This window comes from Chiloscyllium punctatum, chromosome 3 (genome assembly GCF_047496795.1).
Source record: "Chiloscyllium punctatum isolate Juve2018m chromosome 3, sChiPun1.3, whole genome shotgun sequence".
Lineage (NCBI taxonomy): Eukaryota > Metazoa > Chordata > Chondrichthyes > Orectolobiformes > Hemiscylliidae > Chiloscyllium > Chiloscyllium punctatum.
The window spans coordinates 86,838,755-86,970,691 of NC_092741.1; the positions used below are offsets into that span (position 1 = coordinate 86,838,755).

The window sequence follows — 131,937 nt, forward strand, 5'->3', positions numbered from 1 at the left end:
AAATCTAACACCTGGCCAGGTTCATTACCAGTACTAAATCCAATGTGGCCTCAACCCTTGTTGGCCTGCCTACATACTGTGTCAGGAAACCCTCCTGCACACTTTGGATAAAAACTAGCCCATTTAATGTACTCAAACTATAAAATTCCCAGTCAATATTTGGGAAGTTGAAGTCCCCCATAACAACTACCCTGTCACTCTCACTCCTATTGAGAATCATCTTTGCTATCCTTACCTCTACATCTCTGAGACTATTCAGAGGCCTATAGAAAACTCCCAACGAGGTAACCTCTCCTTCCCTGTTTATAACCTCAGTCCGTACTACCTCAGTAAACGAGTTCTCAATTGTCCTTTCTGCCATCGTAAAACTGTCCTTGACTAACAGCATCACACCACCCACTCTTTTACCATCTTCTCTGTTCTTACTGAAACACCTAAACCCTGGAACCTGCAACGACCATTCCTCTCCCTGCTCTATCCATGTCTCCGAAATGGCGACAACATTGATGTGGCCCTGTGCTGCAAGTTCACCCACTTTATTCTGGATGCTCCTGGTGTTGAAACACACACACTTCAAACCAACTTCTTGCTTGCTGTGACCTTGAAACACTATTTATGTATCTTTAGCCAGACACTAGATACCTGAGGTAACCATTTCACCTTGATGTTCAACTGAACAGAGTTTAAAATGTCTATCCTTGGAAACCAAGTCAACCTCAGCACAAAATGGTGTTGCACAAAATTCCCATATCCATTTGCCACAATGCCACAATACTCAGGTAATCCAGTGAATCAAGAAAAGAAATGTCTCTCCATCCACCCAGGCCCACCTTAACATTCCTTAATGGTACTTGAAGTTGCCAAACATGTGGTCTTAATTTTTGACAATACAACTTGCTGAAACTTGGTAAGTTGAAGAAAGCTTCATGCAGTTCATAAGACTTTACAAAAGGACTTAACCAGACTGCAATCTTCTTCGAAGCTCATGAGAAACCTTAAACCATATCCACACAAAGCATGGCAGATGTGGATACTTGATGCACAAGTAAAAATGAAAATCTCTTCAGCATACTACTGTGGTTGTCCAGAACGTGTAATGATTCAATGTCTAATTTTCACATACAGAAGAAGCACTACAGTGATACACTGCATTCATTCTGACACAATTATCTGCTTAACCACATGAATTAAAATTATAGATTGTTGTAAGCCATAAGAAAAAAAATACAAAAATAAAAAATAATAAAAATACAAAAATAAAAAAATACAAAATACCAATGTTAAAGTTTATTAAATTCATAATAAAATTCTAATATTAGAGGTAGAAAAACAATTATCCAGGAGAACATTGTGACAGCAAATATCCACAGTAGCTACTCAGTCAGTTGTAGTATAATCGTTACTCTGCACAGGCTTTCTAGAAACTAATGTTATTCCTTATATCCCTTTTCACAGGCTCTCTTTTCAAATATTTTCATTGTCTGTGATATTTACTGGTTTTCTTTTATATAATAAATATAGAATCATTTGAACAAACAGTGAACCAGAGCCAAGATTTCCCTGTGTTTTTTTTTAAATATGTAAAGAAAATGTATAAAAATCCAGTCTTCAACTTGGCTGAATGGTTTAACTATGGCAACCTACTTGTTTGTAAAGGTAGCCCCTGTACCTGTGATGGAATTGACCCACCCAGATTTATCGACAGCTGAGAACTAGTCGTGTCTTGATAAATTTACAATGTTGCTACACAGTTCGCTTTACATCAGTTGCATATTTATATACCGTAATGTAAATATTGAGTTGGACACAATTAATAAAAACAATTCAAAGTTTGGGAGAAGATTTGTAGCTCGGGTGCTCGTTGTTGTGGTTCTGTTCGCCGAGCTGGGAATTTGTGTTGCAAACGTTTCGTCCCCTGTCTAGGTGACATCCTCAGTGCTTGGGAGCCTCCTGTGAAGCACTTCTGTGATGTTTCCTCTGGCACTTATAGCGGCTTGTCTCTGCCGCTTCCGGTTGTCAGTTCCAGCTGTCCGCTGCAGTGGCCGGTACATTGGGTCTAGGTCGATGTGTTTGTTGATGGAATCTGTGGATGAGTGCCATGCCTGTAGGAATTCCCTGGCTGTTCTCTGTTTGGCTTGCCCTATAATTGTAGTGTTGTCCCAGTCAAATTCATGTTGCTTGTCATCTGCGTGTGTGGCTACTAAGGATAGCTGGTCGCGTCATTTCATGGATAGTTGGTGTTCATGGATGCGGATCGTTAACTGTCTTCCTCTTTGTCCTATGTAGTGTTTTGTGCAGTCCTTGCATGGGATTTTGTACACTACATTGGTTTTGTTCATGCTGGGTATCGGGTCCTTCGCTCTGGTGAGTTGTTGTCTGAGAGTGGCTGTTGGTTTGTGTGCTGTTATGAGTCCTAGTGGTCGCAGTAATCTGGCTGTCAGTTCGGAAATGCTCCTGATGTATGGTAGTATGGCTAGTCCTTTGGGTTGCGGCATGTCCTCGTTCCGTTGTCTTTCCCTTAGGCATCTGTTGATGAAATTGCACGGGTATCCGTTTTTGGCGAATACATTGTATAGGTGTTCTTCTTTACATCTCTCCTTACCTAAGAAGGAAACTAAAACTGCACACAATATGTCACCTTGTATAATCAAGTACAACTTTGATACCTTTATGTTTAATTCTTGAAAGCATAATATTCTATTAACTTTAATTTCCTGCTGCAGCTGCACACTAGCTTTGAGGCTCTAGATCCCTCTGCCCCTCAGAATTTTCAGGTTGTCCGTTTTTTTTTAAGTAATACTTTCCACTTGTTTTCTTCCAGCCAAAATGAACAACTTCACATTTTCCCACATTATACTCAATGTGACAGATGTTTGCCCACTCAACCCATCTACATCAATTTTCAACCTGCTCACGCCCTTTTCACAGCATATTTTTCACCTCTCTTTATGTCAACTGCAAATTTAATTACCATGTTATTTCCCCCCTCAGTCAGTAAGGCAGATTGTGAAAAGCTGAGGCCCAACACAAACCCTGCAGTCTTCCACTCATCACATCTTTTCAATCAAAAATCCAAATATATGCATACATTGTTTTCTGCCAGCCAGTGAAGCTTCTATTTGTGCCCTTATAGTCCTTTGAAGTGCAATAACCTTTTATATGGCTGTCAAATGCCTTCTGGAGATCCAAGTACAGTATGTCTACAGATTCTCCTTTATTCACAGTGCATGCTTACCTCTTCAAAAAACTCCAGTTAATTAGTTAAACATGATTTCTCTTCATAAAACCACACTGATTCTTCCCAATTACCTTGAGCATTTCTAATTGCACAGCTCTAATCTTCTTACTGACCAAAACTAATTCTCTCCTCAAGTGAGACATAAAGCTAACTGGCTAATAATTTCATATTTTGTGTTCTCCTTCCTTTTTGAATTGGTTGTGGATTTATACTTTATTACTTTCCAGTCTAATTTGGGAAATTTGGAATACCTGTATCAGGAGCACCAATCTACTATCTCATTAGCATTCTATTTTATGGCATTAGGATGAAGTTCAAGAGGACTTAGGATTAGTCAGCCTGCAACACTATCAGTTTGCTCAGTACTGCTTCTCTGGTAATTGTACTTTTACCTAGTTCCTCTCTCCATTTCACCTCCTGATGTTTTAGCAATTACTGTAACGTATTTTGCATCCTTTATCATAAAGGCAGAAACAAAATTTAAGTTAGAACATAGAACAGTACAGTACAGTACAGGCCCTTCAGCCCACTATGTTGTGCCAAGGATTTACCTTCATCTAAGATCAACCTAACCTATCCACCTTTCAATTTACTGCGGTCCATGTGCTTGTCCAGCAGTCGCTTAAATGTCCCTAATGTCTCTGACTCTACTACCACTGCTGGCAGTACATGCCCCACACCAACCACTCTGTGTAAAGAATCAATCTCTGACATCTCCCCTATACCTTCCTCCATTCACCTTAAAATTATGATCCCTCATGACAGCCATTTCTGTCCAGGGAAAAAGTCTTTGGCTATCTACTCCATCTATGCCTCTCATTACCTTGTAAACCTCTATCAATTCACCTCTTTTCCTTCTTCTCTCCAGCGTGAAAAGTCATAGCTCACTCAACCTCTCTTCATAAGACATGCCCTCCAATCCAGGCAGCATTCTGGTAAATCTCCTCTCCACCCTCTCTAAGGCATCTACATCTTTCCTATAATGAGGCAACCAAAATTGGACACAATATTCCAAGTGTGGTTGAACCAGGTTTATCGAGCTGCAGCAAAATCTCAGGGCTCTTAAACTCAATCCCACTTCTAATGAATGCCAAAACACCATACACCTTCTTAACAACCCTATCATCTTGGGTGGCAACTTTGGGCTCTATGTACATGGACACCAAGATCCTGTTGTTCCTCCACACTGCCAAGAACTCTTTCTTTAACCCTGTATTCAGCATTCAAATTTGACATTACAAAATTCATCACTTCACATTTATCCAGGTTGAACTCCATCTGCCACTTTTCAGCCCAGCTCTGCATCTTGTCAATGTCTTGTGGTAGCCTGCAACAGCCATCGACACCACCAATCTTTGTGTCATCAGCAAACTTACTAACCCACCCTTCCACTTCTTCATCCAAGTCATTTATAAAAACGACAAAGAGCAGAGGCCCAAGAACAGATCCCTGTGGGACACCTCTGCTCACTAACCTCCAGACGAAATACTTTATATCCACTACCACTCACTGTCTTCTTTCAGCGCGCCAATTTTGTATCCAGACAATCAAATTTCCCTGAATCCCATACCTCCTAACTTTATAAATAAGCCTACTGTGGGGAACCTTACCAAATGCCTTACTAATTTCCATTTACACCACATCCACTGCTCGACCTTCATCAACTTGTCTCGTCACATCCACAAAGAACTCAATAAGAATTGTGAGGCATGACCTGCCCCTCACAAAACCACACTGACTAACTTTAATCAAACTATGCTTTTTCAAACAGTCATAAGTCCTATCTCAGGATCCTTTCCACTACCTTGCTTACCACAGATATAAGACAGACTGGTCTGTAATTCCCAGGGATTTCCCTATTCCCTTTCTTGAACAGAGGAACAACATTCGTCTCCCTCCAATCACCCGGTACTACTAGTATGGAGAGTAAGGATGCAATGATCATCGCCAGAGGTACAGCAAACTCATTCCTCACTTCCCGTAGTAACCTACCTTAACACCAATCTGTTCAAGCCTATTAACTTGGTCCATGGTGTTCTCACTATCAACAAGGCCCCTCTCTCTAGTGAATACCGAAGCAAAAAACTCATTTAGGGCCTCCCCAGCCTCTTCAGACTCCAGGCACAAGTTCCCGCCACTCTTCCTGATCAGCCCTACACTCTCTCCAATTATTCTGTTAATCCTCACGGAAGTGTAGAATGCCTTTGGTTTTTCCCTAATCCGTCCCACCAAGCTTTTTTCATGCTCCCTCCTAGCTCTCCTCAGTCCATTGTTGAGTTCTTTCCTAGCTACCCTGTAATCCTCTAAAGCTACGTCAGATCCTTGCTTCCTCAACCTTAAGTAAGCTTCCTTCTTCCTCTTGACAAGAAGTTCCTCTTCTCTCGTCATCCAAGGCTCCTTCACCCTACCATTCCTTGCCTGTTTCAGTGGGACAGTTACCAACACTCACAATAAGTGCTCCTTAAACAGCGTCCACATTTCTTTTGTGAATTTCCTGTAGAACAATTGTTCCCAATTTATCCTCCACAGCTCCTGTCGAACAACAGTATAGCTTACCCTCCCCTAATTAAATACTTTCCCATACTGTCTGTTCCTATCCTTCTCCATGGCTCTGGTAAAGGTGTGGTCACTGTCACTGAAATACCCTTCCACTGAGAGATCTGACACCTGGCCGGACTCATTGCCTAGCACCAAATGCAATATGGCCTCCGCCCTAGTGGGCCTATCGTCATATTGAGTCAAGAATCCTTCCTGGACACAGCTGACAAAATTGGCTCCATCCAGACCATCTGCACTAAGGAGGTTCCAATCAATATTGGGGAAGTTGAAGTCACCCATAACAACAACTCTGTTACATCTGCACCTTTCCAAGATCTGCTGTTCAATCTGTTCTTCCATCTCTCTGCTGCTATTGGTGAGTCTATAGAAAACACCCAAAAGTGACTGCTCCTTTCCTGTTACTGACTTCCACCCATACTGACTCAGTAGACAAACAGTCCTCAACAACCTCCTTTTCTGCAGCTGTGATGCACTCTAATTAACAATGCTACACCCGTCCCCCCACCCCGGCTGTTCTTTTTAAAAGTTCTAAACCCTGGAACATCCAGTAACCATTCCTGCCCCTGTGAAATCCATGTCTCTGTTATGGCCACAACATTGTTTCCCAGTACTGATCCATGCTCTATGTTCATCGCTCTTATTCCTGACACTCCTTGCATTGAAATAGACACATTTTAACCCATTCCTTTAGCCTATCAACTGTGTATCCTTCCTGACAAACTCTGCATTCTATTTCTGCCTGTTCAACAACTACCCTCTCCTCTGATCTGTAGCTCTGGTCCCCATTCCCCTGCCAAACTAATTTAAACACTCCCAAAGTGATTGAGCAAATCTCCCATCCAGGAGATCGATGTCCCTCCAGTTTATGTGCAACCCGTCCTTCATGTACAGGTCCCACCTTTTCCAGAAGGCACCCCAATGATCTGCATATCTGAAGCCCTCCCTCCTGCACCAGCCCTGTGGCCACTTGTTTAGCTGCACTCACTCCCTGTTCCTCGCCTCACTAGCATGTGGCACTGGTAGTAATCCTGAGACTACTACTCTGCTTGTCCTGCTTTTTAGCTTCCAACCTAACTCCCTGAAATCAAATTTTAGATCCTTATTCCTTTTCCTAGCTATGTCATTGGTGGCAATGTGCACCATGACTTCTGGCTGCTCACCCTCCCCCTTCAGAATCTTGGAGACTCGATCAGAAATATGCCTGGCACCTGGGAGACAACATACCTTCCAGGAATCCTGTTCACGACCACAGAATCTCCTGTCTGTTCCTCTAATTACTGATTCTCCTACCACTTATGCTTTTCTATTCTCATCGCTCCCTTTCTGAGCCACAGAGCCAGGCTCAGTGCCGGAGAGTTGGCCACTATCGCCTTCCCCTGGTAGGTCCCCCACCACCCTCCCCCACCACCAGTATCCAAAACAATATACATCAATGTGGACTTAAACAGTTTCCTCATTTCCCCTTCCCCCACCTCACCCCAGTTCCAAACTTCCAGCTCAGCTCTGTCCCCATGACTTGTCCTACCTGCCTATCTCCTTTTCCATCTATCCACTCCACCCTCTCCTCCCTGACCTATCACCTTCATCCCCTCCCCCACTCACCCATTGTACTCTATGCTACTTTCTCCCCACCCCCACCCTCCTCTAGCTTATCTCTCCACGCTTCAGGCTCACTGCCTTTATTCCTGATGAAGGGCTTTTGCCCGAAACGTTGATTTTACTGCTCCTCGGATGCTGCCTGAACTGCTGTGCTCTTCAAGCACCACTAATCCAGAATCTGGTTTCCAGCATCTGCAGTCATTGTTTTTACCTTCGGTCAAACTTGTCCATGCCAACCAGATATTCCAACCCAATCTAGTTCCAGCTGTCAGCATCCGGCCCATATCCCTCTAAACCTTTCCTATTCATATACCCATCCAGATGACTTTTAAATGTTGCAATTGTACTAGCATCTACCACATCCTCTGGCAGCTCATTCCATACACGTACCACCCTCTGCGTGAAAGCATTGCCCCTTAGGTCTCTTTTATATCTTTCCCCTCTCACCCTAAACCTATGCCCTCTAATTCTGGATTCCCCCACCCCAGCGAAAAGACTTTATCTATTCCTATCCATGCCCCTCATGGTTTTGTAAACTTCTATAAGGTCACCCCTCAGCCTCTGACACTCCAGAGAAAACAGCCCCAGCCTATTCAACCTCTCCCTATAGCTCAAATCCTCCAATCCTGGCAACATCCTTGTAAATCTTTTATGGACCCTTTCAAGTTTCACAACATCTTTCCGATAGGAAAGAGACCAGAATTGCACATAGTATTCCAAAAGTGGCCTAACCAATGTCCTGTACAGCCGCAACATGACCTCCCAGCTCCTGTATTCAATACTTTGACCAATAATGGAAAGCATACCAAACGTCTTTTTCCCCATCGAATCTACCTGCAACTCCACTTTCCAGGAGCTATGAACCTGCACTCCAAGGTCTCTTTGTTCAGCAACACTCCCTAGAACCTTACCATTAAGTGTATAAATCCTGCTAAGATTTGCTTTCCCAAAATGTAGCACCTCGCATTTATCTAAATTAAACTCTATCTGCCACTTGTCAGCCCATTGGCCCATCTGATCAAGATCCTGTTGTAATCTGAGGTAACCCTCTTCACTGTCCACTACACCTCTAATTTTGGTGTCATCTGCAAACTTACTAACTGTACCTCTTATGGTCTCATCCAAATCATTTATATAAATTATGAAAAGTAGTCGACGGGTCACAGGCCCCCAGTCTGAAAAACAACCCTCCACCACCACCCTCTGTCTTCAATCTTTGAGTCAGGTCCATATCCAAATGGCTAGTTCTCCCACGCGTAGGCTGCCTTGCTGATCTTTAAGGGCCCTATTCTCTCCTTAGTTATCCTTTTGTCCTTCATGCATTTGTAGAATTCTTTTGGATTCTCATTAACCCTATTTACCAAAGCTATCTCAGGTGCCCTGTTTGCCCTCCTGATTTCCCTCAAGTATATTTCTGCCTTTATACTCTTCTGGGGATTCACCCGATCCATGTTGTCTATATCTGGCATATGCTTCCTTCTTTTTCTTGATGAAAACCTCAATTTCTCGAGCACCTGAATTGGAAGAGGACTAATATGCTGGTGGGGGGATTGAAACTAGTAAGAGTTTGGGCTGGGGCAAGACACCCAGAGAGATAGTGAGAAAGGGGATCCATCTGAGGCTGCTGCATTTGAGAAAAGGAGCAAGTCTATACTAAAAAAATCAAGATAGGCAGCAGCAAATTCTGGAATGAGGTAGAGCTGATTCCATATCCAAGTGTACCTACTGGAGAAGGAGCAAAACTTGACCTACTCTTGCGAAATAAGAAGGGCAAATGACTGAGGTGTCAGGAGGGAAGCACTTTGGGACCAGTGATTATAATTCCAATAAATTTAAAATAGTGAAGGAAAAGGATAGACCTGTTCTAAAAGTTAAAGTCTTTAATTGGAGGAAGGTCAATTTTGACAATATTAAGCAAGAACTTTCAAAAGTTGATTGGGAGCGGATATTTGCAAGTAAAGGGACGGTTTGAAAATAGGAAGCTTTCAAAAACAATGTAATGGGAGTTCAGAGACAGTATATTCCTGTTAGGGTGAAAGGTAAGGCTGGTAGATATAGGCAATGCTGGATGATATGAAAAGTTGAGGATTTAGTGAAGAAAAAGGAGGAAGCATACGTCAGATTTAGACAGCAGAGATTGAGTGAATCCCTAGAAGAATATAAGGGCACTAGGAGTATACCCAAGAGGGAAATCAAGAGGGCAAAAAGGGGACATAGAACAAAGAACAAAGAAAACTTACAGCCCAGCAACAGGCCCTTCAGCCCTCCAAGCCTGAATCGATCTAAATCCATTATCAAAACCTATCACCCAACTCCTACGCACCTGTATCCCTCTGCTCCCCACCCATTCATGCATCTGTCCAGATGCACCTTAAATGAGTCTACCATACCTGCCTCTACTACCTCTGCTGGCAACGTGTTGCAGGCATCTACCACCCACTGTGTAATGTACTTTCCACCTGTATCCCCCTTAAACCTTTCACCTCTCACCTTGAACATGTGACCTCTCGTTATTGAATCCTTCACCCTGGGAAAAAGCTTATCTCTATCCACCCTGTCTATACCCTTCATGATTTTGTAGACCTCAAACAGGTCCCCCCTCAATATCCTTTCCTCTAATTAAAAAATTCCTAACCTACTCAACCTCTCTTCATAGCGAGCACCTTCCATATCAGGCAACATCCTCGTAAACCTTCTCCACATCCTCTCCAAAGCGTCCACATTCTTTTGGTAATGTGGAGGCCAGAACTGTACACAGTATTCTAAATGCAGCCGAACCAAAGTCTTGTACAATTTTAACATGACCTGCCAGCTCTTATACTCAATACCCCGTCTGATGAAGGCAAGCATACCATATGCCTTCTTGACCATTCTATCCATCTATGCAGCAACCTTCAGGGTACAATGGACCTGAACTCCCAGATCTCTCTGCTAATCAACTTTTCCCAAGGCTCTTCCGTTTACAGTATAGTTTGCTCTTGAATTATACTTCCCAAAATGCATCACCTCACATTTGCCTGAATTGAACTCCATCTGCCACTTCTCCGCCCAACTTTCCAGTCTACCTATATTCTCCTGTATTCTTTGACAGTCTCCTATGCTTTCTGCCACTCCACCAATCTTTGTGTCATCTGCAAACTTACTGATCAGACCAACAATATCCTCTTCCAGATCATTTATGTATAATACAAACTACAGTGGCCCCAGCACTAATCCCTCTGGAACGTCACTGGCCACCTTTCTCCATTTCAAGAAACTCCCTTCAACTACTACTCTCTGTCTCCAGTTGCTCAACCAGTTTTTATCCACCTTGCTAGAACACCCTGCACACCATGTGACTTCACTTTTTCCATTAGTTTACCACGGGGAACCTTATCAAATGCCTTACTAAAGTCCACGTATATGACATCTACAGCCCTTCTTTCATCTGTCAACTTGGTCACTTCCTCAAAGAACTCTATTAAGTTGGTAAGGTATGATCTCCCCAGCACAAAACCATGCTGCCTATCACTGATAAGCCCATTCTTTTCCAAATATAAATGCATTTTATCCCGCAGTACCTTCTCCAGCAACTTTCCCACCACTGATGTCAGGCTCACTGCACTGTAGTTACCCGAAATATCCCTACTACCCATCTTGTACAGACGGACAACATGAGCAACCCTCCAGTCCTCTGGCACTTCACCTGTGTTTAAGGATGCTACAAAGATATCTATCAGGGCTCCAGCTATTTGCTCTCTTGCCTTCCTCAGTGACCTGGGATCGATCCCGTCCGGTCCTGCGAATTTGTCCACCTTAATATCCTTTAGCCTACCCAACACATTTTTCCTCCTTATGTCAATATGATGCAGAGTAAACAAACTTCTATCTCTAATCTCAACATTCATTACCTCCCTCTCCTCAATGAACACTGATGCAAAGTAATCATTGAGAATCTCATCCATTTTCTCAGGTTTAACACACACTCTTCCTTCCTTATCTTTTAGTGGACCAATCCTTTCTTTTGTTACCCTCTTGCTTCTTATATATGAATAAAAGGCCTTGAGATTCCCCTTAATTCTGCTCACTGAAGTTATTTCATGACACCTTTTAGCCTGCTTGATTCCTAGTTTAAGATTGGTACTACTCTCCCAATATTCCTCCAAGACCCACTCTGTTCTTAGCTGCCTGGACCTTACATATGCTTCCCCTTTCCTCTTGGCTAGTTGCACGGTTTCTCCTGTCATCCACAGTTCACGAATCTTGCCTTTCCTATTCCTTGTTTTCAAACAGACTTGCCTATCCTGCACTGTCTTCGGCCTATCTTTGAAAGCTTCTCATATATCAAATTTGGACTTCCTTTCAAATAGCTGCTCCCAATCCAGATTTCCCAGCTCCTGCCAAATTTTGATATAATTGCCCTTGGCCCAGTTTAGTACTCTTCCCTTAGGGCCACTCTCTTCTTTGTCTACAAGTATTCTAAAACTTATAGAATTATGGTCACTATTCCCAAAGAAATTCCCCACTGCAACTTCTACCAGCTGGCCTGGCTCATTCCCCAACACCAGGCCCAATATGGCCCCTTCCCTTGTCAGATTATTGATATACTTTTCTAGAAGACTTTGCTGGATGCTCCTTACAAATTCTACTCCATCCAGACCTCTGACACTAAGTGTATCCCAGTCAATGTTAGCAAAGTTAAAATCTCCCATCACCACCACCCTGCTTCCTCTACATCTTTCCATAATCTGTTTACCTATTTGTTCTTCAATCTCAAGCTCACTGTTGGGAGGCCTGTAATACAGCCCCAGCAATGTAACTGCACCTTTCTTATTTCTCAGCTCTACACATAATGCCTCACTGCTCAACCACTCCATAGTGTCTTCTTTTAGCACTGCCATGATATCATCCCTGACCAGCAATGCGACTCCTTCCCACCTTTCACTTTCCTCCATTTCCTGTCTGAAGCATCTATATCCTGGAACATTTAGTTGCCAATCATGCCCTTTCTTCAACCAAGTCGCTATGATCGCAATAACGTCATACTCCCAGGCACCAATCCAAGCCTTAAGTTCATCTGCCTTACCCACTATAATCTTTGCATTAAAGTACGTGCACTTCAGGCCTCTAGTTCTTTTGTGTTCATCTGCTCGCTGCCTACTCTTCCCCTTGGTAATGCCAAATTCATGATCCTTACAGTCTCTAGTTTCCACCTCACTATTTCTTCTCTTCTGGTTCCCAGCCCCCTGCCACATTAGTTTAAAACCTCACCAACAGCAGTAGCAAAAACTCCCCCAAGGACATTAGTTCCAGTCTGGACATGAGGTAGCTTTGGCAAATAGGGTTAAGGAGAATCCAAAGGGAGTCTACATTCCATTAAAGACAAAAGGCTAACTCGGGAGAGAATATAGTTCCTTAATGATCAGCAAGGCAGCCAATGTGTGGAGCTGCAAGAGATGGTTGAGATACTAAACAAATATTTTGCATCAATATTTTACTGCAGAGAAAGATGTGGAAGCTCAAGAACTTGAGAAAATAAATAGCGACATTTTGAAAAGAATCCACATTACAGAGGTGGTGGTGCTGGACATTTTAAGATGCAAAATGGGACCCGATCAGTTGTACCCCAGAACTTTAAGAAGCTAGGGAAGTGATTGTTGTGCCCCTTACTGAGATATTTATATCGTCAATAGCCACACGTGAGGTACTGGAAGACTGGAGGTTGGCGAATATGGTGCCATTACTTAAGAAAGATGTAAAGAATGAACCAGGAACTATACATCAGTGAGCCTGACATCAGTGGTGGTCAAGTTGTTAAAGGATATTCTGAGGGACAAGATTTACATGTATTTGGAAAGGCAAGAATTGATTAGGAATAGCCAACATGGCTTTGTGCGTGGGAAATAGTGTCTCACTAACTTGACTGAGTCTATTGAGAAAGTGACAAAGCGGATTGGAAAAGGAAGAGCATTGGACATGATCTATATGGGCTTCAGTAAGGCTTTCGACAAGATTCTGTGTGGTAGACTGGTTAACAAGGTTAGATCATATGTAATATAGGGAGAAGTAGCCATTTGGACATATAACTGGCTCAAAGGTGGAAGACAGAGGGTGGTTGTGGGGGATGGCTTTTCAGACTGGAGGCCTGTGACCAGCTGTATGCCACAAGGATTGGTCTTGGTCCACTGTGTTTTGTCATTTATATAAACAATTTGGATGTGAATATAGGAGGTATGGTTAGTAAGTATGCAAATAACACCATTATTGGTGGCATAGAAGGCAGCCAAGAAGGCTATCTCAGAGTACAACAGGACCTTGATCAGATGGATTTGAGAAGTGACAGATGGGGTTTAATTTAGATAAATGTGAGGTGTTGTATTTTGGAAAAGGCAAATCAGGCCAGGACGTATACACTTAATGGTAAGGTCCTGGAGAATGTTGTCAAGCAAAGATCTTGGAATGCAGGTTCATAATTCCTTGAAAGTGGACTCACAGGTTGACAGGGTAGGGAAGATGGCATTTGATACACTTGCCTTTATTGGTCAGTACATTGAATATAGGAATTAGGAGGTCATGTTGCAGCTGAACAGGACATTGGTTAGACCACCTTTGGAATACTGCGTTCAGTTCTGCTCACCCAGCTATCAGAAGGATGTGGTGAAACCTGAAAGGGTTCAGAAAAGATTTACAAATATGTTGCCAGGGTTCGAGGGTTTGAGGAATAGGAGAGGCTGAATAGGCTGGGGTTATTTTCCCTGAAGCATTGGAAGTTGAGGGATAACTTTATAAGATTAGAAGGAGCTTGGATAGGGTGAACAGCCAAGATCTTTTCCCCAGGGTAGGGGAGTCAAGAATTACAGGGGATAGGTATAAGGTGAGAGGAGAAAGATTTAAAAGTGACCTAAGGGGCAACTTTTTCTTGCAGAGTGTGGTGTGTGTATGATAATGAGTTGCCTGAGGAAGTGGTGGAGGCTGGTAGAATTATATTTAAAAGGCATCTGGATGGATATAGAAATAGGAAGGATTTAGAGGTCCACATCCCTCTAACTGCTGGGAAATGGGGCTAGATTAATTTAGGATACCTGGTTGGCATGGATGAGTTGGATGGAAGGGTCTGTTTCCATGCTGTACAGCTTTATGACTCTATGACTCTATGGGTCAAGACAGATCCCAAAGGAACTAAACCTACAACAGCCAGAGTTAGCCCAATTGCCAGAAAAAGAAGCCAAGTAATGGCCATGGAAGATGACAGGGCAGAATCAGAGATCTTCACAATAAATTGAAATGGGGACTGAAATAATTCCTAATCAGACCACGGGAAAAGGGGTGTGAAGACTTACCTGGTGGAAGCACCCAAGGAAGCAGAAGCTGAACATTCATCTGATGATTGCAGTGATCCAGAGAGAATTGGACAGGTTATGGGAAACTTCATTCCTGATATGGTGGGAAAAGGAATGGAAAAATACCCAACAACACATATCATTAGTGGAGGCCACCAGGGACATACAATGGGGGCTGCAACACAAAGGGGAAAATCAGGTACCAAGCACACAGGTGGAGCAGTTAATCAGCAAATATTGGCTCTTATTTCAAGGGGATTGGGACATAAGAATAAGGAAGTCTTCCTGCAACTGTACAAAATGCTGGTGAGACCACATCTGGAGTACTGCGAGCAGTTAGGTCCCCTTATTTTAGGGGATATGTTGGTTCATTGGAAGCAGTTTAAATAATGTTCACCAGGAAGATCCCTGTTACGGAGGGACTATTTTAATGAGCAAAGTCTAAACATGTTGAAACTCTACTCACTGGAGTTTAGAAGAGTGAGCAATGATCTCACTGAAACATCTAGAATTCTTAAGGGGCTTTAGAGGATAAATGCTGAGGGATGTTTCCCCTCAATCGAGAATTTAAGACAAGAATAAAGAGGTCAGAGTCGAAACGTGGCATGCTGGAAAAAGACAGCAGGTCAGGCAGCATCCAAGGAGCAGGAGAATTGAAAGTTTTGGGCATAAGCCCTTCATCAGGAATGAGAGATGAAGGACTTATGCCTGAAATATCAATTCTCCTGCTCCTCGGATGCTCCCTGACCTGCTGTGCTTTTCCAGTGCCACACCTCAACTCTGATCACCTGCATCTGCAGTCCTCACTTTCTCCAAGAATAAAGAGGTGCCAATATAAGACTGAGATGAAGAGGTATTTCTTCTCCCAGAGCATTGAGAGTCTTGGAACTCCTTTATGCAGACAGCTGTGGGAGCAGAGTCCTTCTGTATATTCCAGCTGAGATAAATTTTTATCATTCAGGGAATCAAGAGTTAGGGGGATAATGCAGGAAAGTAGGAAGTGAGGAATGTCAGATCAGCCATGGAGGAGCCAAATGGCCTATTCCTGTTCTTATTTCTTATAATCATACAGTTAAAAACAGAGTTACTCACTGGAGAGATCAAAGGAACCAAATCAAGTTTCAAACTTTAATCAGTCAAATCATGAGAGTGAGGTGCAAGATGCAGGTCAAAATGTAGCACAGCCTCATACTATGGGAGGCTAATGTCAGATTAATACCCATTGACCTCCTAGAAATGAAGTTTGGAAAAATGCTTGAATCTAATACATGGGCAGTGAAGGGTTAAAACTTGGACATGTAGCAGAACACAGGGAAGATGTCTGGCTGCCTATTCATGCAGGATTTGAATCCTGGTTAGGAAGGAGGAAGAAGTAAATGTAGAATGAATGAGTGTTGTTGATATTCCAAGTTTTGTACTGTCATCAATACTAACCTTGTATCAGAATTCTCAACAGAAGCAAGAGGGGAAAATATTGTTTTTGCTCCTGTGACGAGGTATCATCACCATAGTGATAAAAGACGGACTAACAGTTTTTGACTTTCATCACCTCAGTTTAACGCATAAGAATTTTGTGAACTGAAATGGTTTTAAAAAAATACTGTGATTTAAAAAGGGCCACAATAATTACCTGACCAGAGACTGAGCCAAGCTTCATGAAGCCAACAATAAACAAAAAATCAGTCTGAACTGAAATCAACATTTTTACCAAAAAGGTCTGAAACCAGGTTAGGTGTAAAGAGACTTGCACCTCCAAGTTGGATTTACTCAAGACCAAAAGATACAGGAGCAGAATTAGACCATTCTGAGAGTTGAGTCTGTTCCACCATTTGATCATGGCTGATATATTTGTCAAACCCATTCTCCTACCTTCTCTCTGTAACTCTTAATGTTTCTTTTACCTTGGTGAATGTTCTAGGTGCTTTAACACACTTTTGGAGTGGGTGGGACAGGAACCTAAATCTTCTGGCCCAGAGGCAGAGACACTGCCTGTACTAATCAAGAACCCGTCTATCTCTGTCTTAAATACATTCAATGTCTTGGCCTCCACAGCCCCCTGTGGCAATGAGTTCCACATATTCACTACTATCAGGCTGAAGAAATATCTCCCCCTCCCCCCCAACATCTCAGTTCTCAACGGTCGTTCCTTCATTCTGAGGTTGTGCCCTTGGTCTCTTCTACTCATAGACACATCTTCTCCTCTTCCACTATATCCAGGAATCTCACTATTCTGTAAGTTTCAATGAGATCCCTCCCATCCTTCTAAACGCCATCAAATACAGACCCAGAGTCCTCAGCTATTCCTCATATGATAAGCCCTTCATTCCCAGGATCATTCTTGTTAACTTCCTTTGTACCTTCTCCAATGCTAGCACAATCTTCGTTAGATAAAGGGCCCAAACTTGCTCACAATATTCCAAATGCGGTCTGACCACAGCCTTATATAGCCTTAGCAGTACATCTCTGCTCTTGTCCTCAAGCCATTTTGAAATGAATGCTAACATTGCATTTGCCTTCCTAAATGCTAACTGAACCTGGATGTTAACCTTAAGTGAATCCAGAACTAGGACTAAGTTCTTTCGTGCTTCAGATTTACGAAGCCGAGAAAATAGTCTACACCTCTATTATATCACACTTTCCCACATTGTATTCCATCTGTAACTTCTTTGCCTACTCTCCTAGCCTGTCCAAATCCTTCTGCAGCTTCCCTGCTCCCTAAACACTACCTGTCCCTCCATATAACTTTATGCCATCTGCAAACTTAGCAACAAAGCCCTAAGTTTGCTCGTCTGGATCGTTAATGTATAACGTGAATATTGTGGCCCCCAACACTGGCCTCTGCAAAAACCCACTCGTCAACAGCCATGATCATGAAAAAGACTACCTTATATCTCTGTCTTCTGTCAGTCAGCCAATCCTCTATCCATGCCAGTACCTTGCCCCTAACACCATGGGTTCTTATCTTATTTAGCAGTCTCCTGTGCAGCACCTTGTCAAAGGTCTTCTGGAAATCTAAATACATCATGTCCACTGGCTCTCCTTAACCTAACCTGCTTGTTACCTCCTTAAAGAATTCTAACAGATTTATCAGGCCTGACTACCCTTGATGAAACCCTATTTTACCATACACTTACAAGTACTCTGCAATCCCATTCTAAAAAACTGATTCTAAAATCTTAGTAATGATTGGTACAGACTAAGCAGCATATAACTGTCTCCCTCCCTTCTGAAACAGGGGTGTTACATTAGCCATTGTCCAGTCCTCTGCATTCTTCTCCGACTCCAATGATTCCTGAAAGATCACCAATGCCTCCACAATCTCCTCAGCTATCTCCTTAGGAACTCCCGGAGTGTTGTCCATCTGGTCCAGGTGATTTATCCACCTTCAGACTTTTCAGGTTTCCTCGCACCTTCTTCATAGTCAAAGCTTCTACACCTACACTCATCTCTGCCCGACTCTCTTCAATTCTGATATGCTACTGCTGTCTTTCATTATGAAAAGTGATGCCAAGTACCTATTCAGTTCAAGGTTTGTGTAAAGATTTGTAGCTCAGGTGCCATTGCCATAGTTGTGGATATGTTCACCAACTGAGAAGTTGATTTGCAGACATTTTGTCCTCTATCTAGGTGACATCTTCAGTGCTTTGGAGCCTCCTATGAAGCACTGCTGTACTGTGTCTTCTGGAATTTATTTGGTTGGATTCCTGCTGCTTCCGGTTGCTTCCGGTTGATATATAGGGTCTAGGTCTATGTGTTTCTTGATGAAGTCTGTGGATGAGTGCCATACTTCTAGACATTGTGTGGCTGTCCTCTGTTTAGCTCTGTTATGATTGTTGTGTTGCCTCAATCCTAGACCTAGACATAGACCTAGACCCAATATACCGTCCACAACAATAAACAACTGGAACCAGTAACCAGAAGCAGCAGGAACAGAACCAAATAAATTGAGAAGTTACAGTACAGCAGCAGTCACAGGAGGCTTCAAAAGCACTGAAGATGTTACCTAGACAGGGGACGAAACATCTGCAAATCAATTTCCCACCTCTGTGAATATACTGTTACAAAACAGGGTAAACCCTCCTGCTTAATACAAACCAGCAATACAGAAATGATTTATCCTATGCAGTAATCTGTGAAATTTCAAAAGGTCAAGAACTATTTAAAGTAAAAATGAACAACTTTATTTCTCAAAGTATAACTGAGAATAATTTACTCACAACTATTTACAACTCCTTCCTCTAACCTATTTTTTACTTTCCCCTCTACAATACTAGTCTGATAAAATCCCAATTAAGATTTACAAAACAAAACTTCTTATCTCAAAACTAGGCAGTTTTCAGTTTTCTCTGTATTCCTGTCTTTTTTCTTCTTCTTGGGGATTCTGCTTCACATGTTACTGATTGGTAAAGGTACCTTTAAGAGAGCTAGTTTTCAGGCAGTCCTTACATGCTGGTAGCATGGCAGTTCTCCTCCCAACTGTTCAATTTTCCATGGTTTTATGCCCCCAAAACATCAGATTGTGTCATTGACTTTTAAGATTGTCAATATACTAAATTCAAATTGGTTTGATGTTTGGTATTTTTGGGGGTATAATTTAAACTAATTGGCCGGATTTGAATCTGTTTTTGTATCCAGGCAACCAGGTACCCTAACTGCTGGGCCAAAAGATTATATTATATCTTTTTCAGAACACTTGGTGCTGTTAAGTAGTTCTGTTGCTTTTAACTCTCGGAAGGGTACAGTACACCCACATCTTCATAACACCTCCCCCCTTAAGAAAAAATGAACCATTGTAATGAAAAGATGGCTTCATTTTTTTTTATTTTTTAAAAACATCACTCCTAACATACAGATAACTTTAATATAAGTTCACCTTATCTTTTTCCCATATACCTGTATAAATATAACATTAAATAAATATAAATCTCATCTAAACTTTATCAGTTAAATCTTCGATAACATATTCTTACGACCAGCAACATTACAATTTTTAAATTAAAAATCTGTAATATAAGACTCCAATGAATTAGTCTCATATTCTTCAGTTTGAAGTGTTCCAAGAATGTAAGCAGATTGTGATCCGTGTACACAACCATCTCGGACACATTCTTCGTGACATACACATTAAAATGTTGTAAGGCCAGTACCAAACTCAATAGTTTCTTTTCGGTTGTAGAGTATTTCCTCTGGTGGATGTTGATCTTCTTTGAAAAGTAACCAACTGGCAGTTCAATCCCATCCTCATCTTCCTGTAAGAGTACAGCTCCAATTCATATGTCACTAGCATCGATGGTGTAGCTAAAACTGGTTTGGTGGTTTATATGGCTTTCAAATGGTCAAATGCCTCCTGGCATAATTCTGTCCAACGAAAGTTTGTGTTCTTCAGCAAATCGGTTAATGGTGCCACTATACTGAAGAAGTTTGGAACAAACTTCCGATAGAATCCACTGAGTCCTAATAATCAAAACATCTCTTTCTTCAAGGTTGGTTGTGGAAATACCTCGATGGCCTTCGTCTTTGTGTTCTGTGGGGTCAACCTTCCATGGCCAATGTTATGTCCTAAGAATGTCATCTCTGCTTTCGTGAATTCAGTTTTATTTAAATTTATCACCAGTTTTGTTTTTCGTAGTCGCTCAAAGAGCTCTGCCAACTGTACCATGTGATCTTTCCAGGACTTACTAAAGATCACTACATTGTCCACATAGACTGCACGTTTGTTAACCGCCACAACTCTGTTCATGAGTCTTTGGAAAGTGGTGGGTGGAATCTTCATTTTAAACTAATATAGTCCATTTGGGGATACAAACACAGAAATTTATTTCACCATCTCTGGTAAAGGTACCTGCCAGTAACCACACATTAAGTCCAACTTGGTGATGTAACTGGCTTGTCCATCTTTCTTGATGCAGTCCTCCAATCTAGGAATTGGATATGAGTCCAATTTTGTAACAACGTTGACCTTCCGATACTCTATGCAGAATCATTGAGCCCCGTCTGGTTTGGGAACTAAGACGATCTGCACACGCCACTCACTCTGGCTTGGTTCAATGATGCCCTCGTTGATCACGGCCTCCACCTCCATCTGGAGTTGTCTGGCATTGAAAGGATTAAGCCAATAGAGCTGTTGTTTTATCAGAGCAGCATTCCCTACGTCTATTTCATGTACAATAGTATTAGTCCTCCCCAATCTGATTGTTACATATGTCCTTATACTGCAGTAACAAAGCTTTCAACTGCATTCTATCTTCCTGAGACAAATAGCTTACTAACCTATCCCACTTCGCAAGGACTTCTTCATTTTTTAATCTATTTTGAGGCACCTCAAAATCCGTATCATCTGGATTTGATTCCTCACTCTGCAGGGCAGTAACTAACACCTGTTTCTCCAGTTCTTTCTCTCTGGTATAATATGGTTTCAACATGTTCACATGACATACCCCATACCGTTTTTTCCTATCTGGCATCTTGACTAGATAGTTCCCCTGACTCAACTTTTTCACAAATTGATAGGGACCACTAAATCTTACTGTGAATTGATCTCTTATCACTGGTAACAGTACGAACACGTCATCCCTTGGGAAAACGTCTAAGTCTCAGAGCTTTTATCTGTCACCTGCTTCATTCTATACTGTGCCCTCTTTAGGTGCTGTTTAGCTAATTCACCTACTTGACTTAGTCTCTTCCTCACCTCCGATACATAACCTAGGTGTGAGATCTCTGACTTTGGTCCTGTCAATTTTTCTTTAGTTAATTTCAAACGGCCTCTCACTTCATGACCGAATATTAACTCAAAGGGAGTAAACTGAGTAGATTCATTTGGGGCACCTCTAATGACAAAGAATACGAATGGATTATCTTTATCCCAATCATTCTGATAGTCCTGACAGTATGCTCTCAACATGGTCTTCGAGGTCTGATGCCACCTTTCTAAAGCTCCCTGGGATTCAGGATGCACACTGGATTTAAAGTGCTCTATACCTAAGCTATCCATGACCTCCTTAAATGGCCTAGCAGTAAAATTTGACCCTTGATCTGACTGAATCTCTCTGGGTAGCCCATATCTTGTGAATAAAGCTACTAACTCCTCTACTACCCTTTTTGCCTTGATATTCCATAATGGAATTGCCTCCGGAAATCTGGTAGACACATCCATTATGATTTACAAGTACTGGTTCCCAAATTTAGTTCTCATAAGGGGACCTAGGCAATCAATTATAACCCACATGAAAGGTTCTTCAAACATGGGAATTGGCAACAAAGATGCTGGTTTTATTAGCACCTGTGCCTTATCTATCATTTGGCACGTGTGACACGTATGGCAAAAGTTAACCACATCTTTGTGCATTCCAGGTCAATAAAAATGTTTTTGTACCTTAGCCCGAGCCTTTCGTACCCCTAGGTGATCTCCTACAGGTAGTTAATGTGCTACCCATAACATCTATCTGTATGCTATCGGCAACACAATCTGGTGCACTCTGGCCCATTTCCCCTCTGCACTAAGCTGCCATGGTCTCCATTTCTATCTGAAGACTCTATCTTTCAGATAAAAGCCCTCCAGAATATTCCCTGCCTCCTTTTCAGAGTATTCACCCACATATATACCTTTTATCGTCTTGTCTTGCTGTTGCAAATCTCTTAGTCTTTCAGGAGTAAACACTTCTGTCTGACCCTCTGCCTGTTCAGGTTTTTACTGCATCATTACGTCCAACAGCGTATCAGCTAACTGAACCTCAACTCCTTCATCTTCCTCTTTACTTTTCGCTTCATGCTGTGACTTATGATAGTGGGATCTGGTTACTGCACAGTCTGGGAAAATACCAGGATATTTCTGTCTAAGCTCCTCAGTTTCTTGGTCTTCCTTGGGCTTCTCCACAACAAGGAGTGTCACTCCCACCTTGGATCTTGCCAAATCATTCCCAAGTACAAACTGAATTCCTGGAACTGACACTCTGTCAGTCACTCCAACTGTAACTTCCCCAGACTTGAGTTGGTACTCCAACCTGATCTTACACAGGGGACCTCTAAATTTCTGTCCATCTATCCCACAAATTACCACACTATCAGGTAACAGATCAGAAAGAGTGAATATTTGCTCATCCCTTACTATCAGTGACTGGTTAGAGCCTGTATTCTCAAAGTTATAACTTCTTGTCCTTCTCCCCCTGTTCTTTCTGAGTAAACTTTACCCACAGAGGCGAATTCTTGCAAAGATCAGGTACTAACTCCATACCCAGCCCCTGCCTAGGCTAAGTAATCTCCTGCAGCTCCTCGGCTCTTCTTGGGGTTTCCTTTACTACCTTCACTAATGCCACAGACTTAGTTCCTTTTCCCACATCTTTTCCCACAGTGCCTTTCTGTAAGGACCAGCACTGTGACTTTACATGTCCCACTTTACAACAGTGGAAACACCTGAGGCCTTTCACCTCCTTTCCACCCTCTTGGGCTTCTTTTTTATCCTGTGGTAAATTCTTACCAGTGCTCTCTACTCTTGGTTTTGTAGTGTAGGATCTCCCCTTCTTCCAACTTCTATCCCTCGCAGGACGGAATTCTGGCTGGAAGCTTGCCTTATGCACCAACACGGATTCATTTGCTAATTCTGCTGCCCTTCTCACTTCCTGAACTTTCTGTTCCTCCATGTGAATTCTTACCATCTCTGGAAGTGAGTTTTTAAACTCCTCCAACAGAATAATCTCTCTTAGAGCCTCAAAGATCCTATCTATCTTGAAAGCATGCACCCATCGATCAAAATGACTATGTCTAATTCTTTCAAACTCAACTTAAGTCTGACCTGGTTCCCTCTTGTGTTTCTGAACCCTGTCTGGTACCAATTCATAAGCATTCAAAATAGCCTGTTTAACCTCTTCATAATCTCGTGGACCCTTCATCTGACAGTGCAGCAAATACCTCACTAGCTCTGCCTACCAATTTAGTCTGATCTAGCATTACCCATAAATCCTCAGACCATACCATCTGCCTTGCCAGTTTTTCAAATGATAGGACATATATCAAGGCTTCAACATCTTTCTCATCAAAATGTGGCAGAGTTTTGACATATTTGTATATATCACTACCTTCTCTTTTAATCTCCATCCTTTTTAACTTTGCTGACTAAGTCGCAACTTCTCGAGTTCAAATTCTCTCTCTCCCTTTCTTCTCTCTCTCTTTCCCTCTCCCTTACTTCTCTCTCTCTTTGCTCAGCCATGAACCTTCTCTCTCTCTCTCTCTTTTTCCTCTCTTTCTGTTTCTCTCTCCCTTTGTTTATCTTCTAACTCAATTTTCATCAATTGTAATTTAAGTTTTTCTACCTCTACTGCTCTTGTCTGTTTCTCTGACACACCTAAGTGTTTGAGTAACCCCTTTACAATTTCAGCTTTACTTTTGTCCTTGGTTAAACCCAAATCTAACTTATTTACTAATTCTAAAAGTATGGTCTTTTTCTTTCCTTCTAAACTTTCTTGGCAAATTTGAGAATCATCTTCAAATCTCAGAATCTCTTAGCAATTTTAAGAGCCATTTCTCTCACTTTTAATTGAATCAACCACAAGTCACCAAAGGTAAACAAATTGCCTCACTACGTTTTATTTAAAGTTCTAAGACACTAACCTGCAGGTACTTAAATTTGCTGGGAGTTTTTATACCCCCAAATCTATTCAAATCTGTCTAAACCAGTTCAAATCCCAACAACGAGCCCCTAAACTGTTACGACACAGGGTAAACTCTCCTGCTTAATTTAAACCAACAACACCAAAAAGATTTATCCTATGCAGTAATCTGTGAAAATTTGAGAGGCCAAGAACGATTTAAAGTAAAATTTAAAAACTTTATTTCTTAAAGTATAACAGAGAATAATTAACTAACAACTATTTAATACTCTTTCCTCTAACCTATCTTTTACTTTCCCTTTTACAATACTGGTCTGATTACAATCCCGATTAAGATTTACAAAAAAATACTTCTTATCTCAAAACCAGCCAGCTTTTGTATTCTGCTCTGTATTCTCGTCTTCTTTTCTTCTTGGGGATTCTGTTTCACAGTTTACTGATCAATAAAGATATCTTTAAGAGAGCTATTTTTCAGGCAGTCTTACATGCTGGTGGCTTGGCAGTTATCCTCCCAACTGTTCAAATTGGATTGGAGTTTGGTATTTTTTGGGGTACAATTTAAACTGATTGGCTGAATTTGAATCTGTTTTTGTCTCCAGGCAACCAGCCACCCTAACTGCTGGACCAAAAGGTTACATTATATCTTTTTTCAGAACACTTGGTGCTGTCAGGTAGTTCTATTGCTTTTAACTCTCTTAAAGGTACAGTACACCCACATCTTCATAACAATACCCACAACTAGAGCAACCTATTCAGTTCCTGCACCATCTCTTTGTTCTCCATTACTACTTCTCCAGACTCATCTTCCAACAGTCCAATGTCTACTCTTGCCTCTCTTTCACCTTTTAAATGTCTGAAAAACAACTTTTACAATCTTCTTTTATATTACTAGCTTAGCTTACCCTCATATTTCATCTTCATGCCCATTATTGCTTTCTGAGTTATCCTCTGCTAGTTTTTAAAAGCTTTCCCAATCTTCTGGCATCCTATTGATCTTCGCTGCATTGTATGCTTTTTCTTTTGCTTTTATGCTGCCCCGACTTCTCTTATCATCCATGGTTTACCACCCCCCTCCCCACCCCACCCACTTACTATGTTTCTTCTTCCTTGTGATGAATTTCTGCTGTGACTCCTGAATTACCCCTAGTAACTCCTGCCATTGCAGCTCCATCGTCTTCCCTGTTAGGCTCCCCTTCTAACTAACTCTGGTCAAAGCCTCCCTCATGTCTTTATTCAACTGTAATACTGTTACATCTGAATCTACTTTCTCCCTATCAAACTGCAGGGTGAATTCTATCAAATTATATTTAGTGACGCCAAGGAGTTCCTTCACTTTAAACTCCTTGATCAAGTCTGTCATTACATATCATCAAATCTAGAATTGCCTGTTTCCTAGTGGACTCTACCACAAGTTCTTCCAAATAAAACTCTCTCAAACATTCCACAAATTCCTTTTCATGGTATCCACTACCAACCCAATTTTTCCAGTCCACCTGCATATTGAAGTTCTCCATGAGGCTTGAAATAGTGCCTTTCTTACCTGCCTTCTCTAGTGCCTGATTTATTTCAGTCCAACATCCTGACTACTACTGAGAGCTGCACATAACTCCCATCAGGGTCGTTGTTTTTCCTTTGCAGTTGCTCAACTCTACCCATGTTATTGATTTAATTTCATTATTTACTAACAAGGCAACCTTGCCCCTTTGCCCAACTACCTGTCTTTTTGATAGGACTTATATTCTTGGATATTTAGTCTCCAGCCCTGATCCCCTTGCAGCCACATCTCTGCTACTCAATACCGTACCTGCCAGTTCCAATCTGTGTTCCAGGACCATTTATCTTGTTTCACATATTGCATACACTGAAGTACAGCACCCCTCAGTCCTGGTTGATCACCCTCCCATTCCTCATAGATTTACATTATCTTCTGTACCTGAAGTTAGATTCCTGACCATTTCCTTACTCTCTCCTATTATGTGGTCTGGAAACTTTAAAAATCTCTGCTGAGCCCTTTCCCACTACCTTTAACATTTTCCATGTAATCTAGAGATAAAAAAAAGAACCAAAAACAAAGGTTAAGTTTACTCCCAACCTGCTCAAATTCCTTCAGCAGAATTTTCCTTCCTCTTTCTACCTGTATCATTGGTACGAAGTGGACCACCACAGTTAGACTTTTCCCTTCCCATTCCAAATTCCTCTGAAGTGCAGATGAAATATCCTGAACCCAGGCACCAGGCAGGCAACACAGCCTTCAGTATTCTCAATCCTGGCCACAGAGAACAGTGTCTATTCTCCTGATTATACTATCTCTGATTAAAACTCGATTTCTCTTTTTGCCCCCCCACCCCCTCTTGAATGGTTCCCTGTAGCATAGTGTTATGGTCAGTTTGTTCATCCGCCCTACAGTCCCCACTGTCATCCACATCGGGAGGAAAAATCTCAAACCTGTTTGACAAGCTCAAAGGCTGAAACTCCTTCAGTCCTCCTTCCTGGTTCACTCTACCTGCCTCATTCTAGTCATACTCTCTTGTCCCTAACCACTGACTGAATGCAAAGTAGCTAATCTGAGGGGTATGACAGCATCCAGATAACTCTCCCCCTCCGTGATTTGTCAGTGCTTGAAGCTCAGAATACAGTTCATTAACTCTGAGCAGGGGTCCCTCAAACACTCACTGCAGATATGATCACCATGAGCCACAATTAGGTCCACCAGCTCCCACAACAGATCACCTGGCCCTCCATCTTTATTTTATTGACTTAGCTTTTAATTTAATTCTTGAAACTTTCCTCCTGGTCTTTCCCCAGTTCACCAACAATCTGGAAGTAACCTGTAACAGGTAGTCAAATTCTGTTCCCAACAAATTAACTTATGGTTTTCTGTGATATCACTCTCTCTTTTGTGCTGCACTGCCAATTGTGGGCTTCAATTTATCCTATAATGTATTCAATTCTACAAACTATGAACCAAAAAAGCAAACAAAAAGCACTTCTTCCCGTCGACACCAAATTCTCACACACTTAAAATTCTTAGAACTATTTACTCACTCGGTGCATGTCTCACTCCCAATATGATCTCTCCTTCTTGACCAGGTGCAGCTTACTGATCAAGTGCTTTCAACAAGTCCTCTCTTAAAGAGAGCTGAGGTGGCCTGAAATGACTCACACTACTTAAACTTCAACAATAATTAACACCTATTATGGCCTTATTTAGGCTTCAGATGCTAACTATCCCTCTGGATCAGAACGGAGTCAGCTACATTATTAACCTTTTCTCTGGAGTACCGAATGGTAAACGTTTGTAATGGAGAAAGAAAAGAAAAATATATTCCCAAGCTGCCTCTGAATTCCCCAAACGATTTACTCACTTGGGCTGTGTCTCACTTTAGATGTGATTTGTCCATCTTCAGCTTACTAATCTTCATGTTAAATTTCACTACTAAGAATGCAAATATATCCACAAAATTAATGGATGTCATTGATCCAGGGCAACCGCAGCCAACCATGGTCTTAAGTTAAAACCTTACAGCTCAAGAAATGACTTTCAGCTGATATTTTTCACTCTTACTTTTTATACTGAACACTATCCCATTTGTCTGATCAAACATGTCTGACCACACCCTTGAATCGGACAAAATTGAAGTACTCAGCCAAGCGTTCAATTTCTGTCCCATTACTAAAATGGACATCCTTGCTCTCGCAGCAGACACAGAAAAAACCATCAGATGAATGAGGCTCCAGAATTCTTCCACAAACCCAAATGTCAGCAGCGAGTCCAATGAAGACAACCGATGAACAGGAACAGTTGACAGAGAGAGATCCGCAGTGCAGCAACCAAAGAAGAAAGAGTCAAATTGGATCCCTCCAGAAGGCCACTACCCTAGGCTCGAAATGTATGCTCAAACTGTCAGAAGATGCGTCAGTGCCAGATTGATCAGCCACTCTCACAAGATAGTGCAGAATATTACCCAAGCACAAGGCAATGCTATCCATGCTTTCAAGACCAACCGCAACATCATCATCAAACCAGAAGATAAAGGAGGAGCCATCATTATAGAAAATAGAGTGGACTACTACAAAGAAGTGTACCAACAACTAAACAACCAGGAACACTACAGACAACTTCCTGCCGATCCCACCAAAGAACACAGCTACCAACGCAACAGTCTGATCAATAGACAATAGGTGCAGGAGTAGGCCATTCTGCCCTTCGAGCCTGCACCACCCTTCAATATGATCATGGCTGAATCAAGACCTTTGATTCAGACCTCCAGAAAATCCTGTATCCTCTCATCCCATGTACTTCTGGCACAGGAGACCTCTATTCCCTTCCAAAACAGTTAAAGTAGCTTGAGGCATTTCAGGCCACCTCAGCTCTCTTTAAGAGAGGACTTGTTGAAAGCACATGATCAGTAAGCTGTGCCTAGTCAGGAAGGAGAGATCATATTGGGAGTGAGACACAGACAAGTGAGTATATAGTTCTAAGAATTTCAAGTGTACGAAAATTTGGCGTCGAGGGGAAGAAGGGCTTTTTATTTCCTTTTGAGGTTCATAGTTTGTAGAATTGAATACATTACAGGATAAATTGAAGCCCACAATTGGCAGTGCAGCACAAAAGAGAGAGTGATATCACAGAAAACTATAAGTTAATTTGTTTGGAAGAGAATTTGACTACCTGTTATAGGTAACTTTCAGATTGTTGGTGAACTGGGGAAAGACCAGGAGGAAATTTTTAAGAATTAAATTAAAAACTAAGTCAATAAAACAAAGCCAATGCACCCAGACATCCTATTGTAACAGGCAATGGGACCCTGTCTGAGAACCTCTCTGGTTATGTCAAGGACAAGTTTAAACCCACTGCACAAAAAACCCCAAGTTTCTGCTGCGACACTACAGATTTCTTATAAAAATGCTGCATCCATGGACCATTCCTCATCACAATGGATGTTTCAGTACTCTACACCAGCTTTCCCCAGGATGATGACATTGTTGCAACAACCTCAGTACTCAACACTGAAAACTGCCAATTTTCAGATGCCGTCCTACAACTCATCTGCTTCATCCTCGACCACAAAATCTTCACCTTTGACAACCAGTTCTTCATCCAAACAAACAGAACAGCCATGGGGGCCAAATTTGCACCCCAATACACCAACGTTTTCATGTGTAAGTTCAAACAAGACATCTTTGCTGCACAGGACCTTCACCCAACATTGTACATCAGATACACCAATGATGTTTTCTTCCTTTAAACACATGGCTGAAGCGACTAGACGACAATATCATAAAGTTTCGTCCCACCATCTGACGTACCATGGACTACTCTTCAGAATCAGTCTCATTCTTGGACATCCACATCTCCGTCAAAGACAGACACCTCGATACTTCACACTACCATAAGCCCACGGAGAACCTCACGATGCTTCACTTCCCCAGCTTCTACAGCAAACATGTTAAAGAAACCAATCCCAACATCGACACAGGAACTGCTCAGACAAGGAGGAATACGAGGGACACCTACAGATGCTGAAAGGTGCCCTCATAGGAACAGGATATAATGAACGCCAATTCCAAAATGCCACAGAGAAGGATCACAATGACCTCCTCAGAAGACAGACACAGGACACAACTGATAGCGTAGCCTTCATCGTCCAGTACTTCCCTGGAGTGGAGAGAGTTCACTATGTTCTTTGCAGCTTTCAACATGTCATCAATGATGACAAACATCGCACCAAGACCATCACTACCCCTCCACTTCTCACCTTCAAACAGTTACCTAACTTTAAAGAGACCATCATTTGCTTGAAACTACCCAGCCTTCAGGAGAACATGGTATATAGGCGAGACTATGCAAACACTACAACAATGGATGAATGGACACTGCTCAACAATCACCAGGCAGGAGTGTTCCCTACCAGTTGGGGAATACTTCAGCAGTCAACGACACTCAGCCTCTGATCTTTAGGTAAGCATCCTCCAAGATGGCTTTTGAGATACACAAAAACACAGAATCACCTACAGCCCAGAAGACTCAAGATTGAGTTCTCCAATTTCAAATAATCTCCCTCTCCCTCCCTTCCATTCCTCTGACTGACCCTTCCTTTCAGCTACCACCAGATTCATTCCTTCCATCAACCAAACAGGTCATACTCTCTACCTGTGTTCACCAATCCCTACCTCACCACCCACCCACCACCAACCTCCCTCCCTTTACTTGCAGCACCCCTTGCACCCACCCCCAGTCCAGAAGAAGGGTTACACCCAAAACGTTGACTTCTCCACCTCCTGATGCTGCCTGGCTTCCAGCCTCCTGCTTGTCTACTGAGCAGAAACTAATAGTCAAGTTCCGTACACATGAGGACGGCCTCAACCACGATCTTGGGTTCATGTCACGCTACATGTAATCCCACCAAACTGTTCTGTGTTTATAAAATCTTCCTTACTGTTCTGTTTTGACATCACCACCTTGATAGCTTGTTATTCTCTCTCCACCTTAAATAGTTTGTACAGTTTTGGATTACTTGTTACTTTGGTTAGACATTTGTCATGTGATTCTTATAGCTATCATTTTATTCCAGCTGTTTGGTTTGTCTCCAGGACCATCCTAATTTTGATATTTTGTAATTATTAATCAGATTATAGGTTATCTCTTCATGTGCTATTCAGCTTTTGACACTTTACTCACACTGCTTGACACTTTGATCATGTGCAAAGACTTGTTACTCACCTCTTGACATGCCACTCACACTATTTGTATTTATCTTTTGACACTCTTAATCACCAGGAATTATTGTACCATTACCTCTCTGCATGTAAATTTTATGCCTGTGCGCTTCCACCCACTTCACCTGATGAAGAAGCAGCGGTCGAAAGCTTGTGATTTCAAATAAACCTATTGGACTATAGCCTGGTGTCATGTGACTTCTGACTATCTCCTTTGTAACTTTATAAGCACATTTTTATGCATGTTCGATACTGCATTTTTATTATTTTTTCTTGGGGTCAGCAAGTTATTCAATTGTTGCTCCTTTCATGCAAGATAAGTTTGGAATTGGCTCTTTATTGCTTTTGCTAAAGTTGTAACTACAGTTACACTGAAGTGAGGTTTAGCTGTGTGCTGAAAAGAGCATAAAATCTTTGTTGTGCTAAATAAGCAGACTGAAAAGAAGGAAGCTGGTTCACCTCTTCTCACCTGAACGTAATGTAATTTTTTTTTGTGCCATGTATGTATCTAGGTCACAAATGCAGCAAGACAAACATTGCCAAAAATATACATTAAGCAACGGGTTTCTGTGCTTCACTGGTTTTTTTCCATCCCATTGGAGGGAGTTCGCTTAACCTAGTTACCTATATAGCTGATTTGCAATGCAGAGTTATGTCAACTGTGTGGGTTCAGTTCCTGCACTGGTTGACGGTACTATGAAGGCCTCTCCTTCTCAACCTCTCCCCTTGCATGAAACATGATGACCATCAGGTTGAACCACCACCAGCCAAATGAGGGAGCAGCTGTATGGTCCAGTAAGACTATGGTGCCTTTACCTTTATTTTTCATCACCCTGTGATATGTAGAGTGTATTATGGTGGAGGAGAAGGGGTGAAGCTTCGGTTATTAAACAATGGGCTTTTTGATTATCCAATTGCAAAACTCAATAACGTAATACAAGAAATAATATTGAATAAAAAGCAATTAAATGACATCAGGATCAGTTCCTCAGAGACAGAACTTTCCTTCCTTGTTATAAATTTCAATTGACACTTTATAAAAGATCCTTACAGAAACTAATCCAGAAAGTTTGTGGGAGTAAAGTACTGTTTGTCCTGCTGCTTAATGAAACAATTGGCTTTTGTTAATTGTATTATCAATTCTAGAAATGTAACTGTTCAGAAAATGCAATAGATATCAATTACTTAAAAAACTTTATGTTCCACTTTCTGTTTTGACAATCTGTTCCTTGATTCCATTCACCAAACTTGAAGAAATTTGATCGTACTCAGCTTGACTCTTTGAAGTACAATGAAATTATCCTGCAAATGGGGCAGTCAGTAACACATGACCCTGTTTCCCCATTCTTTTCCCCAGTTTGATCTAGGGGTTTTCTTTTGGATTTCATCAACTAATTTGAAATAAAGATCCTTCTGTCTCATATCTTGCAACCGCAACTCAAACAAGGGTTTTTCATCAAACCTGTGACATTAACATCACCAGTTATATGGTTTGTGACTGGATTGTTTTCTTCCAGCCAATTGTGGTACATGTTCAAGAGGGCTGTGTGTCATACTGGCCTTTAATCGTTCCTTGCAATTTTGCGGATTCCTATGCTGCACATCCGTTTCAGCAGTACAGAGCCAAATATCAAGATTTCAATCTGCTTGGAAAATTTCTGCATTCATAAGATTGCTTAACTATGCTTTAATCTCTAATATATATTAAGGTAGTATCACAGAATCATAGAGTTTAATTTGGTGTAATCCAAAGGAGGAAGTTCAGCCCATTGTGCCTGCACTACACTGTTATCTCATCTAACACGATTACCTAGTGCCAATCTTCAGCATTTCCACATATTTCTGCATGCCATTCCTGTCCAAAAAAATTTCAATGCCCCCTCTTGAAATGATTTGGCGATGCTGATGTTGGACTGGGGTGGACAAAGTTAAAAATTACACAACACCAGGTTATAGTTCAACAGGGTTTAATTGAAAGCACTAGCTTTCGCAGCACTACCTGAGGAAGGAGCTGCCCTCTTGAAATCTTCAATTGAACCTAATACATTTCCAGGCAGTGCAAAACCTAATGAACTTTAGGTGACCGGGAAGTATTCTTAAAGCATACTTTACAGTTCTTTGTTTGTTATTACAGTTTATCCTTCATATTTGTTTAGAGGCTCTCTGTTACCCTCTCCTCACCCATATTTCTGCAAAATGCAAGTCATACGCTATTCTAAAAATGGAAGCACTAGTCACTGATCCCAGAGAGTACTGGCATCTATTAAAATAGACATCTTTAGTTCAGTTCCTACGTGTTATTGTTTCAGTTCAACGAATGGCATGGTGATAAGCACTGCTGCCTCACAGTACCAGAGACCTGGGTTCAATTCCTGCCTCAGGTGACTGTGCAGAGTTTGCACATTCTCCCTGTGTCTATGTGGGTCCCCTCTGGGTACTCTGGTTTCCTCCCACAGTCCAAAGATGTGCTGGTCAGGTAAATTGGCCATGCTAAATTGCCTGTAGTATTAGGTGAAGGATTGTTGGGCCTGTTTCCATACTGTAAGTAATCTAATGATACATAACATGGTTCCTTCCAGTAATTTTATTTATAGGTTTAACCTGATAATTACGGTAACTGGTAGATGCCCGTCTACTATAGTAAATACAGTAAGCGCCGAACTCCGCACAGCTGAGCTGAACCTGGCTGACTTTGTTGTGAAAGTATGAATCTGGAAAATAGTGTGTACGGTGACTTCAGGGGGACTCTGAGGGGCTTCGTTTGTGTTTAAACCCAGTTTTTGTTATTCGGCGTGGAGTTGAAGTGTGGTCTTCGCGGAGGAAAGATGCAATCACGGGAAGGAGAAAGGCGGTATTCTTGAGATATTACATTTTAAGTGAAAAAACAAGAAAGTTGCACACCAACTCCCATTAATACCCACCCCCCAAAAAATACAAGTGTGGGTGGACGTTTTCAATGGCGATTGTGCAAAAAAGAGAGTAGGACCCGGAAGCAGAAGCAGGACTAGCTGGGCTCGTTTTGAACTGTGCCTATGGGATTGAAGTCGGTAATGGAAGATGTAAATGTGAGAGATGGGGGAGACGTGCTGGTGTCCAGCGAGGATGAAGAGGCGGTCGGGAGCAAAGAGGAGATGGAACGTGGCCCGGATAGGATTGGAATGGAGAATGTTGCAGCTGGCCCTGAGGACAATGGGCAGCGTTCCACCCGGCTCGCGCCTGCCACTGAACCCTGGCACCAGCAGCACGTTTACTGCACCGTGTATTATGTGGAGAATGAGAACTACCACAGCTCAGCGCTGGAAGCCGAGGCAGAAGAGCAGAGCAACCAGCCCTCTGACTCGGGCCGAACCACACCGACTGATCTCGGCAGACAGACGGATTGGGATACCGCCCCGTCCCTGACACCGGCGACTTCAGAACCTTCCGCTCGGGAACCTTTTAGCATCTCCCGGCAGGTCGACATTCAGTCGGCGGGGAACCCTTATGCTGGAGAGTATGAACACTTTATTATTTTGACCTGTCGCGTTTGCCTGGATGACAAACCCATCCGACCACTTTCATGTTGCAAGAAAGCTGTTTGCGAGGAGTGTTTGAAGAGGTATCTTAGTAATCAGGTAAGTCCCATTGTCACGCTTAGCTGAACAGTAACTTTCGGTGTCCCCTTTGCGCAGACAATGCAAGAAACCATAACCCTACAGGGACTGATACTCAAACCTTGATTGCTACATGCAGTTTTACAGGTCTCATTCATAATTCACGCAGGGTATCTGATGTTCATGTTTAAGTCGTATTACAACTAACCCTTTCCAAAACAACGTATTCGCTGTTAACAGAATCTACACCTTTGAGCGCACTTGATTTAGAACACTTTTTTGCCTCGGACTAATTTTAAATAGTGGATTATTTTCTAGTCAGTTAGAAATTGTGAAACTAATTCAGTACAACTGCAATCAACCAGAAGGACTGACATTCTGCATTTAGTTAACTCTTTACTAAATTAAATTGAGAACAGTCTTCTGTTTAACATCTCGATTGCTGACATCTGTTAAAAATTGGTATACTTAGTTTTAAAAAGTGCAGCGTTATATTCCTGGCGTTTTCTAATACGATATGTATTGCAGCCTTACTTCAGTAAAGTTGGGCTTTTAAGTTAAAAATCTCGTATTATTTGAACTGAACGAGTTTTGTTTCATTCTGCAAACAGGACTGAACCTCAGATCAGACGTCTGCAATAAACGCTAGAAATAAAGAGGAAGTCAGACTTTTATCTGATAAAGATGGTTATTGGGATATGAAATATATTTCAGGTCAATTCAGTTGTGACCTTTTTGTAGAGGGAATTGGACACAGTAAATGAAGAGTATATTTACAGAGTATGGGGCAAGTACTGTAGTAGAGAGAGCGAGGATTGAACCAGCTGTTCTTATGTTGAGTTGGTATTCAAGCCAAGGAGTGCTGAAATTTCTACGATTTTATCATTTGAGGTGAATCCAGAATGGACTGGAAACAATATGTGTCTATTTAAACTGTGAGGTGGACTATCAAGAGCTCAGATAGGATGTGAGAAGATCCTGAAAATTAGACTCTAGTCTGTGGACTAAAGGTGAAACTTAACTAATTTTTAAAAAAATGACTCAAATTTATGTGTTTATTTGAATGGATGGTATTTTCTCTTTCTCAGTTTTTGTATTTTTAATCAATGTGTTGTTTTGGAACACAAATAAATCATTCGAACAAAATTTAAAACAGCCTGTTAAACGTATGTACTTTGCTGTGATCCCTGAGGATAAATGACTCTGCATTTATAGTTAATCGATTGCATAGCTGTCAAAATAATATTAATCATCTGAGTTCCAGGATGTAAACCAGACTCAAAATACAAAAACCAATTGGTTGCAGATTGTAGCAAACTAACTATATTTGATCTGTAGAGATGGAAATTGTAACACGTTATCAAATAAAACTTGATTTTCCATAAGACAGTTTCAAATACTCAAACAATAGTTTCAACATAGATTGGAAGCCATTTGGCCAACTGTATCTGTGTTTTTCGTTTATATTTCTGAGACCAAATCAGTTACTCTTCCCCATAGCCCTGCAAATGTTTTCTTGTTAAGTTTTCTCCAATTCAGTTTTCAAAACCATGATGGCATATGCCTCCACTTTGACACAGTGCATTCCGGGTCCTAGCCACTGACTGCATAAAGTTTTTCCAAGTCAATTTTGGTCCTCTTGTCAGTCATTTTAAATTGGCATCATCAGTTTCACATCCGTCTAGATATTTTGTGATTTTGAGCACTTCTGTCAAATCTTCTCTCAGCTTTTTTAAGGAAAACAACCCTTCTATCTGTAGTCTATCCATATAATTGAAGACCCTTGTCCTCAGAATGATTCTTGTAAATCTTTTCTGAACCCAGTTCAAAATCTCCACATCCTCCTTAAAGTGTGGTGTCAGAATTGAATGCAATATCCTAATTGAAGCTAAAATAATGTCTTGTACAGATCAGTGATAACTTCCTTTTATTTTACCCTATGCCTCTGTTTAAGAAACCCAGGATCCTGTATGATGTATTAACTGTTTTTTCAATTTGCCCAGTCAATAATACACATATATTTCCAAATCTCTTGACCTCAGCACCCTCTTTTAAAATGTACACCTTGTTTTATGCTGCGACTCATTGACCTTCCTACCAAAATGTATTCCTTCATGTTTCAGTTGCAATTCAAATTAATACCTGTATCATGTCATCAAAAGTACACTTATAAAATGATGAAGAACCTTCATTCTGTTTATTTATTCTGTCAAACTAATCATTCAGATGATTTGCTACATTGCCAAACAATCTTTTACCTACAAACTTGGTGTTTATACGTGCATTGGTGGGATGTGGGCTTCAGTAGCTAGACCAGCATTTATTGCTTATACCTAATTGTCATTGAGAATGTGGTAGTAAGCTACCTTCTTGAACTGCTGCACTCCACAGAAGCTGGTATCCCATCACCAACATGTGATGAGTCCTTGACACTAATCCAGCTCCCTCAGACCAAGCTGTGAGTGAACAGGATCTCTGACATTCCTGTACAGATCTGCCAGCCAGGGCTCCCTGGGCTGTTAATCTGGTCCAGTCAGGGAACTCTAAATTCGATGAAGTCCACCTGGCTGACCTTGATATAATCACTACATCCTTACCCCTCTAAGCCTGAGGAAATAGGCCTGTTTTTTATTTTGTGTCACTCTTCCTGGGGCATTTTAACACAAGGAAAGGCTCCTCCAACTCTGTCTTACCTCTTGCACAAGAGTGTCTCTGGAAAGGCGTTGAGATGGTGACATCCACTGTGTCCACTCAGATTCAGACATATCGTCAATGCTTATTGGAAAGGGAGAACCCACAGGTTCTGGAATAATTGGAAAAGCTGTTGAGGAGCCGGACATGGTTTGCTCCTGCACCACTTGCAAGTTGGCAGCTTTCATATAGTCCACATGCACATTGGCTGTGCAACCATCTCCAAGGCTGTCCCCTTTTTTTCACAAGTTAATGCAAAGGTGCTAGGATGAAGGTCAGGTTATGTATGAACTTTCTGTAATAATTCACCAGCTCTGGGAAAGACCTAAGTTCCGGTTCAGAATTGGGAGCTGGGGTATCTTTGATCACCCTCACTTTATCTTTCAACAGGTGTAACCTGGTCCTGTCGACGCTGTAGCCCAGGTATGTCATTTGAAGTTCTTGAAAATGCATTTTCCCTTCCAAGGCATACACCTGCCTGGAAGAAGCATCGAAGGACTACAGTGCTCCTTATTGGCCTTCTCTGTTATTAGCACTTCATCTAGATAAATCAAAACCTGGGATAGACCTATTAAAATGTCCATCCTCCTCTCTGACCTATCACCTTTACCCCTACCTCCATTCACCTATTTCCCTCTCAGCTACCTTCTCCCCAGCCTCCCCCCGTCCCATTATCTCTCCACCCCCCGAGGCTCCCAGCCTCATTCCTGGTGAAGAGCTTTTGCCGGAAACGTCGATTTCCCTCGGATGCTGCCTGACCTGCTGTGATTCTCCAGCCTCTGCAGTACCCACTTTCACCTTGTAACATGTTTTCGATCATCTTCTGAAAAATTGATGATATCCCAATGGCAGCCTCATTCATATATCTCAACTAGTGGGACTCTTTAGCTTTTTTAAGTTGCAAACCCTTGTGCATATTAATTGTAGCGTACTTCTGGAATCCTCATCTAACCGCAATTGCAAGTACACATGGCTCATGTTCAGCTTTGTGTATAAGTCCTCTATACAAGGAATTGGATATTAATCCAGCTGTAAAAAAATGGTTTACTGTTTATTTAAAATCCCCACAAAGGCAAACTGACCCACCGGACTTCACAGTCAGCACAACTGGTACTATTCATTCTGCAAATGGGACTGGTTTCTTTCGCTTTCCAGCCTTCTGATTTCTGCCTTGCCATTTGCCTTACAAGCAAAAAGTAACTAGGTGGGCCTTGAGAAGTTGTGGACTTGCTTCCTGCTCAGTATGCAAGGTGGCCAGGGCTCCTTTGTCCCAATATCTTCCTGAAAAAGCGTCCAGGTATTTAATTAGGACTTCACTCAGACAGCCATTTTCTAATCGAAAAATATTGAGCCAATATAGGTGAATCTTTCTCAACCAATTTCGCACCATCAAGCTTGGGCCTGAGCTTCTTAGTGAACCAGCTGTCACTAAGAGAGCGAAACCGAAGTTGTACCTTTAATCTGTATACGTTCTCAGTCTAGCCGAAGTTTTTCACAAGCTAAAGTGTTGGTGTCCAGAGCGAATTTTGTTAAAGGTTGGTTCTCTGTTCACTGAAACAGCCGCCCTGGTATTAACCTCACTTAGAACCAGCTGACCATTTAACCAAATGTTCATTTTGATTGGTTATGATTTTAATGTTGCTAAGCAATTTAACTGTTCCAAAGCATATGGAGGTTGACTTTCCAGGTTGTGCACTCTCCTGAATACCAGCCTATGAACAAAGAACAAAGAAAATTACAGTACAGGAACAGGCCCTTCGGCCCTCCAAACCTGCACCTATCCAGATCCTTTAAGTAAAGTTGTAGCCTATTTTCCAAAAATCTGTATCCCTCTGCTCCCTGCCCTTTCACATATCTGCCTAGACACATGTTAAATGACATTATCATGCCCACCTCTACCACCTCTGCTGATAATGCATCCCAGGCACCCACCACACTCTACGTAAAGAACTTCCCAAACATATTTCCCTTAAATTTCTCCCCCCTCACCTTGATCTCATGATCCCTAATAATTGAGTTCCACATTCTGGGGACAAAGCTTCTTACTATCCACCCTTTCATTCTCTAAGGGGCCTGTGTCCACTTTGGCTTCTCTCTTTCCTTCTTTATATTTAAAGCAGCTCTTGCTATCTGTCTCTATTACTTTCAAATTTAATCTCTCAGTTTATTTTCTCCCTTTTTTGGTTTTTAATACTTTCCCAGTGCTCTGGTTACCGATAACCTTTGCCACATTTTATTTTATTTTTCTTTCAATTTGGTGGTGTCCTTAGTTTCCCTGGTTAATTGTGGTTGGTCTATCCCCTTCCTAGAAGCCTCCTTCCTCACTGGGATACTTCTTTGCTGTGTAAGTCCTGAGCTGTCTTTTTTTAAAACATCTATCATTGTTCCTGAACCATCTTTGCTGCTAAACTTTTTTCCCCAGTCCACTCCACCCTCATTCATTTGTAATTACCTTCATTTAAACTAAATAAATTGTTTCTGACCCTAAGTTCCTCCCTCTCAAGTTGAATGCTAAATCGTACAATGTCGCGGTCACTATTTCCTAACATCATTTATTAAGCTTGGCCTCTTTATGATTCAACAAATCGAAAATAGCCTGATCTCTTGTTGGATCCACAACGTATTGGTCTAGGTATCCATTCTGAACACACACTATGAATTCTTCCTCATGGGCTTCCTCTGCCAATCTGCCTATCCTAATACACAAGATTAAAATCATCCATGATTAATGTACTGGCTTTGTTGCGTGCTCTTATTATCCCCTGATTTATTCTCTGTCCTATGGTATAGTTACTGTTCAGAAGCATGTAGTCTACTCCTACCCGTGTTTCATTTACCTTTTCATTTCGTGCCTTGGCCTATCTTAAATCTATGCCTTCCAATTCAAGATCATTCATTACTATTGTATTTAGTCCATTCTGTACCAGCAATGCTACCCCATAACCCTTTCCTTCCTGCCTGTCTTTTTGATTCACATACCACCATATATTTAGTTTCCAGCTTTGGTCTCCTTGTAAACATGTCTCCCTAATGGTTATAAGATCATATTCATTAATTTGTATACATGTTGTTAATTCATCTTTTGTTTTCCTGAATACTACATGCAGTAAAGTGTCTTTTTACATTTTTCCCCCTCTTGACCCTAGTTACTGCTATTTATCCATGTTTGTACACTGTATCCCTTCCTGTCCCACTCTGGGGACCGTTATCCTAACAACTACCTTGTCATGTTGCCATGTTCTCTTGCTTTCTGAACCTACATTTCCACTCTCCCAAGCCTTCAACAGGTTTGTGACTAGAAATAATCCAATGATTACTGATTTTGAGGTCTGGCTGTTAACCCTGCTCCCTAACTCCTGGGAGTCTGATTGAAAGACATCAAGCTTTTTCTGTCCTTTTTTGATTGCAATGTGAGATGGCCAATGGCAGTCTGTTCCCTCCCATTCCACCTGGCAGAATGTTCTGCATCCATTCCATGACAAGCTTTCGCCTGACACCTGAGAGGCAACACATCATGCACTCTCCTGAAAGTAATTGTGGAAATAGCTGTTTGTATCACTGATTATTTAATAATCTTAAGACTATTGTGTTGCTGCACATTGCTGTGCATTCATGTAATCCTTTGCCCCATGTTGCTTGGGAATTGCTCTGAAGTGCACTCCTTGACAGTTCCATCTCTTGCCAGTATTCAGGATTGAAAGCTCATTTCCCAGTACTACTTGGCTCTTCCCACAATGTAGACTACAAAAGACAATTCCTGTTTGTAATTCAGTTATATTTTAATAAATGTTTGTTACCTAACCAGATGTCCAAGCTGCCATTTCAGAAGCATTTCTAACCATTCAATCCTTATGTTTTCATTGGTAAAGGAGATAAACCGATGCTTCAATTGTTCACCAACATTTCCAAGGTCCTGTTGATGGTGTCTTTCCATGCAATTAACATTTTTAATTTCCAGTCATTTGTAGTACAAAATTATTCAGGCTGAAGGGTAAGGGAAAACTCTGTCCCTTAGCACATGTTGTGAAATGTTCCACTCCACACACAAATCTGAGCTGTTGATTTGTTTTATCTCCAGTACTCTTTTGCTTTCACATTCTGTGGGAAACAGAATACTTGGTCCGTTAATGATTCAGAACAAACGCTAATGAGACATAAGTATTGTTGGTGTTTGCACACATGTAGGTCTCTGGATACATGATCTGTCCTCTGGCACAATTTGTACAAAAATGTATTCTGAATGCTGAAGGCCTTGATAAAGAGTTTATAAATGAGTTGACTAGAAGAGAGATTTATTTGAAATTACTTTTTGGTATTCATTGAAAGTAATTGGTGTGTCAAAATACTTAAGTATGTTCTGTATCCATTTGAATTTCTGAATTTTCAGGGTTTGGGGTAACATAGTGACGACAACATATTCACTATGTGCCATTGAATGGGTTACTCTGAGGTTCGATTGCACATTGTTCATGTTTTGTAATTAGCTTCTTAACCGAGTTTATGAACAGGTCACATATCCACTTTCGCTGGTGCAATGTGTGTAGCCTTATGGCATAAGAGAGTTAACTATGGAAGGATATATTGAAGGGAGTAGATGGAGGGGAAAGCTCACATAGCACATAGGTACCGACATGGATCTGTCAGGCAGATAGGCCTATTTCTGTGCTATAAAACTCTAATTTTGTTATTGCATTTAATAAATATCTGAAGTTTGAACTGCAGATGTTAAGAGGCATTGGTAGTGCTGGCATTTTAAAATCAACTAATGTGAGTGGATGAGTAAATGGGAACTGGAACAAATATTAATGTGGGGATTAGCTTACATGGGGAAGGCTCGTCCGGAGGCTCACTGAAGAGGTTACCTAGTATGGTGATGAAACATCTGAAAATGAACCTTTCAGCTCCGCGAGCAAACCTACATACAAAATAATTAATGTGCTGCAACATTAAAATTAACAAATTATATTATTTCTCTGGTAAGTCAGTTAAAAAGATTACTTTTTATTTCTCCATACCAATTTATGCATTGCTGGGATATTGTTCTCGTTGATAGGTGAAAGTGATTCCACATTTCAGGAATGAAGGTTTTGAGGGATGATTGAAGATATATTTTCTTTTTGGAAAAGTGAAAACTTTGTAATCTAATTTAAGTAATTAGTATTACCAAAATGATCAATGAAAATAATTTACGTAGGGGAAGAGAGGATTGGGAAGCAATGTATTCACTTCCAGGTAGTAGACCACAGAATAAGTTATGAGTGAAGACTACCAAGTGGGTTCAAGAGAATTCATTTTTTTAAATGAGTTTTAGGATGGGAGGGTTGATAAAGAAAATGGCCAAGTTTGGCTGGCTCTGAGTAAAGAAGACTGATGGTTGATCTTAGTAATATTTAACTATTACAAGAAATTGTGTGGAGGGTGCTGGTGTTGGACGGGTGTGGACAAAGTTAAAAATCACACAACACTAGGTTATAGTTCAACAGGTTTATTTGGAAGTGCTAGCTTTCGGAGTGCTGCTCCTTCATCATGTAGCTGTGGAGCTGGATCATAAGACGCAACATTTATAGCAAAAGATCACAGTGTCATGTGACTGAAATGATATATTAAACAAGCCTAGATTGCTGTTAAGTCTTTCATCTTTTAGAAGGGGTTGCAGGTTTTGGTTCATTAGTATGTAAATCCCAGAACTTCTTTCAAGTCACATTCTCAAGATAACTTAAGGTTTTATTTTGAAAAAAAGTGATATCTCTGCTCAGACAATGCATTAAAAGTGTGAGGTTAGAGTCTGTTTGTATCCCAATCTTGAGCCAGACTGGTTCTGTTTCCAAAGTAGGAATTTATAAAATGTTATATGGATTGACTGCCTGCAGATTCTGTGCTTTTTGAACCAAATAGAATGTATCTGCAACTATTCTGCAAATGCAAATTCACCTCCTAGACTTATGTGTTTGCATGTGTTTTTGCTTGGTAGAATGTGTCCATAAGTGTGACAGAGTATAAGTCTGTGAGAGGGTGTTTGCATGGCGTGAGTGTGGGGGGTGCATGTGAGTGTGTCTGAGAGCATGTGTATGAGAGAGGGTGCATGTGAGTGTGAGAGTCTGAGAGTGTATATAGTGTAGTGGGGGAGAGAGTGTATAGTGTAGTGGGGTCACTTGTAGTGTGATATGAAGCCAAGGTCCTGGTTGAGGCCATGCTCATGGGTACCGAACTTGGCTATCAGTGTCTGCTCGGCCACTCTGCGTTGTTACATATCCCGATGGTCACCCGAAGATCCAAGGCCAAATGCCCCTGACCGCTGAACTGTTTCCTGACTGGGAGGGAGTATCCCTGTCTGGTGATTGTTGCACAATGTCCATTCATCCGTTGTCATACCTCTGCTTGGTCTCACCAGTGTATCATGCCTCAGGACATCCATGCCTGCAGCGTATGAGATAGACGACGTTGGCTGAGTCACACAAGTACCTGCCGCATACATAGAATCATGGTGGCTGGTGTCCCCATGTGTAATGGTAGTATCCATGTCAACACTGTGACATGCCTTGTAATGGTTGGCATGATAAGGTTTTACAGTGTTGCGGTTGGTGTTGTCCTGAAGGCTGGGCAGTTTGCTGCGAACAATGGTCTGTTTAAGATTTGCCAGTTGTTTCAAGGCAATAATTGCTGAAACCTGTGTCATGGAGAAAATATAGAGAATCACCAAGAGACGCAGCGAGTTCTTCAAGAAGTAGGTCTTTTATTTGCAAACAAAAAACCGTGACACTGAGAAAGCAGATTCTCAAATGCCCATGAACCTCCAGGTCCGTGGATTTTTATTTTTTTATATCATGTTTCTGTTAGCTTATCAGCATATCCAACTATGTCAATCATTGTACCTCACACTAGGTATACAATACACCAGCGATGTTAGTTCCCATTATCTCTTTAGTTGTACATTCTATTTAATGTTATTCTAATGTCATGGTTAGATTTATTGCTAACTCTGCTACAGCGATCTTCCATTCCAGACTAACCTGTCATGATAGATATTTAGCTATTTCATCTATTACAATAGTCTCCTCTCTCAAGCTGATTCTCCTGACTATTAATTAGATATTCCAATGTCATGTCCCAAATATTTATTTTCCCAATCTTGTCACAATGACACTTTAACAGAGAAACTTGCTTTATTACTTGTGTTATCGCATCTTGCCATAGTGACCTTTCAGCCTTAACCTTACTCCGCTAATTGGTGTAAGAGCATTCCACTATTCTTGTCCCATCCTGCCTTCCACAGACCCCAGATTGCCAGTCATCTTCATGCTTTAACCCTGTCCATGCCTTCATGTTCTTTATTTTTCATACCTGCAACCCATTCTAAAAGATAAAAGACTTAACAGCAATCTAGGTTTATACAATATATTGTTTCAGTTGCATGACATTGACATTGAGATCTTGTACTATAAATTCTGTCTCTTATGATTCTGCTCCACAGCTACCTGATGAAGTAGCGGCAGTCTGAAAGCTAGTCGTTCCAAATAAACCTGTTGGACTATAACCTGTTACAAGAAAGATAATGTGTTCTCATTTTCAAAACAGATGGATGGCTTTTAACATTGACACAGGATTACCTGGAACAGATTGTGTTACATTGTTTCAGCAACACATTATAGGTTAATTTCAGTAAGTACAAAGATGGTACTTCACACTTCTTACTATTTAAATTTACAGAAGTCCAGGTAATCTGTTCAACCAGTTAGTCTTTTTCTTCTTTCTAAATAACACTGTTATCATGGTATACACACAGTTCTGCATGCATATTTAATTACACAAAGAGAGCTCCCGTTGAAGTTGGGAAAGATATAATGACAGGCATAGCAAATTTGTGCCTTCTGCTTAAACTTCTGTACAGTACTACCTGCTGTACAAATCACTCTCTAATGCATACAGTGGCATTTTCTGATGTACAGAGGTATAAACATTTAGTCAAGGATGTGAGAAAACCAGTTAGCCCATCAACTCACATTTGAACTCTTTGCCCTGACACCTGGCTCTGTTCAAAATCCCCAGGGTTCTGTCTTTACGTTGTTAGATTATTCCATAATGTTTAACACTTTTTAATTTACATTCATCTTATTTTCTTCTTTTGGCAATCCCCATTTTGTTTCTTCAAGTAAAATCTGTTTATACGCTAAAAGGCAATTCTATGAACTCACATTTTCTTTGGAGAGTTTCATCCACTGAATATAAATGTTAAGAATTCAGGAGCATCAGTTCTGCAAATTTGACGTGATTTCTAATTAAGTCCTTTGTATTGACTGCATGAAGTGACCATGTAATGCATTCGAGGCTGTAGTCCTTTATTATCCCTTTTTGACCATTCTTTCTGGATTACCCACTCTGTGCTGGGATCAGGCTTGTGTTCGTTTCCTGAATTCTTTCTGTTATAAACAGTATTTTTAACATGATGACTATAACCAAAAGCACTATACTGGATGTTCTCTTACTAATAAAAATGAATAAAGAACTAATATTTATATCATATGTTTTCCTATTTTGATACCATTGCAGAGACCCAGCTGGTGTGGACTTGCGTTCTGACGTAGCCTTATTAATTGGCTTGCCAAATAATCTGGACATTTTAAAGTGACATGCCGATTACTATTCCCAAAACACTTTGAGCACTCTGCAATAATTCAACTTAATTCATTTTATATTTATTCCATGAGTTTTTGACCTCCATATAATGTGTGTCTACTTAGTTGCATAACTAATTGCAAATTGTCTGCCAAATCCTGAGGTTTTTTTTTCTAAGGTTTGTGCTTTTGTTAGACAGTCTTGCCTGCCAGTTATGCATGTTATAAAACTACTGACACATGTGCTGACTTTATGCCAGTATACCTCACGATTAGTCAATTTTTGTTTCCTCTGTCCAGACTATAGTCGGCAGAGAGGTTTGCTTCCAGGTATAGAATCCACTTGACTTCCATTCTGTGGATCTCTTTTATTTCATTATTATCCAATGCTAGGTTCATTCTGGATTTCTATGATAGTTGCTTTAGTTGGAAATTGTTCAAAGCTTTATAGAAGTCCAAATAAACAACAACAAATTTCAAAAAAAGTAAATACGATAAAACCTAGAAAATTTCAATAATGGTGAAAGATGTTGTAAATATACAATTTGTCAGCAATTATATATTGCAGGATTATATATTGATATTCTATGTGGAGCCCATTTTTCAGTCTACATCTGGAAAATTAATCCGACATCTCTCTTAGACATTGCACGATGGTTTCTGCCAGTGATGTCGGCAATATTTTTGACTTGCAATCGATCTAGTTCTTAGTAATTAATTTGATCAGTGTAATCTGCATGCAATACAGGGTTTTTTTCTGTCTTGATGCAAAATGCTAAGGTCACTCTTGCAGTTGTTTTACTTCTTAGGGTTTTGCAAACTAGGAATACTACCAATTTGCACTGATATTTCTTTTCGATTTGTTATCATTTTTTTGAGGTACTATTTTGTAGAAGGCCATTATCTAATGCCTGATCCCACAACAAAAACATGTTGTGTTACCTTTTACTTGTTTTAAATTTTAATTTCTTTCTGCCCATCTCAAGGATAATTACCTACTACTTCTCAACTTTTGAATTGAGACCAAGAAGCAAATAGAGGTTGACAATGCAGTGGCAAGTACATAGTGTGTGACAGCATATTCAATACCTGTTCACCACATTTTGAATCTGAAAAGTGATGAGTTTAACATCACCCACTGTAACTGGGGGAGTGAAGAGTGGTGGGAGCCTTTACGGTTTGTTGAGGTAAATGATTTTTCAGTCATAGTACTCAACCCTCAGCCATAGGTATTCATTTTATACAATTAAATGAGCATTTATAGGTGTATCATTCAGAAAGAAAACAAAGGTAGATTCTTAATTTAGCTCAACTTGTCTTTGCCTGTGAAGCACTTTCAACATACCAATGAGATGCATTTGAACTGTAATCACAACTTTCATATATTGAAATGTAGCAGCCAGTTTTATATATAGAATGATCCTGTAAATGGCAAATGAGCTGAAGGGAGCGACAGCCCGTTTTTGGATAGTGTGTCCAGGTGATCTATCTTCTCCATTTGAGTAGGCAGATCTTATCCAAAAGACAATGTAGCACTTTTCTCAATGTTTCTTTGAAACATTAGCCTAGATCAGAGTTACATAACTTTTTTTTTGGCTGTGAGCTTTTTTTTCAAAATAATGCTGAAAGTAAAAGTATTGGGAGCAGCAAGTCAAAAGATCAACATTTCTAAACCAAACACAGTATTTGGAGAATTGCCAAGAATTGCTAATATGTAAAAAATGATGTACATAATAAAAGCTATGGATTGAAAAAGAAATTAAAATAGACCTTTCTGAATTACATGCTTTTTTGAGGTTTTTTGAGTATAATTGTGTCCATGAAATCATGTTTAAAACATTCTGTGTGTAGAATAAAGGATGTTTTAGGCTATTGCTGGCTGCATTTTTAAATCACTAATTGTTGTTTATAAATGAGAAAATAAGTTCAACGTCAGCCGTAATCTTAAAAGCAGTTTCACTAACTAAAGATGTCATAACAATTGTGTAACGGTACCAAGGTTTAATTCGAGCATGGTGCTTCTTTTTGTTAGTCATTTGAAACTGTAAAGTATTGCATCATCATTAATCTTTTTATCCCAAAAATACGGCCTTTACTTTTCTTGATTTAACTTTTTTGGTTTTATTTCAATTCACTGTGATCCATAATCTGGGGAAGAAAGATGATACTAAACAGAGACTCCCAAGTTGTAAAGAATATTTGGAGAGATAGATAGTATTAGACTAAAAAATAGTAAAACATTAGGTGAGTTCAGGATAAGAGGGAAAATAATCTACTTGGAATTAGGTTTACAGTGAATGTATGTGAATGTGTGGAGTGCTGTAAATAAAGTTGGTGAGTTGCAGATTATCATCTGATTTTGTGGCACTAACAGAGACCTGACTCAAAGGACCGGACTAAGTGTTAAATATTCGTGAATATAAGGTGTTCAGGAAAAAATAGTGAAATGTGGAGGTTGACAGCATTGATTCTAGAGTCGTAGTGTCAGGCAGCACGGAATCAGACTCTTCGGTCCAACTCATCCATGTCAACCTAAACTGATTAGTCCCATTTGCTAGCATTTGGCCCATAACCCTCTTAAACCTTTCCTATTCATATATCCATCTAGTTGCCTTTTACATGTTGCAATTAAGGAGAACACTGAAATGCACGGAGAGAGGATGTGCCAGACGTGTCAAGGACAGAATCTATTTGGTTAAAGAAACAGAAGACCTTCCATTACATTACACCAGTTAGTCTAAAGGCAACCAACTGTTGGGAAAGACCTAGAGAAACAAGTTTGCAATTTAAAAGGAGGGCAAGAATTGGAGAGTAGATATAACAGGGGATTTTAATTATCTGGATATAGGTAGTGTTTCTGTAAATAATAGAGAGGGATAAGAGTTCCTAAGAGTGTGTTCAGGAAAATTTTGTGGTTCAATGACAAATGAAGCATTGCCGAACTTGGTTCTATGGAATGAGTTGGGCCAAGTAGATTAAGTGATATTACGTTAATGAAATATTTAGGTGACAGTGCTCATTGTGTCATAAGGTATAAGTTTGTTCAAGGGTAGGGAACAATTCAGAATAAGGGCAATTTAACTAGGGAGAAAGCCAACTGTACTGGGGCAAGAATGGATCTAATTGAGATAAATTAACAGAAAAACTCTAACTTAACAATGGGTTGATTTTAAAGAAGATTACTTGCCTTTCAAGTATGGTCAAGATTTTCCTATGAAGGAGACAGGCAGGGGAAACAAATCCAAAGTTCCTTGAATGATGAAGGAGAGAAAGATTAAAGTAAAGCAAAAGTGTGCTCCTGAGAGGTGTCAGACTTATTGAGAACCAGGCCAAATATAAAAGGTTAAAAGGAAATTGAAACAGCAAAGAGTGTATGAGAATAGACGAACAGTTAAGATCAAAGGGAATCTAAAAGCCTACTGTACTATTACAAATAGTTGAAGGGTGTAAGAGGATGTATGTGTCCAAATAGTAACTGAAAAAGTAATTTATGCATGGAGGCAGGAACATGACTGAAGTATTAAATGAGTATTTTGTATTGTTTTATACAAAATGTTGCTGCTTAGGTATTGGTAAAAAGTTGTTCAGGCTCTTGAAAGGTTGAAATTGATATAAGTAGTGGTATTAGAAGATCTGCCTCTGTGTATAATATTGATAAGACACCAACACCAGCTGAAATTCATCCATGGAAACTGAAGGGACTGAGAGTGGCAGAGGCACTGACCATAGTTTTTCAATCTTTTTTTAAACTCTAGGGCAGTGCCTGAGAACTGGAGAATTGTAAATGTTATAAACTAGTAATAACAAGGTGTAGCAAAAAGCCCAGCACCTACAGGGTAGTCAGTTTAATACCCAGTGGTTAAATAAAATCATACAGGCACATGTAGATTTCTCAAGAGTATGCCAATTTTAACTAACAGAGGTAGCAAAGAATGTTGGTAAGAGTTATTATGTGATGCACATGGGCTTCCAAAGGGTAGCAATAACAGAAATTGCTGGAGGAACTCAGCAGGTCTGCCAGCATTTGTAGAGAAAAAAAGAGTTAATGTTTCGAATCTAGTGACCCTTCATCATTCCAAAGGGTATTTGCTGAAGTGCTGCACAACAGACTTTGAAGTAAAATTAGAGGTCAAAAAATAAAAGGGACAGTACCAACTTTGATGGAAAATCGACTGAGGGATAAGAAACGAAGATTAGTGCTGAGTGGCTATTCTTCAGATTGGAGGAAAGTTTAGAATAGAGTGCTCCATCAATCATTGTGAATATCTGTGATTTTTGTGATATAACTTAGATCTTGGTTTACAAGACACCATTTCAATATCTGCAGATGAGACAGAATTCATAAATGTTGTGAATAATGAGGAGGGTATTGCAGAACTTCAAAATGACATGGCCCAGTTGGTGAATGAGTTGAGAATTGAAATTTAATGCAGAGAAGTATGCACCATTTTATTTTGATAGAAAGTGTGCAGAGAGACATTAGAAAATAAGGAGTATAATTCTAAAGTTGGTACAGCAGCAAAGGTGTTAAACTGTGTGTCTATATGGATAAATAACATTCACGCCACACATGCTGAGCAATGACCATCTCCAGAAAGAGACCATCTAACCACAACCCCTTAACACTCAATGGTGTTTATCATCACTGAATCCTCCCACCATCAACATCCTTGGGGTCACCATTGACCAGAAACTCAGTTGGACTTGCCCCATAAACAGTGGCCACAAGACCACATAAGTGGCTAGGAACACTGCAGTGAGTAACTCACCTCCTGACTCCCCAAAACCTGTCCACCATCTGCAAAGCACATGTGAGGAGTGTGATGGAATAATCTCCAATTGCTTGTATGGGTGCATTTCCAACAATACTGAAGAAATTTGACACCATCCAGGTCAAAGCAGCCCATTCAATTGTCACCATATCCACAAGCATCCACTCCATCAACTACTGCTCATCTAAAGGATGCACTGCAGAAGTTCATCAAAAATCCTCATACAGGAGCTTCCAAACCCACAACCACTTCCATCTAGAAAGGCAAGGGCAGCAGATATATGGGAGCATCACCACCTGCAAGTTCCCCTTCAAACTACTCACTATCCTGAATTGGAAATTGTTGCTAGGTCAGATCCCAGAATTCCTTCGCTAAGGGCATTGTGGGTCAACCTATAGCATGTGATCTGCAACAGTTCAAAAAGGCAGCTTAGCACCACCTTTCAAGGGCAAACAGGGACAGGCAATAAATGCTGGCCATCCAGCAACACCCACATTCCACAAGTGAATAAAAGAAATCATTGACGGTGGCAGGACAGATTGAAATACAATATCCTGCGGCCTACGCCAGTACTAATCTGAAAATGTCAGAGCTTGAAGTACCACGTATGGTCGGCTTCTAGGTCTTATGTAGAATTTGTATATTCTGCGTCTCCTTTTGAGTCAGCAGGTCTGAGCTCAAGTCCCACTTGTTAGAAGAATGAAAGGGGATCTAATTGAAACATATGAAATTATGAAAGGGAGAGACAAGATAGAGGTAAGAAAGTTGTTTCCACTGATGGGTGAGACTCAGACTAGGGAACATGGCCTCAAGATTAGGGGGAGTAGATTTAGGACAGCAATGAAGAGGAACTGCTTTTACCAGAGAGTAGCGAATCTATGGAATTCTCTGCCCAGACGCTGAGGATAGTCATGTCAGAAAGGGAGTGGGAGCTGGAATTAAAATGGGCAGTGACTGGGAGGTCAGATCAGCCCTTGTCGGCCTCGCTGAGATGCTCTGCGAAATGTGCCCTGAGTTTGTTTGGTCTCCCCAATGCAGAGAAGACCACAGCGGGAGCACTGGATACGGTAAACTAGGTTAGAGGAGAGGCAGGTGAACCTCTGTCTCACCTAGAAGGACTGTTTGGGGTCCTAGATGGAGGTGAGGGGGGTGGTGTACCTGCAGGTTTTGCATCTTTTCCAGTTGCAAGGGAAGGTACCGGGTGATGGGGGGGGTAGGTGGGGAGAGTGGCACAAACCAAGGCCTATCGAAGGGAACAGTCCTTGCAGTAGGCAGAAGATATTCTTGGTGGTGGGATCTAATTGTAGTTGGCAGAAATGTTTAGCTTGCTGTGTTCTTCCAGCCTCCTGCTTTTCTACCTTGGATTCCAGCATCTGTAGTTTTTTTTTGTCTCTTAAAAGATTCCAGAGATAGTAATTGATTCTCAATCTACGTCACTAAAACAGGATACATAGTCATTTTGGGGAGTTTCCTGGGTTGATAGTGTAATACTGCATTCCCAGGCATTACAAAAGAGGCTGCACTAAAGAAAGTACTCCATTGAGCTGAACATTGGAGATATATTCAGTTCATGAAAAAGTTTTTAAATGCAAGCCTTTTTTTAATAAAATGGAAATGGATCTTGGGACTTTAGATGCAGTGCTCAGAAAGTAGATGTTATATATCAGTGATCCCAGAATGGAACTTTGGGTGAGATTGTGAAACCATCAGTGAAGCTTGATAGGCAAAAAAGTCTTGAGCTATCTTGTCATTTGCTCACTCATTTCTTGACCCCCCCCCACCCCTAATTCCCACATATGCACACCTACCCATATGCGCGTATACACATGCGCGCGCACATGCAAAACAGCTCAATTTTCTTTTTACCAAGTGGTTCATTCGTCTTAATAAATAGAATTGGTACATGTGGGCCCAAGGTATGCCAGGTTTCTTGAGGGGAAATGTGTTGCTAAAATTGGCCCAAATGTACCCAATGCACTCAGAAGATCTGTTTGAAAGGTGAATATACACTTAAATTCTTGTTCGCCTGCAACCACGTCATTGCTTTTGTGTTGCAATCAATGTCCTGGAACCTGTCCTGAAATGTAAACAGGCAGGTTTTACAGGACTCACAACTGAGAAGTTGTACACCATCAACAGTTATGGCAAGCAAGACTGTATCTGATGTGAGCAAATCTGTAAAATGCATTTAAGATATAATTCACCGTTGTCATTAATGCAAAGACTATGATCATTTGATTTAAGTGAAGAAACTGAAATGTCTCGTAACTATTCCCTCCCTTGCACTAAATGTAAATTCATAAACTGTATATGGAAATCAGTTCATTAAAGAAATAACAAATGTACACAGTTGTTTATAAAATCCTCTTCTACTGTATAATGCCTCTTTGTTTTGTTCAGCTGTGAAACTACAGTAGCTTAGTTCCTTTCTTACCTACCTAAATCTAGCTGGAGAATTACCTTCATGTCTTCTGTCTGTACTGTTACCTTCAGTGACTCTAATGGCTATGTTCTATTTCTCATTTCTATGGTGCCTCTCACCAATACTGGAAAACATATCAGTTTTCACATTGACTGTGTTGATGTTGACTGTATGCAGCTGTACCTCATCACCATGACCCCCAACCTCACCATTGTCTCTGTATTATCTGGTTCCTTGGCTAAAATAGCAAATGCGCAGACAGTCAAAGGCATTGTTTGAGGCTGAACCCGACTGTTGAAAACGTAGCCATACTTGAGCCCAGATTCAACCACATATCCACAACATCCAAAGACTGCCTTTGTGCCGGTCTCTGCTCATCTGTTGATGTCCTTGTTTATGCCTTTGTTAATTCTAAACCTTGCTATTCCAACATATCATACAACTATAGAAATTATGCAGCACAAAAGGAAGCCATTCTACCCATCTTGTCCATGCTGACCCGAAAGCAGCCTGCTCTTAGAATCCCTACAGTGCAAAAAGAGGCCATTCAGCCCATAGAGTCAGCACTGAGTCTGCAAAGAGCATTCCACTCTCCAACCGATCCACATAACCCCGCATTTACCCCGCTGATCCACCTAGTCCTCATATCTTTGGACTGTGGGAGGAAACTGGAGCACCCAGAGGAAACTCATGAACATGCAACCTCCACACAGACAGTCACTCAAGGCTGGAATCGAACCTAGGTACCTAGCATTGTGAGGCAGTCATGCTAACCACTGTGCCACCTTGCAGTGACATTTCTAATCTTATCTTCCTGCACGTGGCCCAGAGCACTGCAGCTTACAGCTCTTAAGGTGCAGATCCGAATACTTTTTGAAAGCGTTGAGGATCTCTGCCTTCACCCCCAACTGAGGCAGCGAATTCCAGATACCCACCACCTGCTGTGTTTTTTTAATAAAAAAAGGTTTTCCTTGTGCCCCCTCTAATCCTTTACACCCATCAGTGGCTGGTGTGCCATGCACATCCCACTGCAAATGTAAGGTTGTCTAAATCTACCTAAATCCGAACTTGCGCCGAGTTCTATTCATCGTTTTCTTGAGCTCCACGTTGTTTGTTGCCCCTACCCCCCAGTTAAGTGACATATTGATTTTATATTCTCATCATTATTTTCAAATTCCTTTGTTATCAAATGCCTTCAAGGCATTGCCCCTTCTTATGTCTTCAATCTCCTTCAAAATATGTTTGCTCTAATTCTCGCCTCTTGAGCATTTCAATTTAAGTTGCTGCAGCATTAGCAGCTGTAGATTCAATTGCTAAGACCCCAAGCAATGGAATGAATACTTTCTCCACCTGTCTGTTTCTCTACCTTGCTTTCCTCCTTTTAAATATACCTTACAATTTTCTCTTTTAAGGATTTGACTCCATATTGGGATTACTTTCGAAGTTATCAATGTCTTATTCAAATGGGTGTTAGTCATTTGTTAATGCAGTTAATGAGTGTTAGTATATCTTCTAAATTGGTACTATGACCAAATCACTGCCATTCTCTCTCAACATCTGTGTAATTTAATGATTTCCGGCTTATTTTTCACCCCTAACATGGAAACTAAAGCAAACAGTCGTGCTCAACTGTCTTATCTGAAATGTGCAACTCTGCATTGACCAGAAGCATGTTGGACTGTGTAACTGAGCTAGTCATCGGTAAACCTGTTGAGACAATGCAGAGCTCCTGTCTCTTGTGTGTGCACATTATCAACAAACTGCAATATATGTGTTATTACTTTCAATATAATTTTCAATATCTGTGTTTGATATAGAAAGAAGTCATTCCTTCTAACTATAAGAGAAGTGCCAATATTCTTATGGATTTTCTAGCTGGTGTTTCCATTTCTTGCTGTTCCTCCAGGTAAAAGCCAACCAAGTGTCTAATGGTTCCTGATTGCCTGTGACTTCTCTTGACATGATTTGATGGCCCTTGTGATGCTGATGGTTCTTGTACAGTACTTGGGTGTACTTGAGTGCCAGACCAATTATTTTCTAGAAGCCATTGACTTTTTTTTGCAATGAACTTACATGTGACTTTCAGTTCAAATAATTTAATATTTAGACTTTAGAATGTGGCTTAGACTCCATTGACTTTTACCACTGGCCTTCTTAGGTTTACTTATATTCTGAAATTAAAAGAATTAACAGAAACTTAAGACCATAAGACATAGGAGCAGAAATTAGGCCAATCAGCCATTGAGTCTGCAACACCATTCAGTCATGGCTGAAAGGTTTCCCATTCTGTTTTCCCACTTTCTGTCTGTAGCCTTTGAATCCCTTGGCAATCAAAAAACTTATCTGTCTCTGTTTTAAATATACTCAATGACCTGGCCTCCACAGCCTTCTGTGGCAATGAATCCCACAGATTCACCACTCCCTGGCCAAAGACATTTCTCCTTATCTCCATATAAAGGGTCTTCCCTTTACTCTAAGGCTGTGCCCTCAGGTCTTCTCTCTCTCCTGTCAATGGAAATATCTTTCCAGCATCCACTCTGTCCAGGCCATTCAGTATCCTGTAAGTTTCAATCTGATCCCCCCCCCCCATATCCTTCTAAATTCCATCGAGTTTGGTCTCAGAGTCCACTAAAGGCGCTCTTTAGATTTAAATAATTGTAACTCTGGAAATGTAAAAAGATGTTTCTTTGGGGCAGAACTCAACAGAGAGTTAATTCCTACACCATTCCCATGGTACCATTCTTAAATAACAAGAAAGTTTACTGCATGATAGCAATGAGTAAGCTACATTTGTTTAGGCATCATTAGTCTGAGTTTAGGGAGCTGGCGCAAACAAGTCTACTCCCTTGGAAACTGAGAATAGAACTCTATCTATCCAAATGGCTCTTCAGTGTGTACTCTGTGGTGGTCAATCCTCTACCATTATTCACTAGGCTGAAGAGAAAGGAAAGTGAGAATAGAATTCCTTGTCCCCACCAATATACTGTGTGTGATATCAGTAGAATGGGTGTTACTAATGTAACATAGTCATTAACCCTACAGAAAAATGTCCTAATACAACAGCCTCCTTTACGGAGGGAAAGTTGAGATGAGATTTGATAAAGGCGTTCAAAATTCTAATGTGTCTTGATAGAAAAGAAGTTGTTTCCATTGTTTGAAACACCAAAAACCAGAGAACACTAATTTAAGGTGAATTGTAGTAGAACAAAATGACTTGAGGAACAAGTGAGATATATCTAGAATGCAATTCTGGGAGTGTGATGAAGGCAGATCCATTCGTGGCTTTCAAAAGGAAATTGGATCATTATCTAAGGATGGAAAACTTGCAGGATTGTGAGGAAAAGATGCTGTGGGTCATTCATGCAGCAAGCCAGCATAGGCGTGAAGGGTGAGGCAACCCTGCTCTGTGTTGTAAGCAATCTGTGATTCTAAACAAAGTTTGATAAATACCTCAATCCTGGTTAGTACTGAGTACAAGTGCGAGGTGATCACAAAATCTGCATTATGTTTGATCAAAATAAAGCAAAAGAGAAATCTACAAAAATTACTGTTTTGTTCATCATTTAAATTCAACTTTGGCAGTTGGGTTGAAGTAGTTATCAGCAACGTTTACACACAGATGAAATACTTGCATTCTAATTTGTCTAGCCATTTGACTGACATGAAGAAAAGTTGTTGGAAATATGAAATCAAAACAAGATGTTAGAAAATGCTCGGCTTCTGAATTCTATCAATAGAGAGAAGCTGAGTTAGTTTTTCAGCTTAAAGCCCTTTTATCATTGTCCTAAAGGCTAACTTTGTTTCTCTCCACAGATTCTGTCAGACCTGCCCTACACTTTCAGATTTTATTTTTAAATACTACTACCAGCAGTGGAAAGGTGTTTTAATGTGGTTTTTGTCGCCTCGACGATAAAGTCATCCTCTTTTTATATTTGATTTATTTTAATCCATTAGGGTCTTGCAATACATGAAATACTTTTCTTTTTGATGTAATAAAGAGCCAGCTTAAATTTTGAAAGATGATGGTAGACAAGAGTAGGTTAAACATGATTAAAAGTTGCGTGTAATGAAATGTGAAAGTTCCCTGTGATCACAGAATCTCAGATTGTTAAATACAGAATGTTCTTCTGCACCTGCTTTGACCGTGTCAGTTTCATGGTCTAATATCATTATTCCACAACATTTACATGCGTACCACTAGCAAGACCTGGCAGGTCCTAATGTGATGTTAGTCCTGTTAATAAAATATTTAAATGGAAATAATCTAAAGATTGGTCATGAAGATTTTGAAGTGATGAGGGTCTGACTATTTCCATTGACACTTGTTGCATTGTAGGATTGTCCTTGAGATCTCAAACAAAACTGTGTGTGAATGTGTTTCAGTATTGCTGCCAAAAACATGGCACTATTTACAAACAATTCCTTAAGATAAAGTCTAGTGCTAAAGGATGAATATTTGGATTATTTCAAAGAATTACTTAGAGCAGACTGTATATGTGAGGAAGGTAATAGCAGCAGCTTCATTTGAATTTAAAAGTCACCAGCCGTCATCTTTAACATCAGTTGAAGAGATCCAGAACAGCACTTGTGGACTGCAGAGTTGTTTCTGGTTAATGTAGAATAAATTACAAGAGCTGGATTTACTGAATTGGCAGGTTGAGGCTGAACACGTTCCAAAATTAGAATTCTGAAGATGAAATGCCCACATCCTCACAGACCTGCAGATGATGAACAGACGGTTGTTCATTGAATAGTAGCCCTGCCTAGATATCATGAGATCTTGTGAGATGCACCTTAAATTCTGATGGTAGAAGGAGATGATGCAATCTATAAAAGGTGTCATGAATGTTCAGGTGGTCAGTCAACCTGAACATGTAATTTAACCAGTACCTTTAATACCCATACCAGTTTCTGAATAACCTTTCAGACGAGTACTAATGGATTGGGTAGGACAATACATAAAATGAAAGCAAAACGCCAATATACCTTTATTGCCTTTGTAAGATGAACCTCTAAAAGTAAAATTCAATGCCCATTCAAGGTATTTAGGAGGGCTAGTAAAGTGATTTTTCTAAAAGCTTCCCCTGCTTGTAGGAAGAAGAATCAGTTATGTCACATAAACATTTTAAAACAACATCATCACAGTGGGCAGGATTGGAGAAGCAAGGTGGTAATAATGGAGGATGACCAAGCAAATAAAAGCGAGGTGGAGGGAGAAGGCAACCCTCATACAAAGCATCCCTCATACAATTCGATTAGTTTACACAGAAAAACTGGGACCATTAGACACTACTCTCCTATTTAGAGGAGGGAAAATGAGAGGACTTAGTGAAACTACCTAAGGAGTACAAGGAAATCTGTAGAGATACATCTAGATGTATACTTTAGCATATTGTGGACAGAGGAGTGTAAGTACCAGTAATATAAAGTCCTTTTAGTTGAGCCTAAAAAAACAAGTATTATGGACCAGACCAATCTCCTTTAAAATAATCAAAATGTAGTCTATACCCTAAATGTTCTTATTTTAAAGGTAAATGTAAGATGTTGCATTCCAGATGCAATTCAATTGGTTAAACTACCAGATTTAAAGTACAACACGTTTTTCATGCGCTATAGTAAAAGTACAACAAAACAAGGAAGCAATTGGAATAACTTAATTCTATTGGAAATAATAGATACAGTAACTATTACTAATTAACATTTCCAATATTGTAGCATCCCGTAAACACACCCTTGGCAAAAAGCACATTCGAACATTGATTGTCTCATGTGCAGTCTGATCAGCATGAAAGAGATGCGTGCAGCAGCTTTCCAGAGAGAGAGAGAGAGAGAGATCTTTTCCTTCCACAATCTCAGTTCACACCCACTAACTAACTAAAGCAAGACCTCAAAAATCCTAGGTCTGTTTGTGTCTCCACCCACTTGTGCTTGCATTGTTCCAACTTTGAAAAAAAATCACCAAGTCTTCACAAGTTGTGTCTTTTCTCATAGATTGCTCATCACCTGTTCCCCAATCTTTCGCTTAAAAAAAAACAGGACAAAACACACCCCTTAAAGGCACAGCATTGTCACAACAAAGATTTTGTACATGCTGAAAGATCATTTGTTTGAACCTACCATAGTAACTGGAGTTCATTGGAAATGGTGGTTCCTAAAACAACATGGGAAATAATGAGATTTTTAGGGATGTGTGGGTTTGACTGGAAATTACTGTAAATAACTTCTGAATGGATATACCTTTAACAAATTTGGTAAGAGAGTAAGCCAAACCAGTACGGTCAGCAGAATGCCAGGCAGCCATACAGAACCTGAAGGCAGTACAAATAAATTAACAAACCAGTATTTGCTTCCATTGATTATTTTCCAAAGTTTTTAAAATGGAAGTTGATGTTAAAGAACCACCACAGATTAATGTTCTAAATGATCAGTTGATGTAACTTCCTGTACAGAGCTTCAATCATATAGCTTTCAAAAATTCTTTCTTTGCGGATCTGTTGCAAATATTATGTTCACCACTGTCTCTAGAGAATTTGTATAGGACTCAAGAATTTCTTTCTAACTTCCAATGGACGTGGCAACTACTAAAAGGTAAAGTTTTATTTTTGTTTGCTAATGCCAATGGGTCAACAAATATAGACTCCCAGTATTTGGGAACTCCTTGTTTGAATTGTTTGAGAGGTTTGAGAATGTCTAAACCTCCAAACTTTAAACTGCTGAACTTCTAAAATTGATGTTTTATATTTTTTCAAGTGCATTTTATTTTCTTCAACAAATACTGAACCATAGTTTAGGTGGGGTGATGAAAAGCTTGGTTAAAGAATAGATCTTGAGGTGAGGAAACTGAAACAATGACTAGGTTTGGGAAAATAGTTCGAAGAAGCTGCAGCTTCTATTGATGGGGCTAAAGAAACTCTGAAGGCAGGATTGGAGAAAGAGTGTGTTCAAGAGACTATTTGGGACACTGGATTAAACAGAATAGGTTGGTTAAAATTGGAATGATGGACAGGTAGGATTGTAAGATCAGGCAAACTGGAATTGATGGATGGCGGATAATTGGAGGTGAGTAAGAAGAATGTTGCAATATACATTTCTGATAGTGTTAAAACTTGCATGAAGGCTTGGATTGAGGTAGGAGCAGAAGTTAATGTTGTGGTAAATGAAGGTAATCTTTGTAATGGGGGTTTTATGGGAGCTTGATGTTGAACAGGATGTTGACACTACAAATAACCTTTTCAATTTAAGACAGTGCCAAGAGGAGGATCAGTCAGCAGCAAGTGAGCACAGTTTATGGCAGGGGCTGAAAACAAGAGACTTCAGCCTTCTAAATGTTTAACTAGCCAAGTTGAAATAAGATGAGCCCTGAATATTTTTCTGAGAGCTCAAAGAAAATCTTGGATAAAAATTTTAAGGTTCACGGTTTTAGTCTTCGCCATAGTCAATCATCTGATTTTGTGATAGTTTTCAGAGTAAACTGTTCTCGAAATAGAGGCTTCATGAAGATTTTCGATTTGAGACAATAACATTATTTAGTAAAATATGCTTTTATCAAGTATTCATTGAACAAGAGAATTTGGTAGTTTTGCATGTGCTGTATTTCTTATTTGTTAGTTTAGCCAGAGTTGAGATTGCGCAAAAGATTTTTAAACCCAAAATCCATACTTGGTATTCAGTCTAACCGATTGTTTTGCTAATTGCATTAGACCGTCTGATATTATTTCTGATTCTATAGGAATGAGTGCTCAAATGCAGATCACTAAGAGAATCACTACAAGCCAGAAAGTCACATCAACGACTTTGTGAACTCTGCGAATGCAGTTCACAAAGAAACAGGGTCAGTTGTATTTGATGTGTTTCCGTATGTTATGAACTTGCTGTTACTGTCCACTTTAAGTGTTTTATCAATTGTCTTCAATTTAGAAAAATCTGACTTGTAATGTTCAACTGTCTCATGTTCCTCTGCTTTTGTTACCTTGAGACTAGACTATTTCAACAATTCACGGCAGATCTCCTGCATTTTACTCTCTCTAAACTTAAGGTCTGCTGCCCATATCTTACTTCGCACCAGGTCTGGATTCACATAGCCCACAGTGTGTACTGAACTGCACTGATGCCTGGTCAAGGAGCACCTTATTTTTAAATTCTAATGCTTGTTTTCAGATTCTTCTATTTGCTCACCTTTCTCCCCTTCCAAATATTCACCCAGCTCCAAAGCTCACTGATATATTCTACACAGTTCTCATTTTGACCTCTTGAATATTCCTGATTTTTAAACTCTCCAGCATTGTTGGCTGCACATTTATTTGTCTTTGTTTCAGGCTTTCAAGTTTCCTTTTTATACCTGTGCCTCTCAACCTCACTTTCCTCCTTTTAAGACATTGCTTAAAGGAGGAAGTGAGGACTGCAGATGCTGGGGATCAGAGCTTAAAAATGTGTTGCTGGAAAAGCTCAGCAGGTCAGGCAGCATCAAAGGAGAAGGAGAATCAGGGCTTATGCCCGAAACGTCGATTCTCCTTCTCCTTTGATGCTGCCTGACCTGCTGCGTTTTTTCAGCAACACATTTTTTAAGCTTAGACATTGCTTAAAACCTATCTCCTCTTGGCCAAGCTTTTGGACATCTCCCCTCTTATTTTCTTGTGTAGCCTGATATTATATTTGCTTTGGAATACACCTGTGAAATGCCTTAGGGTACTTTATTACATTGAAGATACTGTATACAAATGAATTGTTTGCTTACATTGTGAAGTTTGGAGGGGTCAACAAGTACAGATCCTGCTCTTTCCTACTCTGTAATGCAAGATCCTGATATGACAATTAGGAGTTCACAAACTGTCCTGAAGTATTTGTTGAACAAAAGGAACACTAAGAGTGATGTAAAAGCTGAGCCATTCATTTCTACAGTTGATACTGGTGGGCTGCTGACAAAATCAGTCAGTGGATCATCTATTAAGTTTGGACATGGGCTGATTAAAATGTTCAGCCATTCTTTTGGTTAGTCAAAATCTCTTTGTATTTCCATGCCCTCATTCCATTGGACTTCTGTATTCTTTCTTTGTATTTCTTCAGCATTCTCTAACATTCTAAGTTAAAAATCACACAACACCAGGTTATAGTCCAACAGGTTTAATTGGAAGCACACTAGCTTTCGGAGTGCCACTCCTTCATCAGGTGGTTGTGCAACCTAATGAAGGAGTGGTGCTCTGAAAGCTAGTGTGTGCTTCCAATTAAACTTGTTGGACTATAACCTGGTTTTGTGAAATTTTTAACTTTGTACACTCCAGTCCAACACTGGCATCTCCAAATCATGTCTAATGTTCTAAAACTAATTTGAGTATCCCAGCATTCCTGTGTCAGCTTCAGTAGCAGCACAGTCACCAACCTGAGCTCTGCTCCTTAAATCTTCCTCCTTAAAACCCTCTACTTAACTGCTTTCCAAGCTTTTCAATCCACATCTCTTCTCCCAAGCTTTGGATTCTGTAAAGGCTGGGTACCTAGTTCCATGAGGACATTCCATGATGAATTGTACAAGTGCTTTTGTTATTAACTGACACTGCATCCATCTCTTGTCTCTTTGCTGCCCAATAACAGCTGATTCTGTTTTTATAGCAGCTTTAGTATCATAAAATCTCCAGCACACCTCAGGGGAGTTTTATGAAGTAAAATTTGACGTCAAGCCACATAAGGAGATGTTAGGGCAGATGGCCAACACCTTGGATGAAAAGGGACTTTTGGATGAGGCTGCATTTTACAGAGTGCTTGTTACCAGGCTTAAAAAAAAATGTCAGGGAAACCTGCCCTAGATCTTCCAGAGGTTAAAGCCTCAGTAGCTGAGGACATGTCCCGCAAGGGTGGAGGAAATAAATTCCGGGATGCTGAAGATATCAAAATTAGAGGAGTGCAAATATTGAGGCTCGTTGTAAGGCCTTGGAAGGGCTTACAGATAGAGAGGTATGAAGCCATGGAGATTATGGAAAAAAATGTTTGCTATTTCTAAAATTGAGACATTGCTGAACAGGAAACCAACCAACCTAGGTCAGTGAGCAGAGGGTGATGGGTGAGTTGGATGATGCGAATTAAGACAAGGGCCACTGAGACTTGAATGCTTCAAGGTTTACAAATGTTTGTTGACTTGTTTGATTCCATGGTTAAGTCATTAAACATTCAGGAACAAATAACATAACTGTCAAATGTAACAATTTGAGATTATAAAGTTTTATCATTTGATTTTGTTACTTATTTGCTGAACTCAGTATATCTAGTAGCAGTTTACATAAATTAAAATGAAATGTGCAATACTGTACATCTATGTGCTTTGTCCCATTTTCAGCTCAGATTTATTGCACTTTATCAGCAAGTAGACTTAATGTTTTAACATTTTAAACATTTTCCATTTTGCTGAGTTGCAAATAGAATGAATTTATGAAAATGCTCCATATCTAGTTGCTAGTTATTTTTCAGATGTACAGAATTTGTGATTAACTGAACTTTTGACTATTGCTTTTCTATTTTAACTAATTTCTTCGTCTGGAAATCAAAGTATTTTACTTTTTTTTCACTTTCACAATCTTCTCTTCTGACTATTTCGCTTTCCAACCACATACAAATTTTATCTTTACTTGTAATGTTTTGACTTTTAGTTTAGAGTTGCATTTTCTTGAGTCAAAGCTGATCAGAGTAGAATTTGCTTTATTTGTGTTTGAGGAGTTTTGAGAATTAAACTAGTGCTGGGAAAATCCTTAAAGTATTGTGTAAAATTAGACAGGAGAACGAGTATCATCAAATCAGGTTATCCTAAGAAAAAAAATATATAGGTTATTTGTCCTGATACTATTTTGTCCAGGAATGTCAGTTTTGTAGGCATCTCCTATAGTTGGTGTGACCTCCAGGAATCGACCGATCATTTGAATTATTTTGGAGTACTTGTCCACTATGGGGGTGGGGTGGGGGAGGAATTTTGTGGTGACTGTTTCTACAACTCTTCACCTCCTCTGTTTGTGCCTCTGAATTTACTTTAAAATAAATAGTTCTGAGGCACAATGTTATTCTGCCTTTCTTTTTCATGTATTGACTAACCTAATCTAGACCTCGATTATTTCCAGTTTTAATGTTTGTTTTCCAGTCTTTGCCCAAAGTTTTGAACTTGCAAATTTCACTGAATAAGAATCCTTTTTGTTAGTAATAGATCAACATTTTTGCCCATCCCTCTTTGCTTTAAAGTTATGATACTTTCGAGAACCACTGTTGTTTGTGTAGTAAAGGTAGACAAACAGTGCATTTAAGAAGAGAGTTTGAAAATTATGACCAAGTGAAGATGAATGATTATTTCCAAATCTATGGTATATGATTTTGGAGGGGAACTTTCAGTTACTGATGTTCCCATGTAGCTGCTGTCACTGACCTAGATGCTAACAGTCCAGATTTTGGAAGGTGGTGTTGAAGAAGCCTTGGTGACTTGTTGCAGTGCTTCCTATTACTGGAGTCATGGTGCACCAGTGGGGGAGGGAATGAATATTCAAGATTGTGGTTGGGGTGCTGAGCTTCAAGTATTGTTGGATCTATGCTCATCCAGACAAGTACTCCATCGCATTCCTAATTTATGCTTTGTGGTTGGTGAAAAAGTTATGGGGAGACAGAAACAAATTTGCTCACCACAGAATGCTTGCAAATCTGCTTTTATATCCATAAGTGTTTATGTACTTGGTCCAGGTAAGTTTCTGGTAAGTGGGGACTGTGAGGATATTGATTGAGAACTTTGATTGTGATAATATCATTGACATCAAGGGGAAGTGATTCAACCCTGTTTTGTATTGGGGATGTACATTACCCAGCATGTATGTACTGTGCCATTGTTCAGCTCAAGTGTGGATGTTGTCCAGGTATTGCTGCCTGCAGGATTGCTTCTTTTCTTTCATTGTGTGGCCATCACTGACCAGGCCAGAATTTATTACCTGTACTTAATTGCATTTGAGAAAGTGATAGTAAGATGCCTTCTTGAACTGCTGTAGTCCAAGTGGTTTTTATATACCCATAGCACTGTTGATGAGGGTGCTGCAGGAATTTGACCCAGTGACAGTGGGTGAACATTGATATATTTCTAAATCAACATGGTGAATGTCTTGGCAGTGATGCTGCATCATTTATCTGCTGCCCTTTTCCTTAAGGAAATAGAGGTTGTGAGTTGAGACGGTGTTGTTTAAGAAACCTTAGTGAGTTGTTGCAATGCATCCTGTAGATGCTGCACACTGCTGCCACTATGTCGGTGGTGAAAGGAATGAATACTTAGTGGATGTGGTGCCAGTTGAGCAGGCTGCTTTGTCTTGAATGGTATTAAGTTCCTTGGGTGTTGGAACAGCTCTCATCCAGGCAAATGGGAGTGATTCCATCACACTCCTGAATTTAGATGGTGACCAGTCTTCGTGGAGTCAGGAACTGAGTTACTTATCACAGATTCCTGATTTCTGACTTGTTTTTATAACTGCAATCAATAAATTGCTGGCATGTTTCAGTTTCTGGTCAATTGGTAATCCCCAGGATACTGACAGTAGGATTTCAGTGATAATGCTGTTGAATGTCAAGGATTGGATTCTCTCTTGTTGTAGACAGTTATTGTCATACTGTAAGTGCCAGGTAATGTTACTTGCCACTCATCAGCCCAAACTGGAATGTTGTCTAGCTCTTGCAGCATTTAGACAGGGCTGCTTTCTTAGGAGTCATTCATGGTGCTGAACATTGTGCAATCATCAGTAAACATCCCCACCTCTGACCTTTGGATTGAGGAAAGGTCACTGAAGCAGCTGAGGAAGGTTGGGCCCAAGACAGTACCTTGAGGAACTCCTGCAGAGATATCTGGCGCTGAGATGATAGGCCTCCAGAAACCACAACCATCTCCCTTTCTGGTAACTATAACTCAAACCAGTGGAGAGTTTTTCTCCTGAGGCCCAATATCCAAGGAACTCCATTGGAAAAAATATTCTACAACTAAATTTATAAATTATTTAAAATAAAACAAAATGATCAAATATAAAATTTGGCGGTTTTAGCTGACAGTCATATTAGAAACCTTAACGCTGTTTCTTTCTCTGAGGTGCTGTTGAACTTATTGAGTTTCTCCAGAACCTTCTGATTTTTATTTCATGCACCTCTATCATTCATGGCATTTGGCTTTTATTGAAAGTTGTCTTTTCCCTACCTAGGATCATCACAGTACTTTTGAGACCATTTTCCGTTTAGTGATCAGGAATTATATTGCTAACATTAAATCACACCTATCCTAAAAATAACAATTTTACTCACTCCTTCAAGTTGGCAAATGAACTCATTGTCTTGTTTTCTAATGCCAACAAAATCTGACAGGAATGTTATTGTCCAGTTGTGAATATTGGTTGGAGTCATACCTGGCGCAAAGGAAAGTGGTTGTGGTTGTTGAGATCTGTCATCTCAGCTACAGGACATCTTTTCACAGATTCCTTAGAGTTCCTTGCAGCAACCATCTTCGACTGAATCTTACACATTCCTCCATTATAAGGTACAGGGATATTGGCTGATGACTGCATGATGCTAAGCACTATTTGTGATTCTTTAGATAGTGAAATAGTCCATATGCAGCAAGACTGGGATGTCATTCAGACTTGAGCTAACAAGTGACATCTAACATTCATGCCACACAACTGGCAGGCAATTCCCCCAATTTCTCACCATTCTCCCCTTGACTTTCAAAGGTATTGTCATTGCCGAATCCCCTCCTCTCAATATTATGGGGATTGCCATTGACCAGAAATTGAACTGGATAAGTCGTATAAGTACTACAGCTGCAAGAGCTGAGCCAGAGGCTAGGAATCCGGCAGTGAATAACTCTCCTCCTGAGCCACCAAAGTCTGTTCTTCATCTACAAGTTAGGAATGTGGTCGAATACTCTCCACTTGCCTGGCTGAATGCAGCTTCAACACTCCAGCATCTTGACACCACCCAGAATGAAGCAGACAGTGTGATTGTGCTATTCCTTTGCTGTTGTTGGTTCAACATCCTGAAACTCTGTTTTTAACAGCACCACGCATGTACCGATATTAAATGGATTGCAAAATATCAAGGTGGCAGCTCACCATACTCGAGGGAAATTAGGTTTGAGTAAAAAGTGATGTCATAGCCAATTACGTTGCTATCCTAGGAGCAAATACGCTTTTTAAAAAATACCATTAAACTTCATTCTTAAAGTTTGTAATACTTCTCAAGAATTTACAGGCAGTCTATTGTAGCCTGAGTTATTATGTCCTAGTTGCAGTTACACTATTGCTAGTTCTATTTTGCTTAATATTGTTTGAATTGGATTTCTTATCGTTTTATGAGCTAATGCTGAAAGGATAAAATCTTTTCCTATCAATGTAAAATTATTTGGTGTAATGGAACTGTAGTTTTTAGTAATTTATTTACCTTATAGTACTGAGCAGTATGTGTGTGTGTTATGTATATATTATGTATAAAAAGCTTTACACGTGACTTTTTCAAACCATTTGTTTTATCTATATGTAGGTGCAGCTGGGAAGAGCAGAGATAAAATGCCCCATTACAGAATGCAGCAAATACTTGGATGAAAGCACTGTCATCTCCAATCTGCCTCATGATGATATTGTCAAATACAGCTACTTTCTGGAGCTTAGCAGAGTGGATTCAAGCACCAAACCTTGTCCACAATGCAAGCATTTCACTACTTTCAGACGGAAGAGCAACATTCCAACCCCAACAAAATCAGAGAACAAGTTCAAAGTGAGCATCTTTCTCTCAAATTCTGTTCTAACTCCAAATGATTGGAGGTAAGAAATAACAAAGGGAAGACTACACTGATGGGAATAGTCTGGCCTCAAAACAGTATCTGTTCTGTATGACAGGAAATAACTTGTAAGATAATGAAGGTATTCAAAAAGGCAGTACACTAATCATGAGTGATTATAGATATCGATAGCATAGTTAAGGTATTTAGCATGCTTGCCTTCATTCCTAAATTCTTAGAGTTTTGGGGTTGGAACATCATGTTGACATTGTACAGGACCTTGGTGACGCCTTTTCTGGAGTACTCTGTACAATTCTGGTCGCCCTGTTGTCGGAAGGGTATTATTAAACGAGAGGGGTTTCAGAAGAGATTTACCAGAATATTGCTTGCACTCATTGGAGTTGAGCAGAACAAGAGAAGACCTTATTGAAACATAAGATTCTTAGAGGCCTATGCAAAGTGCTTGTAACCTCTTGTCAAAGAATTTTGGACTAGAGGGTGTAATCTCAGAGTGAGGGCTTGCCCAGTAAAGACAGCAATCAGGAGGAATGTTTTCTACCCAAGAAGGCGGATCTGACTTCACACTCATGTTGTATCTCCAAATAAATTACACCAAGAATTAAAGTTGTAAACTACTCAAAGTGAAGCAGCACCATCAGAAAATAAGTTTACATGGGACCAAATAATTTCGTTACACTGCTTTGACCTTGTCCAGGAAATTGTCTAATCTTTGAGAATTGAGGGAGCATGGACAAGTGGTAATTTGCTTGATATGAAGAATGATGTGGTGGAAAATTTCTGGAGTCATGAGCTTTGTACAACATGGACAGGAGGTTTTCCTTTTTCTTTAAAAAAAAGGATCTCCGATGCTTGATTTGAGTTAATGACTAAGTGCCGGGCATCTTGTTTTACTGCAGGCTTTTCTTTATAAGGGCTTCACCTTTCCTTGGACGCACTTGTTAATTTGCCTCCATCCTACTTGTCTTATGCTGGAAAGTTGTAAAGCTTGTAAGACTCAAATGACCGAGGATATTCACTACACTGTCTCTGTATCAGTATTTGAGAAGCCTCTCAGCAAGACTTATTAACAGATTTGCATAGATTATATTAATTCATCCTGTATGAGCCTGGACGGTGCCCCCAGTCTTGATTGTACCTGATCATATTTGTGCAATTGAGTATCTGATTTATAGTATAGTTTGTGCTCAGCAAAAGCATGTAAAATGTGCAGGCTCACTATTATACACTCTGACTAGCTAATTTTCTTCCCATCCTGCTTATGAACATAGCAGGATACTGCTGCTGTAACTAAGAATTGATTCTGTGTGTATCATTTATCTGTCATCCCAGAACATTAACCTGGGTTCTGGATTATTAGTTTAATAATTATACCTGATGAGTGCAAGATGAAAAGCTTCAACAAAATGTGTCTTATTTCAGCAGTACTCAAGCAATATAAAGTGACTAAATCTGTCCATTTCTTAGACAAAGGTTTCTGCACTATTTATATTTTATTGTCCCTTGTGCACCATCTCCTTTCTGAACTTTTGACTTTGTCCCTTTGGAATCTCCAAAATACATTACTAATGCTTATTTTATCTATTCTTTAAGATTTGTTAATATTGAAACAATATTCCCTCCTGATTATCTTCTTTAGAGTAAATCTCCCCTGATAACTAAGGAGTGTTCCGTTGCTTTCTTATTTCTTTACTGATATCTGGACCAGAATATCCTTATATTCTAGGCATGGCCAGATTAGTACCCTCAGCAGGTGATGTAGCCCTTCCAGACTTTGTGTTGTCATGCTGCTTATGCAATCAAAGATTTAGTTTTCTTTCCTTAAGGCACAGATAACAATTACTTTCTTCTTTGTCCAGTGAGCTCCTGCTGTAATTGCTATAACCCATTGTCAAATTGAAGTATTGCTTCAGAAAATGATTGCATAATTCCCCCAGATCCTGATGCCCTTAAGGTATTTTGGATGAAAATACTCTGCATGGCTTTGGGGCTGTCAGTAATTTTCCTTAACTGACGGGTTACTTTTTTTCCCATGTCAGTATATATCCATTCACAAATTAGCTGGTTTTCGTTCCCCGCAGAAGCTTTTCTCCAAGTCAATGTCTCCTTACCTTGTGGAATAATAGAAGTTTTGTGATGCAGTGTCAAAAGCCAACTGATGTGTAGAAATTAAATAATTCACCTCTTCTATTAATAGAATCATTTATATTTCCCTTTCACTCAACCATGCAACTAGCCTATTGTCTCCGTGATCTCTACTTTAACTTCTAACTCTGGCAATTCACTCCCTGTAATTCTGTATACTAATGTTTATTTTCTATCTCAGTATGTTAATTTTAGTTTAGTGTCAAAGCTGTTCGATGTCCCTGCTCTCAAACACTTCTGTCCTGCCACATGACCAAATAATCCTGACCATTCTCACTCTGAATTTTAGATGTAATGTGTGTCACGAGGTTTTACTGATTTTTTTTTATTATTAGTTAAGTCCTTTCATGCGGACATTATTGAAGCCATATTTGGAAGGTATTAGTAGCTTAAAATTGTACGTAGAGTTCATTTTAAAGATTTTGCTTATAGGGCTGATATTTTTTTCTCAAGCCTCCTAAAAGCTTTTCCCTCTCTCTTCCTGACAGTGTGATTGTTCTACTATATTTTGTGCCTTGATCTTACAGATTCAGTGTCCAAAGTGCCAATTTGTTTGGTGCTTTAAATGCCATGCCCCTTGGCATGAAGGATTAAACTGCAAAGAATACAGAAAGGGAGATAAACTGTTACGTCACTGGGCTAGTGAGATTGAACATGGACAAAGAAATGCTCAAAAATGCCCAAAATGCAAGGTGAGTTTAAAACTAGGCTAATTAACTACGTAATGTATTATTTGTGTGCAAAATGTTGCATTCAGTGAAGAAGTGATATCCAAACTTGGGTTTTGTGTTGTATTATATTTTCCCCTGTTACTCTGTCAGAAAATCAGACTTTGGTGCAAGTTATATTCTAGATAAATTGAGTTTCTGTGAACCTTTGTAGTAGTTGATAAAACAATTTGCTGGAACCTGGAATAGAAACACAAATTGCTGGAGAAAATCAGCAGGTCTGGCAGTATTTGTGGAGAGAAAGCAGAATTAATGTTTCTGGTCCAGTGACTCTTGTTCAGAACTGAAAATCATCTCTGCTGAGTTTCTCCAGCAATCTTCATGTGTATCTCCAGGGCAGCTCTCCAGGCTCAGTAGTTAGCACTGCTGCTTCAGTGTCAGGGACCCGGGTTCAATTCCAGCCTCGGGCAACTGTCTGTGTGAAGTTTGCACATTCTCCCTGTGTCTGCCTGGATTTCCTCTGGGTGCTCCGGTTTCCTCCCATCGAGCAAAGATGTGCAGGTTAGGTGGATTGGCCATACTAAATTGGCCAAAGTGACCAGGGATGTGCTGGCTATGTGGATCAGCTATGGAAAGTGCAAGATACAAGGATACGGTAGGGAGATAGGTCTGGATGGGATACTTGTTCAGAGGTTCACTGTGGACTTGATGGGTCGAATGGCTTGCTTCCATATTATAAGGTTTCATGGATTCTATAACTTTCTGTTTCTGTTTAACATTTCCAGCATCGGCAGTTCTTTTTTTTTTAAAACTAGAATCAGTCCCTGCCCACAAAACACTTGCTAATAATTGACCAATGTACCAGCTTAGAGTCATGGGTCATAGTCATAGAGATGTACAGCATGGAAACAGACCCTTCGGTCCAACCCGTCCATGCCGACCAGATATTCCAACCCAATCTAGTCCCACCTGCCAGCACCTGGCCCATATCCCTCCAAACCCTTCCTATTCATATACCCATCCAAATGCCTCTTAAATGTTGCAATTGTACCAGCCTCCACCACTTCCTCTGACAGACCATTCTATACACTCTGTGCGAAAAAGTTGCCCCTTACGTCTTTTTTGTTTACATATCTTTCCCCTCTCACCCTAAACCTATGCCCTTGAGTTTTGGACTCCCCCACCCCAAGGAAAACACCTTGTCTATTTATCCTATCCATGCCCCTCATGATTTTGTAAACCTCTAAAAGGTCATCCCTTGGCCTCCAACTCTTCAGGGAAAACAGCCCCAGCCTGTTCAGCCTCTCCCTATAGCATAAGTCCTTCAATCCTGGCCATGTCTTTGGAAATCTTTTCTGAACCCTTTCAAGTTTCACAATGTCCTTCCGATAGGAAGGAGACCAGAATTGCACACAATGTTCCAAAAGTGGCCTAAATCTTGTTGGTTTTCAAAAGAGTTTTGGAATCCATGTACTTGAATCACAAAGTTAATTTTCAAGTATAACAAGCATTTAAGAAGGAAATTAGTTTGCTGGCCTTTACTGCAAGGGGTCGGGATAACAAAAATGAAGAAGTCTTATTGTACTTACGTAGGGCTTTGGTGATGCCACATCTGGAGTAGTGTGTATTGCTTTCTTAACTTGCCTTTGAGGATTGTAATTATGGTTAACTAGATTGATTTTCTGGAATGAAAATGTATTCCATGATCCACATAGCCGGCACATGATAAAAACGTGTTTCATAGAAGAGATTGAGCAGAATGGGCATATATTCTCCAAAGTGTAGAAGAATGGCTGGTAAACTCATTGAAGTGTTGTTTGCTAATACCCATTGATATGACCTTGAGAGGGCTTGATGTGATAGTTGCTGACAGGTTGTTAGATCTCTTTGGAGAATTCTGAATTAGGCATAAGAGTCTCAAGAGTTTAACCATTTACTATTAATACTATGAGGAATAACTTCATTCAGAGGGTTAAGCATCCTTGGAATTCTGCACCCAAGAAACCAAATGACCTTTTGATCCTGCTTTTCAATTCAATGAGATTATGGATGATCTTTGACCTTAACACTACTTTCCTACCTGATCCCATTTCCCTTAAAGCTCAAATTTCTGTCAATCTCAGCCTTTGATACACAAATCAACTGATCATTCTTAGCCCTCTGGACATAGAGAATTGTGAAACTTCGATGTTCTGAGTGAAGAAATGTCTCCTCACCTCAGTCTTACGTGTTTTACCCCTTCTCTTTACACCATCACTAGAAGACAGTGTAGCCGCATGTTCCTGAATCTCCCCCCATTCTCTCCTGAGATGAGAGATGTTTTTATAAAGTATAGCCTTCCTTGGGTAAGGAGACCAAATCAATACTGAAGAATGTTCTACACTGTAGCACCAAGTGGCTCATTTGATCAACACCACCTTACACATTCGCTTTTTGCACAACTAATACAGAGTGGCTGCAGTTTGTATCATCTGCAAGATATACTGCATCAAATCGTGAAAGATTCTTTTGACAGTATCTTCCAAACCCTTGACCTCTACAACCTCTACGAAATACAAGGGCAGCAGGCTCATGGAAATGTCAACTCTGGCAAAGCTTTCTCCAACTCATAGGCCAATCACAGATTCTTCACTGTTACTGTGTCAAAATTCTGGACACCATCCTAACAGCACTGTGACTATTATCAATACCAGGTAGGTGCACCAGGTTAGAAAAAATAACTCACAGCTACTCCATCAAGGGAAATTAAGGTTTGGTGGTAAATGTTGGCCTTATTGGTGACATAAGACTCAAGAATTTATTTATCAAAATCTTGATGCCTACGGTAGACTCATCAAAACACTGCAATTGCAGGAAGATTTCCTTACTCTTGTACTCTTAATCATCTTGCAATAAAGGGCAGCCTTTGCCTCTGGTCCCACTGGCTCCAACTGTGTCTGAATAAGTTGATTAAAAATACCTTCCTTTTTTTGGCTGTACTGTATGTTAACCTTCAGTGTTTTATGTATGTGGAACACCCAGACCCCTCTGAGCACCAACTATTTAATAGCTGCTCCTTCAAAAAATGTTCTCCTTCACTATTTTGCCTACTGAAATATCTCCTATAGCATATATAGCTGCCACCTTGTTACCATATTTCATATTACTTTATACATCTTTTCAGGCTCTGTATTCTCTTCTAAACTGTTTAGACCGATAAAACACTTTGGAGAATGGATATAATTTGTACCTGTTAGACCAACGACAGCCAAATTGGAGAGTGTACCCTTTTGTTTTTAGCAATTCAGATCTTGAGCTATGACAAAGCACCTTTATTAAATGTAATTAAAGCTGCAAGCCCACAGTAAGCTTGCTTACCACCAGCTTGATGGTGGATTCTTGAATGAAATATTTTTTATAGCAAAATTATCCCTCATTGAGATGTAGCTGCATAGGCCCCTAAATTCAGAGCTATGGGTAGGGAGTAAGAAAACTCTTCATCACTCCTAATGGGTTTAATAAATGACTGAACTGAGTGCTACATTGAGGGCTGTAGGCTTAAAGCTTAATTCCTTCTAGAGTTTTCTATGATGTTTCTTTAAAGTTGTGAATAATACTGAAACCTAATGCTGTTAATTTTTTGTTTTCTTGAAAAAAAATGCATTATAAGATTCATATCCAGAGGACAGAAGGCTGTGATCACATGAACTGCTCACAGTGCAACACTAACTTTTGCTACCGTTGTGGAGAGACATATCGGCAGCTTCGTTTCTTTGGTGACCATACTTCAAACCTAAGTATTTTTGGATGCAAGTATCGCTACCTCCCTGACAGGCCACATTTACGAAGATTAGTCCGGGGTTCTGTCTGTGGTAAGCAGCAGATTTTAATTGTTTTAGGCTTTAAGTGCAGTGGAAAAAGGGAAGGAAATTTTCTTTGTGCATATATTTCTTTTTAAAAAAGAAAATACAAGCTCAATCTTTATTAGCCTTTTTTTATGTAAGGAAAGAAAAAGACTATCTGTCGTGTATTACACTATTAATCAACAAAACTAGCTTGCACCTTGTGATGTCAACTCATTTCATGATTGAATGCTGACCATTTTCCAAAGCTTTGATACCAAGCAGCCATCTATATAAGGCTATTTGTACAGGTTCATAATTCTCTCCGATCAGTTGATCATAGTAAATAATCTCATTTACTTGTATTTCTTTGGACTGGTACATCTTTCTCTCCTTTGTTGGGTACTTGAACAAATGACATAAAAGGGCATGCTGCTATTTACTATGAAGAGCGATGTAACCTATCTATAATCAATATTTAGTGCTAAACCACTGGTGGACACACAATAATAAAGGGAGATTATTTTGTAAAATGCAGCACCAAGGTTGTGACCAGTCTGATTCAGCCTTGAACAGTTGCTATGGTGAGAGAGAACTTTGACTAAGGAACTGTATTTGTGAAGGTAGTGAGGCCTTCTCAGCTGAAACCTGTTCTTTTGGTGCCCAAGGGCTTGATGTAGGGGAGCAATGGTGAAATAAGACTAGGTCCCAAAATCTGATGGCTTCAATTATTTGTTTTCAAGCTTATTTCTTCGCACATTAATAATACATTGTTTACTAAGCTTGTGTTGGAATCTGCAACCTTGATTTATAATTAACCCTGAGATGAGCTTCCAATCATTCACATACCATCATTAAAACTGACCATTTCTGTCTATGAGACATCATTCAATTTTACTCTTTCACAACTCATCTGATGATGAAAATCTTGTTAATGCTTTTTTTGTTACTTCTAGACTTGACTATTGCTATGCACTCCTGGTTGGCCTCCGATATTTTATACTTGTTAAACTTTAGGTCATCCAAACTCAGCTCTCCGTGACCTCACATGCACGAAGTGCTACTTACCTACCACTCCATTGCTTGCTGACTGACATTGGCTCCTGGTCAAGGGATACATTGATTTTAAATTTCTCAAGTGTGTTTGCAAGTTATTTCATGGCTTCTGTAACTATGACTTCTTGAGCATCACCGATTTTTAATTTTGTACCATTATTTGATCATACCCTCAGCTAACTATTTTCTAAATCCTGGAATTTTCTCCCTGAACTGCCTCACTTTCTTCTGAGTGTCCTTAAAACCAACATCTTTAATCAAACCTTTGGGCATCTGCCCCCAAGATCAGCTTATGTTACTCTTAAATATTGCTTTATAACAGTCCTGTGAAGCATCTTGAATGTATTATGTTAAATGTGCTTTCTGAATACATTGTTCTGATTAAAATATAGTTGGTTATTTGGCCTATATATTGTGAATTTGCTACTCTAGTAGTTCTTGATATAGGCAAATAAGTAATATAGAATGTGCACTGGAATATAATGTAAAATTCGCAGTTAATTTTTAATTGTTAAGTCATAGGGGCTTCAGAAAAAGTTTACAAGGATGTTGCTAGGGTTGGAGGATTTGAGCTCCAGGGAGAGGCTGAACAGGCTGGGGCTGTTTCCCCTGGAGCGTCGGAGGCTGAGGGGTGACCTTATAGAGGTTTACAAAATTATGAGGGGCATAGATAGGATAAATAGACAAAGTCTTTTCCCTGGTGTGGGGGAGTCCAGAACTGTAGGGCATAGGTTTAGGGTGAGGGGAAAAATATACAAGAGACCTAAGGGGCAACTTTTTCAAACAGACGGTGGTATGTGTATGGAGCTGCCAGAGGATGTGGTGGAGGCTGGTACAATTGCAACATTTTAAGAGGCATTTGGATGGGTATATGAATAGGAAGGGTTTGGAGGGATATGGGCCAAGTGCTGGCAGGTGGGATTAGATTGGATTGTGATATCTGGTCAGCATGCACAGGTTGGATCGAAGGGTCTGTTTCCATGCTGTACATCTCTATGACTATGTGTTAGCACAGCCGATTTTTACACTATCTGTAAACATAGAACATAGAACATAGAAAAATACAGCGCAGTACAGGCCCTTCGGCCCTCGATTTTGCGCCGACCGAAGCCTACCTAACCTACACTAGCCCAATAACCTCCATATGCTTGTCCAATGCCCGCTTAAATGACCATAAAGAGGGAGATTCCACCACTGCTACTGGCAGGGCATTACATGAACTCACAACCCGCTGAGTAAAAAATCTACCCCTAACATCTGTCCTATACCTACCACCCCTTAATTTAAAGCTGTGTCCCCTGGTAACAGCTGACTTCATTAGCAGAAAAAGGTTCTCACTGTCAACCCTATCTCAACCCCTAATCATCTTGTACACCTCTATCAAATCTCCCCTAAACCTTCTTTTCTCCAATGAGAACAGCCCCAAGTGCCTCAGCCTTTCCTCATACGATCTTCCTACCATGCCAGGCAACATCCTGGTAAACCTCCTCTGCACTCGTTCCAATGCCTCCACATCCTTCCTATAATATGGCGACCAAAACTGCACACAATACTCCAGATGAGGCCGCACCAGAGTCTTATACAACTGCAACATGACCTCAGGACTCCGGAACTCAATTCCTCTACCAATAAAGCCCAGTACACCATATGCCTTCTTCACAGCACTATTTACCTGGGTGGCAACTTTCAAAGATCTGTGTACATGGACACCAAGATCCCTCTGCTCATCCACACTACCAATTAGTCTACCATTAGCCCAGTAATCCATCTTCTTGTTACTCCTACCAAAGTGAATGACTTCACACTTAGCTACATTGAATTCCATTTGCCACCTTCCTGCCCAGCTCTGCAACTTATCTATATCCCGCTGTAACCTGCCACATCCTTCTTCGCTGTCCACAACTCCACCGACTTTCGTGTCATCCGCAAACTTGCTCACCCAGCCTTCCCCTCCTCCAGGTCATTTATAAAAATGACAAACAGCAATGGTCCCAAAACAGATCCTTGTGGAACACCGCTAGTAAATGCGCTCCAAGATGAACCTATACCATCAACTACTACCCTCTGTCTCCTTCCAGCCAGCCAATTCCTAATCCAAATCTCTAATGCACCCTCAATGCCATACCTCCATAGTTTTTGCATTAGCCTGCCATGGGGTACCTTATCGAACGCCTTGCTAAAATCCATATACACCACATCTACTGCTTTACCCTCGTCCACTTCCTTGGTCACCTTCTCAAAGAATTCAATAAGGTTTGTGAGGCACGACCTGCCCTTCACAAAACCATGCTGACTATCCTTGATCACATTATTCCTATCCAGATGTTCATAAATCCTATCCCTTACAATTCTCTCTAAGACTTTGCCCACAACAGAAGTGAGACTCACTGGCCTACAGTTACTCGGGCTATCTCTGCTCCCCTTCTTGAACAAGGGGACCACATTCGCTATTCTCCAGTCTTCTGGCACTATTCCTGTAGACAACGATGACATAAAGATCAAGGCCAATGGCTCCGCTATCTCTTCCCTTGCTTCCCAGAGGATCCTAGGATAAATGCCATCAGGCCCAGGGGACTTATCTATTTTCATCCTTTCCAGAATTTCCAACACCTCTTCCCTACATACCTCAAAGCCGTCCATTCTAATTAATTGTGACTCAGTATTCACATCGGCAACAATGTCCTGTTCCTGAGTGAATACTGATGAAAAGTATTGATTTAGTGTCTCTCCAATCTCCTCCGCCTCCACACACAACTTCCCACTACTATACTTGACTGGACCGATACCTACCCTAGTCATCCTTTTCTTCCTGACATACCTATAGAAAGCCTTTGGGTTTTCCCTAATCCTACCAACTAAGGACTTCACATGTCCCCTTCTCGCTGCTCTTAGCTCTCTCTTTAGATCCTTCCTGGCTACCTTATAACTCTCAATCGCCCCAACTGAACCTTCATGCCTCATCTTTACATAGGCCGCCCTCTTCCCTTTCACAAGGGATTCCAATTCCTTGTTAAACCACGGCTCCCTCACAAGACCCTTTACTCCCTGCCTGACTGGTACATACTTATCAAGGACACCCATTAGCTGTTCCTTGAACAATCTCCACATTTGTGTTCTTCCCTTGAAGCCTATTTTTCCAATCCACGCATCCTAAGTCATGCCTCACCGCATCATAATTTCCCTGCCCCCAGCTATAACTGTTGCCCTGCAGTGCACACTTATCCCTCTCCATCACTAGAGTAAAAGTCACCGAGTTGTGGTCACTGCCCCCGAAGTGCTCACCTACCTCCAAGTCTAACACCTGGCCTGATTCATTACCTAGAACCAAATCCAGTATAGCCTCACCTCTTGTTGGCCTGTCTACATATTGTGTCAGGAAACCCTCCTGCACACATTGGACAAACACCAACCCATCTAACGAACTCGAGCTATAGCTTTCCCAGTCAATATCTGGGAAGTTAAAGTCCCCCATTACAACCACCCTGCTACTTTCACTCTTCTCCTGAATCATCCTCGCAATACTTTCCTCTAATTCTCTCGGACTATCAGGAGGCCTGTAGAAAACTCCTAACAGGGTGACCTCACCTTTCCTATTTCTAACCTCCGCCCAAACTACCTCAGATTGCAAGTCTTCCTCCATCACCCTTTCTACTGCTGTAATACTATCCTTGACAAGCAATGCCACACCTCCCCCTCTTTTACCCCCATCTCTGACCCTACTAAAACATTTAAACCCTGGAACCTGCAACAGCCATTCCTGTCTCTGTTCTACCCACGTCTCTGTAATGGCCACAACATCGAAGTCCTAAGTACCAACCCATGCTGCAAGCTCACCTACCTTATTTCTTATACTTCTGGCATTGAAGTATACACACTTCAAGCCACCTTCCTGTTTACAGGCACCCTCCGTCGAGATCGATGCCATGTTCCTAACCTCCCTACACTCAAGGTCTTGTACCCTAAAGCTACACTCCAGGTTCCCATGCCCCTGCAGAGTTAGTTTAAACCCTCCCAAAGAGTACTAGCAAACCTCCCCCCAAGGATACTGGTGTCCCTCAGGTTCAGGTGTAGACCATCCTGTTTATAGAGGTCCCACCTTCCCCAGAAAGAACCCCAGTTATCCAAATACCGGAATCCCTCCCTCCTGTGCCACCCCTGTAGCCACGCATTTAACTCCTCTCTATCCCTATTCCTTGACTCTCTATCACGTGGCACGGGTAACAAACCAGAGACAACAACTCTGTTTGTTCTAGCTCTGAGCTTCCAACCTAGCTCCCTGAAAGCATGTCTAACGTCCTCACCCCTCTTCCTACCTATGTCGTTGGTGCCAACGTGGACCACGATCTGGGGCTGCTCCCCCTCCCATTAAGAACCCGGAAAACACGATCAGAGACATCACGTACCCTTGCACCTGGGAGGCAACATACCAATCGTGAGTCTCTGTCGCTCCCGCAAAACCGCCTATCTGTGCCCCTCACTATTGAGTCCCCAATAACTATCGCTCTACATTTCACCACCCTTCCCTTCTGAGCAACGGGGACAGGCTCCGTGCCAGAGGCCTGAACCTCGTTGCTTACCCCTGGTAAGTCATCCCCCCCCACAAGTATCCAAAACGGTATACTTGTTCTTGAGGGGAATGACCGCAGGGGGTCCCTGCACTGGCTGCTTCCTCCCACTCCCCCTCACTGTCACCCATCTCTCTATAACTTTCGGAGTAACTACTTCCCTAAAGCTCTGATCTATAACCACCTCTGCCTCCCGAATGATCCGCAGTTCATCCAACTCCAGCTCCAGTTCACTAACACATAAAATACAGACTGTAAGTGAGTATCTGCAATTTCAGTCCAAACTTGTTGAATGTTGACAATAGTTTTTTTTGCCAATTCTGCAGATGTAGTTTGGGTGTATTTTGACCATTTGATATTTCTGTGTTTATATGGTGAGATAAATAAAAGTTAGAATTAAATATACAGGGTGTATGCTTTTGGTGGAATAAAAATATATTTTATGTCAGTGAGAACAAATATTGATTCTTCTATTAAAGCCAATTACACATTTACTTCAGTACAAAGTGGTTCGAAATACACTCATACTGTGGTACAAGTGTAGTGTTGCAAGAATTCTCCTTTTGACAGTACCTTCCAAGTTCTACTATCGAAAAGGACTAGGTCAAGGGGACGTGTTGGATTGAAACATCCTGCAAATTCCCCTGCAAAACTCTCACCATCTTGATAAGGAACTATGTCATTCACTTCACTTATCCAGGCAAGATGAGATATTCTATCACAATTCTGACTTGTGAATTGTGACTTGTGAATTGTGGGTGGTGAGTAGGCTTTGAGGAGTCATGAGGTGAATTACTCATTGCAAGCATCCCAGTGTCTGCATGACTATTGCAACCATAGTTTTAAGTAAATGCTGTGGCTAGTCCAGTTCAGTTTGCAGTTAACTTTCAGGATATTGATAGTGGAGGATTCAGTGCTGGTCGTGTTATTGAATGTTAGGGGGAGACAGTTAGTTAAGTTCTGTCACGTGGAGAGTGGTCATTTACTGGCATTTATCTGGTATTACTGTTAATAGCCACTTGTCAGCTCAACCCTGAATGTTGTCTGGGTTTTGCTGAATATGAATACAGAGTTTAGAGTATGTGTGGAATTGTGGATGATGCTAAACCTTGTGTAATAATTTGCAAATGTACTCCCGTCTAACGTTCTGATGGAAGGAAGGTTGTTAATGAAACAACTGAAGGTGGTTTGGATTCTGACACTGACCTGAGGAAGTCTTACAGAAGTAGGGCGGCACAGTGGCTCAATGGTTATCACTGCTGCCTGACAGCATCAGGGACCCAGGTTTGATTCCAGCCTTGGGTGATTGTCTGTGTGGAGTTTGCACGTTCTCCCCAGGTCTGCGTGGGTTTCCTCGCAGGAGGCTTTCCTCCGGGTGCTCCGGTTTCCCCCCTCAATCTAAAGATGTGCAGATCAGGTGGATTTGCCATGCTAAATTGCCTATAGTGTTAGAGGGAAATGGGTCTGGGTGAGTTACTCTTCAGAGGGTCAGTGTGCACTTGTTGGGCCAAATGGCCTGTTTCTACACTGTAGGGAATCTCATCTAACCTAAAAAGTGTCCTGGAACTGAGATGTTGCCCCCTAATGATCACACCTATCTTCCTTTGTGTCAGGAATGACTCCAACGGAGAATTTGCCTCATGATTCCCATTGACTGCAGTTTTGCGAGGGTTTCTGAACTGTACACTTGGTCACATGTGGTGTTGATGTCAAGGGCTGTCATTGTCACATAACCACTTCAGTTCATGTTTGAAATACGGCTGCAATGAAGGCGTGAGCATCAGTGAGCATGTTATTGCTACGCAAGTGCCACTTGATAACACAGTTGATGACTCCTTCCCTCATAGAGTCATAAAGCACGGAAACAGACCCTTCGCTCCAAACAGTCCATGCCATATAAAATTCCAAAATTAACCAGTCCGACCTGCCTGTTCCTGGCCCACATCCCTCCAAACCTTTCCTATTCATGTCCTTACTCGAATGTCTTATAAACATTGTAATTGTATCCACATCTGCTACTTCCTCAGGAAGTTCATTCCACATGTGAACCACCTTCTGCATGGAAAAAAAAGTCCCTCATCTTTTTTAAATCTTTCTCCACCCGCGTTAAAAATGTGCACCCAGTCTTGAAAACCTCAACTTAGAGAAAAGACAACTACCACTAATTCTATCTATACCCTTGACTATTTTATAAATGCCTAGAAGGTTTCCACTCAACCTCCTATGTTCCAGTGGAAAAAAACCTCAGCCTACCCAGCCTTTCTTTACAACTCAAACCTTGCTTACCTGGCAACGTCCTGGTAAATTTCTTCTAAACCCTCTCCAGTTTAATAATATCCTTCCTTTAACTTGGAGTAAAGCCTCCAGTTCTGGGCACTATACTTTAGGTAAGGTGTGATTGCATTAGCAAGGATGCAGAAAGGATTTGTTAGAATGAAGTTGGGATTATCCTCTTTGGAAAAGTGATTATTGGCTGAAAAGAGATTTGATAGAGGTATTCAAACTCATGGAAGCGTCTGGACAAAAGAGATAGAGAGGAACTGTTTCAATAGGTGGAAGGAAGGATCATAAACCAGCAGACACAAACTTAATGTGCTTGTCAAAACTGAGCGACCAGAACTGGACACAGTATTCCAGAAGAGGACTCACCAATGTCCTGTATAACCTCAAAAAGGGACAGCATGTTGGCTCAGTGGTTAGCACTGCTGCCTCACAGCGCCAGGGACCCAGGTTCGCTTCCAGCCTCTGGCGACTGTCTGTGAGGAGTTTGCACATTCTCTCCGCTTCTGCGTGGGTTTCCTCCGGGTGCTCTTGTTTCCTCCCACAGTCCAAAGATGTGTAGGTTAGGTGAATTGCCCGTGCTAAATTGTCAGTAGTGTTCAGGGAAGTGTAGACTAGGTGCATTAGTCAGGGAAAATGCAGAGTAATAGGATAGGAGAATGGATCTGGGTGGGATACTTTGTGGAGGGTTAGAGTGGACTTGTTGGGCCAAATGGTCTGTTTCCACTCTCTAGGGTCTGTATGAACTTGTATGAATATGACCTCCCAACTCCTATACTTAAAGGACTGAGCAATGAAGGCAACTTTGCGAAACACCTTTTTAGTCACCCTGTCTATATGTGACGCCAACTTCAAAGAATTATGTACCTGCACCCCTAGGGTCGCTCTGTTCTACAGCACTACACAAGGCCATACAATTAATTGTATAAGCCCTATCCTCATTTGTTGTACCAAAATGCAATACCTCGCATTCATCCAGATTGAACTCCATCTGCCATTTTTCAGCTCACTGACCCATATGCTCAGGATCCCTTAGTAATCATAGAAGACCTTCTTTGCTGGCTACCATGCCACCAATTTTGGTGTTGTCCACAAACCACTGATGATCAAGAGTAGAAAGATGGACGGTAATTGTCCTACTTTTTGGATACAGACATACCTGGCTAATTTTCTACATGGTTAAGTAACACACAATGCTAGAAATGCTTGGCCAAAGGTGCAGCAAGTTCTGGAGCACAGGGTCAGCATTAATGCTGGAATGTTGTTGAGGCCCATTACCTTTGCGATATCCAGTGCCTTTAGCAATACCTTCATGATATCAAATACAATGAATTACATTTCCTGAAAATCAGCATCTGTGCAGACCTTTTTAAGGAGCAGTTTATCTGAAGTCATTCCTTTCCCCGCAATCTTGTAAACCTTTTGTTTTTAAATAAGAATCCAGTTCTCTTTTGAAAGCCTCAATCCACCCTGCCTCTATCACACTGTCAGGTGGTGTATGTCAGATCATATCACTGACTGCATGAAAAGGTTTTTCCTCCCCTTGCCATGGATTCTTTTGACAAGCACATTAAGTTTGTGTCTGCTGGTTTATGATCCTTCCTTCCACCTATTGAAACAGTTCCTCTCTATCTCCTTTGTCCAGACCCTTCCATGAGTTTAAATACCTCTATCAAATCTCTTCTCAGCCAATAATCACTTTTTTCCAAAACTTCATTCTTACAAATCCTTTCTGCATCCTTGTCAATGCCATCACACCTGACCTATTTATAGTGCCCAGAACTGGAGACTTTACCCCAAGTAAGGCTGAGCCAGTGTTTTATACAGGTTTGCTGTTAGTGTGGATTGTCCTTGTATATGAATTGCAGAAAACTAGTATGCAGGTAACAAGGAAGCCAAATGGAATTTTGGCATATATTGCTAAAGGAATAAATTTTAAAACTAAGAAAGTGTTGCTGTAAATGTACAATACATTTTAATGAGACCACATCTGGAGTATATTGCATACAATTTTGTCCCCTTACTTGAGGATGGATGGCTTAGTTGGAGACAGATCAGAGGAGATTCACTAGTTTCATTCCAGAGATGGAGAGTTTGTCTTATGAAGAGAGATTTGAGCAGTTTAGGCTTATACTGTCTGGAATTTGGAAGAATAAGAGGCAATCTAATTAAGTCTTTTAAAAAAATGCTAAAGGGGATTGACAAAGGAGACGAGTGGCAATCTAAATTGAGGGGTCATAGTTTTAGGATAAGGGGGAATAGATTTAAAACTGAGATGAGAGAAATTACTTCTCTAAGATTCATGAATCTGTGGAATTCACTACCCCAGAATGCAGTGGATGCTGAGACATTGAGTACATTTAAGGGGGAGATGGACAGGTTTAGCAATGGATTGAAAGGTTATACAGTGCAGACAGTAAAGTGGAGTTGAGACCAAGAGGGTATCATCCAGATGGTATCAACTGGTGGCGCAGGCTCGAAGGGCTGCATTGCCTACACCTGTTCCTAGTTCTTATGTTCCTTTTGTTTTTGTACTCTGCACACCTATTGATAATGCCCAGACAGCTGTAGCTACTTTGAATTAACTTAGAATGGGTGAAATACTCAAGCGAAGACTGAACTATTGTTCTACACAGTTTAACATAACCTTACCTTTGATAAAGCTCAGAATGCCATGTGCTTTATTAACAGTGCCTCCAACCTATCCTGTCATCATCTTTGATTTATGCAGATATTTATATTGGTTCCTCTGCTTTTCACCCCTTTTAAAATTATGTTTTTCTTATTTGTATTGTCATTCTGCATCCTTCCTACCAAAACAAAAGGCATCCATTTGATGCATTCATTTTCATCTGCCACTTGTCCACCCATTCCACCTTCCACTAACTTTGCTGTGCCTTTTTGAAATTCTACTTTATCTTCCTTAAGGTGCACAATCCTTCCAAGTTTCATATCATCTGCAAATTTTGAGATTGTGTCCTGTACATCATGGTTTTGGTCATTAGTATATATCAGGAAACACTGGGTCTTAACAGCAATCCCTCAGAACTCTACTGTAGAACTTACTCTATTTGGATAAATGATGTGTTGCCACTTCTCTCTGTTGCCTGAACCTCCAGCAATTTCATATCTGTTTTGCTGCAGTCGATTTTTATTTATTGAGTTCCAACTTTGCTCACAAGTCTGTTGTATGGCACTTTATCAGGTTCTTTTTGGAAACCTGTGTACAGCAAATCAGCAGTATTACCTTTGTTAACTTTCTTTGTGACCTAATCAGAAAGCCGTAGCAATTAAACATGATTTACTTGTTAAGAAATTCATGCTGGATTTCTGTAATTAAGCTGCATGTGTCCAAACAACTTTATTTTTGCTGCTGAGTTTGAATTGACTACCATGCAATTGCTGGGCTTTTCTCTACATCCATTTTTGAACAAGTTTATAACATTTGCAATTCTCCAATCTTCTGGTAATACTCCTGAGTTTCAACAAGACTGAAAGGTTATGATCAGTGCCTCTGCCACTCTCTCTCCATCAGTATCCTTGGATGAATTTGAACAGGTCCTGGTGCTTGTTAACTTTATACACAGACTGTCTAACTAATTCCGCCATTTGAATCAATTTCAAACCTTTCAAGCTTCTGGACCACCTTTTCTGACCAGGACCTGAGCAGCAGCATCATTATTGGTTTAAACCAATACAAAAATATTAACTTAATACTTCAGCTATGTCCCGTGCCTCCATTCATTAACCGTTTTTTGGTCTCTAATCGAACACAGACATCCTCTGAGCACCATTTTACTATTTCTATTATAGTAGAAGAATTTGGGTTGCTTTTTTTATGTTGACTACAATTACCTTCTCACATTGTCTCCTTTTGTTTCTTCAATTCCCCTTTTAAAAATTCTAAATTTGACTTGCTTCTCAATAATTTGATCTGACTGACAACTCTCATAATCTTGCTTCATAGAACATAGAACAATACAGCACAGAACAGGCCCTTCGGCCCACGATGTTGTGCCGAACTTCTATCCTAGATTAAGCACCCATCCATGTACCTATCCAAATGCCGCTTAAAGGTCGCCAATGATTCTGGCATCTTTCATCTTTATCTCCTCCTTCATTCAGCAACTCTGGATTTGTTAGTTTTGTGTTTCTCTTCATCGGAATATCTTGACTGTACTTGAACTCTCTTTTTTAAAGGCAGCCCATTGTTAAGTTAGAGTTTTAGCTGCTAATTTATTTTGGCCAGATCCATTCTTGCCCCATAGCAGTTGCTTTCCTTGGTTGATTACACTTACTTCGGATTGGCTAAAGAGCAAGGAACAATCTGTGCTTTATGACACAAACATCATTGTCACCCATCTGTTTGCCTAATTACATTTAATCCACTTGTCCCACCCCTTTCTGAAGAATAAGGTCCAACAATGCTCCATTTCTCATTGGACAGGAAAGGTACTGCTGCATAAAACTTTCCTGACCACACTAGGAGCTCTTGTTCCCCCTCTACCCTTTAAACAGCCACTATCTGAATCTTTATCCAGGTAATTAAAGTCCCCCATTATATCTGCTCTCAAGTTCCAGCACTTCTGTGTCATAGAGGCGTACAGCATGGAAACAGATCCTTTGGCTTGCCCATGCTGCCCAGTTTTCACGATTTAAACTTGTCCCATTTGCCTGCATTTGCTCCATATCCCTCCACACCAATTCCATTCATATACCTGGCTAAATGTTTCTTGAGTGATAAAATTTCACCACCAACTCTGGCAGCTCATTCCAGACACTCACCAAGATCTGTGTGGGAAAAGCATGCTCCTCTGGACTCTTGTGTCTCTCCCCACCCACCTTAAATCGATGCCATATAGCTTTACATTGGGAAAGGCTGGTGGCCTTCCACATCACCTATACCTCTCATGATTTTGAAGACTCTATAAGGTCACCCTTAGTCTCTGACACTCCAGGGATAAAGGTCTTAGCCGATCCAACCTCTCTTTGTAACTCGAACCTTCCAGTCTAGCTAGAGCTCTAGTAAATCTTTTCTGCATCCTTTCTAGTTTAATACCTATTATTTTCATAGAATCCCTACAGTGTAGATAGATGCCATTCTACCCGTCAAGTCTGCACCAACCCTCCAAACAGCATCACACCTGTTACCGTACATTTAATCCACATAGCCTGCACATCTGTGGACAGTACGCAGCAATTTAGCATGGCCAATCAACCTAATCAGCGCACCTTTGGATTGTAATCTAGTTTTTTTCAATACTTAGTGTTGGCTGGTCCAGACCCACTGTGACCTATCGGGGTGTCAGGAGGTTAATCAATTTAACTCAGCAAATTTCACACAATCATTGAGGTGACAGATCCTGTCTTCCACTGTGCATCAGAGGTCTGTCACAGCAGCTGAGAGAAGCAAATCAAGATTTACCAATAAGGTGGCATTCTCAAGAGTATAAAGGTATCAATGATTGCATTCCCGTGAACATTTGTGCACCTCCAATTAGTTTCTTCCCTTTTATCCACAGACCTGCCAAAGAAACATTTAAGTTTATGTTCACTATCCAGGAAATTCTCACAATGCACAGAAGGAATTAAGAGTTCTCTCAATATTCAAGACGAAAATTAGAATTCAAGGTCAGCTTCTGAGTGATCTGGTTTACAAGCGAGGATTACTGTTCTTGGGGTCTGCAGAAATTGCAGAAAAAATCCCAACATTAGCAAAGAGGATTAATTGTAAATATTTTGGAACAGCAGATCATTGGGGTCTGTCATGCTTTATTTCTTACATTGCAACAGTGACTGTATTTCAAAATTAGTTAATTTGTTGTGAAGCATTTTGGAAACTCCTTGGTTGTAAAAGGCATTAATTGCAATTCTTTATTTATTTGAGCCAGAATGTACTGTTACTTTGTGTGCAGTCAGAGAGGAAAAACAATCTCACTTAAGGCTTGTGAGAGCTAGCTCCATGTGTGTCAAATAATCGTGCTTTTTATCTTAATAGTTCTTCAAAGCCAGATTGCTATAATGATAGGATATGATGGGGCAACTGAGGAACTCTCCATAGCTTTTCTCTGCAACCACGTGGAATCTGTGTAATAACCCAACTGTTTGCTGATATGTGAATGTTTGCAATTTCAAGATGAAGTGCAAGAGACAAAAAAACTAAAGACTGAAAATACATCCAAAGTGAAATAGAATAGGATTGCTACCGGTGCCATGGGCTAGTGAGACTAGGAACAGAAAGGGAGTGCAGCTGAACATGTAGCTTCAGAGCTGGTGTAGGAGGGAGGGCTTCAGATATGTGGACCATTGGGATACCTTCTGGGGAAGGTGGGACCTGTACAAGGAGGACGAGTTGCACCTGAATTGGAAATGTATCAATATTCTGGCCAGGAGGTTTGCTAGAACTCTTTGGGAGAGTTGAAAATAATTTAGCAGCGGGGTGGGAATGGAGCTATGAATCAGAATGGGTAGCTAGTGAACAGACAGATACAATGTGCAGAGAATCTGTGAAGAAGGATAGACAATTGATAGAGCAAAGCTGCAGTCAGTATGATGGGTTGAAGTGTGTCTATTTTAATGCAAGAAGTGTCAGGAATAAAGTTGATGAACTTTAAGTACTGGATCAGTGCTCAGAGCTATGATGTTGTGGCCGTTATGGAGACTTGGATATCACAGGAGCGGGAATGGTTGTCAGATGTTCCGAGGTTTAGATGTTTCAAAAGGACTAGAGAGGGAGTAAAAGAGATGGAGTAGCATTGCTAATCAGGGATAGTATCAAAGCTGCAGAAAGGGAGGTCGTCGAGGAAGGTTTATCTACTGAGTCAGTATGGGTGGAAATCAGAAAGGAGCAGTCATATTTTGGAGTTTTCTTTATAGACCCCCAATAGCAACAGAGACTCTGAGGAGCAGATTGAGAGGCAGATTTTGGAACGGTGCAGAATTAACAGGGTTTTTGTCATGGATGACTTCAATTTCCGTAATATTGATTGGAACCTCCTTCGTGCAAATAGTTTGGATGAAGCAGATTTTTTCAGGTATGTCCAGGAAGGATTTTTAACATGATATGTAGATAGGCCAACTATAGGGAAGGCTATATTACATTTGGTGCTTGGCAACAAACCAGGTCAGGTGTCAGATCTCTGTGGGAGAGTATTTCAGTCATAGTGATCACAACTCCCTGATCTTCACTGGGGCGGCACAGTGGCTCAGTGGTTAGCACTGCTGCCTCAGCGCCAGGGACCTGGGTTTGATTCCCGCCTCCGGTGACTATCTTTGTGGAGTTTGCACATTCTCCCTGTCTCTGGGTGCTCCGGTTTCCTCCCACAATCCAAAGATGTGCAGGTCAGGCGAATTGGCCATCCTAAATTGCCCATCGTGTTAGGTGTATTAGTCAGGGGTAAATGTAGGGAAACCGGTCTGGGTGGGTTACTCTTTGGAGGGTCAGTGTGGACTTGTTGGGCCAAGGGCCTGTTTCCTCATTGGAGGGAATCCAATCTAATCTACTATAGTCATGGAGAGGGATAGGAACAGATGGTATGGGAAAGTATTTAATTGGGGGAGGGGGAATTACAATGCTATCAGGAAGGAACTGTGGAGAATAAATTGGGAGCAGGTATTCTCAGAGAAATGCACTACGGAAATGTGGAGATTGTTTAGGGACCACTTGGTGCGAGCGCTGGATAGTTTGTGATAGTAGGGTGAAGCAACCTTGAATGACAAGAGATGGGGAACATCCGATCAAGGGGAAAAAGCAAGCTTACTTAAGGTTGAGGAAGCAAGAATCAGTCAGGGCTCTACAGGGTTACAAAGTAGCCAGGAAGGAACTGACAAATGGACTTAGGAGAACTAGAAAGGGGCATGAAAAAGCCTTGGCGTATAGGATTAAGGAAAACTTTAAGGCGTTCCACAGTTAGGTGAGGCACAAGAAGATGGCCAGAGTGTGGGTAGGGCTGATCAGGGATATTGGAGGAACATGTGCTAGGCATCGGAGGAGGAAAGGGAGGTCCTTAATGAATACTTTGCTTCAGTATTCACTAGTAAGAGGGACCTTGTCGTATGTGAGGACAGCGTGAAATGGGCCAATACACTCTAACAGGTTGAAGTTAAAAAGGAGGATGTGCTGGTAATTCTGAAAAAACATGAGGATAGATAAGTCCCCTGGGCCAGACAGGATATACCTAAGGTTCTTACAGCAAGCTGCACTTTGGCAATGATATTTGCGTCCTCACTGTCCACTGCAGTAGTGCCAGATGATTGGAGGGTGGCAAATGTTATTCCCTTGTTGAAGAAGGGGAACAAGGATAATCCTGGGAATTGCAGACAAGTCAGTCTTGCGTCAATGGTGGGCAAGGTATTAGAGAGGATTCTGAGAGACAGCATATACGATTATTTGGAAAAGCATAGCTTGATTACAGGTAGTCAGCATGGCTTTGTGAAGGCAGGTCAAGCCTCACAAGCCTAACTGAATTCTTTGAGGATGTGAAAAAATACATTGAAGGTCAAGCATGTGGTGTATATGGATTTTAGCAAAGCATTTGATAAGGTTCCTCATGGTAGGCTTATTGAGAAAGTAATGAGGGATGGGATACAGGGAAATTTGGCTGTCCGAATTCAGAATTGGCTGGAGTAGCTGATGGAAAGTATTCAGCCTGGAACTCTGTGACCAGTGGTGTTCCACAGGAATCTGTTCTGGGACCTCGGCTGTTTGTGATTTTTATAAATGACTTGGATGAGGAAGGGTGGACTAGTAAGTTTGCTGATGACATGGAGTCAGTGGAGTTTTGGATTGTGTGGAGGGCTGTTGTAGATTGCAACAGGACATTGATAGGATGCAGAACTGGGCTGAGAAGTGGCAGATGGAGTTCAACCTGGAAAAGTGTGAAGTGATTCATTTTGCAAGGTTGAATTTGAATGCAGAGTACAGGGTTAAAGGCAGGTTTCTTGGCATTGTGGAGGAACAGCGGGATCTCTAGGTCCACATTCATAGATCCCTCAAATTTGCCACCCAAGTTGACGTTTGTTAAGAAAGCGTATGGTGTGTTGGCTTTCATTAGCAAGGCGATTGAGTTTTTGGGCCATGAGGTTATGCAGCAGCTCTCTAAAGCCCTGGTTAGACCACACTCGGAATATTGTGTTCAGTTCTGGTTACTTCATTATTGGAAGGATGTGGAAGCTTTAGAGAAGGTGCAGAGGAGACTTACCAGGATGCTGCCTGGACTGGAAGGCATGTCTTAGGAAGAAAGCTAGGGCTTTCCTCACTGGAAAGAAGAAGGATAAGAGCTGAGTTGATAGTGTTCAAGATGATCGGCAGAGATAGAGTGGATAGCCAGAGACTTTTTCCCAGGGCAGAAGTGGCTGTCGTGAGGGTGCAGAATTTTAAGGTGATTGGAGGAAGGTTTGGGGGGGGTGCTGTCAGAGGTAGGCTCTTTACACAGAGTGGTGGATGAGTGGAGAGCACTGCCAGTGGTGGTAGTAAAATCAGATACATTAGAGATATTTAAGGAACTCTTGGATAGGCACATGGATGATGTTAAAATATAGGGTATGTAGGTTAGTTTGATCTTCGAGCAGGATAAAGGATCAAGGGCAGAAGAAACTATACCGTGCTATACTGTTCGATGTTCTGTGTTCTCAGCTCTGAGGATCAGAGCTTAGGGCCTCAATTATTCACAAAATACGTCAATAACTTGGATATTAGCTCGGAATGTATGGTTCTTAAATTTACTGATGAGACAAAGATAGGTAGGAAAGTAAGTTTTGAAAAGGCGTGAGTGTGCAACGGGATATGGCTGAGTTAATTGAGTGGATTTGGCAGATGGAATACAATATAGAAAAATGTCAACTTATCCACATTAGCAAGAAGCAGAGAAAAAACTGCATATTATTTAATAGGGAGGGAGATTATAGAGATCTGGGTATCCTGGTAAATGAGTTGCAATTCGTCAGGTGATACTATAAATATTAAGAGGTCAAATGGAATTTTGCATATTGCAGAGGGAATGAAGTAGAAAAATAGGTATATTTTCTTCTTTTATACATGGCTTTGGTGAGAAAGTATCTCAAATACTTTGGATCATATTTAAGGTTATAAATGCATTACAGACAGTTCAGAAAACACTCACTCTACAGAGTCCTGGGATGGGTGGGGTAACCTTACAAAGAAAGGTGGGGCAAGGTAGGCCCAAGTCCATTGGAGTTTAGAAGAATGAGAATCAAACTTATTGAAAGATATGAGTCACAACCAAAAATAGAACTTACTCAAGAAGCACAGCAGATCTGGCAGTATCTGTGAAGAACACATCTTCCATATTCTCATGTTCACTCCTCAAAGAAGGGTCTTTTTCTTCAGATATTGTCAGATGCTGAGCTTCTCCAGCAATTTTGTTTTAGATCTCCAGCTGCTGCAGTTCTTTGTTCTATTTTATGGAAACACATAAGGGGATTGAGAGGATAGATGCTGAAAGGATGTTTCTTCCTAGAACGAGGCAGCACAGTTTTAAAATAAAAGGTTGCCTCTTAAAGACAGATGATGAAAGTTGTTTTCTTCTCCGAGGGTTTTTGGAATTTTCTAGCCCAGAAAGCAGTGGAGGCCGAGCCATTGAGTATTTTGAAGGCCAAAGTAGATTAATAGACAAGGATATTAAAGGTTATCTGAAGTAAGTCTGAATGTGGAGTTGAGGCCATGATCAAGTCAGCCATGACATTTATGGAATTGACCTTCTTCAACTCCTATTTTGGATGTTCATGTGCTTCCAATAAAAAGCATCCTTCGAGGAGCTGAACAAATGTCCAGCATATGTTATCAGTCTAGAGTTTGAAGTGGAATGTGTGATGATTAACAGCATTTCATAATTCTTCATGATGATCAGAATTATGGCATATTGGAAATCCCCATATATGCTATCCTTCTTCCAGATGACTGAGATGAAATCAAGAGTGCTTTTCTGCCATATTTTAGAATTTTAGTTAGTCTTCTGCCTGTGCTGGCTGCCTTGGTTCTCAGTCCACCAATAACCTTTCCAACTTCATGGTGGGCTCAGGTTGTGCTGAAGTAGTGGCAGATTGCATACTCAGGAGTGTGATCAAGATGAGGATTGGAGTCTTGGATGAGGAGATCTTCAAACTGCCTCTGTCCTTGATGAACACCACTCCATCCCTTGCTCTCGGTAGGTGGTTTAACTGCACTGAAGAACTTAGACATGTCATGGATTTTCTGCACTGTTTCTGCCTACTGTCTGTTCCTTATGGGACTTTGTTGAAACTGGACCTTCATTTATCTGTACATCTCTCTCTTTCCCTCTTGTTTTTGTGGTGTGTCCAGTTCAGGAACTCCTTGTGCTTGAGATTTAATGGCTCCTTTACTCCTAGTCATGCTCGTTAAACTGACCTTGATATTTCCTGGAAGGGGAACCTTTAGTCTCCTCACAAGTGCTGTTGATATTGAATTTTGCATTGTTTGAGTAGATCTTTTGCAGCAGGTTCCATGAGTTAAAAATTCCTGTGGAGATGCTTTTGCAGCCACTACCACCTTTTGGACCAGCAGGCAGAAGACTGGATTCTGTGAAGGTCAATCCAGCAGTAGTTGAGCCAACGCCAGTGTCTGGGGTGTGGATGTTATCATGAGTTTTTGCATTAGCCTCTCTGACACCACAAGTGTTTTGTTATGACAGGATAATATTCTGGGTATTTTGCCAGGAAGCAGAGAACTCTGTGGCTGATGGCTTTTCCTGCACTTTCATTGGCCTATGCCCCTTGCCAGAGGTTTGTATGCTTTTAACTCTGGCATTGAAATCACCAAGGGAGAATTGACCTGGGGAGGGGGGATAGGGGGAGAGGAGGAGGAGGAGGAGGAGGATGAGGGGTGGCAAGGAGATGCTTCTACTTGTTGGTTGATGGCACAATGAGGGTTCTCAATGTCAGACAGCGCCTCAAATATCAGCACAGAGTTATTGCTACTAGAACATAATAATGCAATCTCTGGGCATTGCTTCTCCCAATGTGTTAGCAGCTGGTTATGCTGTCACTGCCTATGTGCCAATCTTATTGCTGCTGTTGGTCTCAATCTTACCACTTCCCCCTGGCTGGACTCTCGCTGTCTCTGCAGTTCCTTTATCCCCACTGCGCCCTCACTTTGACTAATATAACTGTCAAAGGAAGTTAGATGTACTTTAGAATCTACAAATGAAAAATTCTGTGCTCCTAAAAATAACTCCTTGTTGTGAGTTACTTAGAAACTCAAAGGCTACTTCAACAGTTGTCTAATTGCAAATTCCTGCCTGATTTTTTTTTCAATAAAAGACATTGAGTTATATATAATGGGAAGTAAGGAAGTAAGAAATAATCTTGGCACTATGAGCAAGGTGGTTTATAATGCAGCTAGTTAAATATCTGGAAGATTTTATAAAATTCTAAAGCCTGGGGTTAGGTAATGAATACAGTGTTTCCCAAGCATTTGCAAATCCTTCGTAATTTCTAATGACCTTTAAATTACATTATTGCTGCAAAAAGACATTGCGCTCAATATTGGCAAGAGCTCAAAAAAAAAGTAACCTCCACTGCACTGGTAGAAACTCACCATGTCTTCTACCAGTCAGTGAAGTGGTACCAAATTCTAGGCTGTTTTGTGCTGTGAGTCTGTGTTCACCAGCAGCAGGATTAAAATGACCAAGTTAACCTTTTCCATTCACAGTGCAAATGGTCAAGACAGTGACTAGCTGATCTCTACTGGTGAAACAGTTCCTAGGTTCAAATTGTGGTTGGCACTGAGTTAGCCAATCACAATAACATTCGTAGCATGGGTTGCATGTTACCCCTAATTTACATCCCACAACCAGGAGGTGGATAGGTGAGGATTGAAATGGCTTAGTCATGATCCACGCAGACACCCTGTAAATTCTTTACCTGTAAAGACTTGGAAGTGCCAGTGTTGGACTGGGATGTACAAAGTCAAAAATGACAACACCGGGTTATAGTCCAACAGGTTTATTTGGAAGCACTAGCTTTTGGAGCACTGCTCCTTCATCAGGTGGTTGTGTTTTACAGTAAAGAAATTGACACAAATAAACACAATGCCTTCAGAAAAATTAGAAAAGAAACAGAATGAAACAGCTTTGGCTTTTTTTTATTGTTGGAATGTTGCAGTCAACTTAGAAATGATTGTTGTATCAATTCCTGCAGTTTTGCATTAAGTGATCCCCCTTCTCCTTCAACACAATTGGTTGAGCTTTTTGGGACATAAAATGAGGCAAGTACAATTTTTAATATTCCAAGTGTCAGCTTAACTGTCAATATTATGATAGGTTCAGATGCCAACATCAGTGATATGTAAACTGATACCAAAAGACTCTGTTTGTGTGTCTGCACCCAAATTTGAGTAGCAGTTATAAATAGGTTTGTGCTTTATCACTAAGGTGATAGAGAAGGAAGGCTGTGTCTTTATATACAATTTTTCTAAGAAAAATTTTTGTTTTACAGCTGGAAAGTTACTTATAGCTCCTTTGATGCTGGTGTTGGTGGTGGTACTAGGAGCCATAACATTTGTAGTAGGTAAGTCATGTAGCCTTTTGTGACTTGCTCTTAATCCTGAAATAATACTTTAGTAAATGTTCTGGAAGTTAATTGAAGTACTTCAAATGAGAAGTTTTTTTCTGTGCAAATGTCTTTGTAACAGGAAGTTCAATGTGTTTCACTCACCTGCATATTAATTCAAGGATTCTTATCAGATTTTTGTTTTCTGAATTTGAATTACTATTGTTCTGTCGACAGAAGTAGTTTCTGTAAGTGCTCATTAGGTAAAATTCCTATCATTTGGAGGGTGCCAAGGAAACTCAGAAATGACTGACCTCACCATCAAGAACCAAATCATAACCAGAATTCCTGTTGGAATTTTTTGAAGGGGTAACAAGTAGGTTAGACCAGGGAAACCCAGTGGATGTGGTCTATCTGGACTTTCAAAAGGCCTTTGATAAGGTGCCACTCGGGAGGCTGCTGAGCAAGGTGAGGGCCCATGGTGTTCGAGGTGAGCTGCTGGGATGGATTGAGGATTGGCTATCTAACAGAAGGCAGAGAGTTGGGATAAAAGGTTCTTTTTCAGAATGGCAGCCGGTGACGAGCGGTGTCCCGCAGGGTTCGGTGCTGGGGCCACAGCTGTTCGCATTATATATTAATGATTTGGATGAGGGAACCGGGGGCATTCTAGCGAAGTTTGCCGATGATACAAAGTTAGGTGGACAGGCAGGTAGTACTGAGGAAGTGGGGAGGCTACAGAAGGATCTAGACAGGTTGGGAGAGTGATCCAGGAAATGGCTGATGGAATTTAACGTGAGCAAGTGCGAGGTCTTGCACTTTGGCAAAAAGGATAAAAGCATGGACTACTTTCTAAATGGTGAGAAAATTAATAAAGCCAAAGCACAAAGGGATCTGGGAGTGCTAGTCGAGGATTCTCTAAAGGTAAACATGCAGGTTGAGTCTGTGATTTAAGAAAGCGAATGCAATGTTGTCTCTTATCTCAAGAGGGTTGGAATATAAAAACAGAGATGTACTACTAAGACTTTATAAAGCTCTGGTTAGGCCCCATTTGGAGTACTGTGTCCAGTTTTGGTCCCCACACCTCAGGAAGGACATACTGGCACTGGAACGTGTCCAGCGGAGATTCACACGGATGATCCCTGGAATGACAGGTCTAGCATATGAGGAACGGCTGAGGATACTGGGATTGTATTCGTTGGAGTTTAGAAGATTAAGGGGAGATCTAATAGAGACGTACAAAATAATACATGGCTTTGAAAAGGTGGATGCTAGAAAATTGTTTCTGTTAGGCGAGGAGACTAGGACCCGTGGACACAGCCTTAGAATTAGAGGGGGTCATTTCAGAACAGAAATGCGGAGACATTTCTTCAGCCAGAGAGTGGTGGGCCTATGGAATTCATTGCCACGGAGTGCAGTGGAAGCCGGGACGCTAAATGTCTTCAAGGCCGAGATTGATAGGTTCTTGTTGTCTAGAGGAATTAAGGGCTACGGGGAGAATGCTGGCAAGTGGAGCTGAAATGCGCATCAGCCATGATTGAATGGCGGAGTGGACTCGATGGGCCGAATAGCCTTACTTCCACTCCTATGTCTTATGGTCTTATGGTCTTATGACCGGCTGATTAGTTCAGAAAGGAGGCTTTGGAAGTGACAATTATTGGATAGTGGAGGTTGTGCTGCCGAGATGAGCATAAGGTCTCTGAAATCATTGAGGATACAGGGAGGAGCACTCCTGCTCCTCTTGGGTCTGCAGAGTAGTTTAACTGGGGACTCCAGAGTATCCTCAGAGGAATGTTCCCCATTCCTACCCAATACCATGGTAAGAGATCTTAGAGGGATATTTCAGAAATTGAGCCCATCATTAATATATTTCAATGCATCTAACATCTGTTTGCTTGGTAAAAACTGAAAGAGATGGCAATGTGGCTCAGTGGTTAGCACTGATGCCTCACAGCGCCAGTGACCTGGGTTCAATTCCAGCCTCTGAAAACTGTCTATGTGGAGTTTACACCTTCTCCCCGTGTCTGCATTGGGTTCCTTTGGGTGTCCCATGTCCCTTCATAGTCCAAAGATGTGCAGGATAGGTGGATTGGCCGTGCTGAATTGTCCATAGTGTCCAGGGATGTGTAAATTAGGTGGATTAGCCGTGGGAAATGCAGGATTACATGGATCGGGTGGGGAAATGAGTATGGGATGTTCTTTGGAGAGTCGGTATGGAGTTGTTTAGCCGAACCACCTGTTTCCACACTGGAGGGATTCCATGATTCCATGAACTGTGATGCTCTAAATGAAAACCAAAAATAGAAATTGCTGGAAAAGCTCAGCAGGTCTGTCAGTATGTGTAAAGAGAAATCAGTTGACATTTTTGGGTCTGGTGTCCCTTCCTGAGAACTGATGATAGCTAGGAAAATGGTTTTTATGTCGAAAATGGGGTGGGGAAGGGACTAAGAAGTAAACAATAGTTTGGGATAGACCTCCAAAGAAAGGGAAGAACAGTTGGACAGACTAAGGAATGGATAACAATCTGGTCTGATGGGTGACTAGCTGTTAATGGACACTGTTAGTGACTAACATTTGGGTAGGGTGTACGAGCAGACTGTGATAGCAAGGCCTCGAATAGGGGTGGGGGCTAATCCAGAAGGCTGCAGGTCCCCAAGCGGAAAATGAGGTGGTGTTCTTCCAGCTTGCACTAAGCTTCGCTGGAACACTGAGACAGAGATATTGGACAGGGAACGGGGTGGTGTACTGAAGTGGCAGGCAACTGGAAGCGCAGGGTTATATTTGTGGGCAGAATGGAAGTGTTCTGCGAAGTGGGCACCCAGTCTGCTTAGTTTCCCCAATGTGGAGGAGATCACATTGTGAGCAGCGAATGCAGTAGACTAGATTGTGTGAAGTGCAGGTAAAAAGCTGCTTCACCTGGAAGATATGTTTGGGCCCTTGGATACTGAGGAGATAAATGGGCAAGTGTTACACCTTCAATGTGTGGGGACTTGTTGGGAGTGAAGGCAGAGTGGACCAGGGTGTCCCAGGGAGAACGGTTCCTGTGGAAGGCAAAATAAGGGAGGAGCAGGGAGTATGTGTCTGGTGGTGGCATCTCGCTGGAGTTGGCAGAAATGGCAGTTAATGATTTTGTGGGTGTCGATGCTGGGAGGGGAATGATACATAAGGACAAGGGGAACCCTATTGTTGTGGGATGAAAGAGAGGGAGTGAGGGCCAAACTGCAGGAGATGGGTTGGACCAGGTTGAGGGCCCTATCATCAACCACACAGGAGCGTCCTTGGTTGTGGAAGAAAATGGACATTTCAGAAGCTCGGCAAGGCTCAACACATTCCAGGCAGTTGAAGAATGCTACATTGTTCTCAAACTTGGGCCATTTCATTGAATTAGGTTGGATCAATTGGAATACAGGAGCCATTTTGGAAAAAGAACTGGCTTGGAGGTAAAAGACAGAGGGTGATGGTGGAGGGTTGTTTTTCAGACTGGAGGCCTGTGACCAGTGGAGTGCCACAAGGATTGGTGCTGGGTTCACTACTTTTCATCATTAATATAAATGATTTGGATGTGAACATAGGTCTAATTAGTAAGTTTGCAGATGACACCAAAATTGAAGATGTAGTGGACAGCAATGAAGGTTACCTCCGAGTACAATAGGATCTTGTTCACATGGACCAATCGGCTGAGGAGTGGCAGATGGAGTTTAATTTCAATAACTGCATTTTGTAAAAGCACATCAGGGCAAGACTTATATACTTAATGGTAAGGTCCTGGGAAGTGTTGCTGAGCAAAGAGACCTTGGAGTGCAGGTTCATAGCTCCTTGAAAGTGGAGTCGTAGGTAGACAGGATAGTGAAGAAGGCATTTAGTATGCTTTCCTTTATTGATCAGTATTGAGTACAGGAGTTGGGAGGTCATGTTGCAGCTGCACAGGACATTGGTTCGACCACTTTTGGAATATTGCATGCAATTCTGGTCTCCTTCCTATTGGAAAGATATTGTGAAACTTGAAAGGGTTCAGAAAAGATTTACAAGGATGTTGTCAAGGTTGGAGGATTTGAGCTATAGGGAAAGGCTGAATAGGCTGGGGCTGTTTTCACTGGAGCTTCGGAGGCTGAGGGGTGACCTCGTAGAGGTTTATAAAATCATGAGTGGGATGAATAAGGTAAATAAATTGGGTCTGGGAGTCCAGAGCTAGAGGGCATAGGTTTAGGGTGAGAGAGGAAAGATTTAAAAGGGACCAAAGCAGCAACGTTTTTCAGAGGTATGGAATGAGTTGCCAGAGGAAGTGGTAGAGGTTGGTACAATTATAACGTTCAAAAGGCATTTGGATGGGTCTATGAATAGGAAGGATTTAAAGGGATATGGGTCAAGTGCTGGCAAGTGAGACTAGATTAATTTAGGATATCTGGTTGACGTGGGTGAGTTGGACTGAAGGGTCTGTCTCTGTGCTGTACATCTGAGTCTATAAATTATTATTATAGAAAACATATTGAGTCTATGCTGTCAATTGATGGCATTATTCAGAACATTAGTTGGCTTAATCTGCCCTGAACTGTCATGGTTTTCCTTAAAACTCTTCTATACATTTTCAAAAGCTTGAACAATATTTCTAAAGTAAACCAGAAATAACTGCATCAAAGATTCTCAAGTGCTCATGATTCTTCCATTCAAGCCTGATTTCATGCAAGGCACTTGTATAGCCAGGCTCCAAAGAAATATTTTAAAAACTGAAGAGAATTAGAAGTGCTAAGAACTGATATTGACTTCTTAAAATCCTTTCACAACCCACATGAGTTCTGGAATAATTCTGAACAGGAAATTCTACAGTTGCTTTGAGTAACTTCCTGTTAACAACAATTTTGATACCTAGTCTTGTGTTAAAGGGAGAATTTTTAATATAAACCATAGATGTCATGTTACCTGCCATCTGAATGCAGGTGGGTTTGATTTTCAGATGTGGAAATCTAAACTAGAGAATAAAAAAATCAATAAACAATTGCACAATGCCTACAATTGACAGAGAGAAATGAATAGAGCAGAAAGTAAGTTATGCTGATTTTCCCGTTTTACATTACATCCTCCAGAACTAACCTTTAAACTTGCAGATGAATGAGGTGCCTTCAATATTTGCTTGACTATGTTGTAGTTACTTGACAGTGCTGCTGCAAATGTGATCATAATATCTGATTTAGTCATATGGCATAGCAACAGGCCATTTGGCCCATCATGCCTATGCTAACGAACAAACATCCGACTATATTAATCCCATTTATCTGCATTTGATCCAAAGCTCTGGCTTTTAAGTGCTCATCCAAATGCTTCTCAAATTCCACCACCCTCTCAGGCAGTGCATTCCATGACAAGATTTTTCCTCAGATCTTCTCTAAACCACTTACTCTTCACCTTAACCTTATGCCATGAAGTAAAAATTCTCATAATCTACCCTATCTATGCCTCTTTCAATCCTGTACAGCTCAATCAGATCCCTCCCTCAGCCTCCTCTGCTCCAAGGAAAAAAAACCTGGCTAATCTAGACACTCTTCATAACTGAGACTTTCCATCCCAGGCAACATTCTGGTGAATTTCCTCTGCTCCCTCTCCAATGCACTCACATCCTTCTTAACATGTGGTGACCAGAACTGTACACAGTATTCCATTTGTAGCCTAACAAATGCTCCATAAAGTTGCAACATAGAACATCGAACAATAGAGCACAGGAACGGGCCCTTTTTGCCCAAGATGTTGTACCGAACATGACATCAAATTAAACTAAGCATTTCTGCCTGCCTTTGGTTCATGTCCCACCATTCCTTGCATAGTCATGTGCTTTTCTAAAGGTTTCTTTAATGCCCCTATTGTATCTGCCACCTCTGGCAACATGTTTCCACACTCCTACCACTTTCTCTGTTTAAAAAAAAAATTGCCCCTCACATTTCCTTTGAACTTTTCCCCTCACCTTAAGTGCATGTCTCTTCATTTTAGATATTTCAACTTTAGGGGATAAAGATTCTGACAATCAGCCCTATCAATGCATCTCATAATTTTATAGATTTCTATCAAGTCTCCCCGCAGTCTCTGCCGCCTCAGGTTTTCTGGCCTCTCCTTATGACTCACACCCACTAATCCAGGCATCCTAGTAAACATCTCCAAAACCTCCACATCCCTCCTTTAACATGGCAATTAGAATTGAACGCAGTACTCTCAGGTGTGGCCTAACCAAAGTCTTATAAAGATGCAACATGCCATCCTGACTCTTGTACTCAATTCCTCGACCAATAAAGGCAAGCATGCTATGTATGCCTTTTCCATACCATCTACTTTGAGTGGCCACTTTCAGGGAGCTAGAACTTGAACCCCAAGGTCCTTGTGTACATCAATGCTGTTCAGGGTCCTACCATAACTTCAACATTTGCTGTCCCAAAGTGCAGCACCTCACGCTTACCTGGATTAAATTCCATCTGCCATTTCTCCACCCATACCTGCAACTGATCGATATCTTGCTGTATCCATTGACAACCTTTTACACTATCCACAATTTCACTGATATTGTCTGCTAACTTACTAACCCACCCATCTGCATTTTCAGCCAAGTCATTTATGCGTATCGCAAACAGCAGAGGTCCCAGTACAGATCCCTGCAGAGCACCACTAGTCAGGGACCTCCATCCTGAAAACACCATTCCACCACTACTGTCTGCCTTCTATGGGCAAGCCAGCTCTGAACCCACACAACCAAGACACCATGGGTCCCATGCATCTTAATCTTCTGAATGAGCCTACCAGAGGGACCTTGCCAATAGCCTTATTAATATCCCAGTAAACAACAGACACTGCTCTACATTGATCGATCACCTTCATCACCTCCTTGAAAAATTCAATCGGGTTAGTAAGACGTGACCAGCTCCACGCAAAGCCATATTGACTGTCCTTAATTATGCTGCCTTTCCAAATGTGCACAAATCCCATCCTTAAGAATTCCATCCAATAGCTTCCCAACCACTGATCTGAGTCTCACCAGTCTATATTTTCCTGGATTATCCCTATTTCCCTCTTGAACAGAGGAACAACATTAGCTACTCGCCAGTCCTCTGGGACCCCTCCAGTGGCTAATAAGGATACAAAGATTTTGGTCAAATCCCCAGGAATCTCCTCTCTTGCATCTCTCTCAATAACCTGGGGTAGATATCATTGGGCCATGGAGACATATCCATCTTAATGCTCTTCAAGAGATCGAACACCACTTCTTTCTTGATCTCAGAATACTATAACATCTTGGCATGCTCCACACAAATTTCTCTAGCCTCGATATCCTTTCTCCAAGGTGAATACTGATGCAACGTACTCATTTAGGATCTAACCTAAATTCCTCTGCCTCCAAGCACATTCCCTCCTTTATCCTTGAGTGGTCCTACCTTCTCCCTAGTTATCCTCTTGTTTTCAAAGTGTGTATAGGATGCCTTGGGATTCTACTTGCCAAGGTCATTTCATGGCCCCTTCTTACTCTTCTAATTCAACAAGACGTCCCTGCTTCTGTCTTGTATGCCCTGGCTAATGAAGGCAAATATCCCATTTGCCACCTTCATGACCCTGGTTGCCTGTATTGATACCTTCAGAGTTCTGTAGACTTGACCCATCAAGGTCCCTTTGTTCCTCCATACTCCTTAGAGACCTATCGTTCATTGTGTACATCCTCTTTTTAGACCTCCCAAACTGCATCACCTCACAACTATCAGGATTACATTCCATCCACCATTGCTGATCAATACCAGACTGAAGTCTGAGACCATCCTTCCCCGTATCATCAACACCCCAATTTTCATGTCATCTGTAAACTTACTAATTATACTTGTGCATTCACATCCAAGTTGTTAATGTACATAACACACATGCAAGGGTCCCAGTACTCATCCCTGTGTTACATTGCTGGTCATAAGCTTCCAGTCACAGAAGTAACTCTCCAACATCACCCTCTGTATCCTGTTTGCAAGCCTCTTTGTTAAGTTTCTCCATCATTAGGTCAGAGATGGGGGAAATTCACTAAAGTTTCATCAATCAGCTCCATTTATAATTACTCAGAAAATGTTGCAATTCATGCTCTGGACAGAGTTCCACAGAAGGTAACATTTGTGTCACTCTCATACTGGGCAATGACCATCTCCAACTTGAGGAAATGGTGGTGACGCATCTTTAACTGCTGTATTCTGAGTGATTAAGGTATAGCCACAATTCTGATAGGGAAGGACGTCATCTAGACCTCCATCTAGGTGGTAGAGGTTTGGGAGGTCCTGTCAAAACAGGTTTGGCTAGTTGCAGCAGTGCATCTTGTAGATGATACATACTGCCAGTGTTTTCCAGTTGTGGATGGGATGTTATCAAGCAGGCTGTTTTGTTCTGTATGATGTAAAACATTAAGTATTGTTGGAGGTGCATTCAAACATGGATGTAAAGAGTATTCCATTACAGTCCTGACATGTACCTTATAAATGGTAGCATTACTTTTGGGGAACAGAGATGAGTTATTAAGTGCAGAATACTCAGCTTCTTTCTTACCCTTTCGGCACAAAGTTTGTGTTAAGTTTTAAGACAATAGTGACCTTATGAATGTTAATGTAGGGGGATTTACTAATTGTAATTGAATATCAAGGGGAGCAGGTTACACTTTCCCTTAGTGGAGCTGGTCATTAAGGCGTGTTTTAGTCATCATTAAATGGCATTTCCACAGCCAAATGTTTTCGACTGGGGGTCAGCATTGACTGGAAGCTGAAGTGGATGTGCCTTTGCCACTACAGAAGTTAGAGGTTGGATATTTTGTGTGAGTGACTCATATCCTGACTCCTCAGAGCCTGTCCGCCCCCTCAAAGCATATGATGGAATATTTTCCACTTGCCTGAATGGTTGCAGCTACATGAGTCATGACAAAAAAATGTGAGCAATGGAGCCTTGCCTTAAACATGGTAAGTTGACTGTGAGATTGTTCTAGGCAGGGTGGAGTAACCTGCTTATTTGATGGAATCTCTTAAATACAAAGATTGGATTCTGGCTTTATGACTACAACCATCAAACTTTATAGTGAATTAAAGAGCTATAGCGTGTCATCCACTGGATGGCTCAATGAATTTATACAACAAGCATGAATTAATGCAGAGTATGAAGTTGCTACAATGTATTACAAGTCTGCTTAGTTGATCTCAATTTGCACAGAGTTTCACAGGGAAAGTCAAACAAAATTTTTAGCTGTGATCACCATAAATGCTGTGTGGTGAAAAATATTGGGATGATTTGGCCGTGTACCTTGCTTGTTCACTGGGTATACAAAGGGGATTTTGCATCTTATTTTGGAAAAGAAATAGAGTAATTAAAACAGCTCAGACTAGATTTTCTGGTACAAGTTTAATTTATATCTGAACAGCTCGAAATAAGTGAAGAGCTTGCCTGGTTCCTGTTTGTAATGTCTGATTAATTCATAGCTTGATGGGAAGCCATAAATAACTTTGTGTAGATGCCACTGTTATCTGTCCCTCAATTTAAGCATGATATCAACTTGGGGTTGTGAGTTCCTGCCACAGCTCTCTGTGACTGAACAAGTTGATTCTTGATACACAGACTTTGGCTTGGATTATACAAGAATGCTCATCTCATGTTAAGCATGGTAAATTCCTGGTAAAGTAATATTTTGAGAAATAAAAGGAAGTGGCAGAATAGAAGGCTGGTGCTTCTTGATCTTAGGAAATGCCCAAAAGCCTGATCAACAAACAACAAGCCAAGTCAAAAGAAAATCAAGCCTGTTTGAAACTTGAGAAGTGCCCATATTAAGAAGAGGAGCTGCTGGATATTTTAAAACATATAAAGGTAGATAAATCCCCAGGACATGACCAAGACCAGACTTTGTGGGAAACTAGGAAAGTGATTGCTGGGCCCCTTGCTAAGATATTTGTATCATGGATAGCCATGGTGAGATGCCAGAACACTGGAGGTTAGCTAACGTGTTGCCATTATTTAAAAAAGGTGGTAAGGAAAAGCCAGGGAACTACAGACTTGTGAGCCTGATGTCAGTGGTGGGTTAGTTTTGGAGGGGATTCTGAGGGACAGGATTTACATATATTTGGAAAAGCAAGAACTGGTTAGGAATAATCAGTGTGGCTTTGTGCCTGGGAAATCATGTCTCACTAATTTGGTTGAGTTTCTTGAAGTAGTGACAAAGAAGACTAATGAAGGCAGAGCAGTGGATATTGTCCATATGGACTTCAGCAAGGCATTCAATGAAGTTCTGCGTGGTAGACTGGTTAGCAAGGTTAGATCACGTGGAATCCGGGGAGAGCTAGTCATTTGGATACAAAATTGGCTTGAAGGTAGGAGACAGTGTGGTGGAGGAGGATGGTCTTTCAGAATGGAGGCCTGTGACCAACAGTGTGCCGCAAAGATCAGAACTGGGTTCACTGTTTATTGTCCTTTGCGTAAATGATTTGGATATGAATATCAGAGGTTTGGTTCGGAAATTTGCAGATAACACCAAAATTGGTGGTGTGGTGGACAGCAAAGAAGGTTATCTCTGAATACAATGGAATCTTGATCAGATGGGCCATTGGGCCAAAGACTGGCAGATGATTTTATTTTTGATAAATGTGAGATGTTGTATTTTGGAAAGGCAAACCAAGGAAGGACTTGTTTACTTAATGGTAAGGTTCTGGAGAGTGTTGCCGAACAAAGAGACCTTGGAATGCAGGTTCATGGTTCCTTGAAGGTGGAGTCACAGATAGACAGGGTGGTGAAGGTATTTGGTGTACTTGCCTTATTGGTCAGTGCATTGAGTATAGGAATTGGGAGTATGTTGCAGCTGTACAGGACATTGATTAGGCCACTTCTCGAATACTGGGTTCAATTTTGCACTCCCTGTTATTGGAAAAATGTTATGTGATTGAAAGAATCATAGACTCCCTACAGTGTGGAAATAGGCCATTTGGCCCAACAAGTCCACACTGATCCTCTGACAAGGAACCCTCCCAAACTCATTCCCCTATCCTATTACTGTACATTTACCCCTGACTAATGCACCTAACCTACCGATCCCTGAGCACTGTGTGCAATTTAGCATAGCCAATTCACCTAACTTACACATCTTTGAATTGTGGGAGGAAACTGGAGCACCCAGTGGAAACCCACACAGACACTGAGAGAATGTGAAAACTTCACTCAGACAGGTGCTTGAGGCTGGAATCGAACCCATGTTCCTGGTGCTGTGACACAGCAGTGCTAATACTGAGCCACCTGCCGCCCCAAGGGTGCAGAAAAGGTTTACAAGGATATTGCCAGGTTTGGAGGGTTTGAGCTGTAGGGAGAGGTCAAATAACCTGGGACTATTTTCCTTGGAGGATCAGAGGCTGAGGGGTTTATAGACCAGAGGTTTATAAAATCATGAAGGGCGTGGATTGGATGAATAGCCAAAGTCTTTTTCCCAGGGTAGGAGAGTCCAAAGCTCGAGGGCATAGGTTTAAGATGAGAGGGGGAAGAGTTAAAGGGGACCCAAAAGGCAGCTTTTTCATGCAGAGGGTGGTGTATGTATGGAATGAGCTGCCAGAGCAAGCGATGGAGGCTGGTACAATTGCAACATTGAAAAAGCATCTGGATGGGTTTATGAATAGGAAGGGTTTCGAGGAAAATGGGCCAAATGCTGGCAAATAGGACTAGATTATTATAGGATATCATCAGCTTGGATGAGTTAGACGAAGGATCTGTTTCCATGTTGTACATCTCCAGGTAACAATAAGCCTGGCATTAATTCTCCGATTGGCACCTAAAGTGGAAAGAGTACTGTTTAAAACGGTTGCAATAAAGATGGTGCAGTTTACAACAGCTCAAAACATTGTGACTATAAGGAGTCAGAAGCAGCTGCACTGACTTTACAGCGGGTGAAATAGCTCTACATCTGAAACAAAAAAAGAAGTTGCTGGAGAAACCCAACAGGTCTGGTAACATCTGTGGAGAGAAAGCAGAGTTAACATTTTGCATCCAGTGACCCTTCTTCAGAGCTCCATGAAGGAACAGGAGTCATGGATTCCCTCGATAGTTTGTTTCCTCGCAGAAAGAGGAAGAAAAATAACCATTCTGGCTCGGTGACAACTCTGTGGCATCTTTACTTAAGATGTAGTATGCTGGAACATTAATATGTATAGTCCCTGGGCAGGATTGTGTGTCAACAATATAGTAAAATATTAATGAGCAAAACTGGCCTTGTATTGCTGATTGTGAATGTTTTTGCCTGGATAAGTTATGGGTGTCTGCTTTCACAGCCAACCTAACTTATAGCCATTATTTCCTGTGTAAGCTCCATGTTAATCTATCTGTAAGCTTTACTTCATAGAATTGTATTCAGCAGTGCTGTTTCAACTTCAAGTAAAGAGAAAATTCAAAGAAATGCACAGGAGATCAATCAATCAATCAGCATTTGTAAAGAGGGCAGACAAGTTACGGCATTTAGACATGAAGCCTCCATTATGTCTCTGAATGGGCTATATATATCCCACAGCCTCGTCCAGTACTGTTTGGTAGCCTGTAATTCACATCAAAATGAAGACAAAGTAGAGATTGTGGAGTGAGAAGTGATTGCTGGGCCTCTTGCTGAGATATTTGTATCATCGATAGTCACAGGTGAGGTGCCGGAAGAGTGGAGGTTGGCAAACGTGTTGCCACTGTTTAAGAAGGGCAGTAAAGACAAGCCAGGGAACTATAGACCGGTAAGCCTGACCTCAGTGGTGGGCAAGTTGTTGGAGGGAATCCTGAGGGACAGGATGTACATATATTTGAAAAGACAAGGACTGATTAGGGATAGTCAACATGGCTTTGTGCATGGGAAATCATGTCTCACAAACTTGATTGAGGTTTTTGAAGAAGTAACAAAGGGAATTGATGAGGGCAGAGCAGTAGATGTGATCTATGTGGACTTCAGTAAAGTGTTCGACAAAGTTCCCCATGGGAGACTGATTAGCAAGGTTAGATCTCATGGAATACAGGGAGAACTAGCCATTTGGATACAGAACTGGATCAAAGATCGAAGACAGAGGGTGGTGGTGGAGGGTTGTTTTTCAGACTGGAAGCCTGTGACCAGTGGAGTGCCAGAAGGATCGGTGCGGGGCCCTCTACTTTTTGTCATTTACATAAATGATTTGGATGCGAGCATAAGAGGTACAGTTAGTAAGTTTGCAGATGACACCAAAATTTGAGGTGTAGTGGACAACGAAGAGGATTACCTCAGATTACAACAGGATCTGGACCAGATGGGCCAATGAGCTGAGAATAGGCAGATGGAGTTTAATTCCGATAAATACAAGGTGCTGCATTTTGGTAAAGCAAATCTCAACAGGACTTATACACCTTAATGGTAAGGTCCTAGGGAGTGCTACTGAACAAAGAGACCTTGGAGTGCAGGTTCATAGCTCCTTGAAAGTGGAGTCGCAGGTAGATAGGATAGTGAAGAAGGCGTTTGGTATGCTTTCCTTTATTGGTCATAGTATTGAGTACAGGAGTTGGGAGGTCATGTTGAGGCTGTACAAGACATTGGTTAGGCCGCTGTTGAAATATTGTGTGCAATTCTGGTCTCCTTCCTATCTGAACAATGTTGTGAAACTTGCAAGGGTTCAGGAAAGATCTACAAGGATGTTGCCAGGGTTGGAGGATTTGAGCTATAGGAAGAGGCTAAACAAGCTGGGGGTGTTTTCCCTGGAGTGTCGAAGGCTGAGGGGTAACCTTATAGAGGTTTACAAAATTATGAGGGGCATGGATATGATAAATAGGCAAAGTCTTTTCCCTGGGGTCGGGGTGTCCAGAACTAGAGGGTATAGATTTAGGGTGAGAGGGGAAAGATATAAAAGAGACCTAAGGGGCAACTTTTTCACGCAGGGGGTGGTGCTTGTATGGAATGAGCTGCCAGACGAAGTGGTGGAGGCTGGTACAATTGCAACATTTAAGAGGCATTTGGATGGGTATATGAATAGGAAGGGTTTGGAGGGATATGGGTCGGGTGCTGGCAGGTCAGACTAGATTGGGTTGGGATATCTGGTCAGCATGGACGGGTTGGACCGAAGGGTCTGTTTCCATGCTGTACATCTCTATGACTCTAGATCTCAGTCAGATAAGTGGTCTGCAAAAGGATTCCTCATTTTAACAAGGTCAGGTTCAAAATTGGCTAAGTGATAGGAAAAAAAGGGTAATGAGCAATGCATGTGTTTGCAAGTGACAAATGGTTTCCAGTGGTGTTACAGCTCAGTGTTGGGTCTTTGTTATTTGTGGCAATTATTAATTATTTAGACTTGAACATGGGAGGCATGATCAGATAATTTGCCAGGAGGTTTTTATCGTAAAGAGAAAGATTAACAATGGTAAAATGATGTAAGCTATTTGTTGAGTGGGCATAAAAATGGCAAGTGATATGCCATTTGAATAATTGTGAGGTTAGGGATTATGAAAAGGTAAACAAAGTGAGGGAATACTCAATAAATCAGAATGTATTGAGAGTGGTAGAAGAAGTGAGAGACGTTGGAATGCATGTTCGTATGTCCCTGGACGTGGCAGGGCAATTTGTTAAGATGGTGAAGGAGGTATGTTGGAGGCTTTCCCTCATGAGGCAAGGTGTTGAATACAAAAACAGGCTGGAAGTTTGAAACTGTAAAAGACAGTGGTTAGGCGACCAATGAAGTTCTGTCTTTTTTTTTGTTACCATGTTACAAGCAATTGCTCTCGAGAGCTATGATGGAAGATTGGATAGGCTTGGACTGTCTTCCTTCAGGAGGCTGAGGGGTGACTTAATGGAAGTGTATTAAAAAAAGGGCTTGGATAGAGTGGACGGTGGAGACCAGTTTCCCATAGCAGAGAAGTCAGTTACCAACAGGCAGATCGAAGGTAGAAGGATTTGAGGGGAAATGAGCAAAAAACTTTTCACCCAGAAAGTGGTGCACGTCTGGAATTTGCTGCCCAGTTTGATGTTCGAGGCAGAAGCCATTGACTCTTTTAAATGCTTTCTGGATTTGTGCCTGACCTCTTGGCCAGGTGCTGGGAATGGGTTGAGAATGGACAACTAGTTTATTCAGCTGGCAGACATGATGGTGTGAAAGGCCTCTCTCTGAGCTGTCACTTTTCTATGGTTCTATAATGCCTTATTCAAGGGCTTACCTTTAATTACTTTCGTGTGCAAATGTTTCAACTGATACAAATTAAGTATATTAAAAACTGTGTAACTAAGCTGATCTAACATGTCTATATGTAAACTATAATGCAGGGGTTAACAAAACTGCGTTAGGACCTTTTGTTATGCTCATGTCATGATATTTTTATAATAGCCTTACGTCAATTATCGGATTTGACGAGAGCCTTTCCCAAATTTAACTATCAAATTTCAGAAAAGGAAAAGCCAAGCTGTTATACAATTTTAAAAGGCAACGATCAGATGATAATTGAATTGAGAGCATATAGATTTTTCTGATAACTGCTGACCAATTTGTTGATATCCTTTAATACAGTATAGTACCATGACTATCAACATTCATTAGTTTTCATTAATCTTTGGTACAATGGAGTCCTATCTAAAATTAATTCCATTTTGACAGGTAAAACAGTGCTGAGGTACTTCATGTTATCAAGTTTAAAATTTGATTTAAAATGAGAAGATGTTTTATCTGAAACACTTAGGTTATAGAGCTCTGAATCAATTGTAAGCAGGCTGCACTGCCCATTAGAAGTGGATGAACTAGAAATTCTCAAGGTCAAGACAAGTCCAAGCCCAAGGCTGTGGTTAAAAAAATGCAGCTTGTTTTTTAAACCAGATTTAACTTTTCCTCTTAATTTACATTTTTTAAGGACAAGAACATAGTGGGAGAGTCTATTTCCTAAGCTTATTAGTATTGTTCCTTCATTAAAGTGAATATTTTATCCAGGATATAAGTGAAGAGCGTTGATGCTATTGTCTAGATTACCCAATCAGCATTGTGTGAATGGTAATCAAGACAAATTTAAATGATATTAAAATATTATCAATTAAAAATGTCCCTTTGATTTTCTTTAAATAACAAAGCAAAGCTAGCAGAATACTTCCAGCACTAATTAGTTCCCCATCTGTCATTTAAGAAAGTTTGATTTCAGTTGAAATACTGTCCAGGTGTACTTCATTGTGAATGGATTTAATTGGGAATGTATCAAGACTCCCATTGCCAATCATCATGTAAAGACTGATACTTAAAAAGTACAAAAATGAGAACAGAGCAATATTTCACTGTAATATCCCCTGCCTCCCTCCTCTCCATACCCCAAACATTGGAATAAAGTACTAGTATCCTCTGGTTGAACACAAATATGAAGGACGAACACTTTGGTTTTACCAGTAGGCTGCTCACGGAACTGTACTGCAACCTGAGACACCAATCACAGAAAATAAGTAAAAAGGTTGAGACAGAAAACAACTTTCTTTACTTAAGTAATGCATTTCCCAACCATAAAAAACTGCCACATTGTGTTTGCATTTGCACAGATTACTTTGATTTGCATGATGGGAGCAGTCTTAATGTATCCAAGATCACCTCTGTGCAATAATGAACAGCTGAATGCCTTTTAACTTTCCTGGATTTTGTATTAAGTTGATGACTGGGTGGGTCTGGCATTTTTTTTTAAATTTCACTGCTTGAACACCTTTGTGTATTGCATTGCATGATGCTGTCCATTATTTATAGTCACAAGATGCTGTCAATACTAAGAATGCAGTGTGTAAATTCAGCCCAGATCCACACCCTGGATTTTCTTGCAAGTTATTCTGTGCACTAAATTGGGCAGGATTTAGTGATCATCTGATACTGGTCTGTTTACTTAGTGAGCAGAACTCCATAGGAACAGGCCATTCATCTCCTCAAGTCTGTTCCACCATTCAATGAGATCATGTCTGATTTGTAGCCTAACTGCATATTGCTTTGAATCTTATCCCTTAATATAGTTGATTAGCAAAAAAACTATCACAGATTTAAAGTTAACAACTGATCCAGTATCCACTGTCATTTGTGGAAGAAAGTTCCAAATATCTATTATCCTTTGTGTGTAGAAGTGCTTCCTAACAGCTCTCCTGAATAGTCTGGCCCTAATTTTCAGATTATACCTTCAGACTCTTCTGATTTACAGTATCCACAGTTCTTTCAGTGTTTTTCTCAGACTATGCCCCAGTTCTAAAATTCCTAACCAGTGGAAATAGTTCATCCTATCTACCTTGTCTTTTCTTGTTAATAATCTTGAAGATTTTGATCAGATCACTGCCGAACCTTCAAAATTTGAGAGAGACAAGTTTAATTTGTCTGATATCTCCTTATAACTTAACCCCTGAAGAACAGGTATCATTCTTGTACATTTTCATTATGCTCCCTCCAAGACCAATGTATCCTTCCTAAGGTGTGGTGCACAGATCTGCTGACAGTACTCCAAGTGGATCCAACCAGAGTTATGTATAACTGCAGTGTGACTTCTGCACCCTTTATATTCCAGACCTCTACTTTATAGAGGCCAGCATTCCATTAGCTTTCCTGATTAGATTTCATAAACATGCAAAAAAATACACCTGAACTCTCGAGTCTTTTTGGACACCCACTCTATTTAACTTCATACCTTCTTAAAAAAAAATACCCTGATCTGATTTTCATTCCAAAATGGATAATCTCATGTTTCCTTACATTGGACTCCATCTGCCACAGATTTGCTTATTCACTCAGTGTATCAATATCCTTCTGTCTACAATGCCACCTAACTTTGTGTTATCAGCAAATTCGGATATATCATTTTCTATGCCATTATCCAAGTCATTAACAAATAATGTGAATAATTGAGACCCTAACACAGATCCTTGTGTGACACCACTGGTCACATCCAGCCGATTTGAGTGCTTATCCATTATCCCTACTTTCTGTCACTTGCCACTCAACCAATTTCCCAACCTTGTCAGTGATTTGTCCTCAATTCCATGGGCTTCGACTTCAGTTAACAGTCTGTTTTGTGGGACTTCTGAAATTTCGTATAAATAACGTCCATGGGCATTCCTGTGTCCACTACCTTCGTCAACTCTTCATAAAATCTATTAATGTTTGTCAGATATACCTCCCATCACGAAGACATGCTGGCTCTCCCTGATTAACTGAAAATTTTCAAGGGGTTCAATTGCTCCATCCTTGATAATAAACTTCAACAATTTCCCTACCACAGGCGTTAGGCTAACTGGTCTGTAATTCCCTGGTTTTCCTCTTTCACCCTTAAAAAGCAGAATGACATGCAGTTTTCCATTCCAGTGGGACAACTCGTGCATTTGGGAACTCTGAAAGGTTACTATTCTAGTTATACAGTGTGCTCTCCTACTTCTTTTAACACCCTCTATGGAAACCATTGGGTCCCAAGGATTGTTTGTTCTAATTTCTTTAATTTGCTCATTACCAATATTTACTTATATTAACTTTATTCAGTCCCTGTTCCTGAACTACAATTTATTTCCTTGGGACTTCCGACAAGCAGTGCTCCTTTCGTACTGTAAATATTGAGGCAAAGTTATCATTCACCATGCCTCCCAATTCTCCATAGTCATGAACAATTATCCCACTTTTAGACTTCAGTGGGCAAACATTGCTGCTGACCACCCACTTTCCCTTTGTGTAACTATAACATTTGTTCTTACTGATTTTGAAGACCCTGGCAAGTTCCCTTTCATAATTCCGGTTAGTATTTCTTATAAGTTGCTTTATGGCCCTTTGCTGGTCTTTATATCTTTCCCATTCAGCAGGATCTGTGCTGCTTTTTGTATCTTTCTAAGCCCTTTTGTTTAGTTTTATGCTGTTCCTTATCTCGTTAGTTGTCATGGCTGTTTGTTTTGTGTGAAGTGGAGTCTTTTCCTCTCTGTGATATAAACTGATTTTGTACTGTGTTAAATGTTTCTTTAAATATCGTCCACTCTTGCTCATTAGCAGACTTTCCCAGTGGACAGTCTGTGTGTCATCTTGACCATGCCTAAGTCTACTAGCTGATTTAGGCTTTTCATTTTCAAATGTTGATACATGTTCTCGTACACAGGTTACTAACTAAATCTTACTCATTAATAAATCCAATCTTGTTTGTTCCCTGTTGCATCCAGGACATATTGCTGTAAGAAACTATCCCAGACACACTCCAGAAATTCACTACCTTTCTGACAAATACTTGTCTGCCTCTCCAAATCTGTGTTAAAGTTAAAATCCCCCATTAATACTACTCTGGCTTTGCTTCACAATTGCCTAGTTTCTGCATCTATACAATCCAGCACTTCAGAATTGCTACTCAGCAGTCTGTATTCGGTGCCCATTGCCACTTCAAATCCTTTACTGTTCCTCAGTTCCATCCATACAGTCTGCACTGAATGCTTTTCCTTCATTATATCTTCTCTCATCATTGAAGTAATTTTACTTCTAATCAGTAAGCTATTCCGTCTCCTCTGCCATTTTCCCTATTGTCGTGTAAACCCTATATCCAGGTATATTTATTCCCCTGTCCCAAACATCCTGCAGTCATGTCTCAGTAATGGGTACTAAATTTTAATCTTTCATTAGATTATGTGCCTGCAGCTCATTTAATTGATTCCTTTACTCCATGCATTTGTATGTAGAACCCTTATTTGGGGCATAAACTGTAACCTGTGCCTCATGCTTTATTCACCTGTTTATTATTTCTCTTCCAGTTTAATCACTACACTTCTGAGAGTCTTGCTATTACCTGCCATATCTGAAGTAGGATTCCTGACTCGCTCTCTCTATCTCTCTTTCTCTCTCTGCTGACTATCATGTTAATTATTTTGAAGCAGTATTAACTTTCCCCGAGCCCTGCCTCCCATTTCCCAATTTAAATTATTTGTGACCACTCTATTTAGCCTTTCCACTAGGATGTTGATCCGAGATCAGTTTAGGTAGAGCCTATCTCAACAATTTCATTCCCAAAACTCTGTGTAATTGGCATAGTCTCCAATACAGCAGGTGACCTATTGCTGGGATAGGACCTCCGGAAACTTTGACCATTGTCTCAGTTTTGTGTACAATCTCCTCAAAGCCTTGGTAATGGATATGGTGAATACTAACAATATTTATAGGTCTACAGTTTCTAAGGCTTTCTCATTGTCTTTTTATTGTGAAACCAAAGTGCAGAGAAAGGAGCAATGTCAACCTTTTAAAAGTGTATGAAATCCAACAAGTTGAACCAAACAAATGGCTAATACCATTTCGTTTTCTTCTAAACGTGCATAAATTTTAGGAAGAAAAGAAACTGAAAGAGATTATGTGGTTCTATAGTTTTAAAAGGTGATAAAGAGTTTAGATAAGTTTTTAAATGGTGGAATTGGGCAGTTCCAGTGCATTAAGAATACAGTGAGGAGATGGCCAAATAGGATTGTTGACTTGTATATACTAAGATCCATTGTGTGTGGACATAATGTACAGATTAGTTTGAATATTGTTTGAGTTTAACAATATTTTCTCTTTGACAAAAAATATTTCCATGCTCTTTGCAGTCTGAAAACCCCACAAATGTTTCTAATTCAACTTGTTGTTGGCTGCAGGTTAAGTCTTTTGTACAGCAATTTAAATTCTGAATTTGGGGGGAAATAATTATAATATCCATGTAATGCAATATGTTTCAAGACTGACTGAGGAAGTGTGATAACATAAACAGAATTGTTATTAAATTCTAACTTTAAGTATTACTTACCAGTTTCTCCTAAATGCTTAGAACGGTTTTAGTTTTGTTGTAGTAACGAATGGAGCAACAGGAATTGGGGACAGCACACTTCCTTGTTGCCTCTTGGATGTCAAGTTTGTGGGAAACCTCAAGAAATGCCCAAATGTAATCTTGTCAATTCTACATTATAATGCCACTAAATTTCTGATTTGTGTGTTTTAGCCATAGACCAAATGGTGTATTTTTGTAGATTTTTTTTTAAATTGTTAAGTTTGACATTCATGTAAGGAGAATAATGTCAGATGAAATTTAATACGGACAAATGTAAATTGCAATTCAATTGGAAGAAAAGATTAACAACACATTCATATCGTAAATGGTGTTAAAAGACACCAAGGCTGAACATTGAACTATCCCATCAATACAAAGTAACAATTAAGCTGAGCAACTGTGCATGCAGACATTACCATGGGAATTACCATGCCAATCATAGCATTGCTGCAATGCACAGACCTGAGCGGTCTGTGCTGCCACAAATATAACTTGAGGCGAGAGCTATCTTAAATTGTTGCAGATTTACTTGATTGTACACCAGTTTGAAATACCTCATACTGTTGTGCAAAGTCAGTCAGTAATTGGGAAGGTGAACAGAAACTTCTCATTTCTGCAAGGGATGTAATAAGCAATAGGGATATTTTTCCACATTTGTAAAAGAATGGTGAGACCACATTTGGAGTACTGAGTAAAGGTTTGGTCTCCTTATTTAAGAAGAGATAAAAATGTTTTAGAAGTCGTTCACAGGTTCATATGACTGATTTCTGGGATTGCAATGGTTATTGTGTAATGGAAGTGTGAATAACCCAGACCTTTACCCAATGTAGTTTAGATGAATAAAAAGTTATCTTATTGAGGTGTGAAGATCCATGTCAGGATGGATGCTAACAGGATGTTCTCCCTTTGTGGGAGAGGCGAGAACTAGGGTACAATGTCTGAAATGGAAGACCCCCTTAGTTTTAAACTGAGATGAGGATAATTTTTTTTCTGTTTGGGGGTTGTGAGTCTTTAAAACACTCTGTCTGCACTACCCTCTGGAGAAGAGTTATTGAATATTTTTGAGGTGGAGGTAGATTCTAGAGGTTATTGGGAATTTGGCTATAGTTAGGTTAGCTAAATGGCAGGGTGGACTTGAGGTCAAACAGCCTTCTCCTACACCAAATTCATCTGTTTGTAATTGATGCTGCCAAATACAAGAATAACACTTCAATTTTATTTTACCATTTTTATAAAGAAATGACCTGCAAATTTGTATTTGTCAAAGGAATGTACACAGGAATCATTGTATTTACTTCTCCCAGATTCTCAGTTTCACAAAACACATTTGTATTTTGTGATAGATGATTATCCTCTATCCATTAACTGGCAATGTAGAACACACAAATAGTGATCTGCATCACATCTGGTTTTAAATGGGAATTATAGTTTTCGCTGTAATTCAGCAATAATTGGATTCACTTCTGATATTTTTTATTATATTGTTTTAAATCACATTGCATCATCTTGTAGATTATGTATTACATTCTCTTGAACCATAGCTATAATCACAAAAATACTTTGACTGTTCCATTCCTAAGACATGACAAAAACAATACTATATAATTGCCAAATGCAAAATGTGCATTTTTGTACCTAATGATATATTTATTTAATTTTTAAAGTGTAGGTTTAAATAATTGCAAGACAACAATTACTTACAGAGCTTGCTATCATGTAACTCCATTAACAATGACAGCTCTTGCTTTTACATGCAAATTATAGCATTATGTTAATAAGTATTTGTAACACAATATATTTCTTTTCTTTTGATAGGCTTGTTTATCTTTCCTATCTATTACATTTGTAAGAAGCAAAGGAAAAGGTCACAGACTGGTATGTTTACATAAACAAAAACGAGCTTTGTTTACATGGGAAACGATGGATGTGTCAGGGACCTCTCCGAACTCTGCAGTGAGAAGCAATAGCATGTAATTAACATTCAAATACTGAACAGACATGACACTGAGAATGGTGTCATGAATTATTTCTTGGCCATATTACTACGTAGTACAAATTCTTGGAATTATTTCCAAAGACTTGGCTTCAAGCACTGTGACATACAACTCAAGAAAGAAGAAACTAATCAGACTCTCTTATTTTTATTGATGAATCTACCCATCACCGCTGGAGATAGGAGTCTCTCTTCCATTTTGCACATGTTAGGAATACTCAGTTATAATCATGGACGATGTAGATCTTTGGCAATGTTTGCACTCTTGCATTGTCCTAACACTGTCTTGAACCTCAGTTTCTGAAGAGAATTTTTCCCTGTATAGTGTGATATTCCTGTTCCTTTCTCAAGGAAAATTATATCATCTCAAGGGATACCAATGTGCCATGAAATGCCATGTCATTAAGATCTAATCTAATTGGATATTTATACACAACCCTTCTAGCACTTAACATATGTGAGAAGGCAATTTTAATTCAGCTGAAGGGACTAGAAATAAACTGGGGTATTGGAGAATACTGTCCAAGTTGTCTCTGAACTGGCCCAAACAATAACCAGACTTGATATTTAAAATTCTAGAGTCACAATAAAAAGCTGGACTTTGACTTTTAGCCAGAATAACACATACAGCCATGCTTTACTTCAGGAGTAGAATATATTGGAATCAAGTCAAAACTAACCGGCTGTGAAAGTGTGAACATGCAGACAAATTTGGTTCTTGCGTATGCAAGCTCTCTTTTTGTTAATGGGGCATAAACATTAAGCTGAAGAAAATGTGTAAGGTATGAAATAAAATTAAAATTTAGCCTTGGGGGTTGACACTTCAGTGCCCACCATTCATGGAGGGCTCCGGTATCTCCATGTGCTGCTGCTTCAAGCACATCTGAGAAGGGAGGTAGGCAGTCAGTCAGGCTGAGCAGCACTCCTATCCTCGTACCACCTGGACATGTGGATGGATGGTTGGCTTGGTCACGTAAAAGCAAATATTTGCAATTTACATATCAGTTTGCACAATTCACATGACTGGCAAGGAGCTTGGTTTCACTTGATTTCCAATCATGACTAATTGCTAGGATAATGGAAGTAAAAAACATTCTAAGATAATATCTGGCAATCACCTTTCACTTGCTTGAAATCCACCTAATAACATTAAATAATGCTATCTAAAAGTAATTTTTAGTGCCTTATTTGCAATTTTGTTTTGAGAAGAGAGTCTTTCTGCTGCTAATCAGCCTTGCTATAGATAAGATGTAGTTCAATGCTAATTCTGTAGGTTAAGATGGGTCACTTGATAGTCCAAGCATATTTTAAAGAGAAGCTATCTTAACAGCGACAAATATTACAGAAAAATTCAAAGCAGTTGTGTGGGACAATTTTGTGGTTTTGCTCGAAATGTTTCTTCATTGTTACATTTTTACTGTCATAGTCAAGAAACATATTGAATTGTGAATTAACTTCTATACCCTGCTCATTAAAAGTAAAAAATCAGGTAAAGAAAGATCATTTCATTCCAAAGCTTCCACTGGAGAATGATCTCACCTGCTTGTAACTTACTAAAAGGTGTTACCTGCACCATCTGAAAGCTAACCAAAAAGAATGGCTGGAAATGCTGGCTATGACACAAATGTTGAAAACCCCTCAGTGGTTTCCTGATTGACCGCTGTCAGTGGGTAGAAGGTTTCTGGAAACTTTTTATTTAAACGGATTTTCCACCAAGATTACAGCAGTGAAGCATGAAAACTTCCAAACAGATTCCTGTGGGACTCTTTAATTGGATTTACTTCTAACACGAATCATTCCAACTCTGACTTAGCCTGTACAAATATAGTATATTGGAAAATGATATCTTGGAACAGTGCAGAAAGAAAATTTAAAATTTTTGTAATTTGGACAGTCAACTGGAATTATTTTGATCCATGAAGGAACCAATTTAGTGAGACCACAGCCCACAATGATGTTTTGTACAATACTACTTTAAATCAGTAGCATTCTGTCTAGGTTATTCTTTATTTGTTCCATCTCCATTTTTGTTTCAGTAACAATGTTTTTGATTTTATTTCAAATGATTATTGGGATTAACTGTATGAGTAAACTTTGTAACTAGACAGATGTGTTCAGTTTATTAATTAAGTAAACTAACACCGGTAAAATTTTTCTGTTTCCAAATAACAGCATTGTCCTTTTTAAAAAAAAGATGGTTTCTGTTTGTAAGTATCAATGGATAATTCATCACCAAAACATGTGCCTTTTTATTTGATGTAGCCTCTTTAAAATTTATCTTTACAGTAAGTTTCAATATGGCTACAAATACTCAATGATCCACAAAGATGTTCTTTTTTTTTAATGCCAATTTAAATTGCTTAATTCTCATTCCCTATTCCCACTCATCCCTCGCAGGAAAGAGCGAGGAAAACTTGAGTCCAGAGGTACTTTGCACTTGCAGTAAATGTTTATTGATTGATCTGCCAATTGTAGGGTCCTGCTGGTCAGGATCAAAAAAAACATAAACAATTATACTTTTACAATATAGTTCCACTGTGGATTGTGCTGAGAAGATGTATTTAAGCTTTTTCACTTTAATTTTATGTTTTAGTTTAAGCAAGAGATGTAGCTGTTTATTCAATGACATTGTTGCAGCCAATTCCATTAAAAAAGCTTAATCAGATTAGTAAAAGAAATAAATAATACATCCTATGTAAATGTATCTGATTAATGACACACCTGCATTCATAGACTAAAAGTAAGACCTTGGGTATTTCAAGTGACTTATGACTGGACCACAAACAACTAGCAGTGCAAAAACAATAGCTGAAATAATGTGACTATGTCAAATGTGCTATTCCAATGAAAAATAAAGCAGAATTACATTGTGTCATATTTTTAATTTTACGTCAATACTTGTATTTTCTCCTTTTGATTTATTAGTGCTTTAATTGATAAAACTTAAACCTGATTTCATTTCTTCCAAGTAACAACACTGCAGAATTTACAACAAAATATTCACCTCCTTTGAAAGGAATTCTTTTTTTCAGTTCATTAATTTTCTGCATTCTCATACCTTTCAGCTGCACATTGAAAGATGACCATGTTTGTTTCCAATACAGATGGTATCCTTTCTTTTAAACAGTCTATGTTGGGAGACCAGAGCCAAAGTAAATCAATGGGACAGGAACCCTAGGGGAGCAGGACTTGTTGTATGATGGGAGCCTTGGATCAGATGAAGGTTTTGCAGGGTGAAGATGGGAGGCAAGTGGGGAAAGCATTAGAATAGTAGCATCCTGAAGTGACAAGAGCCCGGATACTGGATATAAAATCTGTTGCAATACAACTACAAATTAAAGTTTTATGTGACAGACCTCTACATGTAAGCATATCTTAAGTTCATTTTCCTCTGCCATTGTACCTAAGACTCAGTCAGTGGCATAATGTTCAAATTTGAAACCAGAATCAATAGATTACAATCTGTGGAGCAAGTGATCTGGGCAATTGTACTGAGATCATACCTGGTGGGAACCTCTGCTGCTGAATCCCCTGCATATTTGATTAGATTAGATTCCCAACAGTGTGGAAATAGGCCCTTTGGCCCAACCAGTCCACACCGACCCTCTGAAGAGTAACCCACCCAGACCCATTTCCCTATGACTAATGTACCTAATACTATGAGCAATTTAGCATGGCCAATTCACCTTACCCGCACATCTTTGGACTGTGGAAGGAAACTGGAGCACCCTGAGGAAACCCACGCAGACATGGCGGAATCGAACAAGGCTGGAATCGAACCTGGGACCCTGGTGCTGAGAGGCAGTAGTGCTAACCACTGAGCCACCATGCTGCCCCTGGTCAGGTTCTTAAGTTGCTTGAATTGTTGCAGCTCAACATGTTTAAGACTACAAAATTGATTGATGTCAAAATGGGTTAACAGAGACCCTCATTCAACAACAAGGCTGGGAGTTATCTATGGCCTCCTTTATGAATTTGTTATTTTGAAAACTGAAAGTAGGTTGCCACCCAATATACAGGGTTCTCTACTCCTAATGGGGCCTCATATCTATCTCAGTCAAAAAGTGTGGTGCTGGAAAAGCACAGCCGGTCAGGCAGCATCTGAGGAGCAGGAGAAACGACGTTTCGAGCATAAGCTCTTCAGGAATATTGACTCTCCTGCTCCTCTGATGCCTGACCGGCTGTGCTTTTCTAGCGACACACATTTTAACTCTGATCTGCAGTTCTCACTTTCTCCTGCTGGCAAGGATGAGGGGGCTACACTGAGAAGAATTTCCATTTAATGAAGGCAGCAATTTCAGATGTGGGCGTGTCAGTCTACCAGCATATTTCAGACTCTTGCCAACTTGCTGAGTCCAGATAAATGGAAAATGCTTCCCAATCATAGGTCAGGGAGCTAGCAATGCCTCATTTAACTGTCCCCCCTGATCTCTCCAAACAATTCTTAGGAGCAATATTGCAAAACACCCTTCTGTTGTTGCAATCATTATTTAAAATTCAATTATAGACAAAAGTCAAACTAGAACATTTCTTTCTTTTCACACCTCTTTTTCCACAGTACCTTTATTATTAACTTCTACCTTCTTTACTGAATTATTTACAGAACAGAAGACTTGCTGTCTTCTAGCCTGCATCTGTTTCTCAGTAAATATGTTGTTCCTCTGCAGAATAAAGGATTACTTGATCTTATTCCGGATAATGGAATAGATCAGTAGGTTGTCTTTAAAACAAAAGAGAAATTTGGAAAATAGTAACCACAATATGAATTGGTTTGGTACAACAATGAAAAAGACAAAAGAAATATCCAGAACAAGCATACTGTAAAGGATAAAAGTAAATTATAGTCAGGTGACATAAAACACTTTCTAAATTAAACAGTAAAAAATAAGAGTTCAAATTTTACATTTAAAATTAAACACAAAATGTAAGTGTATATATAATAAAACAAGAGTGACTATAAATTTTAGACTTGGAAAGCGGCAAAAAATATTAGTGGAACAGAGGTACTTTTGAGAGAAAATTAATTGAAAAAAGACAAGTAAATGATTCTCCTTGAATGCCTTAATCAGCAGATAAGGGTGATGCATTAGTGATGAAAGACAAGCTGAACATTGAATGGTTAAACTACTGTACGTTATTTTACCATGAGTGAATGCTAACATTGGAAAATGAGTAAAATTGTTAAAGGAATATGGATCTTAACTATTCATTGAGAACCAAACTAAACAGTAAACTCAAATGTAAGATTGAATCACTGGTTATTTATATCAAATAGTCTTGATAGAAGCTGAGGAATCAATGATATAGTAAGCAGTTAAATAGGTTGCTGTGCAAAATTTGTTGGAATTGACTTTTATTTGAAGAGTGTTGAAAGATAAATAAAGGTTGTGCAATCAAAGGATAAAGGGTTTTCTGATGAGAATGTGAGACACTATTGAATGCTGCTTGCACCTAGCAGAGGTGTTTCTGCTTGTCAGGTTTCCTAGAATTTTGTCCGATCACTGGTACACAGTGCTTTCCTGGCTCCATATTATTTCCTCACTGCAAGCCTTCTCTCCAATTTTCACTTTTTCTGTGAATTCAAACTTTTTTTTTTGCTGTGTCTTCTTATGTTCAATTCATATATTGACTCCCTGTATCAAACATTTTTTGGAAGCAGCATCCTGAAAATGTCTGCCCAATGCTTCTTTTGAGTGCAGCTTCAGTCCTGCAAGAATGGGAGCACGAAGGTCTGCCTTTTACAAAAATGTCTCAATTTTGGGGAGTTTAATGGAGGGTTTCTGTCTGTGAGCTCCCGCTAGTTACTCTTACAATTCTCTATTCACCTCTTTTTTTGTTTTATTCATTCACAGAATGAAGGCATCACTAGCTAGACCAGCATTTATTGCTTAGGTTTCTGGATTAACAGTGACTAGTGATAATGCTGCTCAGCCACCACCTCCCCATGCACCATTGGTATGCACCATGCCACTCTGCTGCCAGTCTCATGCAATCTTGTACTCAGCAGTGACAGAGCTCCATGTCTCTGCAGGACCTTCCAGATGTTTTGTTGGCACCATATTTAAACTCCAGCTGTGCTCTAGGAAAATTGCTGCGAACCAGAAGCAGTCCTTCGCATCTGCAGTGTGTCTGAAGACATTCCACAGAAATAGCTGACAGTGGTAAGTTGGTACCCAGATTTTCTGACAGGGACCTGGTCATCCCGGTGCATGGGATGCTTGAGAAGAGATTCTTCATCTTTCCTCAGGACTGCCAGTGAAGATCATGCCACCAGTTATCACCCAGGTTAGTGCAATGTCCACATGAATGCCTAGCATTACAGGAAGAAGGCTAATGACCTTCTGTGCTCAACAAGGATAAATGCCACCATCTTTTCTCTGCTACCTCACACTTGCTTTAACTCTGTCATCACTCCCTCTTCCCACTGGGACTCATGGTCTACCTCTCTCGTAAATATATTTAGCATTTTCCTCCAATCATTCTCTTACCCATCACACCCCCTCAGACTAAACCCTGCATCTCATACTCACACACTCAGCCAGGCATCTCATCATCATTCCCTCTCATGAAGTGAGAGGTTCCTCAGGACATCATCCTCTCCTCCACCTCTGAGGAAGAAGCCACGGATCCTTCAGAGGAAACTTTGGCAAAGCTGTCGGACTGCCCCCTGCATCAGCTCAGATACTGACACCTCAGTGGCTGCATTACATCCAGAGTTGAGAATACCAGTGAGCAGGTTTCTGAAACTCAGAGGTCTGCTAAAACAGGCACATGTCATAGAGTTATAGAAATGTACAGCATGGAAACAGACCTTTTGGTCCAACTCATCCATGCTGACCAGATATCCTAAATTAATCTAGTTCCATCTGCCAGCACCCAGCCCATATCCCTCTAACCCTTCTTATTCGTATACCCATCCAGATGCCTTTTAAATGTTGCAATTGTACCGGCTTCCACCACGTCCTCTGGCAACTCATTCCATACACGTACCACCCTCTGTGTGAAAACGTTGCCCCTTAGATCCCTTTTAAAGCTTTCCCCTCTCACCCTAAACTAATGCCCTTTCGTTCTGGACTCCCCAAACCCATGGAAAAGTCCTTGTCTGTGCTCCTTGTGATTTTATAAACCTCTATAAGGACCCTCAGCCTTTGTTCCAGGAAAAACAACCCCAGCCCATTCAGCCCCTCCCTCCAGCTCAAACCCTCCAACCCTGGCAACATCTTTGTCAATCTTTTCTGAACCCTTTCAAAGTTTCACAATATCCTTCGGATAGGAGGGAGATTAGAATCGCACACAATATTCCAAATGTGGCCTAATCAATGTCCTGTGCAGCCACAACATAATCTCCCAACTCATATTCAATGCTCTGACCAATAAAGATGTGTTAGAGACACTGAGGGCAACGGACTCGGAGATTGGAGGAGACCACAAACATTCTGTACGGTGCTGCCTTAAACAAGCATTTGGCTGCCTCCATAGACAAGTGAACAGCTGCCATGGAAACCCAAGTCCAGCACACTATTATTACCCCTCTGCCATCCCCGCATGTTACCTCCAATCCCCACAATTGATTTCTCCAATGTCACCATCTCAGCAGTGGTTCCTGATAATCCCCCTTGAATTTTAGTGAACGTACCCTTTGAACTGACCACAGTACACCCCTGACTGACTTACGGTGACTTACTGCTAACAGACTAGTTGCACTAGACCTTCAGGATTGACCATGATCCACACTCTGGACTGTAATGAAATTGGATCCCTTGTCTCTCTTTGACACAAGCACCAAATGACTGTGTTCAAGATCCTGAACTGATTTTGGAGGATACCCTTGACCTACTGTGTCAACACCTCTGACTGATAATAGTCCCCCTTGACTAAGGGCTGCTTCCCTGAGATTTTGAGATATTGCCATTTGATGGAAGCCTATGCTTTGTATTTGCTGTGTCGGCTGCTGGCATTTGGTATAGATGTGAGCTTCTTGTAGCACATTGCAATATAACACAGTATCAGTAGTCTGGACAGATCATTGATTCACACAATCCAAGCTAACTTGCTTTATGTCCATGCTAAAAGGCAAGACAAGACAAAACTACTGTGAGGTTGGGTGTCCGAATTTGGCGGCAAAGTACAAAAGGGCAAAGCAGAGTTGCAATGATCATCTAGCTCTGTGCAAAGTGACTGAACACTAAGAAGGCAAATGGAGACGCTGAAGTGCATTATGGAATGGATGCCTTTCCCTGCTAGGCCGAGCAGCAGCACTACAATGCAAGATCAAGCAAGTCAGGCAGCATCTGAAGAGCAGGAAAATCGATGTTTTGGGCAAAAGCTCTTCATGAGGAATGAGACTGGGAGCCTCGGGGGTGGAGAGATAAATGGGAGGGGGTTGGGGCTGGGGCTGGGGGGGAAGGTAGCTGAGATTGCAATAGGTGGATGGAGGTGGGGATAAAGGTGATAGGTTGGCGGGGAGGGTGGAGTGACTAGATGGGAACGGGTCATGAGGACTGTGCTGAGCTGGAAGGTTGGAACTGGGGTAAGTTGGGGGGAAGGGGAAATGAGGAAACTTATGAAATCCACATTGATGCTTTAGGGTTGGAGGGTCCCGAGGCAGAAGAAGAGGCGTTCTTCCTCCAGGCATTGGATTGTGAGGGGAGTGGTGGTGGAGGAGGCCCAGAACCTGCATGTCCTCAGCAGAGTGGGAGGGGGGGGGGGGGGGGGGAGTTGAAATGTTCGGCCATAAGGTGGTGGGGTTGATTGGTGCAGGTGTCCTGGAGATGTTCTCTGAAGCGCTCTGTGAGAAGGCGTCCCCGGCAGAGTGAGAGGGGGTGTTGAAGGGGTTGGTGCATTCCATGGAGCAGTACAGAATTCTATACTGTACCTTTATTTTAAGTGGGCCCAAGTTAGTGATATAATAAAGCTGCTCCATCAGTGTGAAGGAACCAGTGACCACATGTCACCCGTGAGATGTTGAAGACTGACGGCCAAGATGGAAGACAGAGGAGCAAGTGACATCAGATGCCGATGACAGGATTTGCCACCATCTAGCTTCTATCCAGTGCATGAGGGAACAGCAAACTGCATTTCAGTGAGGTGAAATGAGGTGCTAATGAAATGTTAATGTTGTAAATAGACCTCTCATTACTCACGAGCAAGATTGTTATCTTGTTGTTCAAACCTTGGATAGGAAAATTGGATATTTTGGTCTAGATATCAGAATCATATTATACTGATCTTGCTATATTTTCCCAGCTAACTTGCCATTGTCTGTCATTCCAGGGCCTGGATGAAATTCATCCTGAATCTTTTCTCACAGGTGAGAACATATTTTGATAATGATAGATTCATGTTCACAAACCGATTCTTGGAAAGACAAATAAGATTGGTGGCAAAATGGATTAGAATGTAATGCAATGATTCAGTTTGCAAATAAATTGCATTATGGAAAAACCTGATATGTGCAACCCTTATGTATGCAATTGTTATAGATCAATTACCTGCATTTTTCCGAAGATTGTGCTGACAATTTTCTCTTAAAAGCTTTCCCCCTTTTAACACCGAAGGATTGTTTAATTGAATCTAGCATGAGTTATATCTGAAGCTATATGCTTTAATTGTTAAACAAAATGTATTTGTCAAACCTGTATTGATCACATTTAAAAACATTAATATTGTATTAAATTTTAATGGATGTGATCAGCAGTTTTGAAATAGATTGTCAATGTTAAGCTTTTGTCAGAAGCATTATGTCTATCTTGACATTCTGGTCAGCTTCGGACAATGGGGTGAGGAAAGAAAGCAGTGAACACAAATGTTTGTCAACCTATTTGCACACCCAAAGAAATATCCATGGAAGTTCTAGCTTGCAGCTACCAGTAATTTAAGTTTTAGATTTTATTGTCATATGCACTTGAGTGCAAGAATATAAGAATACAGTGAATTGTGTACAAAGTCACCGTTCTACGGCGCCATCTTAATATACAAAAGACAGGATTAAAAACAGAAGCAGAACTAAAACAAAAGGCTAAACAGAAAAGCAAACATTCAGATCACTCCCCTGCCTCTGCCATGAGTCCTCATCACCAGAAAAACAAAACCACTAAGTCTATCCTTTCAGTCTGTGAACAGAACTACATTAACCAAGCTATAACGAAAGAGTCGATTCTTCAGTAATTCTACAAATTCAAACACTAACTCTTGATATTAATGTTAGGCATAATTAGGATAGAGAAGGGAAAAAAACAACAATCTGTGGAAATCAACTGAAAACAGGATGTTCTAGAAATGCAGTGCCTGTTCATCAGCATCTGAAACAATATATTTCACTTTTCAACCAGGGAGTAAGGAATGTACCTTTATTTATTCATAGGATGTGTGTGTCCAGAGGGCAATTAAGAGTCAACCACATTTTTACACTTGGCTAACATGTCTTTCAATAACAACTTGTGTGAAATGCAATCACTTACATTGTACCAAGACGCATTTGTTTCTTTACTCAGTTCTTCTCATTGGATGTAGGCGTGTGTGTAAAGTGTCAAATGGAGCCCTGATTTCATTCCTAGGTCAGGTACTTGGAGTTGGAAAAATATTTTCTCCATGGACCCAGCGTTTAAAACTGTGGCAGATTGTACTGTCCGTTTTCCGTGATGTGGGATTCAGGTAACTCATGATGAACAGAGGAGAATGCCAGTTTCTAATGTGAGGTGAGTGAGAAGCCTTCCTTGGGACTCCAGCACCCTGGCCAAACATTTAAAGATCTAAAATATACCTCCAGGCCTCAATCCTCAACCCCATACTCCCTATGCCCCATCAATACTAACCCATACCAGTATTAAATCTCTACTGATCGCCCATGATCTCTCATATCTGCTATTTAAGTTTGGGAAATAATTTTTTTTTCCCTAAATTCCCTATTGGAATTCTCGATGACTACCTTAGTGAACTGTGGCAAATGGAGTTTAATCCTGAAAATTTGAGATGATGCATTTTGGGAGTGCTAACAGGACAAGGGACATTGAGTGGTAGGACCTAAGGAAGGAGCAGAGGCACTTTGGTGTGCATATCCATTGACTCTTAAAGGCTGCAGGATAGGTAGATAAAATGTTTAATAAAATAATTATTCCTTTTTTTTTAGTCAAGGTATTGAATGCACGAGCAGGGAGATAATGATGGATCAGTATATCGTGTTAGTTAGGCCACAGTTGTGTTCAGTTCAGGTTGCAACACTTTATGAAGGATGTGTAGGGCTCTTGTGGGACAGAGATAAGATCACTAGCTCTGGACCAGGAGTCCTGGGCTCAAGTCTCACCTGCTCCAGAGGTGTGTAATGACATGTCAAAATGGATTGAATAGAAAAATAGGTTGTTTTTTTTAAATAGGAAGAATGTGACTACTAGAGAGGCTGCAAAGGAGATTCATCAGAATGTTGCCTGGGCTGGAGTGATTTAGCTATGAAGAGAGACTGAATAGGCTGGGATTGGTTTCCATAGAGCAGAGAAGGCTGAGGGGAAATATTATTGAAACATAGAAAATAGGTACAGGAGTAGGCCATTTGGCCCTTTGAGTTTATACCAATATTCAATATGACCATGGTGGATCATGCAATCTCAGTATCCCATTCCCGCCTTCTACCATTACCCCTTGATTCCGTTAGCCACAAGAGCAACGTCCAGCCCCCTCTTGGATATATCTAATTAACTGGCCCAACAGAATTCCACAGGTTCACAACTCTGAGTAAAGCAATTCTTCCTCATCTCTGTCTTGAATGGCTTACCCCTTATTCTTAGACTGTGACCCTAGTTCTGGACTTGCCCCAAAATTGGGAACATTCTTCCTGCAGGTTGCCTGTCCAGTCCCATCAGGATTTTATCTGTTTCTATGAGATCTCCCTTCATTCTTCTAAATTCCAGCGAATACAAGCTCTGTATGTCAGTCCTGCCATCCTGAGAATCAATCTGATGAACCTTTGCTGGACTCCCTCAATAGCAAGGATGTCCTCCCTCAGACTGGGAGACCAAAAGTGCATATAATATTAAAGGTGAGACCTCTCCAAGGCACTGCATAGCTGCAGCAAGACATCCTTACTCCGATGCTTAAATCCTCCCACTATGAAGGAGAGCATGCCATTAACTTGAGGTGTACAATATTTGAGGGGCGTAGACTGAGAGAAATGTTTACCCTTAGTCCAAGAGTGTAGTGTAAAAATTAGGAATTTTAGTGGAGATTTGAAAGAAAACTTCTTCACCCAGAAAAGTACTGAGTATCTGGAACTCGCTGCTTGAAAGGGTGGTAGACTGGACCCCTCGTGACATTGAAGAACTATTTATATGCGGACTTGAAATGCCACAGTATTCAGGGCTATGAGCCAAGTGCTGGAAAATGGGATTAGAATAGTGGATGTTTGATGTGGGTGCTAGATGTGATAGTCGAAGGGTCTATTCATGCTGTGAAAAGTCTATGACTCTTAATCCCAAATACAAATACTATCCTCCTGCCAACCTCGGGAAGGCTTGACTTCCTCATTGCTTTAGAGCAAAAAATATGTTGTTGGAAAAGCGCAGCAGGTCAGGCAGAATCCAAGGAGCAGGAGAATCGAAGTTTCGGGCATGAGCCCTGAAGAAGGATACTGCCTGACCTGCTGCGCTTTCCCAGCAACACATTCTTAGCTCTGATCTCCAGCATCTGCAGTCCTCACTTTCTCCTTCTTCATTGCTTTACCCAACCTGAGCTTTCCATGGTGAAATAGGTAGAGGACTTCAGCTTGTTGGCTGCATTAAAAGTTTTGCGTCTTTTGGTTCAAACATAGCATATGTATTGCTCTCTCAAGCAATAATGCGAAAGTTCGACCACAAAGAGCCTGTTGACCATGTGGAATGGGGGTGGTTGCTGGTCCTGTGGCAACATCAAATGCTGTTTGTCTCCTGGAAAACCAGCCCAAAGAGTAAATGTAATTTTATTTTTTTCAAATAGAAGGCCATTTTTTGCTTGTGTGTAAATTTTGAAAAGCCCCTCAATGAATAATTGAATAATTTCACATTATATTCATTTTAATATTGTCATTGAAATCATTGCAAATGACTAACACAATCCTGTACTGTTTAGGCTCCTATTGAATTTACAATCTATGATCCTGTCATTGATACCAGAAAGTGTGTGTCCAGAGAGAAGACAAAGTTTGTCCAATAACAGGAATACTCCTTCAGCCTGGGATAATTATTGATCAGTCAACAAATGG

The 131,937-nt window shown here is 40.7% G+C and overlaps 1 protein-coding gene across 1 annotated transcript; it reads left to right on the forward strand.

Annotated features, from left to right (window-relative positions):
• The first annotated feature begins 33,704 nt into the window (after positions 1 to 33,704).
• rnf217 (ring finger protein 217) lies at positions 33,705 to 121,565 on the forward strand. The gene is made up of 6 exons (XM_072555975.1): positions 33,705 to 34,651; positions 67,651 to 67,884; positions 70,579 to 70,743; positions 74,369 to 74,570; positions 95,915 to 95,986; positions 118,532 to 121,565. Exons 1-6 carry the CDS (start codon positions 34,070 to 34,072, stop codon positions 118,603 to 118,605), a joined length of 1,329 nt encoding a protein of 442 aa, XP_072412076.1. The 5' UTR covers positions 33,705 to 34,069; the 3' UTR covers positions 118,606 to 121,565.
• The last annotated feature ends 10,372 nt before the right edge of the window (positions 121,566 to 131,937 follow it).

Excerpts from the sequence above, each read along its gene's own strand:
- rnf217 (XM_072555975.1), top strand. The coding sequence starts at position 34,070 with ATGGGATTGAAGTCGGTAATGGAAGATGTAAATGTGAGAGATGGGGGA. Across the intron at positions 34,652-67,650 it reads AGAGGTATCTTAGTAATCAG|GTGCAGCTGGGAAGAGCAGA; the intron begins GTAAGTCCCATT and ends ATCTATATGTAG. Across the intron at positions 95,987-118,531 it reads AGCCATAACATTTGTAGTAG|GCTTGTTTATCTTTCCTATC; the intron begins GTAAGTCATGTA and ends TTCTTTTGATAG.